This window comes from Antechinus flavipes, chromosome 3 (genome assembly GCF_016432865.1).
Source record: "Antechinus flavipes isolate AdamAnt ecotype Samford, QLD, Australia chromosome 3, AdamAnt_v2, whole genome shotgun sequence".
NCBI lineage: Eukaryota > Metazoa > Chordata > Mammalia > Dasyuromorphia > Dasyuridae > Antechinus > Antechinus flavipes.
In genome coordinates this window covers 520,055,151-520,167,957 of record NC_067400.1, presented here as the reverse complement: position 1 = coordinate 520,167,957, position 112,807 = coordinate 520,055,151, and the positions used below count along the sequence as shown (strand labels likewise).

The window sequence follows — 112,807 nt, the reverse complement described above, 5'->3', positions numbered from 1 at the left end:
ATGGAGAATTAAGAGAAATGTGTAAAGATTTGTTTGAGCTTATATTCAACTATTAGTAAGCAAAGGAGCAAATTTACCAAATGACCACAATAAATAAATAAAACAATATTGAAAGACTTCAGAGCTCTGATGAACACAACAGCCAGAGGGCTAATAGTGAAAGATGATTTTGCCTTCTTGGATGATAAAGAGTAGACTAAAGGTGGAGAATGAGGCATCCATTTTCATACAAGTTCAATGTGTTTTGGGTTTTTTAAAATGTGTTTCTTTGTTATAGAGGAGGATTCTCTTAAGGATTAGGGGATATTTATTGGGAAGTGATAGTGCTATTTTTAATAGCAGGAAAAAAATAAAGAGCATTGAATGTAATGTAAGGAGACCTGGAATCCTCAACTCTGGACTGAGTACCTACTATGTGCCTGCTTATCCTGCATTAAACACTGTAGGGATGCAAAGAAAAATAACAATCCTTCACAGCTAGATAATGTTCTATAATGCACAAAACACTTTTTTCTTCACATCCTTACGTAACTCCTATTCCAAAGCCCATTGGTATGAGATTCTTTCCTCATTGATAGACATGAATACCCTACCCTATGTGAGAAGCAGGGCAGCACTGATGAGAACTTCAATCTTCATTAGTCCTCTCTGGGCTTCATGTTTTCTTCAGGACTCCTCAAGCTTTGAGTCACTTTGGGCACTTCTAGATTCTGTTTTCAAGAGGGAAAATGGAAGAAATCAATCCCATAAAGTTGCTGAAGGAAAAGACTCCAAGAAGATAATGGAGGAATGAGCAGACTTCTTCAAGCCCCCATCCCTGGCTGGCTTGCTACAGGAGAGATGGGAGAGTTCCTTTATTCCATATTGTCTGGTATATATTCTCCTATATATACCTTCTCTGATTTCTGTTTTGCTAGGATTTGGATAAATGTGTTCTCTTGACCAAGTGCTATGTATGTTCATTGTGGAACTGGTATTTGGTAGGAAAGGCAAGCTTTGGTTATAAATCTTGGGTCCTGCTTCCTCCCAATAATGACAGAGTAATCAGAAGTCAGATGGAACCTGATTGTATTTCCTAGACTAACAATATTTAAGAGAGCATATAGATATGCTAGCTTGGTGCCCCTTCTCTCTGAGAAGAGCAAAGTGGCCTGTAGAGTCAACTTCTTGCTTCTATTTCTACCAGGCTCCCTTGCAAGAGGGATGTCAATTCTGCCTCCCTTTGAGCCACACACTCCGGTGCTTTATGTCAAATATGGGGCCTCATTACACATGGGGCTTTGCTGTTTTTATAACCTAACTCTATGAGGGAGGCAGGGATCACATGCTCCTTGTCTTCAAAGACTTCCATATAACCTATTTTTCCAAATACCTAAATTGGAATGGGTTATTTAAACACTTCTAGGGACAAAGGAACCCACTCCCTCTTAGAGTAGGTTCCTTTGTCCCTAGAAGTGTTTAAATACAATCTAAATGTCCACTTGAAGAGGGAATTCCTGAACTAGGTGGACCAGACCAGATGTGACAACCACAAATAGAAACAGATGCCTGCTATGTCCTGTTGACTTAGAAAACCACAAATTAACATTATCTAAATTATCTAAATAAAATTGCATTTTATTTATTTTGTTAAACATTTCCCAATTACATTTTAATCTGCTTTAGGCCACACTCTGGAATGTTGGGGAAGCCGCCCATTAGCTGGGAGTTTGACACCTTTAGACTAGATGAACTCCAATCTAGACTAGATTCAAGGATTCTTATATTTGATAACACACTCAGTGTCTGTGATTAAAAGCTTTTTGGACACTTTGTAGGTGATCTTTTAAACCTCCCATCTTATATAGTGCTTCTCACCAGAGCCCTCACCTGGTGATTTACTTGCACCATGGGATAATGTACAGTCTTCTGGAAGATATAGTCTAGAACATATAAGATTTACGCTGGCTAGTTACATTGAGTTGAATTTCCACCACACAATTTTTACCAAATACTATACAGGCTGCACATTTCCTCATTTGAGTTGTGGAAGATCTTAAAGCTAGATATCTGACAGAGAATTACAACCTTTGGAGACCAGGGAGCTGGGTTTGAGTCTTGACTCTGCCATTTTTTACTTTATGTGACTGGACAAATCACAAACTTGCAAGACTTTAATTTTCTCATCTAGAACCAGGATAAAGTGATAAAGATGTCACTAGCACTATCCCACTCACACTCTTGGCTTTCCTTTTGGCTAGTATCCTGGGCTTTAGAATCATAAAATAGTAGAGCTGGAAGGGGACTGTCACAGAAGTCAGAGAAGTCAGGGAGTTCAGAGAACAGAATGTTAGACCACAGATTATAAAATTTAGATTTGGAAGAGCCTTCGAGATCACTTAATTCATCACTCTCATTTAGGAGGAATCTGATGCTCAGAGAAAGGGAGAAGACTCAGCAACGTCTATATAGCTAGTTAGCAGCAGTCCAAAACAGAATCTAAGTATTCCAGTTTTCAGAATCTTTCTCTATCCTTTCTATTTGAAAAGTTGCCCCTTTTAGGTAGCAATTTGTTCACACCTGGAGGCCGGCTTACCTGGTAGGAAAGGTCTGGGGATGTCTGAAAGCATTTGACTGGCAGCTGAGGGGATGGGGTGAGGAAGAGGGAAAAAGAGACTAGATGGAAGTGCTTGGGAGGTGGAAAAGAAAACCACTGACGGAATGAGAGAGATTTGGTTCAACAGAGACATCTGCTGGTTCTGGAAGATACAGCTCATTTCAGTTTCTTCAGGACAGTTATCTATCACCCCTCTATCCCCCACTAAGGTCATATGAATATTTTAAGGTTAATTTTTTTTAAAAAAATATCCCAGAAGAAGCAGTTGAAAACATACTTCTGGAATGAATTCTCCCTTCCCTTTGGTCCCACTACTTGTACCTCTCCAAAAGTTATCATGCCTTTAAATCCTAATTTCAGTCCCATCTTTTCCATGTAGCTTCCATGACCCCCCCAATGCGTTTCTCTTTTCTGTAACACCTGAATCACTTATTCTCTGCCTATAATCAATATGAAAATACTGGGTACCTGCTTCATATAGTTTGGCTGCACTATAAGTAAAGAAAGTCTTGAAGGAATTCTCTGTAATGGAAAGAGAACTAGATTTGGAGTCACAATTTGGGGTCACACTCTAGCTCTGCTCCTTCCTAGTTGTGTATCTGTGAGCAAGTCAACTTACCTGCCTGGGCCTTCTATTTCCTCTTCGATAGAACGAGGGGGCTGAGCTAGGTCTCCTCTGGGATTCTCCTCTGTCTCTGCAGTATTAAATTGAATATCCGTTTCCGGTCCATGGTAGGGCAGTTAAAATGCAGCCTGGTGTAGTTGCGCCTGTGCTGCCCTTGCAGGGGTAGGGCCGTGGCCGGAGGCGGCAGCTGAGGACGATGATCCCCTCACCCAGGGCTGTGAAGTTTCTTTATTTAAAGGCCCACAAAGCAAAGTTTTTGTTATTACTATAGTCAGGCCCTCCAACAGTCTGAGGGAATGGCCCCTATTTAAAAAGCGTGAGGACCCCCGCAAGCCATAAAGATCCCGGTCCAAATCTCACCCCCAGATATTTGCTGCTATGGGACCCTAAGAAGCCACCTAATCTCTCTGTACCTCTAGCAACTCACAGACAAGGTTTCTTGACCTGAGATTTGTAACATTTTAAAAAAGGATAATTGTATTTTAGTAGAATTGGTTTCCCTTGTAATCCTACGTGTTGTATTGTACGCATTTAAAAATGAGATTCTGAGAAAGGGTCCCCGGGCTTCCTCAGACTGCCTTCCAGGAGGGTCCGCGGCCCCCAGAAGTGTAGGAACTCTGGATCCAGTTTAGCGACTAAATTATACCTGGTTGCCATAGTTGTATTTTGAAGGGGGTTCCCAGATCAGGAGATGCTGTCAAAGTTGTGTCTCCTCCTTATTTGAATAAAATGGAAACTTCCTCTTCTCCCAGACAGGGGAAGCAGACCCAATGGCCATTTAAACAGATGGAATTTTAAAAGTACGCAGAGAATCTGGTAGAAGAAGCCGAGTCTACACTGCTGTTCTCTGAGGGTCTGCAGGGAGCAGGAGAGCCTTGGCAGTTTCTGCCCGCCCCCTGCTGGCAGGACATGCACATCACAGTCCCAGGAGAAGACCCGCGATGATGCTGGAAAGTTGGGGGCTTCGAATGGACCTTGTTGGGCCAGGAGCTTCGGGAAGGTGACGTCTTGGCTTGCAAGTGAGTTGGATTTAAGTAAGGCAGAGCTGTGCATTCTGGGAAGGCCACAAACCCTTCCTCAAAATAGTATATCGTATTATAGAAAGACGAGATTTTTGTCAACTGAATAATCAGCCCTGCTGGGTAGGATAAGTTGCGCAGGAGCAGTGAGCTCAGTAGTGCACGCTACACACATAGCCAGGTAGGGGACACCTAAGGGGCCCAGCGGATTCAGTGCCAGGCCTGAAGTCAGGAAGAGCTGAGTTCAAATCCAGCCTCAGAGACTTACTAACTGAGCAGGCCATTTAACTTCTGTTTGTTTCAGCTCCTTCACCTGTAAAATAGGATAATAGCAGCCTAACCAGTATTATGGGAATCCAATGAGAAAATAACAATGCTCAGCACAGTGCGTGGCCCATAATAGGTGCCATATAAATCCATTATTACTATTATAGTTACTGTAACACCTTTACCTGCTCACAGACGGACCTTTGTGAGGGACTTAGCAAATGAAACGGCTTCCCCAATGTCGTTTCTGTAGTTATTTCATCTTCTGATACTTCTCAGCAGCCGTTGTTATTGCTGGTCACCTTGGATCTCCTCTCTCCTCTCTAGGGTTTTATGGCACTTCTCTCTCCTTATTCCTCCCTTACATATCTGGCCACTCCTTTTCAGTGTCTTATTCTGGATCTTTGTTTGGGCCATATCCACTAAGCATGAGAGTCTTTTCTCTTTCTCTATTACTATCTCACCTAGTGATTTTGTTAACTCCCAGCAATTCAATTATCATCAATACTGATGATTCTCAAGTCTATTCACACCATTCTAGCCTCTCCCCTAACTTCCAATATCACTAACTGCCTTTGGACATCTGGAATTCAGCATGTCAGAAACAAAGCTCATTCATTATCTTTCTTACCAGACCTTCCCTTCTTTTGAAATTTTCTATTACTCTCAAGGGAACTGACTTCTGGGTCATAACCAGATGGCAGACTAGACATTTTCTCTGATTCCCATGAAATCTCAAAACTCTCTAAAACATAAACCATGCACCAAAGATAAAGAAATCTCAGCTGTTTTCGTGCTAGAATACAATTCATACTTAGAATCCAAAAAAAGATTTTGAAAACATTCAAAAACTCAGGATCTGATGGTCTCTGAACCTGAGCTCACTTAGCACCCCTCTCCTACCTCCCACATTGCTGAGATTGAGATCAAATTAGCAGACCCAAGGATGTGACACAAATTAATATCAAAACCTATTCTTTCACCCTATTTCCCACTCTCTTTCCAGTGCATTAGAAACACGGGCCTAGTATGGAAGTTTGCTCAGAGTCTCAACACACTTGTTGGCCACAACATGATAGAATCAAAAGTTTGCTGTGAGTTGCAACTCAGAGGCACCAGTATAGATAATTTTGAACTGACAATGACAGACCAGAGATCTGAGTTAGATAGATAGAAAGAAAGAAAGAAAGAAAGAAAGAAAGAAAGAAAGAAAGAAAGAAAGAAAGAAAGAAAGAAAGAAAGAAGGAAAGAAAGAAAGAAAGGAAGAAAAAGAAAGGAAGGAAGGAAGGAAGAAAGAAAGAAGAAAGAAAGAAAGAGAAAGGAAGGAAGGAAGGAAGGAAAGAAGGAAGGAAGAAAGAAAGAAAGAAAAAAGATAGGAAGGAAGGAAGAAAAGAAGGAAGGAAGAAGGAAGGAAGAAAGAAAGAAAGAAAAAAGATAGGAAGGAAGGAAGAAAAGAAGAAAAAGAAAGAAAGAGAAAGAAAGAAAGAAAGAAAGAAAGAAAGAAAAAAAAAGAAAGAAAGAAAGAAAGAAAGAAAGAAAGAAAGAAAGAAAGAAAGAAAGAAAGAAAGAAAGAAAGAAAGAACAGGGATAGTGAGAGACAGGACATCTTACATGTGGATAGCTGTACAGCACTTCAAAAAGTCTGGGGGAAAGAGCCCACCCCAGGGCCCGTTCTGACTCCAAAAGTCAATTTGAGTAGAGACACAGGCTGGCAAGCCAAGAATTGCCCAGTAAGGGAGAAAGCTGAGATGCTTTGAGGTTCAGTCCCCAAGGAAACCACACCCAGAGGGGAGAGAGTCACAAAGTGAATAAGGAAAATAAGGAAGGAAAATACTGAAAGTACCAAAGATTTCAAGAAGAAGAAATCTCAATATAAACAGAAAAATCAACAGGAAAAACTAAAACAATACCAGTAAACAAGATCAGGAATCTATAAATGAATACTACAAAATAGAAGGAAAAGATCCAATACTTGGTGAACCTTGTGGAATTTGAGAACTACAACACACAATTTCTGAGTGGTTTGAAAAAGAAATGAAACTTATGAGAGCAGAATTTATGTCCTGCATAGCAAAAATAATGAGCAAAATAGAAAAATTTGAAAATGCAACAGCAAATCTCACCAAATTAAAAAAAAAAAAGAACACTAGATTGGGAATGCAAATACACAAAAATGGGGGAAAAAAAGAAACAACCTAGAAGAGAAGCAAAAGACAAGAATATTAAAAGAAAATATGGTTGCCATGCAAGTAAAACACATGGATCTTGAAGACACAATGTATACATCCTCAGAATCATAGATCTACCAAAAAAAAAAAAAAAAACACAACAGGATAAAAAAATCTTAACACCATAATAAAGGAAATCATATAAGACTTCTCAAAGTAGAAAATGAAATTCCAATTATAAGAATTCACAGATCATCTCCAGAAGGAAAAAAAACCAAGGCAAACTTCAAGACACATTGTTGTTAAATTTAACAGTTCAATTCATAAACAAGTCCTAGAAGTCATCAAGAGAAAAACCTTCAAATACATTAGAAAGGAATTTGAATAATAGAAAACTATTCCATACTCACCAAAAATGAAGGAAGGAATGAAATAGTTATTCCTCCCACATAACTGTGATCTGAAAAATCTATGTAAAAAAATTTGGCCCTACCTTTGTACCAGAGAAAAAGTCTGAATTTTTTTTGGGGGGGAGGTATTTACAACACCTTACTGTAAAATTTGGGTTAAGTATTTATTCATAGGATCTGTGTCATCTTCTGGTTTTCACATGTTTGTTGTTTGTGGCTTCTACAAAACTCTCCCTAAATTCCCATTTCTTATGTTGACCCCATGTCAAAACTCATGATGGGGAAAGTTGTGATGTGAACTGGATAATTGTAATCTGTCCTTAAGAGCAATGAAGCTCAGGATGAAGTCCACAAATCTGTGGTTAATCATATAAGACAAAAAATGAATAAGAGAAGTTTGAAACATTTTTAGAAAGGAAACCAGAACTGAAGAGATTATTTGTTCAACAACAGAAATGCAGGAATGAATAAATATAGATAGCAACAGCAACAGAGTGACAACAGAAAGACTAGTAAGAGACTTCTTCCTAAATGTACACAAGAAACATCAAGGAAAGCAGAAACCTGGGAGAGGTAATAGTGAAGAGGCAGACAAGGATAGATTATGGATAGAACCTGAAGATACCCTATCTACAAGTAAATGCTTCTTTTGAGACTACACTATAACATGGAGGGGTACATGAAAGGGGTGGAAGGGAATAAAGGAACAAAGAGAAGTGAGTGATGCACTGGAGTCAAATTAAGAGTTTGTGATTGCAGAAAAAGTGGGGAAGGAGGAAGGAGAAAAAGTTGAAAAGTGGAGAAAAGGAGAAAGGCCTTAACTTTGGGAGTAGGAGGGGGTTCCTATGGTGGAAGGTGGGAGGTTATTATGGAGGGAGGTGAATTCTCCTATGAGTAAAGGGAGATGAGAACCTTACACTGGATGAGGATTTGGAGATTTGGTGCTTGAAAAGTCTACTTGTCTTTGGAGGGGTGGAGTTGGAATCCTAAGGAGCAAAGGCATGTGGAGGAGTAGGGAAGCATGAACACAGAAAGATTTCCAGGCAAAATACAGAAGAAAAAGTGAACAAGAAGAGAAAATTGACTTTCCACGGGACAGTGTCCTTTTAGACACCTGCAATTGTTGGCATAATTCTGAGAGTGAGATATAATAGAAAAATGGAGACAATGGTATACACCTTTAAAGGCACTGAAGAAAGCTCCTAGAGGGCAGAGCCTGGGATGGTTACCTTAGAAGTTTTGATTATATGAAGAATATATGAAGAATAAGAATAGGTTATAGGGGTCATGAATCAGAGAATAAAGATCTAGAGTAAACAATACGAGAAGATAGATAATGAAGAGAGTGAGAGAAATCCTTTTTAGAAATGGGTGGAAATGTAAAAATTTTTTAAAAGCCACAACTAATGAAGTAGCTCAAGGGGAGGAGAGGAAGGAACAATTTACTTGAATGAGGAAAAAAAGAAGGGAAAGAAATATATAGCCAGATAAAAGCAGGAGAGAGAAACTAATAAACAAAATCTTAAAGAGAAAGAGGTAACAAATGAAAAGAGTGGATTGGGGATGAGGGAAAAGAGACAGAACGATATGAACCTAACTCATAACTTTAAATGTGAATGATAAAACAATCCAATAAAATTTTTAAAAGAGTGACAGATTAGATTAAAAAAAAAAAACCCGAGACCTGTTGCCTACAAAGAAACAAATGATAAAGATAGAAGCTTGAAAATAGGAATTGCCATCAAACTCTCAAAGGAACATCATCCTCCTAGTCACTGAGGTTCACAATTTTGTTATTATCATTGACTCCTGACTTCTACTAACTCCCCATATCCAATCCATTTGTCAATTTTGTCATTTCTACCTCCATAATATGTGTCCTTTTCTCTCCATTTAACAACAGCCACTACCCTGGTACATGCCTTCATTCCCTTAGACTATTCCAATAGCTCTCTAATTGGTCTCCATGTGCCTAATTTTTCCTCATTATAATCCATCTTCCTCTCAGCTACCAAGATTAGTTTCCTAAAGCATAAGCCTAATAATGTTGCTAGCCACTCAATAAACTTAGTGACTTCCTATTATCTCCAAGATCAAATATTTAAAAAAAAACAACAATGTTTAGCATTTAAAACTACTCACAATCTGGATTTCTCCAGCCTTTCCTGTTTTATGGCACTTTATTTCTTTCCTTTACTAGATGTCCCCCTTGCCTGCAATATTCTTCACCTCTCACTTTTTTAAAGTTTTCTTGATGTCTAGGGGCAAAATTCCACCTTCTATGAGAAATCTTTCCTAATCCTCCTTTTTTTTTTCTTCTAAATATATTTCCACATTTATCATACTGCACAATAAAAAATCAGATCAAAGAGGGGTGGGGAATGAGAAAAAAAGCAAGCAAACAACAACAATAAAAGGTAAAAATACTATATTGGGATCCATATTCAGTCCCTACAGTCCTCTCTCTGGATGTGGATGGCTCTCTCCATCACAAGACTATTGAAATTGTCCTAAATCATATTGCTATTGAAAAAGAGCCATGTTCATCACAGCTGATCATCACATGTAATCTTGTTGCTGTTTACAATGTTCTCTTGGTTCTACTCACTTCACTCAGCATCAGTTCATGTAAGTTTCTCTAGGCCTCTCTGAAATCATCCTGCTGGTCTTTTCTTACAGAACAATAATATTCCATAATATTAATATACCACAATTTATTCAGCCATTCTCCTATTGATGGGCATCCACTCAGTTTCCAGTTTCTGGCCACTACAAAGAGGGCTGCCACAAACATTTTGGCACATACAGGTCCCTCTCCCTCCTTTAAGATCTTTTTGGGATACAGACCCATAGAGACACGGCTGTGTCAGAGGGTATGCACAGTTTGCTAGCCCTTTGGGCATAGCTCCATATTGCTCTCCAAAGTGATTAGATTACTTCACAATTCCACCAACAATGCATTAGTGTCCCAGTTTTCCCACATCCCTTCAAACATTCATCAATATCTCATTCATCAATATCTTTTTCTGTCATCTTAGTCCATCTAAGAGGTATATAGTGGTGCCTCAGAGTTGACTTAATTTGCATTTCTCTAATCAATAGTGATTTAGAGTATTTTTTCATATGACTAGAAAAGGCTTTAATTTATTTGTCTGAAAAATGTCTGTTCATATCTTTTGACCACTTACCAAGTGGGGAATAGCTTGTATTCTTTTTTTTTTAGTTTAATATGCATTATTATTTTCCTGAGGTGAGATTTGTTTTTGTTTGTTTGTTAGTTTTATAATTTTTAATAATAACCTTTTATTTTCAAAATACATGAAATGATAGTTTTCAGCATTCACCCTTGCAAAACCCTGTGTTCCAAATTTTTCTCCTTCCCTTTCCCTAGACAGCAAGCAACTCCTCCAAACATATTTCCACATTCACCATGCTGCACAAGAAAAACCAGATTGAAAAGGAAAAAAAATGAGAAAAATAAAAAAGCAAACAATAACAAGAAAAGAGAAAACACCATGTTGTGATCCACACTTAGTCCCCATAGTCCTCCCCCTGGATGCAGATGGCTCTCTCCATCACAAGTCCACTGAAATTGGCCTGAATCACCCCATTGTTAAAAAGAGCCAAGTCCATCAGAGTTGATAATCACAAAATTTTGTTGTTGCTATAGACAATATTCTCTTGGTTCTACTCACTTCACTTAGTGAAGTATTCATGTAAGTCTCTCAAGGTCTTTCAAAATCATACTGCTGATCGTTTCTTATAGAACAGTAATATTCCATTATATTCATATATCATAACTTATTCAGCCATTCCTCAATGGATGGATACCCATTCAGTTTCCAACTCCTTGGAATGACTTGCATTCTTATAATTTGAATCTATTCTCTATGTATTTTAGAAATGAGGCCTTTATCAGAAACCTTAGATGTAAACATTTTCTCCAAGTTTTCTGTTTCCCTTCTAAAATTTGCTGCATTGGTTTTGTTTGTACAAATCCTCTTTAATTTAATATAATCAAAGTTATCCATTTTGCATTTCATTATGTTCTCTAGCTCTTTTTTTTTTTGCCAATTCTTAATTCCAGTGCCTTCCCTCTGTTTATTCCCAATTTATCCTGGATATTGCTTGTTCGTATATAATAATTTGTGTGTTGTCTACCTTATTAGATTTTGAGCTCTTTGAAGACAAGATCTGTATTTTACCTTTCTTTCTATCCTCAGCATTTAGGCTGACATTTAGGTGCTTAATACATGTTTATTGACTTACTGGCTCTACTTGTTCTATTGTCACATTCTCTTCTATCAGTCATTCTGACTTTCTTGTCCCCCCTTAAACTTGAGACACAACCTCTTCATTCTGTGATTTTGTAGTGTTATTCCCCTTGCCTGGACCACTTTCTTTCCTCACCTCCTGGGTACTTCCTTCAGGATTAAGTTCAAATTCCATCTTCATTACCTCCATTGACATTGTATTTATCTTGTAACTATGGGTTTTTCATTTTGTCTTCCTCATTAGAATGTGAGCTTCTGGAAGGGATGGCCCCTGTTTTAGCCTTCCTTTATATCCCTAATACTCAGCACAGTGATTGGCAGAGAGAGCTTTTGATATGTGTGTGTGTGTGTGTGTGTGTGTGTGTGTGTGTGTGTGTGTTCACTGACTATACCTGTGATTTCATTAGTATAGGAGACTCCCAGATGAGGAAACTCCCTTTAATATTGTAGGTTGGCACCTTCTTTGCAATTGATTGGCTTATAGAGTTGTCCAGAGCCTGAGAGATTGAGTGCTTTGCCCATAATCAAAGGGAATATGTGTCATTTGGAATCCTAACCCAGGTCTTCCTGGCTTCAGTAGTTTTCTCTATCCATTATTCTATACTTCCTTTCTCTAAAAACAGAAGAGATATTTTTTTTTATTTGTCCTAATAATGACAGTTTTAAAATGTTGTATCCTTTAAAAGGGAAAATCTATTTTGGATCTTATTCTCACCTAGAAGAAGAAACTGGTGTTTGGATTAAAAATGATGGAAATCTTGGGAAGAAGTAACAGCTCCATATCATATTTTTTGATTCAGAAGAAGAAAGCTAGGCAAATCTGATAAGCATTCCAGCTTTGGAGAGATCTTATGCCAAGGGATTTAGAGGCCTGACAGAAAGAATTTATAGCCTAAATTCCAACAGACTCCTGATGGAGAAAGCCATCCTCATCCAGTCAAAAGACTATGGAGACTGAATGTGGATCACAACATAGTCTTTTTATCTTTGTGGTTGTTGTTTTTCATTTTTCTCCTTTTGATCTGATTATTCTTGCGTAGCATGAGAAATATGAAAATAGGTTTGGAATAATTGCACATGTTTAACCTATATTAGATTACTTGCTGTCTAGGGGAAGAGGGAGGTGGGAAGGAGGGAAGAAAATTTGGAACAAAAGGTTTTGCAAGAATGAATATTGAAAACTATCTTTGCATATATTTTGAAAAAGAAAACGCTATTATATAAAAAAGAATCTATATCCTAAAATTCTGAAGAAGTCAGCCAGTGAGAAATGGCAAGTATTCAAGCAAACAAGCAAGCCACAAATGTTTATTAAAGCACCTCTATGTATCAAGCACCATCTGAAGCAGTTGGAACACAGCTACATCCCAATTAGTGTGAATAATGAATCCTCAGAAGTGGTCCAAGTTTTCAAATTTGCACTATTCAAAGTTATATTTGTGTAAAATATAGTAATTGATTTCAGCCCAGTGGAAAAATGCATTTGAATTCAATTAATGTATCACCACTTCAGAGGAATTTGTTTTTTCCCACACACTAACTGGTACTTAGTTGTACAGAGAATGGTTAAAAAAAAAATTCCTCTCCTCAAGGAGATTACATTCTAATGGGACAAACAATTAATTAATAAATGAATTAATTTAATAGAAAATTAATAGGAAATAGATGAAATAGAAAATGGATGAAATATAATCTTAGGGAGGAAAGCTCTAGTGTTTTGGGGAGAATGAGAAAGTAGGCCAAATAACCTAAAAGACAGAAGTTAAAGAAGGAATTTATTCCAGTCATGGGAGATAACCAGTGTAAAGTCAGAATGGAGTGTAATGTGAAAAATAGCAAGAAAACCCACATCAATGTGCAGGAATACATGTAGGTAAGTAAAGTGGAAAAAAGATTGGAAAGTGTGAAGGAATCAGACTGCAAATACCTTTAAATATGCCCCAAAGGACTTTGTATTTAATCATCTTGGTAATAAGGAACTACTGCAGTTTATTGGAGATAAGAAAGGGAATTGAAATGGTCAGATCTGTGCTCTATGTTACTCAGCAGCTATGAAGATGATCTAGTACAATGGTGGAAAAACAGGGAGACCGGTTACAAGGTTATTGCAATAGTTCATGCAAGAGAGTCTCGACCAGAATGGTGATATTAAAGGTGAGGAAGACATGATCATGTTTGAAGAAAGTAGAGAAAAAGTCAATTTGGAAGAGATTAAAGAGTAGAGAGTAGATATAAACAGAGGGGATAACGTTGGGAAAAAAGGGAATCAGAACAAGAGCATATGTAGAAGGACTGGTCTTGGCAAAGAAATCAGAGACTGGAATGAAGTTGGACATAGTAGATGATGATAAATAGAGGATGTGACATGAGGAAAGAAGAAGAGGGAGTTCTTGGTAAATGGTCTCCAGATTTTTTTTCTCTTGTGGTATGTGAGAAAGATCCTCAGCTGAGAGAGTAGAGAAGGTATCAAGGGTACAAGTGAAATTCTGAAGGAAAACTAAAAATTCCAATGAGGAGGAAATGAGTGTTAAAGAGACCAATGTGGATATACAGGGATTTGGGGTTCAGGAAAATCTTAGATAGCCACTGGAGCCCTTTACAACTCTTCAGATTCTGAGATTCTATACAGATTGAACTCATCCGGGCAGTTTTCTTTTTTAAATTTTTTAATAAAGCTTTTTATTTTCAAAACACATGCATGGATAGTTTTAACATCCACCTTTGCAAAACCTCGTATTACAAATTTTTTTTCTCCCTTCCTTCCCTCTCACTCCCTCCACTGGATGGCAAGTAATATGTTAACCATATACAATTCTTCTATACGTATTTCCACAGTTATCATGTTGCACAAGAAAAATCAGCTTAAAAAGAAAAAAGTGAGAAAAAAACAAAATGCAAACATACAACAAAAAGTGAAAATACAATGTTGTGATCCACACTCACTACACACTGTTTTCTCTCTGGGTGCAGATGGATTCCTTCATCACAAGACCATTGGAACTGGTCTGAATCACCTCATAGTTGAAGAGAACCACGTCCATCAGAATAGATCATTGTATAGTTTTGTTGTTGCTGTATACAATGTTCTCTTGGTCCTACTCACTTCATTTTGCATCAGTTCATGTAAATCTCTCCAAGCCTCTCTGAAATCACCCTTTCTGGTCATTTCTTATAGAATAATAATATTCCATAACATTCATGTACCACAATTTATTTAGCCATTCTCCAACTGATGGGCATCCACTCAAGTTCCAGCGTCTCGCCACTACAAACAGGGCTGCCACAAACATTTTTGCACATATGGGTCTCTTTCTCTCCTTTGGGATACAGATCCAGTAGAGACACTGCTAGATCAAAGAGTAAGCACAGTTTGATAATTATTTGGGCATAGTTCCAAATTGTTCTCCAGAATGGTTAGATTACTTCACAACTCCACAAACAATGTATTAGTGTCCCAGTTTTCCCACATCCCCTTCAACATTCATCAGTACTTTTTCCTATCATTTTAACCAATTTGAGATGTATATAGCGGTATCTCAGAGTTGTCTTAATTTGCACTTCTCTGATCAATAGTGATTCAGAGCACTTTTTCATATGACTAGAAATGGTTTAATTTCTTTTACCACTTGTCATTTGGAGAATGGCTTGTATTCTTATAAGTTTGAGTCAATTCTCTATATATTTTAGAAATGAGGTCAGGTAGTATTCTTACTCCTGTTGTTAGAGGTGATGGTTTTTTTCTCTTTCAAAAAGAGTAGTTAGCACTTTTCTCTCCACTAAGCATTATTATTCCTATTCCACACATAAGAAAAGACTAAGTATGTCAATTTTCCATTATGCCTCTGTCATTCAAAGAGATGGAAAGGTAAGGATTTCAATGAGAATTGAGGAAACCAGTTCCACTCTTGCAGTTTCCTTTTTAAAGAAATCATTCCAGATATGAGGCCTGAATCTCCCTCCCTGAAATATCTATTTCTGTTCTAGGTTCTGTCAAGGTTAAGGAAAACAAGTCTAATACCTTTTAGATTAGATAGTTGAAGACAGTCACCATCTTCATTATCATCAAAACTGACATTTAAGGAATGTTTTAAGGCTTTCAAAGAGTTTCATATAAATGATCTTATTTGATCCTCCCAGCAACTCTATAAAGCATTCTATAAAATACTCAGATATTTTTTCCATTTTCCAAATGAGGAAACTTAGTCTCGGTGATATCCTCACAGTCACACAGCTAGTAAGTGTCAGGAGCCATTTTGAATCTGGGCCTCTCCAATATACTTTCTACTCTACTTCCTTGCCTTCCTCATGCCATGGGGCTTATAGTTGATGAAAGACTGAAGGAATTATTTCAATTATCTGGACTTCAGATAGAGCTCTCTTTTTATTCAAAGCAGTGCAGCTCATAATTTTTCAGTTTGCTTTAATAGTAACTTCATCCTTCAAAAATGAAATAGTTTTAATGACTAGCATTATACACATATATACACATATTGTGATCCTCACAACTAAATACCCAAGTCTCTTTTTGAGATGCAATTTTCTTGCCAAATCGCCTAGGAATTTATGAATATTTGTTGATTTGAATTGAAAACAGATCAATAACTAGGCAGTGAAGACAAAAATACCTCAAGGTTGACTAGATAGATCTTTCCTGGCAATTTCCCAGAGGAAACATCCTCAAAGGAGACCTGAGGTAATTATCTAGATAATTCAAGTCCCTAAAGCTCACATGTGGCTCATTTGTCTACTTATTTCAGAGGACAATAGCATTGTTTTAGTCTAAAGCTTCCTGAAAATTGTCTCAATTAGTAATAAAGGCAGATGCCTCTAATACACCTTCCTTAAAATTGCCATGGAAGGGGTTATTTCCATTTTTCACTTGAAAAAAACTGAAGGGAAAGAGGTACTCCTAAAGTTCCCCAACCAGCCAATAGTGGACTGACACTCGAATTCCTGCCAGGGAGCTTCCAATCTGAAGAAGCTTGAGGTAACTACACTAACACCATGTTTCCTCTCCTCACTAGCTGCGCTTTGCCTACGTTGGTCCAGACTTGGCTAGGAATTGCTTATGCGCCAGGGCTATGTAGGACTGACGAGTGCGTCAAGGGCGGAGCCAAGATCACTTCTTGCCCCACAGTCCCCATAAGGTTCCCAAGAGTGGTATCTACTCATGAATATGCAGAAATAGCTATCGAATCTTTTCCCTTCAGAAGGCGTGGCCACAGTACACTCGGGTCCTGCCTTTTTATGAATATGCAGTTAAGCACCACGCAAATCGGCGTTGCCTCGCTCCCGTATTTTTTCTTCTTTCCCTCCTACAGCATGGGCAAGGAGTATCCTGAATATGTAGATATAGCACCACCTCCTTATCTTAGGCCACGCCCACTTTGCTTCCACTTCCTGTCTCGGTGGGTCCAAAAGTGGGTCTCAAAGAGTGTGAGTCATGCCCTCTTATAAATATTCAGATTTCATACACCTCTCGTGATGTGGCCCCGCCTACTTATCGCCTCTCTTCTCGCTGATAAAAAACAGTCACTGAGCTTGGGCCGCTAATGAATATGTAAATAGTTCTGCCACGCCCCCTCCTCGCACCCGCCTCCCGCCCCCAACGGTCTCTCCCTTCAAACGCGAAACAAGATGGCGACGGCGGCTTCTCTGAGGCGGCGGGGCCGGAGGGGCGGCGGGGAGGAGCTAGCAGCGGGAACGGCCGCGGCTGGGGCGACCTGCCCCGGGTGCCTGGCTGAGGTAGTGGTACTGCCGCGCGGTCACTCGCTGGGCCGGGCCTGCGCCCCCCTTGCCGCCGAGGCGGGGCCAGGACCCGGGCCCGGGCCGCCCTCCGGGCCCTCCTGCTGCCCGCGCTGCGGCTGCCGTAGCAGCCGTCCCTCAGGCCGGACCCGCCGCCGCCCCCGCCCCCGCCCCAGCGGCCTGGCCGAAGCTGAACTGTGGGAGCGGCTCCACCGTGGCCGCCGCCGTCACCGCCGCCTGGACGGGGACCCCGCCGGGGCCTGCCTCGGAGCCGGGGCTACGGAAGCCGAAGAGCAGCGGGCCGCGGCCGTCGGGGAAGGTGCAGGCTCTTCCTCCTCCTACCACTTCTCTCTTTTTCCTCCTCCTCCTCCCTGTTTCCTCCTTACCCTTTCCCATTACTCCATTTCTCTTCTCCTTTCCTCCTCTTCTCCTTCCTTCCCATTTCTTATTTCTCCCTTCCTCTTCCTCCTCTTTTCCTTCCTTCCCCCTCCCTTTCCTCTTCTTTCCTTCCTTCTCTTTTCCTCCTCTTGTCTACTTTCTTTTCTCCTCTTTTTCTTCTTCTTTATCCCGTTATTTTTCTTCATCCCCCCTCCCTTTTCTTCCTTTCCTTTTCTTAACTTTTCTTTTTTCTTCCCCTTTTCTCTTCTTCCTCTCTTCCTTTTTCCTTCTTCCTTTTCCCCCTCCTTTTGCTTCTCTTTCTACCCTCTCCTGTTCTGCTTCCTCTTCTCTGTTTGTTCTTCCTCCTTGTCTTCCTCCTTTTCTTCCTCTCTATGTGCTCTTTCCTCCTTTTTCCTTCTTTCTTTCTCTTCTTCCTCTTCCCCCCTTCCATCTCCTTTCTTAACCCCTAGAACAGATTGACATTCTGGGGGAGAGGCCTTGTGCATTGGGGAGCAGGTCAGATTTGGGGAGAGGAGAAGCTCCTGGACCTGAAATGGGTCAGATTTGATTTGCAGAGATATTGGATAATCATGGGTCAGGGAATAGATTGAACTTGCTGGCATTGTGAATAAGGGTGGAAGAGTGACCCTGGGCAAGGGTTTTGAACTGGGAATGAATTTAATGGGTAGGTTGAATGTGAGTGGAGAACCATGAAGTTTTAGGGAGTTGATTAGAAGTAAGTGTGCATGTATATGTGTGTACTGTGGATTTGAGATGATGGGTTAAGGATTGAGATGGGGCATTTGGGCTCAGGGGCAAGTTGGGGGGGAAGTGGGAAGAGTGTGATGCTCCAGGTGGACAAGCTTGGATGTGGATGCAAGATGAGTTAGAGGCAGATTGAACTTGAGAGAGAAAGAAGAAATATGAACCCGGGATGACTGGAGGACTATGTTTCATGTGGAAGGAGAGGATAAAGTGAATTTGGAATGAGGGGACTCATTTGTCATGGGTCTAGGAAAATTGGAAATTCAAGGAAGTTCATAAGCTTGAGGGACAAATTGGGTTTGGGAGAAGGTGGGTTCATTGAGGATAGAAGGTAGATTGTATTTGGTAGTGGTGAAATCCCTTCTAGGCAGTGGTGGATTGAGAGAATTATTAGGGATGAGAGAATTGTTAAGGACATCAAGCAAGCTCTTTAGAGCCGTAGATGGGACTCTGAACTTTATTATTGAAAGCTGTTGAATCCCTCCAATCTTTTAAAGGTAGAGAGGGCCTTGAAAATTTTGTTTGTTATACAGCTTTGGTACAGTTTGGTGATACCTTCCCCTCATTTCTCTCCTTTAAAGTCACTTCATTAAAATCAACCTTTTCCCCCATTGTCTGTCATCTGCAATAAGAAATATAGACTTGAATCAAAGTGTTAAGAACAAACAAAAACCAAAAGATTGTGTTGTAAATTGCCCTGGGGCTATGTTGATTCATACACAGTTTGCTCAAGCAAAATTAACTTGGCTTATCTGTAGATAAAAAGCTGTCTCCCTCTTTCGGCTTATGGAATGGCCTACTAGGGTGTCAAATACTGCTGTTGCTATTGGCATGCTGGGAGCCTTGGCAGGTATAATTTTCATAAAGGGGAAGAGAATACTGTTATGAAAAAAAATCCAAATCTTATAAACTACAGGTCCCAGAATCCAGTGTTTTGTTTTCATCTAAATAGTGTGAATCCCCTGTCACCTTTTGGGGCTTTAGTTGCTTTTCTTAATGAGGTCATTGTTGGCTGCAGTCTACCTTCTTTTTTTCTTTCAAGTGCTTTGGGAGATTTTACCTTAAAAGCCTAACTTGACTTAACATTGTTACGTTACCACTGCATATGCCATTTAATATACTTCCCTTAATTAGAATCACATCTCTAGAAAGTGGTTAATGGGACTGTATTCCCTTTGAAGTTAGTTCTAATGGCTATTTAAAGGTCATATGGGATAAAGAGAGTGAAGGTTTTTATTCCTGCATCTTTTAAGCTTGCATTTCCTTCAGAATTCTCAAGTATGAAATTGTAACCATTAGAGATAATATATAGATAACTGATAATTGGAAAGGGTGAGTAGACCTTGATGAACAGGCATTTACCTTACTTTTCAAACCTATACTCTTCTCAGTTTTGATACTTCTACCAGGAATATCACTATTCTTCAAGTTTCCCAGGTTTTCAACCTCCTCTCTATCTTTGACTTCTCTTTCAATTGACATTGCTCCTTTCAAAGTTACCGATAATCTCTTTTAAGAAATTATTACTGTCTTTTGTTTTGTACATCAGCTTTCTCCCTATGTACCTTCCCCCATCTTCCCAGTACACCATTCCTTTTAGCAGATGAAAAAGGAGAGAAAGGTGCAGAAAGACTAAACAAGTATATTATAAAAATCTAACATTATGTGCATTGTTCCATATCTGTAGTCATCCTTCATGTGCAAAAGAAGTAAAAGGAGATATTTTCTTTTAGATCTTTAAGGCCAAGCAATGATGATGATAGCTTTTTTTCTCAGTCTCTCTTTCTTGATCTTACTGTGACATTTGACAGTTGACCTGATACTGCTTTTTTCTGTGATTTTCCTCCTATGTGTTTGTTTCTTTTGTTTGTTAGACATTTTCCTGAGTGTGAGCATTCCCTAAAGTGTATAGTAGGCATTCTTTTCTTTTTCTATTTCTTCTCTATTAGTGACTTCATCACCTCTCATGGGTTTAATTATCATCTCTGTGCAAATGACTCACAGGTCATATACAATCCACATCTCTCTAGATGGAGACTGAATTGTAGTCTTTGTCTATTGGACATTTCAAGCTTTATGTTTAATAAGCATCTCAAATGCAACATGTCTTAAACAGAACTCATTATTCCAAACCCACCACTCATGCAAACTTCTTTATTTCTGTTGAGAGCATTAGTATACTTCTGGTCATCCAGGTTTGCAGTGTTGGTATATTATATTTGACTTTCCCATATGGCATATTTCCATGAATTAACCAAGTATTATTTTTTAGCAATCTACTTTATCTCCTCTACTCACATCACCACCTTCACCTCTCATCATTTCTATTGCAGTAACCTGCTAATTAGTCTCCCTTCCTCAAATCTCTTTCCTCTCAAATCTTTTTCTACTTGAAATTCCTTTTTGCCTGAGAATTTTTTTATGCAATTCTGGGTATATAGATATATAAATAGGTATGCAAATCAAACATTTACTCAGTCACATGACCTTATATGGGATCATGACCCACAGTTTAAGAAGCTTTGATTTAAAGGATGAATAGATATTCAGTAAATACACAAGGGATTGGAAGATATTCCAGCTTTAGAAAATATTGGGGTAGGCAGAGAGAAGTCTAGTTTAACTGGAGTTTAGGAGTGTATATATAGGGCAAAAGTAGGACATAAGAATGGAACGGAGGTACTTGCTCCTTGGTTTGCCGGTAATAGTGTGAGACGGTTACTATCCCATCATAGGCTAGAAATGGCAATTTCCTTTCTGAAACCCAAGGTAAAATTGTTAGAAATATTGAAAGTAGTTTTTGTATTTCATATAAATGTGCCCCAATTGAATAGCCAGAATGAAAAGACTTTTGAATAGCTAAGATGACTCTTGATATTATTGACATCATTAGAATATATTTGGCTGAAGAGCTGATATCTGAGGTCACAAGGAGATGGTTGAAGCTTTTTATCTACAGATAAGCCAAGTTAATTTTGCTTGAGCAAACTGTGTACATGAATCAATATAGCCCCAGGACAAATTACAACACAATCTTTTGGTTTTTGTTTGTTCTTGACACTTTGATTTCAGTCTACATTTCTCATTCCAAGAGATAGACAGTGGGCAAAAAAATTAGATCTCAGTAAAGAGACTTAACGGGGGAAAATGAAGGGAAGATATGGTAGGAAACTAAGGAGGGGAAGGGGATTTTTTAACATAAGAATGACATCGAATTGATGCATAAAGCTTATTTGATAATTGCATGAAAAATAGATCGTTACCCTTTCTGAGCTTCTGTTTCCTTGCCTTTAAAATAGGATGATTATATTTAAATTATATACCATGAAAGATTATTGTGAAGGTGCTTATGTAAATCTTGAAGTGTTTTAGAAACATGAGCTGTTATTATTACAGTAGCACCTTGTTTATCTGCCATCTAAAGGGAAACAATGGAGATACTTAACATATGTATTTTTTGGTAGATTACTAAAGCTTATCTATCTTATTGTGTATACTAGTTTTTTTTTTTTTCCTTAAGTTGTACTATACCTCCTTCATCTTATTTCTCATGCTTGTGATAAAGTCATAAATTAGTCCTTGAAAGATATAGTAACATTTCAAATTTCAGGTAAGCAAGGAATGACACAGAGATACATGTTCAACAAAGATTTTTGATGGACATCTTACTAAAATGCATGGAATGCTTCAATGTGTTCTAAAAAAGAGACATTGAATGCTATTTAGTCTTTTTATAACAGGTTTGTCATTAAAAAGTATTATTGTAGTGTACTGTGATGCAATGGCATCCTGATTAATTGTTTTTACACTAATTTATTATAACTGAAGGTTGTTGGATTTTTTTTGTTTTTTGTTTTTTTTAGTTCTTTCTATTTTTAAACAGAATTTTTCTGTCAGTTATAGACTTATCATTGTAAGGGACCTCATGGTAATCTAGTCCAAGCTGTTACTGAAAGCAGAAATTTCTAGTGTCCTAAACTAATTTAGCTTCTGCTTGGTAGATGAACCCTCCCAAAATAGACTGGTAATATACAGTGAAAGATATCAAATGACAAGAGAGCCTATATATGGATCCTCAAACGTCTTAGACAAATATACCCACACCCACACGCAAAGGAAAGAAAGAGAGAGGGAGAGACACACATAGAGACAGACACAAACCGAGAGAAGGGCCTTCAGAGTATGAAGCAAATCCTTTTTGGACACTTTACATGAAGACCTAGTAAAGAGTCATAAAATGAGAAGGTATGGTATCTTGTAAGATTCAGAGATACTGGCCAGAGCTACAACTAGAATTTGAGCCAGGCTTTTAACTCAAATATAGCTTCAAATCTGGATTTAGTTACTATGTGATTTTGGGCAAGCCCCTTCCTTCTTCTATAAAATAAATAGAGTAGTTTACATCCCAGCTTCTTAGACTGTGGCTTGCAATATGGGGTCTCAACTGAATTGGAGGGTTGTGAAATTATCCTCAATGAGGTTATATCCTAATGGGGGATATAACACATAGGTGAGAAGTGAGCAGGGAGAGAGATGTTTTGATTCAGATATTTATTTACAGTGATGCTAAGTGGAGCCCTAAGGGAGAATTTGATATTCTTTCCAGTAGCAATGAAAGTATCGATTTGATTATGGTTATGGAACTGGTAGGAGATTGTGGCAGGGTAGAGGGGAAAGCTGGGGAGTAAAGTGGAGCATGGCTAGGATTGACCTGATATGTAATGTGTGTGTCTCCTTCTCTGTATGGGTTCTAGATGGTTCAGTGCATAGAATGCTGGGCATGGAGTCAGGAAAACCAGCCTCATTTATTATGTGATGCTAGACAAGGTACATAATTTTTGTTTGACTCAGTTTCTTCATCTGAAAAATGGGTATAACAATAGCCCCAACACTCCTGGTGTTGTAATATGAGAACCATCTGTCAGTGGCTGCTTAAGGTCTAACTCAGACCTGTAGAATGGATCTCTTCATATGAGTGGATGATGATGATACAAGGAGACTGAGAGGCAGTTGCTTTTCTCTGACCTCTCCACTGAGAGGCATTTGCATTGTCTGACCTCCTTCCTCTTCCCTCTGCTTCCAATTTATTAAATTTCCAGTCCACAAGCAACATCTGTGTCAGTAAAGGGGGCTTTGCAACTTCTTCAGATGTTATGATTGATAGCTGTGGAGGCTCTCGGAGAATTGACCTGCCCCTTCACTTAGGCATAGTCCTTAATATACTAAGGTTGTTGTAATAATATTTGTAGGCAGAGATTCCAAACATGCTAGCCATGTGAGGACCCTCTGTCCACTGGACCCTCTGTCCAGTGCCCTCCTTATCTCTACCTTCACCTATTTCCTTATTTCCAAACCCAATAATAAACCTCTTTTATCAAAAAAAAATAATATTTGTAAAGGGCTTTGCAAACTTTAAAGTGTTATATAAATATTAGCTTATTATTAGTGTGTGTATATATGCATTGATATATTCAATTCTATTATTTCAATAGATTTGGATATTTTTGTTTCTACATAATTCATCTCTGAGTTATGTCCTCCTCATCTCTGAGAACCATCCTTTATAACTAAGAATGTTTTTAAAAAATATTTTGTTTTTCCAAATACATGTGTAGATAATTTTCAACATTCATTTTTGTAAAATTTTGTGTTCCAAATTTTTTCCCTCCCATCCTTACTTCCCTTCTCCCCAAGATAGTAAACAATAGGTTAAATATGTGCAGTTCTTTTAAATATATTTTCATATTTGTCATTATTGTACCAAAAAAAAAATCAGATCAAAAGGAGGAAAAAACCAAGAGAAAGAGAAAAACAAAAAGGTGAAAATACTATGCTTTGCTCCATAGTTCTCTCTGGATGAGGATGCATTTTCTATACCAGGTCTCCTTGGAATTGTCTGGAATCATTTAAGTACATTACAGTTGATCTTCATATCACCTTATTATTGTGTACACGTTTGGGAATGCTTTTAAAAAGAAAAAAAGGAAGAGAAAAAAATTAAGCATAACTGATCAGTAAAAAATTGACATTATATGTAATGTTCCACAGTGTTGGACCCCAATCTCTGTAAAAGAATGTCTTTTCATATCTCTTTTTTAAGACTAAATTTATTCTTTATATTTTTGTAACACTTAGTTTCTATTGTTTTAGGATTGTCCTTTCCATTTGCATTGTTATAATCATTATATTTATTTCCCTGACTCTGCTTGCTTATCTGTGTTCGTCATGCTTGTTTCTTGTAGCATAGTAATATTCCATCACATTTATTTATCACAGTTTGTTTAACCATTCCCCATGACTGACATTTACATTGTTTCCAGTTCTTTGCTACCACAAAAAAATGCTGCTATAAATATTTTTGGTATATATGAAGCTTTTTTTTTTTTTTTTTTTTTTTTGGGTCACTGACCTCCTTGGTACATATGCTTAGCAATGGAATCTCTAGGTCACATGGTGTGGGCTATTTAGACATTTTATTTATATAATTCTGAATTGCTTCCCAGAATGGATGCACCAAATTCATAGTTTTACCAAGTTTACCAAGTATTCAGTATGACTGGCCAAATTAACACAGCTTCATAATCTGAAAGTAAACTTTATATTTATAAAAGATGAGTGAGCAAAAAAAAAAAAAAAAAAAAAAAAAGACCAACCTTCTGGGGTTTTGTTTTTATTTTTTGGAATTTAACTTCTCATAGTAGATATGACCCTCTCCTCCTGTATGGAATCCCCACCTGGTCTTTTTGGAATCTTGGAGGTTCCTATTCCTTGTGCTTGGAGAGGGAGTGGTGGGGAGAGCTCTTCTCTTGGTCAGTTCCTATTTATTTAGGGCTCCATTTATGACTTCAAAAATGAGGAGCCTGGAGATGCTTAGGGTGTCGTTCTGTCCTATGTAGGCATTGGTATCCTGGCTTAGCCAGATGTATCAAAGCTGAAGAAGAAGAATTAGCCTGGTGCGTGGGGAAAAGTGAAGGGCTTGGAGTCAGAACAGCTGGACTCTATACAGGGCCTCTGCTTCCTCCCTCGTGGTCTTGAGTTAATCATTTAAACTTTTTGGATATCAGTTTCCTCATTTGTAAAAATGGTTGGCTTAGACAAGTTGACCTTTTAGTTCCTTTTACTTCCCAATATTCAAAGAAGAACCTCTCTCCAACACCATGACTCAACCCATCTCTTTGGCTTTGAGATGTTCAGATGAGCATCTTGGTTAGATTCTTTCTTCATTATCATTGCCTCCCATGTTGCCAATCCAGACACATTAGCTTAGCATTTAAGCCTTCCCTTATGTGAATTAAAAAGAAGCAAATAAAGGACTATTACTTTTCAGCTTCACTGACCAGGCAGAATTTTTTTTGAAACTTGACTCCCAAACATGTTGCTTGGCTCTAGGAAAGATGACTCAGATGGCATAACAGATAACTTCTGATAGTAAATAGTAGCATACCTCCTAATTATTTAAGGGGATCATTCTATATTTAAAACTAAAATAAACAGCACTCATAATTGTAAGATAGGGCCTTATCTTATTAATTCTAAATGTATATCTAATAAATAAATATATATTATCACTAAAAATATTTATAGCCACTTTCTCCTCAGATGATAGTGAATACTCAATACCAAACCATATGAAATCCACCAATGAGTTGTTGTCATACTAGTTTGTTAAATTGTTTACTACACCAGTCCAAAAGAAAATTAATTCATGAGCAATTATCTATAAAATTATTATTGATATGTATATTATTTAGAACCATGGTTTCCAGACTTGTCATCATCATGACCCCAAGGGATATGTGGTCAAATCAATTTGGAGAGTGGGAAGACAAGATATCTCACTTTTTTTTAATAGCTAATTGTAAGTCTTATCTCCACTCTTGATTCATCATCACCTAGCATTCCTCCACTGCTGTCCCTCCATCCCCCAATTGCCCCCGTAGTTCTAGTTCTCAGTCTTCTCCTTTGTGCCTGTCTTGGACAGTTACAACTCACCACAATTTAGATCCCCCATAGCACCAGCTGTGCCACTGGAGAAAAGTGCCCCTTCTCTTTCCTTCATGCACTTCTTTTTACCCTCTTTTCTAATGAACACCTTGTGGCTCCACTATGCCCTCATCAGACAGTAAGTTTTATGCCCAAGGACAGTGATTTGTGAAGAGCAAGTCCTGTTCACCCTCTCATCCCCTTTTCATTTTAAGTGAAACAAAATGAGTTATACAGGACGAGCAAGAATGAGTGAGTTGCATTTTGTACTACAGATATCATTATTTCTCCCCACATAACTTACCCCTCTTCCAAATTTCCCTATTTCTTTTGAGGTAATTAACATCTTTGTATTCACCCAGTTTCACAAATATGATGGCACTTTTCACTCAACCAAAATGTCATTTCTGTTTTCACATATCTTCAATACATCCTTTTCTCTCTCCTAACAAAGCCACTACCCTAATTTAGGGTTCTCATTACTTCTTGCTTGGACTGTTGTAATGAGTTCTTAATGGCGCTTTCTCTTTTAAGTCTCTTCCCAGTTTAGTCTGCTCCATACACTTGCTAAGGTGATTTTTGCATAGTGCAAGCTGACCATGCCATCTTTCCATTCAGGAAACTCTAGGTATTTTTTGTTGCTATTAGTTTTTCCTATGTTCTAGAGCTGTGAGGTCAAATTCAAATAGAAAGTGAGAAGACAATAAACTATACAAGGATCCCTACCCAAAACCACAAATTAACACTATGTGTATACACATACATATGGCCTATTGCATTTTTATTTATTTTGTTAAAATATTTACCGATTACATTTTAATCTGGTTCTGGCTGCACTCAGGAGTGCTGCTTCATTGAAATCTCTGCTTTAAGACATACATAGGCATTTTTTTTCTCAAATAATAAAACATTTAATTATATTCTCTCAATAAATTAGCATCACTAAAATACTATTATTGGTGAGAGCAAAGGGATTCTTTTACCATTAAATAAAATAAAAATGTTGTATATTTCATTTTAAACATCCTTTTTAGTGTCTTTTTTTTTTTTAATTTAATAATAACTTTGTATTGACAGAATCCATGCCAGGATAATTTTTACACAGCATTATCCCTTGCAATCACTTATGTTTCGTTTTTTCCCCTCCCTCCCTCCTCCCCCCCCCCAAGATGGTAAGCAGTCCTATATATGTTAAATATGTAGCAGTATATCCTAGATACAATACATATTTGCAGAACCGAACAGTTCTCCCACTGCACAGGGAGAGTTGAATTCAGAAGGTAAAAATAACTCGGGAAGAAAATCAAAAATCAAATAGTTCACATTAATTTCCCAGTATTCCTTCTTTGGGTGTAGCTGTTTCTGTCCATCATTTATCCAATGAAACTCAGTTAAGTCTCTTTGTCAGAGAAATCCACTTCCATCAGAATACATCCTCATACAATATTGTTATCGAAGTGTATAATGATCTCCTGGTTCTGCTCATCTCACTTAGCATCAGTCCATGTAGGTCTCTCCAAGCCTCTCTGTATTCATCCTGCTGGTCATTCCTTACAGAGCAATAATATTCCATAACACTCATATACCACAATTTACCCAGCCATTCTCCAATTGATGGGCATCCATTCATTTTCCAGTTTCTAGCCACTTTTTAGTGTCTTTTGCAAATGTTTTTAAATGTACATAACATTAGTACAGTAATACATGTATAGAATTTACAGATAAATATATATATTTGATTTGGTACATGATCAGATTTTTTACATATGGAATCAGAAGAAGTTTGCTTTTGAGAACCAATAAAATAAAAATTCCTTCAAAGCAGGGAGAACTTTAAAAAAATTATCTTTATATTTCTAGCATGTAGTGAGCACTTAATAAATGCTCATTGAATGCTCTTAAACCTAATGATTAGAGATTGTCAGTCAGCTTAACCTAATTTTTTTAAGGCAATTTGGGTTAATTGACTTGCCCAGGGTCACACAGCTAGGAACTGTTAAATGGCTGAGGCCAAATTTGAACTCAGATCCTCCTGACTTCAGGGCTGGTGCTCTAACTACTATACCATCTAGCTACCTCCCAACCTATCTCTTTTAAAAATTTATTGATGCATTTTATATGATAGCACATTAAGCCTGTGGTTGCTATAATACTGTGCTCTCCCAAGAGCAGAGTTTGGGAATCTATAGAAATTACAACTGTTTTTACATTTCCTCTACTCCTTTCAAGAATCATCATTTTAGAAGTAACAAGTAATACTTATGAAGCATCTACTGTATTAACTATAAGAGAGTATATATGAAGGAAACAAGCCTGATGTTGTATGGAGAACATGTCTGTGCTACTAGCTACCAGGGAGATTGGGGCTATTTATTGGATCTTTAGAGCTTGGGATTTCTGAGTTTCAGTAGGCTGTCTCACTTGAGTTTAAGTTTGGCATCAGTGTAGTGAGCCTGAAAAGCTAAGTGGCACACTGGATAGCAGACTGAGCCCAGAATCAGAGGGACATGACTTCAAATTCAGCCTCAGATCAACTAGTTATTTGACCCTGGGCAAGGCAGAGGATAACTCTTAGTTTCCTCAACTGTTAAATGGATAATAGTAGCACCTATCTCCCCTGGTTGTCAAAATAAAATGAGATAATACAGGAGGTATTTAATAAATAAATCTTTTCTTTTCTTTCTCAAATCTTAAGGAGTAGGGAGCTACTCAATTTATGTAGTCTTTGGTTGAACACCAACCTGTGACATTATATAGACTTTCTGAGCCTCAGTTTCTTCATATGTAAAATGGGGACATTACTTGAACTTTCTGGTATTTTTTTAAAAATAGATTTGAAAGTTTACAATCTGTTTTGCCCACAAAGGCTATATGTAGAAGAAAGTGCTGTAAATATTATAATCATTATTTTACAGATGGAGAAATTGAGATTGTGAGAAATAATGTGACTTATCCAGATCATACCTTGTAAATATAATAGCTGGGACTAGATGCCCAGGTTTTCCTACATCTGTGCTAGTATAAATTTTATTTCACTTTCTTCTTGCAGGAAGAGACCTTGGCTTGTTCGGAGATGATATTTGTAAGCACTTAGTCCGGTGCCTAACACATAGTAGGTGCTTGTTCTTTTAGTCTCTTTCTTCTAGTACTCCCTACAATATACATAATAGTTGCCTAATATGTTTTTTTGAAAATTGAAATAAATATGAAACTTTATTAGTTCATTAATTTTTTTCGTTCTAGTGAAAGCTTCTTCTGATGTCTCAAAGTACAGAGCTTATCCTAATTTTGTGGAGCCAGTATAAGAAGGGCATAAACTCTGCAAATTCTAAAAAATTAGAGAGGTGTTGAGTATATGTCTAGTTTTTTGGTTGTCTGAAGACTAAACATGCTTATGTATAAAGAGTTCTTGGCTACTGGAGGATCAATGTTTTTTGCCCAAGCCATCCATAAAGTCTTCACCCATAAAATATTAGGAAGGGGTTTGGAATTATTTTAGTGGAGATAGCATCCACATTGATAAAATCATAAATCAAAGTATCAAAACTTTCTTCTTTTGGTCTTCTGTTGGCTTCCCAGAAGGCAAAAACAATCACTAGTATTGCCAGGTATAAATTGTTGCTTATTTTAGTAATGTGGATGAATGATTAATTGCAGTTAACCTTTTTTAATTGCTTATTAGCACTGTTTATTAAAATCATTACGATTTAGTAATAATAGCTCACAATTGCAGCACTTTCAGATTTATAAAATACTTTGCTTGCAATACCCTGTGAGGTAGTACATGCAAATATTACCTATATTTTACAGGAGAGAAAACCAGTATTTACATTGGTTAAGTGACATGACCAAAGGCACATAGGTAGGAACTATCAGATCTTGGAGTTGAGAATGTTTTCTTACTTGAATCCTGTGCTCTTTTCACTTTTTCAAGGTGTGTCATAACAGCATGCTATTTTTTACATATATTTAATTAATTCTCATCTGAAGTAATAATTCAATTCAAATATTGATCAATTAAGATAAATAATCAAATAAGATACAATTCAATTCTGTTAGAATTTCACAAAATCTAAAAGCTGGAATAAATCTCAAAGGTCAACCATCTATACAAAAATCCCTTCTTAAACATCCCCAAAAATGGTCATCTAATGTATACTTTTATGAGGTTTTGAGTAGTGGGATTCCATTGTTATCCTGGGCAGCCAGTCCCGCTCTAATTAACTTTAATAATTATGAACTTTTTTCTTAACATTTCTTATATTTTTCTTTCTTTAAAAAAAAAAAAAAGAGAAAAGAAACCCAAAACAGATTTAGGCATTGTCTAAAGATGCCTTTTTGACTACCTTTGCTTTTAATTCTCTCTGTGGCCAAACAGAATACTTATACTTCTTTGACATGCTAGCTCTTAGATATTTGAAGAAAGCTGTAAACACTTCTTTATGCTAAACATCCTCTGTTCCTTTAACTGATTCACAATATGTCATTTTCTACAATCTTTATGATCTTGATTTTCCTTTTCTGCCACAGTCCAGCTTGTTGGGTACCTAGAATGTGGTATCCAAAACTAAATACAATATTCCAGATGTGGCTTGCTAAGTGAAAGTATTATCTCTGTGTAAGAATAATTGGGATGATATTTAAAAATCAGTTGCCTTTTTAATTACTAGAATTTTCTTAGGCCATCTTAATAAAAATGACCTTTTCTATAGATAAAGAGATGAAGAGTCCAGGATTGTTGTAAAGTATAATCTCTTCACTCTCTTGTCCCTTTTCCCTCCAACCCCCTTTCCCTCCCCAACCACTCTCACCAAATCTTATCTAATCTCCTTCTACAACGTGTATCACATTTATCTCCTTTATATTCACACAGTCACATCCTCAATTTGGGTTGTCATTGCTGTTTGCCTGGGCTATTGGAATAGCATTTTTGCTCACCCTCCTTTTATCTCTCCCTTCTTTGATCCATCCTCCACACAGGTACTGCTTCTACTTATTTCTAAAGCAAGGGAATTTGACTGCCATTCTTTGGTTCAAGAAGCTCTACTAGACTTCTGTGGCTTCTGTGGTCAAATACAAATTACTATGTTTAAAACCTTCCATAAATATGATCCCAACTCATCTTTCAAGGATATTCCACTAATTTTACAGTTCAGTCAAACCAGCTTACTGGCTGTTACCAATGTACAATATTAATCTACTACCTTTCTGCTTTTGTACCATGCCTGAAAGATACTCTCCTCTTACCTCTGCTGCTCAGCATCCCTAGCTTCTTTAGCACAGCTCAAGTACTACCTTCTACCAGAAGATTTCCTGATCAAATAGTGCCTCACTGCCAAATTCCTTTATATTTCCTTTGACTATATTTTGTATATCTTTACATGTGTTATTTCCCCATATTAGAATGTATTTCTAATTATCTAATACATCTAATGTAATTATCTAATACATCTAATCTAATAATCTAATGTAATATCTAATTACATTCTAATATGTAAACTGTTTCATTTTGGTCTTTTTAATCTCCAGAGCCTGACAGTATGTGGTACATAGTAGGTCAGAAAGAGATAGCTAACATAACTGAAACTCTTCTGCTTGCCCCAGTGCATATCTCAGCTTTCACACTTATATGCATTTGGTCACTTGTCTTTTTTTAATCCAATATTTGAAGATAATATCTAACTTCTTGGCTGCCTTCTAGTGAATCAGTGTTATGAGATTATAGATTTAGAGGGGAAAGAGGAAAATGGGAGGCTATTTTATCTTTCCCTTTCATTTATGGATTAGGCAACTGAGGCTTAGTGTAAAAGGCTGAAACTCTGAGTAGATGCAAAGGAATCAGACAACTGAGCATTTAAGGCTAATTACTTACTGGACAATGCTCTATTAGCATATGCTTGGAAAATGGCCCTTCCCACTATTCTGTGCTGGCTCAATCTTTTGGTGTATACAGAGAATAGTAGGGGGTGGAGTAAGACAAGCCAGGTCACTTTTTTGCCGTAGACGAGGAGAGAAGGGAGATTGTGGAGATCTTGTGTCCATTCCCTTCACTTCTACCCCTAAAGACCTAGAATAAAGACCAAGGACTTTTGCTTGTCCTGACTCTGACTGCTTCTAAGGCATCCAGAGTGCTAACTCGGTCTTCACAGCTTAAAGAGGTCAAATGTCTTACTGAAGATCATGTAGGTAGTATGGGGCAAAACCAGATATCAGGACCAAGCCCTTGGATTCCAAATGTCCAATTTTCCCTCCTTCTTAATTGTCCTTTTTCTCAATGCATCTGTTACTACCATCATCCTTATTGCCTCACATATAGTTTCCTGAAGTAGTAGTATCTTAACTAGTCTACCTGCCTCCATTTTGTATAACCTCTATAGCTCATTCCATTTTTCCATTACTCACTGGATTTTTTTTTTCCTTAAAGAAATTTTATTGGTGCCTTTTGTTTGTATCCCAGTCATTTTGAAACCTGGTCCCTCCTTCCCCCCTGCCTTGAAGTTGAGCTTTACCTTGTAACAAAATTACACAAAAATACCACATAATGTTGACTCTGACTAGCATTGTATATAGCATACTGCTCTTAATGATCTTTTAATTTAGATTATTGTTATGATTATGTTCTTTTGCTTCTGCTTTTTTCATTTTATGTCAGATCACACATATATCCCTATGTTACTTTGAATTCTTCATACTTATCATTTCTTATTCTTACTACATTTAATTCCTGCACCATGGTTTATTTAATCATTCTTCTAACTGATGGCCATTTGATTTGTTTCCAATTTTTTGCTTATGCTAGATCAATTTTAAAACAGAGCCTTCATATATAACATTCCTTATTTTATTCTTTCTTCCCCTTCCCCCCAATCCTGATATTTCACCAGCTAATAAATAGCTATGATTCTGCTACTCTACTGTTCATAAATCTCTCCACTGCTATGAAATCTAGATTCCTTAGCTTGTCATTCAGAGCTTTTTACAATTTGACATCCCACTTTTTCAACCTCTTCTGTGGCTCATGTTTTCCATACTCCATTCAAACTAGATTATTTGCTTTCCCCTAAATATGCCTTCATTGATCCTGTTTCCTTTTTCTAGAATGCCTCTTCCTTCCTGCATTATTATTGTCAATAAGTCAAAAACCATTTATTAAATACTTAATACCACTTTTTAAAAAAGCATAATTTTTTTATTCATTCTTTTAGTTTTAAATTCTCTCTTTTCCCTCGTTTCCTCCCAATAAAAAAGCAAAAGTAAGGAATAGGAAAAAAATACAAACTGTATTTTTGAGTCCATCAGTTCTCTATTTGGAGGTGGATAACATATTTTATCATGAGTCCTTTGGAATTTTTGTGGATTGTATTATTTTTTACCATGCTAGACTGCTGTTACTGTATAGATTGGTTTTTTCCCCTGGTTCTTCTCATTTCACTTTGCATTAATTCATACAGGTCTTCCCAGATTTTTCTGAAACTATTCTCATTTGTTATAGCACAATAGAATTTTTTCACATTTAGCCATTCCCCAGTTGGTGGGTATCTCCTCAGTTTCCAGTTCTTTGTCACCACAAAAAAAGAGCTGCTATAAATATTTTAGTACATATATCTTTTTCCTTTTTCTTTGATCTCCTTGTAGTTATAATGATGAATAATATTGTGCTGGGCATTGTGCTACAATTTTTGTCTTCAAGGAGTTCACCTTCTAATAGAAAATACATGTAAATTAACAAGTATATCTAGGTACATGTAAGATTTGTACAGAGTAACAGGGAGAAAACTCAGAGGGAAAGGCATTAATATCTAGGAAGCCTGTAGAAGGAAAGATATGAACAGAAATTTGAAGAAATTCAGAAACTAGAAGAGGTATCTGCCCTCATTTTATAAGTGACAAAACCTAGATATAACCAAATATGAATAAATGACTTCAAATTTTATAAAATCATTGAACCATTGAAAAGGAATCTAGGAATCATCAGATTCAACTTTATTTTATAGATACAAAGAAAGGGAAGCCCAGATAAAGACATGGAAGTGACTTGTCAGAGTTACAGTTGCTAACTAGTCATCGAAACTAGTTTCCAGATTACTGGTTCAGTATTGTTGAATATTTCAAGTTCTGATTGGGCAGCAGTCTGTATAAAGAGGAGAGGTTTTTTGGTGCATCAGTGGTAGGTGTGGATATCCTGACAATGATGGTTTCTTCCTGAAGAGTTTTGGTGTAAACAGCATAATACCTATCTTGTGGTTGGTTGGTTTGCTTTTCTTAATAACCTGTTACCACACCCCAGACAGAAACATTTTTTAGAGGGAAGGATCTGTCTAATGTTATTGAGTTGTAGCAATTCATTGAGTGTCGTGATCTTTTTCTTCTCAAAACACAGCCAGTTGATCAAAGTTCAGATCTTTTATTATCCCAATATAGCCCGGTTAGCTTAGAGGCCTATCTCTCTACTTGGTTCCAAGAGCTCTCTCCAAATGTCTTTAAATCCAAAGGTCTGGTCCTTCAGCCTCTGCCTCTGCTGTCTTCAGCCTCCAGCCAGCTCCAGTCTTCATGTCATTCCGGTGAAATCTCGACTTGTAGCGTCTTCCTCTCTCAAGCCTCTCCGACTGGCCCATTGGCCTATTTATGCTCCTTCCAGAGAGAGGGATTATGTGTAGTTCTACTTAGTACCTTGTTTCAGGTTCTGCCCAAAACATCTTCTTGTAAGATTAGATCAACTCTAATTACTTAGCAGTTAGTAAGGATTCCAACATCTCCCCCTTTCTTTTGTTTTAAAACATAGGGGGTTTCTGAGGGGGTACACATAAATCCATCAATATGGGCCAGAACTTTGTAACAGATATACATGGTATACATAAATCCATCAATATGGGAGGCATTATACATAATTTACAAAAGCACACAGCAATATAACACAGGCTAGTGGTAATGTAACAAATAACATGAATCAACATGAAAATTTAACTACTGCAAAAGTCTCATCAACAATCTTTCATCTCAAGAAATCCAATGATTCTTGCAATTGCTTAAAATACATAAGCACATAGTAATATAACACAGGCTAGTAGTAATGTAACAACATAAATTGACCTGAAAATTTACAAATGTCCATAAGTCCTAGAAATAGTCCATAAGGAATCCATTGTCCATTAGTTCATGTGCCAGGAATCTAATAATTCCTGTAAGCTCTGAAGTACTGCAAAAGTCTCATCAACAATTTTTCATCTCAGGGAACCCAATGATTTCTGAAGATTTTAAGAATCCTTTTGACAGTCTCATTGTCAGCCATCTGATTCTTTCTTCATCTGTGGAAATATAAGCAGATCCTCTTCCCCAAGCACTTAACCTATCTAATTCTCTTCTATTTACCACTTTTGGGATTTCTCCTCATCATCTGGTAATTACATTGGAGCTGTTTGCATTGGATATTGTCTTGTTGTCTTAAAAGGCCTGTATTCTTCCCAACTGTAATCCTGATTGCTTTTCTGTTGGTTGATGACATCAGAGTTCTGAATTTCTAAAGTCTCTCTGGGTGTAACCTCAGCTGCTATCATGCCCCACCTGTCCTTTGATTGATACTTTGGAGCTGGGCCCTGCCTCTCATTCCTCTGGGTCAATATACATTTAGAGGCCCAATGAAAGCCTCGGTTACATTTTGGACATGGGATTTTGGGTTTTCTCTCACCCTGTCTTCTCTCTCTATCTCCATATCTACAATGAGCTCTCAAATGTCCAATTTTTCTGCAGTGAAAACATCGACGAGTTTCTCTAGAATTTCTCTGCCAAAAAGGACCTTGTCTTTCCATGTTCATCATAGTCTGGGCATAATAAGCATTTGTGCCTACTGTGGCACAGCGTCTTATGATTTCTTCTAAAGGAGCATCTTTGTCTAGCCCCCATATAATTCTTTTGCAAACCTCATTGGCATTTTCCTTAGCCAAATGTTTAGTCATTATTTCTGTTGCTGCATTGTCTCCAATGGTTCTTATTACAGCTGTTTGTAAACGTCCCACAAAATCTGCAAAAGGTTCATTGGGACCTTGCTCTATTTTTGTGAAAGCATTATTTCCATCTTTCTGTCCAGGGAGAGAATTCCAAGCTTTTATTGCAGCCTTAGAAATTTGCTCATACACTGTTATGGGATAATAAATCTGTTCTGAACTCTCTGCATACTGACCTTCTCCAGTTAGTTGGTCAAAAGCAACTTGTACAATAGCTCCTGTTTGCCTATTGCATTGGGCTTGAATCCTACATAATTCATGAAACTCCGAAAGCCACAATAAATTTTGTCCCGGTTCTAGACAAGTTTTTGTTATGGATTTCCAGTCATTCGGGGTTAGGATTTCATAAGACAAATTATCCAGTAACATCTTCACATAAGATGATGTAGCCCCATAAAGAGTGCAACCCTTTTTCAAATCTTTAATTTTTCCCAAATTAAAAGCAGTGTATTTTCTCTCTTTTTGACCTGAGGAGTTGAGCTCTTCAATCACAGGATATGCATTTATAAAATCAGATATATCTTCTCCTTCATTTTTTGCTTTAATTAATGCTTTTTCTAATCTTGTCAAATTCTGCTTTACAGGAGAAGCTGACTGTGTTTCTGTCTCTCTCCCTCCCCCTTGTTCCACCCATGAAGGGTTAATTGCGGGGGGAGGGTCATGAGATGTGGAATCACCTAATTCCTCCTGCTGTGAAGTATCATACTCAGAATTGTAATTAACTCCATTCTCATCTGATTTGTCCTCCTTTTCACCTAGTAAAGTTGGCACTTCCTCCTGTACTTTCCTTTTCATCATTCTATCACTTAAATAACTTCTTATAGCCAATTGTATTACATTATATGTATTAATTATTGAGTTAGGTCCATTTTTATCATAGAATTGACAAAGATCCTCTCCAACCAATTTCCATTCATTTAGATCTAATTCCTTATCAAGAGAGAAACAAGGACATATGTCCTTTACAGTTTGTAAAAGTTCAGTGATTTGCTGTAAACTTATAATTAAACCTTGGCTTTCCATAATTTTGACAATGCTCTCTAAACATTTTCCTTGAACAGAAACAGACTGTTTTCTAAATATCTGTCCCATCTTAGCTGAAATTCTACTTTAACTCTTCTAACAAAATTTCTTTGTTGCACTCACCCTAATTTCTGGGTTGAAGTTTTTTCCACTGGATCAGGATCAGAGGCTTTTCCACTTGAATCAGGATCGGAGCTTTTCCACTGAAATCCACTGAGGGGTCTGTTTGTCCCTGTTCGGGCGCCAAAATGTCGTGATCTTTTTCTTCTCAAAACACAGCCAGTTGATCAAAGTTCAGATCTTTTATTATCCCAATATAGCCCGGTTAGCTTAGAGGCCTATCTCTCTACTTGGTTCCAAGAGCTCTCTCCAAATGTCTTTAAATCCAAAGGTCTGGTCCTTCAGCCTCTGCCTCTGCTGTCTTCAGCCTCCAGCCAGCTCCAGTCTTCATGTCATTCCGGTGAAATCTCGACTTGTAGCGTCTTCCTCTCTCAAGCCCTCTCCGACTGGCCCATTGGCCTATTTATGCTCCTTCCAGAGAGAGGGATTATGTGTAGTTCTACTTAGTACCTTGTTTCAGGTTCTGCCCAAAACATCTTCTTGTAAGATTAGATCAACTCTAATTACTTAGCAGTTAGTAAGGATTCCAACAATTGAGCACTGACTAAACTTATTACAATTCCTGACTTAGATTGATGGGTCAGGTTATGGAATGTGGTTATTTGACATCTTTTAAGACATCATATCCTTAGAGGTTTCATGATTTAAATACACTCTTGATCAGAGGGTTAGAGAAAAAAAGTAACCAATGGAGTGGTCCTAAGATTTTGATGCTAAAATATATATGATAACTTGGTCACCTAAGGCTATTTCCAGCATCTGTTTTCCACACATAAAGGTAAGAGGTTGTCATTTTTAGGCCATTGAAAAACTCAAGAATTTCAGAAGAATCTGTTTGTTTGTTTTTTTTTTTGCTGTGTTTGTTTCCTGATTAGGATATTCAACTTCGGCATTTCTCTTCTCTCTTGGCATGTTGTTTCCTGCTCTTAATGATAAGACAAGGGTATTTTACTAGAATTTCCCCTTTGGAATAGAGGAAGTCACAAAGTGCTGTATTGTAGCAGAACATCTCTAAAATGTGGGAGAGAAGATTGTAGAGGTCGTGAAGAACCAGAAAAATCCCCAGAAAAGCAATCAGAGCCTATACACCAAAGATTTGCCTAAGGGTTGAATTTATGGATGATTACTTGGAAAATCTTTTGATGTCATTAGAGATCTAATGTGATATGGCAGAAACAGCACTGAGTTTAGAATTAATGGAGAATAAACAGAGAGATCTAGGTTTTGTGTTGGCTACTATTGAGGTGAGGCCCAAGGAAGAATAGACTGAAATTTTATATGCCAGGTACTCAGGGTACAGGGAGGGAAATACCTGGATCCAGGTCCTGTGCTGGAAAGTTCTCTGTTGTATATTACTTCATTAAAATTGCATCTAGAAGTCTGTTTTCCAGTTTAATTTCCATCTTAATATCTTTTTAAAGTTTAATTCCTCTTTTGAAACTCTTCTGGAGTTTCATCTGTATAATTCTTTTTCTTTTTAATGGAGGGGGGAATGAGATTGTTTCTTTCCTCCCTCCCTCCCTCCCTTCTTCCTTCCTTCCTTCCTCTTCTTTTCTTTCTCCCTTTCTCGTTCCCTCTCTCCCTTTTTCTTTCCCTCCCTTCTTTTCCTGTTAGAGACTGTTAGACACAGACTTTGTGAAGTTGCTTTCTACTGCACATAATCGATGTCTTAGGTGGCAGACCAGGGTGGAGGGGGAAGCAGGAATTGTAAATAGTTAAGTTTAATGAGACTACTATATATGGTCTTTTTGTCATTTGATCCTGTAGATTCTGTTCTAACAGATTTGGCATATTTTCTTTTGAAATTTTTAATAAGGGGAAGGGGAAACAATTAGCCTGCCATATTGATCATCTCATGCCTTCATCCATTCACCCAAGTAGATTTGGGCTCATATCTCAGTGAATTTGTGAATCCTCTTTGTATTTCTAAAAAGACTTAGTAAATCAGAGTTTTATTTTGCTTTTCTTTTTTTTTTGTTTTCTACCAGACCTTTCCCCTTTCCCCCTCCCCTTTTCTCCCCTAAGCCTATTTTGGGAGTATAATACAATGGTTTATAGAATAATAGACATTTAAGTTGTGTGGGATTCTAATTTATCATAGATCTTACCAAAAACTTTTATAGCATCTTCAGTAAGTGATTGTCTATCTTCCCCTTAAAAATTTTCAGTGATAGAATATTTCCCAAAGAAGCCCAATATTAGCATTAGAAGAGGCCTTCGTGATTATCTGGTCTAACTTTTATATTACAGAAAAGGAAATTAAGGTTAGAGAAATCTCCAAATCTCAGATTCTGTCTGTCCAAAACTAAACTTATTGTTTTTCCCTCAAGTCTGGATCCTTTTTAAAAAATTGACTGATTGTCAATGACATTGCCCCCAATGTCTAAACCTTAACCTTATTTTTGACTTTTTCCTTCTCGTCATTCTCAAATGTTAATTGGTTACTGAATCCTCTAGAGTCTGCTTCTACCATTTTTTTTTGCATCTGACCGCCTCTTTTTTTCCCACTAAATATGACTAACTTAGTGGCAGAGATTATATTTTAAATTAGATTCTTTAACTCTGGTACAGGCCCTCATTACCACATACTTTTATTATTGTGGTAGTTTCGTAACATGTCTTTCTATTTCTGCTTTTTTCCTTTGAGGTCTTGTCATCTTGTCAAACCATCCAAAAGCCTCTCACAAATGCTCACCTTATTTGTGAATTTTTCTCTGATTTCTCTTGCAATCTGAACTCGAGCCTCACATAGCCTTTTCTTCTCGACTGTTATTTGTATTTTTATTTCTGTTTCAATTCATCCTTTATTTTTCCTCTTTCAGGGAGGAGCTGTTATCCAAACTTTTTCATATGCTTTGTACCCATGTGCTTAATATATATTTGTTTGAATTGAAAGGACTTTTGACTTCCAGTCCATTGTCCTTTCAGTTATAACAAAATGTAGATAATCTGTATATTACTCTTCTCACAGTAAATGTGATTATGAACTTTAAGTACTTTAATACTTTAGTTCTTAACAAAAAAATACTACTGCATAAGAAGTTTATCCAAGTAAAATTTTAAAATAGAATTATTGTAGATTTTGAAGGCTGTTATTTAACACTTTTGGACTCCTGTGATGATTCTTTTTTAGAAGCATGACTTAGAGTACCCCTATTTGCATCAAAATATCAAAACTTGCATGTGAAAATATAGTTGGAGAAACATTTTTCAATATCTTCTCTCCTTTGGAGATCTCTTTGGTAGAGCACAATGACTTTTAGAGTAATAGAAAATTAAGCTTATGGGACCTAGTTGTCATTAGTTCAGCCCTTACTAAAACTCTTCTGCATCCTTTATAAGTTGTTAACATTCTTCCCTTTAAAGGTTTCTAGTAAAAAGAAATTAATTTATATCTTCCAAGGTAGCCCATTCCATTCAATTTTGAGGCAACCCTATTTTGAAATTTTTTTTCTTCTGTTAATCCCAAATCTGCTTCCTCTTAACTTTCATCCATTAATCCTATTTCTGTCATTTAGAGTTGAACAAAACAAATCTTATCCCTCTTCCCCATTATAACCCTTCAGATATCTAAAGACAGCATTCATACTTTCTCCTTTCTTAAAGTTAAGTTCTCTTCTCCAAGATAAATATCTCTTTATTCTTCAGCCATTCCTTCCATGATGTAGTTTCAAGTTCCATCTCTATTCTGATCGCTATCTTCTGGACATGTTCTAAGTTATTATTGTCCTTCCAGAAATTTGGAACTTAGACTTGTTCCATACTCCAAATGTGTGCTGACTACGAGAGTGTGGAATGAAACTTCATGCAGGACACTAGGATTCTTTACTTTAAATAGGATCAGACTAGTTAGAATTGGAAGAAAATAAATTTAAATTTTCAGCCTCAGGTGATGGAACACTGTGTTCCCAGGAACATGATTTGATTTGGACATCAAAGAATTTCAGAAGTTCTGTGAGATCATTAGCTTGACCAAGTAATATTCACAAAGAGTGAACTGGCTTAGAAGCCTGCTTATACCTTTATGGCAATATATTGCTGCTTCCTCTCCCTCCCCCCCCCCCCAAGAGAATTTGCCTGCTTTTATTGTCATTATGAGTGAAGGACCTATACTTCTTGAAAACTCCAGAAAGCCTGGTGATGGACAAGCTTTTATTTAATCCTCAAATTAAAAATTTGTGATTGTATATTTTTAGCCTCAAGGCACATATATTTAATCACAAAATTTTCATTTGTTTATTGAGATAGCATTTTCCTGGGCATCCATGTGGGTTTCTAGGAATATATAAGTCATCACCTTCCCTTTTTTGAATGTCACATTTTAGGAGAGGTGTTTATAAACCAAGGTATGTCCAGAGAAGGGCAATCAGAATGAGAAAAAGAAAGGAGATAATCATATATATAATGATAAGCCAGGACGAAAAGGAGGAGCTTGGAGAAGAGAATAATTATGGGATTGGTATTACAAGTGCGAGATCTGATGGCTCTCTTGAATTATTTGGTTCCAGGAATGATTAATAGAAATAGTATCAATAAAAAGAAATTTAAAAGAGTACTATAAGAAAGTACTTTTTGCCTTTAGATTTGTATTTTTTGTACGATTTCCTAAAATGGAATTGGATGCCTTTATGTTGTGAATTCTTTGTCTTAAACCAAAGTTTTAAGTGGAGGTTGAATGACTACTTGGTGATATTTTAGAAGAGATTCATGTTTCAAATGAGGGTTGGATGATTTCTGAAGTTCTTTCCAATTTCTTCAGCCTCTCTCAAGTCTCTATATAGCTCAAACAAAAAGAAATATGCTATGGGTGCTAAATGCACTATAAAAAGTAAATTCCTATTCCATTTTCCTGGACCTAGCTACTCCTACTCTGTCCTTCTGCTTTGGGTTAGTAACTTATATGTAGAAATAATATATTTTACATAGGACATTAAATTGGAACAAATTGGATAACAGAACCTATCTCTAAAAGGAGCTCAACATTGTGCAGTGATGAATGAATTATGTTGTTGGTCAATTGTTTCAGTCATGACTGACTCTTCCTGACACTATTGAGGATTTTCTTGCGAAAGATAGTGGATGGGCAAGCTTTTATTTAATCCTCAAATTAAGATTTTGTGAATATGTATATTTTAGTCACTAGATTTTTATTTCAAATGACTTCTCGCTGCTGTTTGGCATCTTTTTCTTCCTTTTTAGTTGATTCTCAATTGCACTCCCACATTAGTTATTCCATACTTTATTTTTTCTTTTCCAACTTTTTAATACCATTCTTCCTATTTCTTGTCAATAGAAGACCCTATTTTATTCTTTATTGTTCTATTTTTGCCTCTTTGACTTGAAACTTCCCCTTTCATGGTAACTAGCTATCTTTTAGATCAAGATCTGACGATCCTTTCTCAGTTCTGATTCTTTTTTACTTTTCTGCATTGTTTAGAACTGATGACTACCATTTCTTCCTGGATACTCTGGGTTCTTCCGTCTTATCACTTAACTCTTTTTTTTTTTAAATAATTTTTTATTGACAGAGCCCCTGCCTGGGTAATTTTTTTACAACATTATCCCTTGCACTCACTTCTGTTCCAACTTTTCCCCTCCCTCCTTTCACCCCCCTCCTCCAGAGGCAAGCAGTCCTATACAAGTTAAATATGTCACAGTGTATCCTAGATGCAATATATGTGTGCAGAACCGAACAGTTTTCTTGTTGCACAGGGAGAATTGGATTCAGAAGGCAAAAATAACTTGGGAAGAAAAACAAAAATGCAAGCAGTTTACATTCATTTCCCAGTGTTCTTTCTTTGGGTGTAGCTGCTTCTGTCCATCCTTGATCAATTGAAACTGAGTTAGATCTCTTTGTCGAAGAAATCCACTTCTATCAGAATACATCCTCATACAGTATCGTTGTTGAGGTATATAATGATCTCCTGGTTCAACTCATTTCACTTAGCATCAGTTCATGTAAGTCTTGCCAATCCTCTCTGTATTCATCCTGTTGGTCATTCCTTACAGAACAATAATATTCCATAACATTCATATAACCACAATTTGTTCAACCATTTTCCAATTGATGGGCATCCCTTCGTTTTTCCAGTTTCTATCCACTAAAAGCAGGGCTGCCACAAACATTTTGGCACATACAGGTCCCTTTCCCTTCTTTAGTATCTCTTTGGGGTATAAGCCCAATAGAAACACTGCTGAGTCAAAGGGTATGCACCATCACTTAACTCTTACGAGTATTTCCTAAGACTCTGTCCTAGATATATTTTTTAACTGCCTTATACTTTCATAGTCTTCATGATCTTATTAACTTGCATGAATTCAATTATTTCTATGCCAGTGATTTCTAAATATGTATAGACATAAATATATACACACATATAACTATATGTACATAAATATATACATACAAATATGCATATGTGTTTCTATGTATGTACATGTATGTGTGTGTATATACGTGAAGCCCTACTTCTGAGGTCCAGTCTTATATGAACAGTAGCTGCCTGTTGGACATCTCCAGTTGGGGATCCCTAACTCATCTTGTCCAAACTGGAACTCATCACTCTTAAATCCAATCTTCAAATTTTCCTTTCTTTTGTGGGTACTACTTTCAGTCCAAGTTTGACATCTTGTCCTGATATTGAAGACCCTAAATGAGGATAAATGAGGTAGTTGAACAATATGCAGTAATAAAATCCCATGACTTTGGATTTATTTGGCAGAAGATGGTGGAGGATAGGTGGATTGTCAGGTTTCAGAGATAGTGCTTTTCTTTCTTCCTTCAAGAGAAAGAACAAATTTGTTTAGAAGCTGAAGGTAACTTGGGAAATTGTTAGAAAGTTTAGTAACAAATATTTTATTTAGACCTTTGACATGACTTCAATTAAGCAATGACAGTTATATAGGAAAATTGACTTTTCTTTTTGGAGGATTTTAAGAAATATTAGGACTTTTCACACACACACACACACACACACACACACACACACACACTCTCACTCTTTTTAAATTGGCAACAAATTAGAAATCTACAAATAGTTCTAATTGTAGAAACTCTGTCTAGAGCCACATCCTTTTTTTTTGGTGTTGTTGGATCCATTAGCAATCTGGTAAAGCCTGTGGATGTTTTCTTAGAATGGGATGTGAGAGAGAGAGAGTGTGTGTGTGTGTGTGTGTGTGTGTGTGTGTGTGTGTGTGTTTTAAGAAAATGTTAAATATCAGAAGTTAATGAAAATAAAGGTATGATTTTTTTTCCCATCTAAATTCATGGATCCCCAGAAATGTATATACCCCAGGTTAAGGTCCTTCAGTCTTTAAAATATTTTTTTTTCTTTTTGTCTGAGTATGATATTATCAGGTTGTTTGTGATAATTCAATAAAGCAAGGAAACAAGGTAGCTCCTAATGTGAATGAGCTTTAGTTTTATGGACTAAAATTAAGATGTTGCTTTAAAAAGAGAAACAATCTATAACCTTTTTGAAAACCATTTGGTAAAGTTCTTGGGAATAGTGTGGTGTAGTAAAACAAACAAAACCCCTTGTATTTGAACCCTGGCTTCAAATTCTGGTACTGCTATTGATTATCTTTATGACCTTGGCCTTGTTACTTAACTTTTCTTGATCTGAGCTTCCACATCTTTAAAATATTTGTATTAGCTGACCTTGAAAGTCCTATCCAACTCTAAATCCTTTGAAATATGACATGTGCTTGAAATAAGCACAAGAGATGAAATTCTTAGAATAATTATTTGTTTTCCAGTCAAATGACTGAAGGTGATGTAACTTTTGCTGCTCATATCTGGTGATTAATTAGTCTCTAGCACATTGAACCCTGAGTTTCTGTTTACTACTTAGATTGAATGAATGTATGTAATGGCAGTGCCTTCCACATTCCTTAAGTGTTACTACACATGAAATAGATGTGTATCTTTCTACATGTAACTAACACAGTTTTAAAAAAAGGAAAAACATGGTTTGTTTAGAAGCTGAAGGTAATTTCAAAATAAATATTTATCCACCTGAAAAGATGCAAAATCGTTAGAAAGTTTAATAATAAATATTTTATTTAGACCTTTGAAATGACTTCATTTTAGCAAGGACAGATACACACACACATATATATATGAAATTTGACCTTTTTTTTGAAGGATTTTAAGATAGTTTTCCTGTGTGATTAGCTTTCACAATATCATTGTGGCAAAAGCAGGTAGTAAAATTTCATGAACAAAACCTAAATTATATATCTTTGAGGTAGCGGTTGATGACTATTGTCAGGGATATTATAGAGGGAATTCCTTCTCAGGCAGGAGAGGAAATCTTGGGATTTTTTTTAGTTCAGTCATTTCAGTCGTATCTGATCTCTTTGTTGACTCCATTTGGGCTTCACTTAGCAAAGATACTGGCATAGTTCCAGCTCATTTCACACATGAGGAAACAGCGAATGCCTATGGTCAAACAACTATTAAGTGTCTGAGGATGAATTTGAATTCGAATCCTCCTGACACCAGGCTTGTGCTCTTTCCACTGTGCTACCTAGTTGCCTAACTTTCAAGTTACAGATTAAGAAACTGAGGTCTACAAAAGTGAAGTTGACTTGCTCACAGACATACAAGTAGTAAATGGCAGAGCTAGGATATGAACTCTGGACCTTTGATGCCAAATCCAGGGGACTTGATCTATGCTTATGGACTCTGAGCCCTAATCAACTGTAAGGAATAATTTTAGTGACTAGATCCTGGTCACTCTTTTGAGGTCCTTTCCAACTTTTCAGTTTTCTTTGTAATACTTCAAATACACTTAACAGTCTAATGAAACTAGGACTGGTCTAAGACGCATTTTTTTCCTATAACTTAATACATGATACATAGCTTCATGACACGATTATTGGAATTCTGTGTGTGTTCTGATAGTATTATTTAGATGCAGAAGATAGGAATTACTTCATTGCCAATTGTATATCTTGTCTGAATGTCATTCATTAATACTCAAACTGCTTGTTCTATTTTGTATCATAATTGTCTTGTATCTTAATATTACCTGCTAGACTGTAAATTCCGTAAGGGTAGTAAACTATTTTTTCATCTTCATAACTCCCCCAGAGCTCATCACAGCATATACACATACACCTCATATTTTACACAAATCCATAATAAATGTTTGAGTTGATTTGAATACCAATTTCCTCTTTGAAAAGTACATTAAAGTATTTTCCTTTTATCCTTCCCTGCAGACTTTATATTCAGAGCACCAATCAAATTAAGTAAACCAGGGGAACTTCGAGAGGAATATGAAAGCCTAAGAAAGGTATAGTATTTAGTTTACCTTGATATACATTTTTCTTGGAAGTGATTTGAAATAGTAATGGTAATGAATACTTAGTAAGAATCCGGATTTATTCTTGGCAATAGACTTTGGCTCTGGGTGAAAATTTACATTCACAAATATTTTCTATTATTTCCTCTCTCTCACATCATCTCTGCTCTGAATTTCCTGGTCCCTGTCCTGATTTTTTTTTTTTTTTCCATTCTGTTATGCTTTGTGGAATTGCTATTCTATTGCTAACAACTTTTCTTTATCATAGCCTTTTTTTCTTCTGCTTCTCTCATTTTCTTGCATTTGCAGAAACTTAGCTGTCACCACAAGACACTTTATTCCTAGTTATTCTTTCTGTTGTATTGGATACATCTTTTCTCATGTTTAAAGGTACATTGGAAAAGAAGGAAGAAAAGTAGCCTTTTTTTTTTTCACTGACACTTTCAAAGCCTCCCTTTGATGTCATCATTCAAAAACCTGTCTTCCTCTGAGGTTCACTCCTTTTTCCATCTCTGTTGCCCCCATCCAGACTTGGTCATTTCCTTTCCTTTTTTGAAAAATTCACTACTTGACTCAGTAGAATCCTTTTTCTCCTCAACCCCTTCCTTCATTCTTAAGGGATATATGGATATATTTTAATGTCTCCTTTATTATGCTTTTCTTATAGTTCATTAACCTCCACTATCATGGTCTTTATTTCACCTTGGAAATATAAAACAATGTCCATGTCTTTGATTTTGCCATCATTGCTCCAATCCCCTGATTTTAAAAATGGGAAAATTGAGGTGCAGGGAGCTTAAGTGACTTGCCTAAAGTTATCCAGGTAGTATCAGAAGTGATATTTGAATCCAGTCCTGTTGGCTCCTGAGACAATGCTCTTTTTATTATTTAGCTCTCAGGTATTCCTGCATTGGATCAAAGCTTCCTATGCATGCCTTTTGCTTTCTGCTTCACTCCTCTTAAGCCAAATATTCACCCTCACTATGATTTTCAGAGATTTCATCTGTCTTTTCTCTCTCAGTCTATTGCCTCTATTTTGGTCTCACTTCAATTGCAGTCTTGACTTTGTGATTTAAAAGTTGTGCTCTGTCCTCTGCTCTTGAATCCCTTGACCCCTGGTCCTACTCTCATTCATGCCTTGCCAAACCACACTGGCTTCTCAGCACCTTCCATGTTATTCATTCCTGTTGGAGTGCTGTTGATGGAAAAAGCCACACAACCAGTGTCTTGAGACCACTGCAGATTTGTGGCCTAATTTCAGATGGGCTCACACAGTGACAAGGCCTTCCTTTTCTTCTGCCTCAATGAACTCTTATTTCCCACAATCTTCCTGCAACATCCTCTCCCTCTCTCCTTTTAGCAGATGGTTGTTTTGTTCAAACTTTGTTATCCCTTATTTTCCCCTCTTTTGTTCCAATATCTCATGAGGAAATGGGTACTTTTCTAAAGTCAGTTCCTCTAATTCAGTGACCTTCATCCTGTCATTTTCTTCTCTCCTTGATCTCTTCTTCAAAGTCCCTTGAATTTACTCATCCATTGCCTCTTATCTGGACTATCTGGACTGTTAAAATTACTTCCTAATTTTCTCCCAGATTTAAGGAATGATGTTAGAAATAGCTTATGATTTGTTAAAGAATCATTTACAGTGGTTTACAAAAACAAATAAATACAAAGAAACCTAATCTGAGTTTCAGAAAGGTTAAAGGATTTGTACATGATTGATAGCTAATAAATGACAGTAGAAGTCTCAGGAGTCCCCCTTATTCTCAGAGTCAAACTTTTCTTGTGATAAGCAGTTTCCTCTAGACAATCTTCCTCTTGTGTGCAACCACCCTAGCTGGCCAACCAAGAACTAAGAAGGGACAAGAACCTGATATCATCTGCATGTTGGGTCTGAAATGAGCCCTTTACATATCCACCCACATCCTTTCTACTCATCATAACTTCAAGTGCTTTTGGCACTTTGGGGTTTCCTCTGAAGAAACCATCTGGGTCAATGATATTAAAAGTCATAGTGATTATATAGATAGTACAATAGCCCTTGATTATGGGCACATTTCACCATGAATAAAGGAAGCTACTTAAATGGGAAGGGAAGTCCAAGAAAGGTGGGTAGGCAGAAAAAGGAAAGAAGAATAAGAAGGGACAAAATTGTATCACATATGTAGGCTGGGACCCAAGGATACAAACAGATCTTCAAAGGGGCTGTCTATCACTTAGTCTACAGTGGAATTTGGGACCTTAAGTGTAATAAATTATCTTGAAGCCATGATGAGTAGAAAGGGTGTGAGTGGATATGTCCATCTTTTTATATGTTTTTTTTTTCTGCTGTCTTTCTCCTAGAGAGAAATTGTTAGTTCCTTGAGGGCAAGGACTGTCTTTTACCTTTCTTTATATCCCATATTGGTTAGCTCTACTATGTGCTTAGCACATGGCTGGTCATTGTCCTTTGTTCTCAAAGAGAAACAAAATGACATCATTATATTAGAAACAAATTAGCATGTCTGGCTATGGCTGATTAGGTTGGTATAAGCTCAGAAAATTTTGCCACAGGTTGGACACATAGTCCCTATGAACATTTGGGATGGGCTCTCAAACTTTGTACATCTCACGTTTCTTCTGAGCTGATTCAGTTCTGCTTTGCTCATAGAATACAACACTTTCTCTGATGAGGGCACACCATGCTGGGTGGTCCTGTACCAGTGTTTCCCATGTCGTACAATCAATTCTAAAGTTCTCAAGACAGACCTTGAGAATGTCCTTGCATCATTTTTTTCTGACTACTTGATGAGCACTTGCTGTGTGTGAGTTCTCCATAAAATAGTCTTTTTGGCAAGGGTACATTTAGCATTGACACAATGTGGCCAGCCCAACTGAGTTGCACTCTTTGTAGTTCTTCCTAAAATAATTCAAATAGAATTGATTGAGTTTCCTGGTATGGTCCTAGTACTTTGTCTAAGTTTTGCAGACATACAACAATGAGCTTAGTACAGTAGCTCTGTAGACCTTCAGTCTTTTCCTCATTGATTAGTGATAAGAATATTATCCTAGAGAGATGGCAGAGTTAGGTAGTTGGAGTTTTAGCTCCAACTAAAGAAGAGATATTGAAGTCCATTAGGTTACTTTCATGTGGCAAAACACTTGTTGCTCATTTTATTCTAGCGGGGGTGGGGGTGGGGGGTGGGGAGTTGGTGTTCCATTTATCATACAAAAGCTTACAGAAAATTTCCAGATTTGCACATAGTAGGTGCTTAATTAAAACTTATTAATATGACAGAAGAGTTCCTAGAAGTCTAGTTAGGTGCACTAGTTAGGTGTAAGATCTGGGCATCTTTGTCAGACTATAAAACATCATCTACATCCAAAAAATGCTTTTGATCTTGTACCATACCACACATCACAAGAAATAAATGCATTCAACATGGGGAAAAATGCTCTGGTGGTCTGAGAATTTGCCTAATTTAACTCCATTGAAAACTCATGGGCTTAGAAAAGTGAACTTTTACTCAATTGTACACCTAATATCTAGTGTAATAAAAGTATGGTTTCAGAATGAAGAATGAAAGAATATGTATCAAAATTTTATGAACTTAATGCCAAATCTTGTGGAAAAAACAGGCATGTTAAATATTGTTAGACATAAAAAATTTGTTGATAAGTTTATTTTACTATGATCCAAATAGTTCACATATCCCTATACTCACCTCAGTAATTGTATCAGACTTACACCTTTCCTCAAATCCCTACTGCCACTTTAATTTTTTAATTTTTGAGCAGAGAATCTTGTCTCATTCTTTATAGAAATTTTGAGGCCTTCTCTCATGAACTCCCTTATCTCTGACTTGGATTAGAAAGACCTGAGACTGAATTTTAACTTAGATACTTACTAGTTTTGTGACTCTGAACAAATCATGTAATCTCTTTTTTTTTTTTTCCCCCTCAATTTGCTTATCTCTAAAATGGAGATTTTAATAAACACCTTCACAAGGCTCTTGTGAGGATTGAATGAGTTAATATATATCAAGTACTTTGCTTCCCAGGGACTAGTACAGAGAAAGTGTTGAAGAAATTTTTTTGGTTAAATGAATGACTTCCAGAGAGTGCTTCCACATTCTAAGGCACTACCTAAAGGGAGGGAATTGCCTATTCTGTGATAATATTATTACTCTGGAAATAATTGAACTCTTGAACTCTTTTCTCCTAGATAACAGAATTCTCATTTGACATTTTTGGCTTTTGAAGAATTAATTTAGTTCTGAAAGTCCTATTTAACAGTTAGACTGAGGTTACTGTCATCGTTTTTGTGAACAAGTAGGTAAATTAGCATACTTTTAATGATTTTTATCCAGGCCCTTATTTTATTATTTGACTTGAGAGAAATATGTGGCATAGCAAAAAGAATATCAAACACCAAAGACCTGGATTTGATTTTTTAGAATGTGAATCTTATTGGTTGTGCTATCTTGAGCAAATCCCTTCATCTTGCTGGGTCTCAATTTACTCATTTAAAAAATGGAGATCATAATAGCGTATCTTTATCACCAAGAATATTGTGAAGATGAAATCAGATCATGCTTGTGTAATAGCTAGATGGCACAGTAGATTAAAGAAGGCACTTGGAGGCAGGAAGATTTCAGTTCAAATCTTACCTCTGATGCTTATTATGTGATCCTGAGCAAGTCTTTAACCTCAGTTTCCTTAAATGTAAAAATGGAGATAATAATACCTCCCAGGTGGTGAAGATCTAATTAGATGATATATTTAAATTGTGAACAAACTTTAAAGTGCTAAATAAATACTAGAAGTGATTGTAATTAATTTGATTCAGTAAACACTTAAAATATTTTTGATTCAGTAAACATTAAGTGTTTGTGCAAAGTTTTATGCTGTATATAACAGTAAATTGGTATTTAAATCTGAATGATTATTCTGGTGAGACATAATCTGGCATAGTAGATAGAGACTAGGAAGACTTAGGATCAAAATCCACCATTGACATCCTGGTTATTTGTCCCTAAACAAAGCACTTTACTTTTCAGTGCTCTAGGCAACTCTCTCAGACTGTCTGTGGTAGAGAACATACCAGTTTGCATTGTAGAAGTTCCTTATGTCATTGAATTCATAGATCCAGGTCCTCCCCTCAGTTCCTTTTATTACAGCCTCATTTTATATCACTTCTAAGATACCTTAAAATTCTGAGACTCTGTGACTATGTTAAAGGATGAGGGGAAAGGGGAAAAGACCTTATTTCTAGACTATTTCTTTTTCTCTGCAGAAAACAAGACTATTAGAAAACTACTTTTGGTAACTCAGAATGTCTTGGTGATTTAAAAAGCTAGTCCTTGAATTTTTGCTAATAAATTTACAAGTCCAGCTATTTTCTTTCTTCTCTTCTCTCCTTGGTTAAGTTTGGTGTATTCTTTTGTTCTTCCTTGTTGATTGAATCACTGAAGTAGTGGGAAGGTATTCTAACCCCTCTCTAAATAAACACAGTAATTAGATGTGATAAATGAATTTTGTGACCCTTAGAGTGTAATGACCGCTCTAGCATCCAGGACACCCCAGAATCACCTGGAGTCAGGATAAGCAAAAGTCCTCAATCTTTATTCTTGGTCCCTAGATGCAGGATTCTCTGGATGGAAGCAGATTCTCTGCTACCGCTCACTTGTCTCTACCACTGAGAATGTGTCCCTGGCTAGCATTATTCTACCCCCTAGTCCCTCCTACAATCCTCTATACACCAATCATTGAGCTGGTAGGGATAGTGGAAAGGACCATTTTCCAAGCATATGCCCATAGAGTATTGTCCAGTCAGTAGTTAGCCTCAAGCCCTCGGCAGTCCTGACCTCAGTGCATTGAATTCAATAGTTTCAGCCTTCTACATCTCCCGCTTTCTTTTGTTTTAGAACACAGGTGGTCACGCCATCCTGACTTCTCAGGATGGTGAGAGCTCCCCAAAGGAAGTGATCACTCCCTCCCTGACTTCTCAGGGAAAGAGGTGAAAACACCAAAAAGGAGGTGATCACACCCCCCCTGACTTCTCAGGAAGGGAGGTGAAAAGCACCAAAGGGAAGTGGGGATTGCTAGTGGGTTTCTGGGCTGAAGACTCTTATTAGAAACAGGTATGCACAAACCCATCAACATGGGAGGTATTACACGAGCACATAGCAATAACGCACAGGCTATTAGTGATGACTCTCCTCATAGCTGATGCAGGCTCAATGTGGTGCAACATGACATGAATTGTATATGCAAGTAGTGATATAACAAACAATATAAATCAATATGGTATTTCCAGAAGTCCTAGAAAGAGGGTATGTAAACAACAGTCACACATGCCTTCTTCAGCAGCCAAAAAATAGTCCAAAACCAAGTTATTGTCCATTGCTTCACGAATCAGGGAATCCAATGATCCCTGCAAGTTTTTGAAGTCCTGCAACAGTCTTTTCATGTGTTAGGGAATCCCAATGATCCCCACAAGTTTTTGAAGTCCTGCAAGTCTTTTCATGTGTTAGGGATCCCTGCAGATTTTGAAGTCCTGCAACAGTCTCATCATTTCTCAGAAAATCCAATGATTCCTGAGGGTTTTGAAGTCCTACAACAGTCTTATCATTTCTCAGAGAATCCAATGATTCCTGAGGGTTTTGAAGTCCTACAACAATCTTGTCATTTCTCAGAAAATCCAATGATTCCTGAGGGTTTTCAAGTCCTACAATAGTCTTATCACGTCTTAGAGAATCCAATGATTCCTGAGGGTTTTGAAGTCCTACAACAATCTTGTCATTTCTTAGAAAATCCAATGATTCCTGAGGGTTTTCAAGTCCTACAACAGTCTTATCATTTTTCAGAGAATCCAATGATTCCTGAGGGTTTTGAAGTCCTACAACAATCTTATCATGTCTTAGAGAATCCAATGATTCCTGAGGGTTTTGAAGTCCTACAACAATCTTATCATGTCTCAGAGAATCCAATGATTCTCGAGGGTTTTGAAGTCCTACAACAATCTTATCATGTCTTAGAGAATCCAATGATTCCTGAGGGTTTTGAAATCCTACAGCAATCTTATCATGTCTCAGAGAATCCAGTGATTCTTGAGGGTTTTGAGGTTCTACAACAATCTTATCATGTCTCAGAGAATCCAATGATTCCTGAGGGTTTTGAAGCCTAACAATTTTTGATGTCCATAAGGCAAACACCATAACCTGCCATGCTCTTTCAGTGGTGGGCACAGTCAGCAATGGAACCATCTGATGTTTTTTTGGGTCTTCTCCTTCGTTTCAAGGTTCTGTTCCTTCTCTCTGTGATGGACAAGGCGAATACAGCTCATTGACACCCATCTGATTCCTTTTCCACCTGTGGAAATACAAGCAAACCCTCTCTCCCAAGCAATTAACGTATCTGGTATCTTCCATTAACGTATCTGGGTCTCTCCACATCACTTGGTGATTATCTAAAGATAGTGGAGCTGCTTACACTGGACACTGCCCTTCTGGTGGGTTATAAAACCTGTCTGCAGGAGCCAGTGCATCTTTGTCAAAAATCAAGAAATTAATAATATAAAGATCTAGATTTAGAAGTTCTCTAGGGTTGCCTGTGACTCCCCCTTTCTTTTGTTTTTGGAGGAGCGACTTAATGTCTCTGTTTCTCCTCTCTATTATTGTCTGTCCTTGAGGATTAAAAGGTATGCCAGTGGTGTGTAAAATCTTATACTATGCACAAAAGTGTGCAAAATGTTTAGAAGTATATGCAGGTCCACTATCTGTTTTTATGGCTTGTGGCACACCCATAATTGCAAGGGCTTGTATAAGGAATTCAGTGACCACTTCGGCTATCTCTTTTGCTGCTGGTATTGCAAAAGTGAATCCTGAAAAAGTGTCTACCACAATATGGATAAAAGACAGATGACCAAAAGATTTTTAATGGGTCACATCCATTTGCCAAATTTCATTGGGTCTCAAACCATGAGGATTTTTCTCTGGAGGCAGTGTAGGAGCATGGAAAGGAAGGCAAGCTATACAGACTTTTACTATGTTCCTTGCTTCCTCTCTTGTTATTCCAAATTGTAAACATAAAGCTTGAGCAGCTTGATGATATTTAAAATGAGATTCTTGGGCTTCTTGAAATAAAGGCGTATTGGCCAGCATAGTTAGAAGGCTATCTGCCTTTGAATTACCATTAAAAATAGGATTTGGAAGTCCACTATGAGAGTGGACATGCAAAATATAAATCTTACCTGGATGTTTTCTCACTTTCTTGAAGTTCCTTGAAGAACTGATATATATTAGAGGCTTTTAATTGGGCTGTGCCAGTTCTTTGTACCACACCTACTGAATAGGCCAAATCAAATATTATACTTATATCTCCTGGATAATAAGTAAGAGCTAGAATGATTGCATACAATTCATTTTGCTGAGTAGACTGAAAAGGCGTTTTGACTACTCTCTTTATAGTTAAGTCATGAGAGTATACAGCACAAATATTATGTTTGGATGCATCTGTAAAGATAGTTGGTCCTTTAAGAGGAACTTTAGAAACCTTCTCTTCAAGAATCCATTGCCAATTATATAAGTCTGGTTATTTTTAATGGAGACCCATATGCAAAATTTGGAGCCATGGCCAATAAAATTTGCCACTCTGGGATGGTTTCAAAGCATACATTAATTTGTGCATTAATATAAAAGGTATATATTTTATCAGGCCTTATCCCAGATAATTGCACTGCTTGTTTAATGCCCTTTAATAAAATTCTAGCCACAAACACTGGGTAAGGATTAAGTCTTTGTTCTGGTTGTGCTGGGAGGTTCACCCACTCTATCACACTGTCTCCTTGATGGACTACTGTGGGTGTCTCTTTTGTAGCAAAAATTGATATTTTCAAGGGTTTTTGAGTGACTCTTTCAACTTCTCTCAAAGCCTCTTGAGCTTCTTTTGTAAGCTGGTGTGGGGAATTTAAAGCACTGTCTCCCCTTAAAATATCATATAATGGTTGCAATTGATAGATAGTCAAGCCTAACAGTAGATGCATCCATTGGATATCTCCTAGCAATTTCTGAAAATCATTTAAGGTGTTTAGCTTCTCAGTTCTTAAGGACAGTTTTTGTACTGTAAGCACCTTAGGATATACTTCATATCCTAAATATTGAAAAGGAGCATGTCTTTGAATTTTTTCAGGATCTATGTGCAATTTGTAGTATCTTAGTGTTTCCCTGGTCTTTTGTAGACATGCTTCTAACGTTTGTTCCTCAGGTGTACATCCTAATATATCATCCATGTAATGTAGTAACATTACTTTTGGAAATGCTTTTCTTACTGGAGTAAGAGCAGCAGCAACATACATTTGACACATAGTAGGGCTGTTTTTCATTCCCTGTGGCAAAACTGTCCATTCATATCTTTTATAAGGCTCAGCTAAGTTAACACTGGGCACTGAAAAGGCAAATCTTTTCATACCCTCCTTATCTAGAGGGATAGAATAGAAACAGTCCTTAATATCTATAACCCAAAGAGGCCATTCTCTAGGCAGTTGAGTAGGAGATGGAAGCCCAGGCTGAAGAGTTCCCATAGTTTCCATCTGTTCATTTACCTTTCTTAAATCAGTCAACATCCTCCATTTTCCAGATTTCTTTCTTACAACAAATACTGGGGGATTCCAAGGACTTACAGAAGGTTGTAAGTGTCCTTGGTCAAGTTGCTTTGTACTATATCTAATAAGGCCTGAATTTTATCGCTACCTAAGGGCCACTGTTCTATCCACACTGGTGTATCAGTTTTCCTTTGGATACGAACAGGTGAAAATGTTGGCAGGCCTTCAATAGCAGCGCTGCTTAAAAAACCGAGGTACTCATTTTTAACCCTAATTGTTGTAAAATGTCTCTTCCCCACAGATTGATGGAGATTTTTTCAACTATAAAAGGAGTAAAAACTCCTGTTTCACCTTCAAATAGCCATCTCAAAGGGGTAGCTGCTATTGATCCCCCTACGCCAAACATGTAGGTGTCTGCCTCAATCTTTGGCCAGTAACTGGGCCAGTTGGCACCTCTAATGACTGTACGATCTGCACCTGTGTCTACCAATCCTTTTAATAGTAGGCCATTTATATAGATAGTGAGCATAGGTAGGTCCGTTGTTACAGCTGCTGTCCAGTATATTCCTGGATTTTGTAGTCTGGAGTCAGAATCTGAGTGACTATCACCAGGTTGCTTATTAGGATTCTGTATCAGTAAACCTGATGCTATTACTTCTCTAGGTTGATAAGTCACACATTGTCTGCCTGTATTAGTGACTGGGATATTATCTACACATTCCCCAGTTTCCCACATCAGTGTGTGGATGAACACTGTTTTGTACATATAAAAAGGAGGTGAAATGGTCAAGCCTACTGTGCCTGGAGGTAAGGGATCCATAGGCTGGAGAGGAACAGATTTCACCTCTCCAGGGGGTATCTCAGTAGTATCAGTTGCATACAACTCTGTTCTCCCCAAATGTAATTCCCTTTTGCCATCAGGTTGCTTCCTGGCTGATTGATTGTGTAATCCCTTTCTCCCATCATATGGCTTTCTGGCTGATTGGTCATGTCTGAGTACTGGACTTCTAGGCACTCTCTGGGTGTACCATCGGCTGCCATCATGCCCCAAGTGTTTTTTGCCTTGGGTCCCGGGCTGGGCCCCTCATCCTGTTTCCCTGAATCAGAATGTAGACTGATGGAGGTCTCTGTTGCATTTTGGACATGGGGTTTTGGGTCTTGTTCTCCCATCCTGTTTTCTCACTCTTGTCTCTATGCCAACATTGAGTTTTCAGATGCCCTACTTTTCCACATTGAAAGCATTGACAAGTCTCTCTGGAAGTCCCTTGCCAAAAGGGATCTTGTCTTTCCATGTTGGGATCTTGGGAAGTCTGCATCATAGCCTGGCTATAAAAGGCATTTGGGCCCACTGTGGCACAGCATCTTATGATCTCCTCTAAAGGAGCATCCTTGTGCAGTCCTAGTATAATTTTTCTACAAACCTCATTGGCATTTTCTTTAGCAAGTTGCCTTATCAAAATGTCTGTTACTACATTTTCACCATTAGTTTGTATAACAGCTGTCTGCAAACATCCCACAAAGTCAGCAAAGGTTTCATTTGGCCCTTGTGTTGTTTTTGTGAAGGCTTCACCCTTGTCATTTTGATTGGGGAGAGAAGCCCATGCTTTGATAGCAGCAGCAGCAATTTGCTCATATGCTGCTAAGGGGTAATTAATCTGTACTAAAATTTTTGCATAAAAATCTACACCTGTTAGTTGATCACAGGTGACTGGAGGATTAACTCCACTATGACTATTTTGTTGGGCTTGTATCCTACAGAGCTCCCTATATTCAGAAAGCCACAACAAGTTTTGTCCAGTTTCTAAGCATGTCCTTGCTATAGATTTCCAGTCCCTAGGAGTTAAGACTTCATAAGCCAAATTCTGTAATAACATCTTAACATAAGCTGATATAGCCCCATAAAGAGTGCAAGTCTTTTTCAGGTCTTTGGGGATTTCTATATCAAAAGGAGTGTATCTTCTACTTTCTTGACCTGAAGAGTCAAACTCTTGAATCACTGGATACTTTTCCATTTGCAAATCACTTAAATTCTGGCCTTCTTCCCTGGCTTTAACTACTGCCTTTTGCAATCTAGTCAGAGGAGGGGGTGATTGCTGGGGGGGAGGTGCTGGTGGTATCATTGCCTCTCTCGTTACTCCTTCCCTCCCTCTCTCCTGGAAAGTGAAGTTTATGGGGGCGTGTCAAGAACCAGTTCTGGTGTAGGCAGGGTTGAAGCTGCTTAGTGAGAGCCAGAATCACCATGCCCTTCATCCTTACTTAACTCCTCATGCCCTCTGGTGATATCGCTGTTAATCCCTCCTTTGTCCTCCTCATTTTCCTCACACTTCCACATCTGGCCATTTTTAGAATTTTACTTTTTTCTATAACTAGCAGGAATTTTTAAGGCCAATTGTATTATGTTGTATATATATATAGAATGTCTCCTTGGAAATTGAATGAGGACCTCTATCATTGTAGTATTCACATAATTACTCTCCTACCAGTTTCCAGTTATCTAGCCCTATCTCTTCTTCCTTTAAGAATCAAAGGGACGTGTGTTTTAATGTACCCAACAATCTAGCAATCTGCTCCCAAGTTACAATTAATCCTTATCCCTTGATCAGCTTAAGCATGCTTTCTATAGCACCTGCTTGGGGCGGAAGTGGGTGTGGGGCTGGGGGAGAATCTTTTCCCAATATCTGCCCCATTGCAGCTAGAAAAAGTTACTAGTTTAGCTCTTAACAAAATTAAGTTCCCTGGTTGTTTATTTAAATACTCACTCTATTTCCTGGTCATCAGAGACTTCTTCAGTGAAGTTAGGGTCCTCGGTTCCCATGCTTGGACGCCAAATGTAATGACTTCGTGCACACCCAGGACACCCCAGAATCAGCTGGAATCAGGATAAGCAAAAGTCCATCTTTATTCTTGGTCTTTAGGGGTAGAAGTGAAGGGGATGGAAGAGAATCTCTGCAAGTGCATTCTCCCTCGTCTACCACCGAGAGTGTGTCCCTAGCTAGCTTTACTCCACCCCCTAGTCCCTCTTACAATCCTCTATACACCAATCATTGAACCAGTACAGATAGTGGAAAGGACCATTTTCCAAGCAGATGCCCATAGAGTATCTTCCAATCAGTAGTTAGCCTTAAGCGTTTGGCAGTCCTGACCTCAGTGCGTTGAATTCAATAGTTTCAATTCTCTACATTAGGGTCCTTTCAAGATTCCTTTGATAAGCCCAAATTGAAGACAAAATTTTCTTTGAAAAAGCTCTTTTTGCTGAAGTGTTTTTGTTTCTATAATTTTTTTCTGTCTAAAAATTCAATTAACATTAAGGACCTTCTATGAGATTATTTTGGCTCTTCAGCATTTGTTGTTTCTACAACAGTAGAGTTGTTTCAACTCTTTGTGACCCCACTTGGGATTTTCTTGACAAAGATACTAGAGTGATTTGCCATTTCCTTTCCCTCATTTTATGGATGGGGGGATACTGAGGCAAATAGGAATAAGTGACTTGCCTAGGTCACACATATACAGTAAGTGTGTGAGGCTGGATTTGAACTCAAGAAAATGAATCTTCCTGATTCCAGGTCTGGTGTTTTATCCATTGCATGCCCACTTAAGTATACAAAGATGAAAATAATATAGTTCCTATGTTCAAATTGTTGCAATGGGGATAGTTTATATAGGATGGTAGACTTAAATCTGAAAGGGAACACTAAAAGTATCTAGTCCAATTCCTTCATTTTTTTGATAAGGAGACTGAGGCACAGAGAATATATGAGTACTGACATGGTATAGTAGAAAGAACATTCAACTTAGAGCCCAGAAGACCTGGATTTAAATTCTGCCTTTGACATTTAAGTAGTCTAGTGACTGTGGGTGGGTAAGTCCATTAGTATCAGCTCCATTTTCATCATCTATAACATAGAATAATAATACTTGTTTCTTTAAATCTTCTTGTTAGGGGGGAAAGGGCAGCTGACAAAATATCACCAATTCCTGTAATGCTTATTTGCATATTTACCATTTTTTAAAGTCTCTGGCACAGATGTTGAGGAGGATGTCCTCCATGAATGTGTCAAAGGGACAGAGTTGGCTTGTACAAGAAAAGCATTCTTTCTATAACAGACACAGTGTTCATGGCAAGTTGTAGATTACAAGATCCCACAGTGCTTTTTAATTTGTTAACAATAAAAAGTATTTGATTTGTTGCCTTAAACATATCTCTCCAGCGAGGTGCTTCCCTTATATGTAAGAATTATTAAAAAAAAAAAAAATTTGAGCTATGTAACAATAAGAAAGAGTTAACCTCATTTTAACCCTTTATGATTTTTCTTCCTATAGGGAGTGCCTTGTAAGAAACTTCCCCTACCAATCCAGATAGACACTTTTTCTGCAATTTAGAATCTAAGAGAGTTCCCTGGGCATTTAAGAGGTAAAGTGATTTGTCCAGGGTCACTCAGCCACTGTGCATCAGATATGATGGAACTGAAATCAGATCTTTTTGACTCTAAGACCAGCTCTTTATTTATTTAGAATGTGATTTTTAAAAAAGCATTTTTTTCTAACAATGATTCTAGTACTTTTCTCTGACTTTACAAGTAACAAAACAAAACATTAAGTAACTAGCCCAAAATCAGAGAATTATTAAATATCAGAGCCAAATGTGTACTCAAGTTCCCTGAATCCATCTCTGTTCCAGGCAGATAGGTGATGCACTGCATAGTTTTTTACCTGGAGTTAGGAAAACTAGAGTTCAAATCTAGCCTGATTCATTTACTAGCTGTCTAACCCTGGGCAAGGTACTTAACTTCAGTCTACTTCAGTTTCTTTGTAAAATGGGAATACAAATAGTATCTACCTTCAGGATTGTTGAGGTTTAAATGAGATATTTGTAAAATGTTTCTTTTTTTTTTTTTTTGCATTTTTTTAAAACATTGCTTTATTTTAAATTATATGGTTATTTTTGGCTTGGGGTTGTTGGTTTTGTTGTTGTTTTGTTTTTGTTTTTGATCAGCAAAAATCTGTCCTCTTTTCTACCCTTCCTGACAATGAGAAAAAAAAAAACAACCCTCCAACTTCCCATTACAGATACATGTAATCATGCAAAATAATTTCCACATCAACTGTTTAAAAACAGTATGCTTTATTCTTCACTCTGACTCCTATTTCTCTATCAAGTGATAGGTAGCATGTTTCAAGGCCCTAATTTTTTTATAACTGAATTAACATATTTTTGTTATATAAATTGTTTTCCTGATTCTGTTTACTTCCCTTTGCATCAATTCATATAAGTTTAATCCAGTTTCTCTGAAGCCATTCCTTTCATCATTTCTTATGGTACAGTGTATTCCATTACATTTATATACTATAACTTGTTTACCATTCCTCAGTAAATGAATAGTCCTTCATATTTCCATTCTTTGCAACCTTAGAGATATACATATAAACTCCTGAGTTTGATTTGTTTAAAACTGATCTTTTTTTCTAATTCCTCATTCTCATTTATTTTCCTATCATGTGAAATATATTCCTTAATTGTTTCTCTTTGTGTTTCTGTGTGTGTGTGTGTGTGTGTGTGTGTGTGTGTGTGTGTGTGTATGTCAGATATTTTTATTTCCTTTCACTAATATAGATAAAAATGAGGTCCAGATTTCAGCTTTTCCCCTTACTCTCTTTTCCTTGTTTCCATAAATGTTTACTTGTGCACACTACTTATGTGAGATAATTTTTCAGTTAATAAACATTTATTAAGTGCCTACAGTGTGCACTATGCTAATCATTTGGGATATAAAGAGAGTCAAAGTCAGTCCCTGCCCTCACGAAACTTATATTTTAATGGGAGAGATAAACAGAAATGTACAAAGAAGCTATATACAAGATAAATAAGTAATTAATGGAGTAAAAGCACTAGAAATAAAAGGGATTAGAGGAAAAGGCTTAAAATAAGTAAGAGGGATTGGGAAGAAAGGTTTGCTGGAGAAGATAAGATTTTACTTGGGACTTAAAGGAAGTCAGTAGATGTAGATGAGTGAGGACAGCATTCTAGGTATGGGAGACAGTCAGAGAAAGTGTCCTGGCCAGAGATTGAAATGACTTTTTTGTGGGACAGCAAGGAGGCCAGTTAGTGTCACTGGATTGAAGAAATATATGATAGGGAGTAGGTATCAGAAGACTAGAAGAGGAAGAGAGAACTAGGTTCTGAATGACTTTCTACTAACTTTTGTTGGTTAACTTATTATTTATTGGTTATATATCTTTTGTTCTTTTGCTCCTTTATAGTTATGACTGTCAGGTTATGTGTAATTTTCACTGTGACTCCTTAGTTCTTGAATTTTTTTTCTTTCTGGTTGCTTACAATATATTTGACCTGAGTTTTGACTATATAAAATGTCTGGGCTGGTCTTATTGCTTTTTTCTTGGATGATTCAGTGGAGTATTTTCCCAAGGTTTCAGAGATAGGCTGTGGGCCACAAAACATTCAGGTCTCCTAAATTGGTGTGGTCCAAGATAGTTTGATTGCCCTCCCCCCATTCTGAGCTCTGCAAATTTCCTGATTTGAGTTTAGATCTGAGCAGCATTATATTGCTCGATTCAACCTACTAAGCCCTTTGGGAACGTCTTCTGGTTCAGAGTAACAAAACTGCAGGTACTCCTTTGGGGCAGAGGTGGTAACTTGAGACTCTGTTGCTTCTGGGATCAGAATCATATAATTGCTACTCACTTCTGAACTTGCTCCTCTCTTTGGCTGCTTCTTGCCAAGGAATGTTACCTGTGTGTATAAGTATCCCCTATAGTCCTTCATGATTCTTTGAACTGGGTAGTGGGTAACAAAGCTGCCAGATGGCCTCCATGCTATTGTAGATCCTGATATGGGTTTGGGAGCTCTTCTTTTTCTGGGTGCTGGAATGCCCTGTTAACTTCATCTGGTTATTGTCCTTTCCCATTCTTTGTTCATTGACCCTTTAATTTGTTTCTCTGTGAAAACCTTGATTGAAAAATGATTCCTGATTTTTTTCTTGAATTTCCCTATCAGGTTTTGGAGTTTGTGTTTTCTGAATTTGTTTGGACAAATTTTGGTGGAGAGCTTACTATATCTGCAATGATGATTGGCTTTGCCTTGGAAAGCTTTAAAGCCCTATGCAAATTGTCCCATGAGTCTTAGTATAGGTTTAAATTGATGTTATTACTATTATTAATTATCATTTTCATCATTTCTGCTATATTACCTTGTCCCTTGTTAAATAGAATAGCCTAAGAAGTTCTAGGAGGAAATGGCCAATCTAACTGATGGGCTCAGGATCCACTTACTGAGGAGTGAGAGACTTGAGCTAAATCTGAAAGAAAGGTTATAAGTTAAATAGGTAGAAGGTAGAGAATGACCAGTTCAGATGCCTGGAGATAAGAAAGGATAGGAATGTTTTGGCTGGAATAGAGATTGTATGAAAGGGAAATGCAAATTATGCTATTAAAATAATTCAGGAGAGAGGTCATTGCCAGTCTGAATTTCAAATGTTTGTAATAACAATTAACATTTGTTATTACAATATGTAATAACACATTTCTCTATGTGCCTAGGACTGTGCTAAACACTTTATAATTATTATCTCATTTGATTTTAATAACAAACCCTGAGAAGTAGATACTATTATTATCCCCATATTGTAGATGAGAAAATTGAGGTAAGCAGGATAAGTGATTTGCTGAGGATTACTTAGCTAGTATCTAAGACCAGATTTGAGTTTAGGTCTTCCTGAAGTTTTCCAGGCTTCGCTTTCTATCTACTTTTATCATTTGGTTACTCCAGCTGCTTTCATTAGTAGTTGAACTGAGGAAATAGATATAAGTGAGCTATAGATGACACAGAAAAGTCAATGGCAAAACTGGAACAAGATGAATTTTATGACTTAAAGAAGCCCCTCTTCATGCTATATGTCATTGGGTGTGTTTTCATGCTTTTGTTCTTTTTTCCTCTGGTATATGTAATACATTAGGACATGTACTGACATGTACTGACATATTTCTTATAAGACTAGGAGTAGTCCAGAGCTTTACTTTATAGGAATAGTGTACAGGCACATCCTTAAGAACAAGTTAACTGCACGGTTTTGAGAAAGAAAACTTCAGATAAGTAAGTTTCCAGCTTTTTGTACTTTGATTTATACTTGTGAAGTTACTAGTATTTTTTTTCATAAGAATCTAAAAATATGTTCTCTATGCTTTTTTATACATGGATTTAAAAAAAAATTAAGATGCTTCTGGAAAAACAGAGAATCTGAGGCTTTAAGGACTAATTTAATCAAAGGGCATGGGTTATTTTTATGTTTTCTTCATAATTTTATCTGATTTTTCCTTTATCCCACTTCTACCCCTCTTTAGTTTGAGAATATTTCTGAGAGAAGCAAGATTCTTTGGTTAAGTTCTTGAGAACCCACCACAAAATAAGATTATAGCATATTTGAAAAAAAAGTGGAGAAAGTGATTCATATTCAGATATTGAAAGCTACTCATGATCCAAGTTGGAGAAAATAATTTTTTCATATAAGCCAACTTCATTTGTATCTGATTCAAATAGAATGACAAATACATTCTTTTGTGTCTTTTCTAAATGTAGAAATTAGTCTTTTATACAATAGTTTTAAGACTAATTAAAAGTATAATTCAACAAAACATTTATTAAGCAAGTCAATGTGTAATCTAATAGGAACATTCAACTACTTATCTGCCTATGTGATCTTAATTACTTGATACTTCATTTGTTTTTATAAAGAGTTAAACTAGATGATCTCTACATGTTCTCTTATAGCAATACTAATTGTGACTTGAGAAATTTTGATTCAGTTCTACAAATATTTATTAAGCATCTACTATATGCAGATCTCTATAAAAGTCAGCTTCTCAATCACATTTCTTATCCTTTAAGGGTTACATTTTCCTCTTTGCTATATTTCTACATTTTTGCTTTCTTCCCCTCTTATAATTAGACAGTGATATAGTCCAGTTTGTTAAGCCAGACCAGAAAACTGTATTTAGAAATCAAATTATTCAACAAGTGCCCATGTTCACAGTGACCTGTGAAGGGTTCCAGAGAAGTGCTATAATTATTTTGGAAAGACCATTGGGATTTGAAACATAAAAATAAAAATCTTAGATTCAGATTCAGCTCCTATTTTAATAGCCATTGGACCTTGGGCAAATTTCTGAGCCTCACATTTCTCTATAAAATGAATATTTTATACTTGGAATGTTATATTTATAATATAATTTTATAATATATAATATTTATATTATACTCATAAGATTAATACTTGTAATATTGACTTCCCAAGACTCTTATGTAAATAATAACCACAAGCAATATATGTTTTTCTGATTTGAAAAGCATTTACCCTACAGCAATCATATAATGCAGTTTATTCAAGTATTAGTTTTTCCATTTTCCAGATGAGGAGGCTGAGGCACAGAAAGATAAAAATGTCTTGACTAAGAACCCATAACTTGGAGACAGAATTTGAACCTAAGTATCTTGATGATTTTTCTCCTTTATCAAATTACCTCTTCTCTAATAAAATGAGATAGATAATAGAATTTATATAAAATGATTCATAAATTTCAAAGTGCTATGGAAATATAAACCTTTATTAAAAAGGCAGAATTCTTTTCTTAGCTAGATGCTTATTTGCCATGAGCAGAGCAGGAAAAAGTAATAGACCTATCATGTAGGTCAAAGAATCATAGGTTTAGCATTGAAGGTACCTTAATGGTCATTTGATCATTAGCCTGAAGAAGGTGAAGTCTGAGGCTCAGAGATAGCAAATAATATTCCTGAGGTGATGTGGGTATTAACTATCAGAATCTGGATTTGAACCCAGCTCTTCTAACACAAAAAACCCATGCTTCTTCCATAAACTGTGCCCTGGAAAATCTGTGTAGTAGAAGTTTTTAATGATTGCATTTAAGGAATAAACTAATTGTTGTCAATTTTTGGTTCTGAAAGTACATCATAGCAGTAGCCCTTAAAACTTTTGAAAAGGCTTTAAATGAACTTAGATTTTGGAGATGGATATTACTGCTATCCTCAATGCAAAGTTTCATGATTGTAATTACTGTTTGCTCTCCGTAGGAAGTATAACTGATAAAGGCTATTTGGCTATTGGAAATGAGGGTGATGGTAGAGAGAGTACATCACTCTTTGCAGAACCTAGCTTTGTTTTTTTAATTTGTGGTTTAGCATGGAAACAGAGTGTGTGCCAAAGGGCCATACATATATTGTGGAAAGCAGGAATTAGGTCCTGGTCTGCCATAGGAAGACTTGAGACTTTGGACATATATGTCTCTTTACTTTAATGTATATCAATTTTTAAAAATTCTATAAAATACAAGTTGAGATCATTAATCTTGATAATCTGTCTCTCAAAAGATCATTTTGAGGGTCAAAGTAGGAGAATTATATAAAAAGGGATACTTTTGATGTTTTAAAATCATTATTTAATGGAATTTTTGTCCTGTAAATTTTTTGCTTGCTATTAAATTATACATGCAAATAAATGCACATTTATACATAACTATATTAATAAGTAAAGAAGGCCTTTCTCCCTTGTTATTTTTTCCACAAACATTAAGTACCTTTTCTTTGCAGAATTCTTTGATAGAAAGGAGACAGAAAAATTTTAGATGAGACTTAAGGCTCAGCTATCTTGAAGTTTGTAAAATGTTATATATGCCAAGATAAGTGCAATACATGTTATAACATAAATACACTAGAGAGTTATAGAACAACATGCTATATGAGGTCCAAGAAAGTAGGTTATTACAAGAAAGAATCAAAGAAAGCTTTAAGGAAGAAGATAGCATCAGAGTGAGGCATTTAAAAATGAACAGGAATTAGACAAAGACAGCAAAAGAAGACATATTAAACATTGCCTCTGCTAACAATTTCTGATAATAAGGGTACATGGCATCATCTTTATTGGAGATATTATATATTAGATGGGAGAAACAGGTGTTTTTTTTTTTTAACTGTTTTGTGTATGATGATAAGTAAATTAACAGTTTTGGTGGAATATCAGCTTTTAAAAACCAAACCACTTCCTCAGACCCTAGATTATCAAGTTGAAAGAGAAGACAGAAAATTTGAAAGCTTGTATATCCATTAACTTGACTAATGAGGTAATTTGGTTCATTTTTACTTTAATATCCATTTGGCAGGTTTTTTTCCTTTTCATTTATTTTATGATTACTTGGTGATATAGCTGTCTTTATTAGAAAAACAAACCTAATGGAAGTGGAGAGAAATTTCCATAAAGAAGTTTCCATAGTGCTCAGATTAGGACCAATTGCTGCAACAGCTGGAATGAGAACTTTGAAGAATTTAAAAATGAGGATATTTGTTCAGTTTTTATGTATTTGGTGATAAATGCCTCTTCACTTCAACTGAGTGATTGTGGAAACTCAGGCATTAAGGAGGGGAAAAGGAAACCCAAGTACAAGACTTGTGTTATTTATTAAAGAATATTCCTCATTGCCAGGCGAAAATAGAAGTGGGATGCCACAGGCCTTCAAATCTATGTTCATATGAGGACAGTGATGGGCTTATTAAGAATGAGTATGACAGGCCAGAAGTTAGCTTTATAAATTTCCTTTTTGTATAGAAAAAAACCTATCTCTGGGATATTTTAGACATGTTGCCTCTTTTTTGTTGTTCCTTTTTGGTGAATGTTACCTGTTATATGTTTTGGGATAATTGAGTACAGTAACTGATTAAGAGGAATAAGTGTGTGATACAGGAATAATTTCAAATTTACTTAAGACATAGAAAGTCTTATTTGTAATGCCAGCTGTTATTGAGGCTCATCAGAAGCTTAGATAGAAGCTAGATAGCTCATTAGGAAAAGAAGGGAGAACTTCTTGACTTTTGAGTCAAAAGCAAAAGTAAGGGACAGTTAATTCTTACAAGATTCATGTTTGTTGTTTGACAGATGACAGGGAAATGGTTTTGTGTTGTTAAGTGGGAATTATAGAGGTACTTATGTTTTTTTTTCCCCCTTTTGAATTCTTGTAAAATGCTAAACTTCAAGGTCCTAACAAGGGAGAAAGGCCTTCTTTACTTACTAATATAGTTATTTATAAATGTGCATTTGCATGTATAGTTTAACAGCAAGCAAATTAATTCATTTATATTTCTCAAGTGAGGAAGGATGGAAACTTAACACAAGTTAAAAAATCCTAAGAAGCAAAAGTATCTTTTTATAAACATAATAAGAATAGCTATGGAGAACCAAATATTATGGAAAGGATTGCAGCAGCTAAAGTTTTGTTGGTTTTGTTACAGTACTTTCTTTATATCTAATTTTCAGGAACAAAATTGGAATATTTAAGAAAACAAACCAGAAGATCTCTCTCAAATATTATTGCTGTTATTACTTCAAAAGATTTTTGATTTCACCTTTCTTGGAACATATCACATCTCTTCTACATTTAGTATATACTTTGCATAAATATGTAATGGAGATCTGGTGGTCATTGTGGTGGTGAACTTCTCTCTACTTAATATGAACAACAAAAAAAAGAGGTACAGTTCATTATCAGGTCTATACTTAAAGCTTTTCCGATTTGTTAGGCGCTGTCAGAACCTTTGAAAGCCCATAGTTGCATCCTTTTTATATATGTATCTTGGATATAGTCTAATTTTAGAGTTGGAAGGACTTGTGGAGGTCCTCTAGCACAAAGCTTCTGAAATTACAGATCATGGCTCCATATGGGATCACATAACTAAACGTGGGGTTTACAAAAAAAAAAATTGGTAGTAGTTTAAACTATCAAATATTTCACCTTAATTTAATTCTTTATCAAAATAAATAAGTACATCCATCCCTTTAGTATATAAATTTGCTTTCATCTTTAATACATAGTAAAATTGTATGTATACTAAAGAATTGTTTTAAAATAAATTTCTTTATGGTTTATTATCAATAAAGTTTGATTTGTATACTTATTTCATATACTAATATACCTGGGGTCACATAAAAATTTCTTGGACAAAAAAGGGTTGCAAGTGAAAAAGTTTAGAAGCTCTGCTTTAGCCCAATTTTTTTTTTTAATTTTCTTGACTCTCCATTTTACACATGAGGAATATTAAGTCCCAGAAAAATTAAAAGACTTTTCATATAGCAGGTTAGTAGCAGAGCTATGAATAGACTCCAGATCTTGTGTAACAGGCTAGTATTCTTTCAACAAAGTACACTTTGCATAAATCTAGTAAAGGCATAGTCATATAGTTAAAAAAAAAAAAAAAAAAACTTAACTTGGAATCAGGAAATCTGACAACATAAGAATGTGTTCCAAGAAAAGGCTGTTCTCCCTCCTAACAGAGAAAGAAACACAGAAGTTATTTGTTCATAAAAGCATTCTGGAGATCACCTGGACAGAAAGGGAAAGAGATGAGTTCAGAAAATAAACTATTGGCCTATCACCAAGGCATGAATTATACTGATGGGAGGCTTTGATTATTAGAAAATTTTGTTTAATTATCAGCATAGCTTTCTCATCTCAAATTAGAGTATATTACAGCAAAGGAGAGAAATCTGGGATAGGGGAAATAACAGTAGGAAGGATGAATTTTCTGAAGAGAATGATGCAGAGAGACCTCATCAGTCAGCTTAAATGTTTAAAACATCGGGTATTCCAAAAGTTTTTGAACAGTTCTCCCTACTCCTGCTTTCCTGCCTCCCTTGGTATTTTTTCCTCCTCTAGATTGTAAGCTCTTTGAGGGCAGAAACTTTTTTTTTTTTTTAATTGCATCTCCAACTTTTAATACTGTACCTGGTGCATAGTAGGCCCTTATTAAATGTTTATTGGATTGCATTAAACTAGTAAAGTTTTATATATAGAAGAGAGAAACAGAAGAGTTTACACAATCCTACAAATCAAGTCTTCTTCCTGACTCCAGGGATAGTGCTGTATTTACTGTCATCTAACTGCCCCAAAATTATCAAGTAGTAAGTTTGAGAATAAGGAAATGCTGGCTAGAGAAGCTGAAGTCAATAAAAAGTTTTTTTTTTTTTTAAACAGTAGCTTTTTATTTTTCAAAATGCTTGAAAAGATAATAAAAAAGATTTTCTAAAAGCTATTTTGGAGACAAGAGGAAGATCATAAAATAATTAGATAAAATAATAGAACAAAGGCAAAAATGCTTAATTCTGATTTTGCTTTATTTTAAAAATAATTTTTGTTAACATCTTTCATTTTTGTGTCACCATTTCCAAAAGTATTCCTTCAATGTGACAGTTCAGCAAAACTAATTTATCATTGAGTCTGATAGTAAATGAAGTTTTCTATATCCATAGGCCCCCCTCATCCCTGCAAAGAATGGAGAAGTACATATTCTCATCCCTTCTTTGGAGTCAAGCTTGTTCATAGTTATACAACACTTAATTTAGTTTGTTATTCCATTTGCATTGGAAGCTTAGTTTTTATTGCCAAAGAGAATGACCTTTGCAATGGACATGAAGATGAAAGTTACTAATAGGAAATCGAAATGATCTTACTTATTTTGGATAACTCTTTGTCCTTCATGAATTCAAATCACATGGCTCATATAAACAATCTCCCTGGATGCAAAAAGATCTGGTAGATCTCACTGATGAGCTATTTTCAGTGATATTTGAGATTGTTGAAAAATGGGCCAGAGAAGTATGAATGTCCCAGTTTTCAAAACTGGAAAGGGAGCGAAATTTGCATAGTATAGGCCACTGAGTTTAGCCTTGATTCCTTGGAAGTTTTGTAGAATGAATCATTAAAAAAAATAGTGAATATTTGCAGTGCATAACGTAGTGCCTAGCATATAGTAAGCACTTAACAAATACTATTTAATTTAACTAGATAATAATACATTTAGACTAGATAATCATTAATAGTTAAGTGACAGCTTGATAGTTTTCCAGTGAAGTACCTCAGGGATCAGTGTTTGATCCTGCATTGTTTACCATTTTATTCAATAATGATTTTGAAGGTAGGCATAGTATGGTCATCAAATTTTCAAGTTCCACATTTGGGAAGAGATAGCTAGCATATTGGCTACTACATAGTTGGAATTCTCTGCTTCCTAATCTCCATCTTTTATCTCTCTATTTCCTTCAAGCATCAGCTAATGTTCTACTTTCTGCATGAAATTTTCCTAGGTCTATTTAATCTTAGTGTTTTTTTCTCAAATTATTTCCACTTTATTCTGTAGATAGTTTGTTCATAGTTTCTACATGTTGTCTGCCTTCATTGGACTGTGAGCTTCTTGAGAGCAAATGAAGGTTTGCCTTTCCTTGTATCTCTGTGCCTATCATTATACCTGGCACATAGTAAGTGCTTAAAAATGCTTTTTGATTTGACTTGGCTTAGGCAAAATTTTATGTGATCTCAACAAGAGCAAACTTTGAATTGAATCTAGCAAGATGAAATTTAATAAACATGAATGTAATTACATTTGGGTTAAAAAAAATTTCTGAGTGTTGAATAAAAATGGAAACATCATTTTCATGATCTGGATTTTGGTGAATAAATCTTAAATTCACTATGGGTTAGTGGATAGTGTAATTTCTAAAAATGGTAATATGGCCTTGGGCTATATTAAGAGAGGCACAGCTTTCAGGAATAAGATATGTTTCTTCTATTCCCCACCATATTGTGGAGTATCGAGTTCAATTCTGGGTTTAATAAAGTTATTTTTTTGTATTTGTTTAATACAAATTTTTTATTTGTATTAATTTTAATTAATTTCTAAATTTAGTTTAATAAAGAAATTGATACTAGAGAGTGATCAGAGGAGGATAATAGGAGAGTCATAATAAAGAATCTTGAATCCATGTCATTGAGGATTGGTTGAAGGAATTAGGAACATTTTGAACAGGAGGGAATATAGTTTATTAGAAAAGACTTGTCAACATCTTATCAACATACACCAAGATATAAGATCAAAATGAATTCATAAACACAAAGCGTGATAAAATAAGCAAATTAGAAGAGCAGTGAATAGTTTAGATCTATGGAGAAGAGAAGAATTTATATCCAAACAAGAGAGAGATAGCATAACTAGATGTAAAATGGACAATTTTGGTTAAATTAAATTATTTAAATTAAAAAGGTTTTGCACAAGTAAAACTAATGCATCCAAGATTAGAAGGAAAGCAGAAAGCTTGGAAACAAATTTTTAGAAAGTGTCTCTGATAAAAGCTTCATTTCTCAAATATGTAGAAGACTGATTCAAAATTATAAGAATACAACTCATTCCCCAACAAATGGTCAAAGGATATGAACAGGCAGTTTTCAGATGAAGAAATCAAAGCTATCTATAGTTATATGAAAAAATGTTCTAATTAAGTATTGACTAGAAAAATGCAAATTAAAACAATTCTGAAGCACCACTTCATACCTATTAGATTGACTAATGTGACAGAAAAGGTAATTAATTATAAAGGGGGTATGAGAAAATTGGAACACTAATGCACTCTTGGTGGAATTGTGAACTGATCCAACCATTCTGGAATGCCCAAAGGGTGATCAAACTTTTCATTCACTTTGATCCAACATACAGACTAATAAGTCTGTATCCCATAGACATTTAAAAAGAGGTGGGCGGGGGTAATACCTAATTGTATGAAAATATTTATAGCGCTCTTTTTGTAGTAGCAAAGAACTGGAAATTGAGGAAAATATCCATCAATTGGGGAATGGCAGAATAGGTTGTGGTATGTGATTGTGATTGTGATGAAATATTAACTGTGCTTTAAAATATTATGAGCAGGAAGATTTCAAAAAAGCTTGGAAAGACTTATGTGAACTGATGCAGGATCAGGGGAACATTGTATATAGAAACAGCAATACTGTATAATGACCAATTCTGAATGATTTAACTATTCTTAGCAATCCAATAATCCAAGACAATTCCAAAGAACTTGTGATGAAAAATATTATCCATCTCCATGAAAAGAATTGATGGGATCAGAATGCAGATTGAAGCAGATTATATATATTTTTAATGTTTTCTCCTCCCTTTGGGACTGTGTCTTTTTTTCACAATATGACTGATGGTGATATGTTTTGTATGATAGAACATGTATAATCTATATCAAACTGCTTACTGTTTTAGGAAGGGGAGAAGCGAGGAAAGGACAGAGAAAATTTGGAACTAGAATTGTTTTTGAAAAAAATAAATTAAAAATTTTCTTTACATGTAACTGGGGAAAAATAAAATATTATTAAAAAGAAAAAGGAAAGACAGACTGATGGGCTTGGAAGTACAGGATCTAATTTCAGATCCCCATTCTATCTTTAACTATCTGTGTGATAATCTCTCTAAGTCTGTTTCCTTCTTTGTAAAATGAGGGGATCGGGCTAGTTGACCACAAAGATCTCTTCTGCTCCAAATCCTTTGACCATATGATTTTTGTGAAGAAGGAAATAGTGTGCTCATCAAATTTTCAGGTGCCACATTTGGGAAGAGCCAGCTAACCTATGGAGGCAATTCAGTGGCTCAGTGCACAGAGCTCTGAGCTTGCCGTCAGAAAGACCTGAGTCTAAATCTGGCCCCAGACGCTCATTGGCTGTGTAACCCTAGGCAGTCATTTAACTTCTGTTAGCCTAATTTATTGGACAAGGAAAATCATACCATATCAGCATCTCAACCAAGAAAACCTCAAAAATGTGGATATGAAAAGCTGGACATTACTGAATAGCAAGCTAACATATTAGCAAGCTTTTTCATCACTTGTCTCTCATGATCAGAACTCTCTCCTTCCTAATCTCCGTCTTCTGACTCCCTGGCTTCTAGGATTAGAATTTGTTAGCTTGAAAAATTAGGATATTTCTATAGCTTAGATCTCCCAAATGGTAATGAGTAATTTTGGGGGATATGGGGGTTTGCAGTACCTTCTTACTAGGCTGGAATGACATTAGAGTACTTTGTTTTATCTTCTCTTACACTGTACTGTGAATTAATTTTGCTTTGTGTATTTTTAGCTAATTTATGATATGTGTTTTAAAAAAAAACATGTTCAGGCATGTTAGAGGGAAAGATTCCAAAAAAGTATGGATGGGCTCCATGTTCTTCTCATTCACTCTAAAATATAACAAAAACTTAAAGCTCTAGATCAGTCAAAAATAGGATTTTTAGCTCTAAATTCTAGTTTTTCTGTGGACAGGGTACTTTGCTATAGTGGAGTATATGGTATGATAGGCTTAGAGATAACTATCCTTTTGCTAGGAAAGTATGGAGACTATATTTTGGACCTTAAATGAACTTTAAACATCATTTTTAGTCTAGTGTCTACATTTACCTGATAAACTGTGATCTAGGTCAAATTAAGTGACTTGCCCTAAATCACAGAGGCAGTAAGTAGCAAAACCAGGGTTGCAACTAGCTCTTCTGATTCCACATGTAGCATTCATCTCACTTTAGTTAGTTACCTAAAGAGTATTAGATTTCAAGTCAGAAGAGCTAGGTTCAAATTCTGACTTTGTTTCGTATTGGTTGTTACTTCAGGCTAGTCACTTCATGTTCATGGGTACCTGTCATGTGGTCAGACTAGATGACCTCAGAGAATCTCATCCAGCTCCAAAACAGTGATTTGGAATTTCTTCCTAATTTTGATTAGCTGTAGCTCTAGAGTTTTAGAATGTTAGAGCTGAAAGGAGCCTTAAAAATTATTTAGTGCAGTGCCTTTATTTTGCAGAGTAGGAAACTGAAGCCCAGAGGAGAGAAACTAATTTTCTTGAAATACTTGGTAAGTTAGTGGCAGAGTAAGGACTCAAACTCAGGTTTCTCGAATCTATTGAAAAACTTGTATTGCTGCTATTTTATGTGTCCTCACTGTGGTATCTTGCCTTTTCAAGCTTCCATAGGAACCAGGCAAATATGTCTGGCCTTTAGGAAGGACTAGCTTTATTGACTATGTGAATAAGACTTATTTTTCTAGTTTTATTTATATTCTTTTAACTGTATGGTTTTTTTGGATTGCTCAGAAATGCAGAACAATTGAATTTTAAGCCACGGTGAGGTGCTGATTTGGCAAGAGCTTAGTATGACAAGCTTATTTAAAAATTAGAGATTTGATTAAGTATCAAAGTACTCACTTAGGATCATTCTACTGTAACCAAGTGCTTAGGGGAAAGATGATTCTAGGGTTGACTTTAAACTCTTCTATCTTTTGTATAATTTGTATTTTTAGTTGAGGGAAGAAAAATTAGAAGAGGATAAAAGCTCTGAGGATCTGATCCACAAACTCTTACTGGAGGACATTGAAGCAGGGAAAAAGAGAATGGAAGAACTGCAGAAAAAAGATGAGCCATTAGTTCTCGTAAGTAATCTCTTTTTAATAATAATAATGACAATAATAATTCACATTTATAAACTGTTTTCTTTTGTGGTGGATAAAAAAATGAAATGACTGAGAAAACAAAGGCTCAGTCTTCTGACCACATCCATTTATTAAGCAACATATGGCAGTTGCTTAACAAAGGGGGTCAAACTTGCTCAGCTTAGGCCTAGACTCTGAATACAGGGGGAGATAGATTTTTGTCCATTAAAAACAATTAGTCAAATAAGACCAACTGATCAAGAGAAAACAGCAAATCTGATTTCTAATTGGATGAAATATTAGGAACTTTCCAAGTTGGAAGTAGGAAAATAAAAAGGTGCAATTTCCTGAAATCAGAAAAGGAGGTGTCCCATTCCCCCATTTATACCTCCCACAATGAAACAATAACTGATAGGTTAGTATGGGACCAATTTTCAGGTAAGACATAAAAATTGCTTGAGATGAGCAACTGTGAGAAAAATGCTTGTATCAGTCTTTATGTGAGAAAATTCCTTGCATCAGGCTTTGGATTTGATTGAGTTTCTGGTCAGCATAGCCTATCTTTTTGGTTAGGAGTCTCTAAATAGCAGGTAGAGGTGGTCCATTTTCCCAGCAACACAGGGCTAGGTTCAAACAACGCAGTAAGGTTTTCTGTCAGGTCCTGCAGTTGAATAAAGTTTTCTCGCAGGATAGAAGTTACACTAGACCAATTTCTTGAATAGAAAGGAAACTTGGAACTAAGTTCCAGCCATAATTGAGTCACAAGATGGATTTGGTGTGATCCATTCAGTTGCCATATTTAACCACTTGCTGTCTTAATCCTCTCACCTTAAATTTCCTCACCTTAAAGCCCTTTTTGATAGAATTTTCCTTGACTGAACTTCTGTCACAGAGAGGGTCAGTGATGAAGCACCTCAGAATGCACTTGAGCTGGGTCCAGTGAAACTATGGAGTGTCCTACTTCATGAAAAATAGAGAACTTAGTAAGGACAGTCCATAAGAGCATTAAGATATGAGTGGAAAAAATCAGATTTGTGTAGACACAGATTAAAGATTCCTAAATAGGATGAGGTAGGGAAGTAGAAGGAAGGAAAGACAGCATCAAATACTCCCTCAAAATCAGATTTGTGTAGACACAGATTAAAGATTCCTAAATAGGATGAGGTAGGGAAGTAGAAGGAAAGAAAGACAGCATCAAACACTTCCTCAAAATCTCTTGTGTTCTTATATTACTTTGCTATACCTTACTTTAAGCAATCCCTGTGCTAAACTCTGGAAACACAAAGACAAAAATGTAATAGTCCTTTTACTTGAAGCTGAGACTCAATCATTCTTAAGGAGATTCATTAGGATTCCAGTAAGACAAGAAAAGCATTGGACTTGATGTTAGAAGATTTAGGTTCAAAGTTTGGCTTTAACATTTAAAGTCTTTGTGACCTTTGGCAAAGCCACTTAATCTCCCTTGGTCCTTATTTCATCATTTATAAAATGGGAATAAGGACACTGCTGTGTTCCTTATTTCAGAGTTGTGAGAAAAAGACCAAAAAACTGTGAACTTTTTACATGTATACAACTACTTGCAAATGGTCATTTATTCATTTAAAAATGTCTGAGGGTACTTTTATTTCTTATTTGTATTTGAAAAGAATAAAGTTGATTTCTAATGTGAGATATTTTACCCATTATTCTTCTCCCTTGCCCTTGCAATGCATTCCTTTTTTCTCACTCATTCTTCTTTTGAGATCATCATATCCTCTGTCCAGGTAGATTTCTTCTAACTGCCTTAATGATGATACAATTCTTAGGGATACATGTATCATCTCTACTTATAGAAATCTAAACAGTTTAACCTTGTTTATTAAGTCTTTTATGATTTCTCATTCATATTTGCATTTTTATACTTCTTTTGGTTCTTGTGTTTGAATGTTAAGTTTTCTATTCAGCTCAGGTTTTTTCATCAGGAATCCTTGAAAATAATTTTTTCATTAAATATCTTTGCTTTCTTCTGTAGGTTATTTTTGATTGTGATCCTAGTTTCTTTGCCTTTTGGAATCTCATGTTTCAAGCCCTCCACTCATCTGTAAGGGTAGTTGCTAAATTTTATGTGATCCTGACTGTGTTATATAATATGTGGATTTATTTTTCTTATTGCTTGCAGTATTTTCTTCTTGACCTTAGAGCACAGATTTTGTGTGTGTGTGTGTGTGTGTGTGTGTGTGTGTGTGTGTGTGTGTGAAATATTTTTGAGAATTTTCATTTTGGAATTTATTTCAAGAGATGACTAGTACAGGAAGATGATCTGGGAGAGAATTGAAGGGGTCAAGGGATTGAAAGTCACAATGAGAATGGAATAGGATTTTTTAAGAGAAAAAAGAAGAGATGAAAAGCAATAGATTATGGTCATATAAGGGAATTGCAGAATTCTTGAATAGAAGTGGTACATTTCTAAGTGATGTCAAGATCAAAAACATGATAATCTCTGTGTGATTGAGCTGGGGTAGAAGAGTAATAGGAGAAGAGTAGATTGTGAAGAGTAGAAGAGAAGAGTAGATATGTTTAGGTTTATATAAGGGAGAGTCAGTACATGTATTGAAGTCCCCTAATATGAGCACAGAAGTTGGGGAGGAAAGAACAATTGTGAGTTGGGCACCACATTCATTGAGGAAGAAAGGCGAGTCTAGACAACAGCTACCAGGATTTTGATTAGGTAGTAGACATGAATAGCATGAACCTTAAAGGAAGAGGTTACTGAGTGATGGAAGAAAGAGGAGAACCTGAAGGTGGGGAACCAGGAATATTTCAATTTCCATGTCTAGGCCAGTGAACTAAGAATGAGTGAAAGTGCATACATTAGTAAAAAGAGTGGCTAGGAAAGTTGTGTTATAGGGAAAGGCAAGATTCAGTTAGAGTTAGAAGATGAAAGGGGTGGGAAAGGAAAAGATGCAAATGAAAGAAAGTTTGTTTCCTATGGAACAAGCATTGAAGAAGGCACAGTGGAAACTTGAGTGGCATTTGATTGGAACTTTGGAGTGGGAGTGTTAAAAGGGCATGGGAATAAGAAATTGACTAGTGGGATATGGGGAATGGGGTTTGAATGATTATCTCCATATTAATACCATTCTTTACAATCAGGCTATAGTCTATCATTTTCAGATTTACTTCACATTACTGCCCTTTGCACATTATGATTTTCAGCCAATCTAGTCTGTTCTGTGATTCCAGAACTCTTCATTACATCTGTGCTTTTGCATTTTTGATCTTGCCTATAATGTATTTCCTCCTTATTTCTGCCTCCTAGAAATTGGATTCTTAAATTGAACTTTAATTTCAAGGCTGTACTACAGTGCAACCATACAGTCTTTCTTAATCCTTCAATTGTTACTATGCAATCAAAGCATTTGTAGTTTTTCTCTTCTGTTTTGAGTAGACTTTTTGAGAGCAAGCATTCTTTTGAATGTTTTTTGTCCTTGTGTCTGGAAAACTTACTGTGGTGTGTTGCATATAATAGACACTCAATAAATGCTAATTCAGTTGAAGTAGTTTGCCTAAGATTCTAATGAGGTAATGAGTAAATGCACAGAGATTTTATTATGGATTAGGATTCTATTCTTCAGGCTCTTGGAAAGCAAATGATTTGAATTTTGGGAAGATCTTCTATATGTTATTTTCCAGATATTTTGGGGGTTATTCTAGTTATATTATTAAATGTTGTTACTATTATCACATGTGTGATTTCACATGTGTATGATGCTTTATGGCTTATGGAATGCTTCCTTCTTACTAATTTTGTAAGGTTACATAGTGAACCCAGAATAAAAACTTGATGAACTAACAAATGCAGAGGACACTATTCCTAATCTCCAATAAATGCTTACTCAGCATCCCCTCCCTGGTGAGAACAGAATGCACCTTCACACCCTGACAGTTTCCCTTTCTCTCCAGTGCCACAGAGATCCAAATTCCAAGCAACAAAAATTTGCCTTGTCTGCAGTAGCCATTTGGCAACATTCTATACCTAACTTGAGCTGAGGAACAGAGGGAAAGAAGCAGGATATATGTCTGTGTTTGTAATAAAACTTGAGATTTCACCATAACCCTCATCTTGTAGCAGTATTGTGGAGATCCAAACATGACAAAATTTCCACAGTCTGATAGCTACATGGCACCTCTGTATCACTGAGCCAGAGAATTGAATAATGGAGGAAAGTGGGAAGGATATATGTATTGAGCACATGGGGCAATCCATTAAGCCTGAGGAAAAGAACATGGCATGCAGCTAGAGCCCTTCTCCCCTCCCTTTTCTTCCCAAGTCACTTGGGAGAGAGACCAAGGCTGGTGAACCATGAATTACCCAGGTTGTGATTTAACTCCCAGGGAAACCATCATCTGAGGATAAAGGAAGTCAGAAAGTGACTAGTAAGGATTGTACTTGGCTCTGAGAATTACAAAACAGTAGAAGCTCAGAATCTTGTAGTTTGTCCATTACTGTTGAGCTTTATCTACTTGGAAAGATGAAGCCCAACCTTCTCGTTTCTACACAGCACCTTTCCTGATGCCCTCAGTAACCACTGCCCTTCTCTTTATTTTATTTTATGTTTGTTTTGTAAATAGTTATAAGCATACTCTTTTGCCCAAGATGATATAATAAACTATTTGAGAGCAGGGATTGTTTCATTTGTTATCTTTGTTTTCCCAGTACCTAGAAGATAGTCAAGACTGGAAAAAAATGCTTATTGGTCGATTTACAAAATGTAACATACATGAGACAGTTGGAAAAAGGAATTTAAAAAACATAAGTAGTCAAATAGAAGATTTTGTTGTATGGATTGTATTTTGTCATAAGGAATTGGTAGAAAATTCAATCAGATAAATGTGAAAATATGTATAGAAGAATTGTACATATTTAACATATATTGGATTACTTGCTGTCTAAGAGAAGGGAGTGGGAGGAAGGGAGAAAAATTGGAATACAAGATCTTGCAAGGGTCAATGTTGAAAACTATCTCTGCATATATTTTGAAAATAAAAAAACTTAATTTTTTATTATAGCTTTTTATTTACAAGATACACGCTTGAGTAATTTTTCAACATTGACCCTTGCAAAACCTTTTGTTCCAACTTTTCCCCTCCTTCCCTCCATCCCCTCCCCTCAATGGCAGGTAGACCCCATACATGTTAAATATATTAAAGTATATGTTAAATACAATATATTTACATATCCATACAGTTATTTTGCTGCATAAGGTAAAAATAACCTGAGGAGGAAATAAAAAATGCAAGCGAACAAAAACAGAGGAAGTGGAAATGCTATGTTGTGATTCACATTCAGTTCCCATAGTTCTTTTACTGGGTATAGCTGGTTCTCTTCATTATTGAACAAGTGAAACTGATTTGGTTTATCTAATTGTTGAAGAGAGCCATGTCCATCAGAATTTATCATCATATAGTATTGTTGTTGAGGTATATAATGATCTCCTGGTCCTGTTCACTTCACTCAGCATCAGTTCATGTAGGTCTCTCCAAACCTTTCTGAAATCTTCCTGCTGGTCATTTATAGAACAATAATATTCCATAACATTCATATACCACAACTTATTCAGCCATTCTCCAATTGATGGGCATCTATTCAATTTCCAATTTCTAGCCACTACAAAAAGGGCTGCCATTTTTTCACATCCAAGTCCCATTCCCTTCTTTAAGATCTCTTTGGGATATGAGCCCAGTAGTAACACTGCTGAATCAAAAGGTATGCACAGATTGATAACTTTTGGGGCATAGTTCCAAATTGCTCTCCAGAATGGTTGGATTCATTCACAATTCCACCAACAATACATCAGTGTCCCAGTTTTCCTTTCCCACCTCCAACATTCAGCATTATCTTTTTCTGTCATCCTAGCCAATCTGACAGGGTGTGTAGTGATATCTTAGAGTTGTCTTAATTTGCATTTCCCTGACTAATAATGATTTGGATCATTTTTTCATAGGGCTAGAAATAGTTTCTATCTCTTCATCCGAAAATTGTTTGTTCATATCCTTTGACCATTTAGCAATTGGAGAATGGCTTGATTTCTTATAAATTAGAGTCAGTTCTCTATATATTTTGGAAATGGAGCCATTATCAGAACCTTTGATTGTAAAAATATTTTCCCAGTTTATTGCTTCCCTTCTAATCTTGTCTGCATTAGTTATGTTTGTACAAAAGCTTTTTAATTTGATATAATCAAAGTTTTCTATTTTGTGATCAGTAATGATCTCTAGTCCTTCTTTGGTCACAAATTCCTTCCTTCTCCACAAGTCTGACAAGTAAACTATCCTGTGTTCTTCTAATTTATTTATAATCTCGTTCTTTATGCCTAAGTCATGAACCCATTTTGACATTATCTTGGTGTATTAAGTGTGGGTCAATGCCTAATTTCTGCCGTACTAATTTCCAATTTTCCCAGCAGTTTTGTCAAACAAACCCCAAAAACTGGGGTCTTTGGGTTTGTCAAACACTAGATTGCTATAGTTATCGACTATTTTGTCCTGTGAACCTAACCTATTCCACTGATCAACTAGTCTATTTCTTAGTCAATACCAAATGATTTTGTTGACTACTGCTTTATAATATAGTTTTAGATCTGGTATAACTAGTTGCCTTCATTTGATTGTTTTTTCATTAGTTCCCTTGAAAGTCTAGACCTTTTGTTCTTCCAGATGAATTTTGTTATTTTTTCCAGGTCATTAAAATAGGTTTTTGGGAGTCTGATTGGTATGGCACTAAATAAATAGGTTAGTTTAGGTAGTATTGTCATTATATTCGCTCAACTTATAATTTAAGCACTTAATAATTTTCCATTTGGTTAGATCTGACTTTATTTTTGTGGAAAGTGTTTTGTAGTTTTGCTCATATAGTTCCTGACTTTGCCTTGGCAGATAGATTCCCAAAATATTTTATACTATTGGCAGCTACTTTAAATAGAATTTCTCTTTGTATCTCTAACTGTCGGATTTTGTTACTGATATATAAGAATGTTGATGATTTATGTGGGTTTATTTTGGATCCTGCAACTTTGCTAAAGGTGTGGATTATTTCTAATAGCTTTTTAGTAGAATCTCTGGGGTTCTCTATACCATCATATCAGCAAAGAATGATAATTTGATTTCCTCATTACCTACTCTAATTCCTTTAATCTCTTTCTCAACTCTTATTGCCAAAGCTAGTATTTCTAATACAATATTGAATAAATAGTGGTCAACCTTGTTTCGCTCCTGATCTTATTGGAAATGCTTCCAGTTTATCCCCATTCCATATGATGCTTGCTTACTGACAGTGTTAAATAGATGTTTCTATGTTAAGAAAGCCCATTTATTCTTATATTTTCAAGTGTTTTTAATAGGAATGGATGTTGGATTTTATCAAATGCTTTTTCTGCATCTATTGAGATCATATGGTTTTTGTTAATTTGGTTATTGATATAGTCAATTATGCTAATAATTTTCCTAATATTAAGCCAGCCCTGCATTCCACTACTTGGTCATGGTGTATTATCCTGGGAATGATTTTCTGTAATCTTTTTGCTATTATTTTATTTAAGATTTTGGCATCCAATATTCATTAGGGAGATTGGTCTATAATTTTCTTTCTTTGTTTTCAACTTACCTGGTTTATGTATCAGTATCATGTCAATATCATAAAAGAAATTTGGTAGGAGTCCTTCATTCCCTATTTTTTCAAATAGTTTATATAACATTGGAGTTAATTGTTCTTTAAATATTTGGTAGAATTCACATTTAAATCCACCTGGTCCTGGGGATTTTTTCTTAGAGAATTTATTAAAGCTATTAATTTTTTAAAAAAAACTTTTAAAAAGAAAATTCAAACAGATCAGTTTAAGAAATCACTGTATTTTTTGCCTTGTGATAGAAATAGAGTGATTATCTTGATTTTATAGAAGAGAAAGTTGAGTTGCACAGAGTCCTACAGTAATAGAGCAGAACCAGTTCTAAGCTTATTCTTAGTCTTTCCTTTTCTCAGCAGAGTACTTAGTTGTCATTTTTGGTTTGACCTGAGGAAGTTTAATATTGCCTTACCTCTTTTAAAACATAACATGATTAACACTGAAATTAAGTCTTCATTTTGAAGTTACTTCTAATCATAGTCACATTTGTCTTCTCCAAATTTCAGTTTTATTTTAAAAAATTTTAAGAGGAGGGAATTCTGATGACTGGTAATATTTGGAAGAGGATAGAAGTCACTTACCAATACAAACGTTTAAAGCGAGACTTTCTGCTTGACTAAGAGAGATGAAAAAGTTAATTTCACTCCAGACTGGGGTTTAAAATGTTACAAATTGTGTCTCTTTTACCTAAAATCTCCTTCAGTATAGCCTAATAACTATCCCTGATTACTTGATCTTCAGTAGTTCCCAATCATTGGAGGTTTTCCAGAAGAAGCTGGACAACCACTTGTCAAGGATTTGTAAAGGGGATTTTGATTTAATTAAATGTGATGATTGTCACTGCTTTTGGCTTCTTCCCCAGTGGCTTGTAGGGGTTTCCCCACTGGGAATGTTTGGTACTCAAAGTTAAAGAGAGCGCTCAAGGACAGCCCAAGCCTTCTGTTTCTCTCCTTTGTCACTTCAAGGAATTTCACTTCAAGAAATATGGCTCCTGAAAATAGATAAAAGCTTGCCTGCCTTTGTAGCCTAGATCCCATATTTTGTAATGCAGTATTTTCCATTCAAACTTTCCAGTAGACTTTGCTATAATTTCCTTTGTTCACAGTTTTTGGTATTAAGGCTCTTTACTCTTTCTGAGAAAGATGAAGAAAGAATCACTTCTGGCACCTTATCAGTTGCCCTGTTGAATGGTTTGTACAAGTTATTCTTTGGAAAAGACTAAAAACTAGAAAGGTGAAGGAGGAGTGAGGCAGGAAGAAGAAGCAGGAGGATAATTTGTCTTTCTGTAGGAGTGTCTACAAGGGTAAAACTTAATATTTTATAAGGCTTGCAGTTTCAGCTCAACGTTGTCATGTTTTCCCATGTTGCTGAGAACTGGGGTGGTCTGGAAATGGACAAAAGGAATAAACAATTTTTAGATTTTAAAGAAATAAGGATTTTAGATTCAGGCCAATTCCAATGATCTTGTGGTGAAGAGAGCTATCTGCAGTCAGGGAGAAGACTGTGGGCACTGTGTGGATCATAACATAGTATTTTTACTCTTTTTGTTATTTACTTGCATTTTGTTTTCTCATTTTTTCCCTTTCTGAGCTGGTTTTTCTTGTGCAACATAATTGTGGAAATATTTATAGAAGAATTACATATGTTTAATGTATATTGGATTACTTGCCGTCTTGGGGGGGTAGGGAGAAGGGAGGGGGGAAAAAACTTGGAACACAAAAGTTTTGCAAGGGTGAATGTTGAAAACTATCTAGGCATATGTTTTGAAAATAAAAAGCTTTAAAAAGAAAAAGAAATAAGGATATTAGAGAATAAAGTAACCTTGTGGTCCAATAACAGATTGTGATGTGGACCTAGCAATCGAAAAATGTAATGTCCGGGCTAGATTTCTGCAGGTCCTCCAGAAGGGCCTTGGTCTCCGCAGGATAGACACCACAAGAATGGATAAGAATAGAGTCCAAAGTCTTATCCAGTCTCAGTCTGACCCAGTCTCAGTCTGACCTTCAGTAGTTGCCAGTCTCAACCAGTCTCTCCCCCCACCCCAGTCTGACTTTGTCCCCAGTTTAAATACCCTTATTATATTTACATCATTACAGTATACTGAATATGTTTGAACTAGAGAACCATTACATTACATCACTAAGTACTAAACATATATGTGAACTAGAAAACCATTATCTCATCAATTCCACTGGGTTAATACCTTGTTTCAAATATACTTCTCCAGAGTTCTGGCTCTCTACAGAAAAACATTCTAGTATAGCATTTATTCAAACTCATTTGGCCATAGATTTTTGAGCTTGAAATGTATTAATAGAATCGATAAAAGCAGATCTGAAGATAGAGAGTATCACCGGAACAGAGTAAGCTTTGGAGAACTTATGACACAAAAGAGAGAAATTGTCTTATTTTCATACCAAAATTGTTTTATGCAATGTTTTTGATATGTACATATTTTTCACTTACTACATTATAACAAAAATGCTATTTGGAGTATTATCCTTTCTAATATCCATATATCATTTTACCCTTTTGAAGTAGGCCAGATTAGTAGACCTCGTTGTCCTTTCATCTTCAGAAAAGAATTCCACTGCTGCCATTGTCATTTTGATATGTTAGTATGTGTTCATTGTGTAATTATAGCTGAAAATCATATTTAGCTAATAGCTTTCTCTGCTGAGCATCCTCAATGATGATTCTCCCCCTTGCCACTGTACTTTATTTTCATCTTTTCTATAGTATAAAGTTCTTACTTTAATAGTTTACATTTACACTTTATATTTTCAGAGGCCTTATATATTACAATCATATAACCCTCATAATGGCACTGTTTATAATAATCTTTATCCTTATTTTTTCAGCTGGCAGAATTGAGATCCAGGCTCTTCTAATTCCAAGAGCATCGATCTTTCTATCAGCACACTGAAGTTTTTCACTTAGACAGGTCTATAACATTCCAGGAATCTTTAACCCTAAGGACCTGTCCTCTCATCTTTTATCTGTAGCAGTGAGGCAGTGAGGATCCTGAAAAAAGTCGTATCCCTAAGTTCAGAAGACAATCTGGACTCAATTCCTCGTTCTCTTGTGACAGTGTACAAATCATTTTCTTTTCTAAGCTTTAAACTCTGAGTCTAAGATACCAACAAATGTTGTTTGATTCCAAATCCTTTGTTCTTTTCACAATATGCCATGCTGCCTCTGTGTCTAAGGATAAGAAATTTACCATTATTGCCCTTTTTTAAAGCTAGTCACTCAATCAAGAAGCAGTTATTAATCAGCTATTATAAGCTGTGCACTGTATTTAGATAAAAATTCAGAAGTTAAATTATTCCTCCCAAAGGAGCTTATGTTAAACCAGGGCCACAACACTATTTAGTTGTCTATAAAATAGATTCAAAGTGATTGAAGGACCAGTAGCAACTGTTAATTCTTAGGATTGGTTTTTTCCTCCTCTCTTTGTATTTTCAGTGCTTAGCTCAATACCTAGTATATAGAATATAATAAATGCTAATTGACTCAAGGATCAGGAAGATATATAGAAGGTGGTGTTTGAGCTGAATCTAGGAGGAGTCTAATCACTCTCTGCTAGTGAAGTTTGTTATAGCTCCTATTTTTAGGGTAGCTAGTTGGTGCAGTAGATAGGAGTGCCTGCGCTCCTATCAAGAAGACCTGAGTTCAAATATGGCCTTAGACGATATTAGCTGTTTGACCCTGGCCAAGTCACTTAACTCTTTGTCTCAGTTTTTTTTCATCTGTAAAATGAGTTAGAAAAAGAAACTGCAAACCACTCCAGTATTTTTTTTTTTTTTGCAGAAAACCCCAAATGGGATCACAAAGAGTCAGACATGACTGAAATGACTGAACAATAAAAAGAGATTCTAAGGTGTGGAAATGAATAAGAAAATGCATTCTAGACATAAGGACAGCCAGTTCAACAGCACAGAGCCAGGAAATGAAGTAAGAAGGCAATATCTTGACTGGGCCATAGGTTGCAAGGGCCATAGGGGGCATGATGGAGAGGGATGTGTAATGTGATTGAAAAATCAGATTAGCACGTTTCCAGAGAACATGATGGATATCTTTTAAGTGTGTGAGAGGAATATTGTATTTGAGAGAGATTAGAATTACTCTATTTAGCACTCTTTAAGGCAGAGCTAGGAGCCAAGGGTGAAGTTGTAAAGAGGCAGATACAACCTTGATGTCAAGGAAAATTTGCTAACAAAAAAATGCTAACAATTTGCTAACAAAAATTGTCTGAATGTGGAATAGAAATGGGTTTTTGGTTTTTAGAAGCCTTTAAGCAAAGGCTAAATGATCACTTGTTGGCTATATTATATAAGTGGATTTCTTTTATATAAGTGGAGGCCTTTGGGCCTCTCAGGCCTCTTCTGACCCTCAAATTCTGTGATGCTTCCTTCCCAAATTTGGGAAAAACCATACCTTTATAACTCTGCCTTTGCTTTTTTTTTTTTTTTAACAATAATTATAATTTTTCTCAGTTGATAAAACCAAACCAAATTAAAATTTTGTTAAATTTTTATTATGTTTTATCAGATAAGTAATAAAATAATGGAATATATAGATATTTATTTGCTTATTTTATTTTTTTATTTTTATTTTTTCCAGTTACATGTAAAACAACATTTATTTATTTTTGGTTATGCATGTACATTATTTTTTTACATATTTCCATATGAATCATGATGAGAGAGAAAAATCAGAACAAAAGGAAAAAACCATTAGAGGGAAAAAAAACAAACAAAAAAAAACTTAGCAGGTATTGATTTATATTCAGTCTTCATAATTTTACTCTGGATGCAGATGGTGTTTTCCATCCAGTTTATTGGGATTGCCTTGGATGATTGAACTTTTAAGAAGAACCAAATCTATTATAGTTGATCATCACCGTGTACAATATTTTCCTGGTTCTGCTTGTTTCACTCAGCATCAGTTCATGTAAATTTTGCCAAGGGTTTCTAAAATCAGCCTATTCATCATTTTTTTTAATGGAACAGTAAGAACAATTACATTCTATTCATGTTCTATATACCATAAGTTAATTCATCCATTCTCCAATTTCTGGACATCTACTCATTTCCTAATTCTTTGCCTACACAGAAAGAGCTGCTACAAACATTTTTTTCACACGTGAGTCCTTTTCCCTGTTTTATTTCTTGGGGATACAGACCCAGTAGTCTGTCATTGCTTTTTTGACATTATCGTCTGAAAGGAAAAGAAAGAAATGGTACCTATAGGATACTTTGTATAAGAGGAAAATACTAAGGTGACAGCTTAAGGTAGATGATGACCAATTTCTCATTACCCTAAGATAATTGTTATATTAGGGAAGTGACTTCTGGTTTAGATTTCCACTTAAACGGGGGAGCAGTTAGATGTTTGTCCTATACTAAAGCAACGTATTGTTATTTTAGAGGAGCAGCTGCATTTAGAGTTAAGTTGTGAAATTTATCAGCTTTGTGACTATGGGAAAGTCATTTAACATTCTCATTTACAAAATGAGAATAGTAAAACACTTTTTTAGTTTTGGATATATAATCTCATTTGTGTGGGCACAGATATCCAGAAGTGGAAATAATAACTCATATATAGCTATGCCCTTTTTTTCTATGCAATTCTTATGTGTGTCCTTCTATAAATCCTTCATAGAGGATCTCTCTAACCAATGTGCTAGTATCATTATCCAATGGAAAATAATTCTTTAAAAATCTGAGCTTGGTTTGTGTCCTTTACACTTAAAAACCTATGTATACCTTCTCTGTAATCATAGGGAAATTTCCATGGGTACCGCAGATGGACAAGTGTTGTCTTCCTTGTTGTCTCCTCCCCAGTGTCCTGAACGCCTCTCAGATTCAGAAAATGAAGAACCTTCCCAGGGCAAGATGACACATCGTTCGGCATTTGTTTCCAAGAGCAGCGTTTACTCCTTAGCTTTCCTGGCAGGGTAAGAGACCATTCTAAATTCAGTCTGAATCTGTTTATTTGGGGAGCAGGGGAGGAGGTGGGCAGGCAAAAGGAACATGGGAAAACTGTTGCAAGCTTTAGAAATGTGGGAAAGGAGAGAGGAGACTGAGACCAAACTTGAATTTCAGAGGAAATAAAGTAAGAATGTACCAGATTTTTAAAAATGAAAAATTAAAAGTAAAATTCTTTGTGGAATTGTGCTTGATATTAGGACCACACAACAGTTTTGTTAGCCTGACACTATATGCTTCCATTCTTCTTTTGGTAAGAAAGAAAGAGCAAATTGTATGTATTCTCCTAATTCTTCCCATCACCCTTTTCACATCCCTGCTATGTAACAATAAAATGGGTTGTCTCTATTAGAAAGTTTTTGAGCAGGACAACTGCTTGGTTAGGAATGTTATGCACGGAATTAATGCATTGGTTGGGAAAATGGACTATTTGGTCACAAAGGTCTTTTCCACTGTTAAGATTCCCTCATTCTAAGAATGTCAGCTCTTGGTTATACATTGTATGGATTTTCTACTTAATAGATAATATGTCATCAATGCTTAATACAAGTAAGTTTTCCCTCATCTACCCCATTTCCCTTTTTCTGCCTCCTCCCAGTATGCTTCTAGGCCATCTCTCATGCCATTCAGTTTGTATGGTTTCAGAACATAGTGATTAATGTTATATAAGTCAGATGTTACTTACCAGTGTATGTTAGAGGTTGGATTTGATTCTGAAGTCAATTTTCCATCTATTATGCCATGCTGCCAATTATTAACATTATAATTATTAGCATGATAGTTCATAGATTAACTACAAAAGAATTTGATGATGATGATGATGATAAACTACCAAAGTTTCTTCCTAGTCAGTCAGCAACTATGTATTAAATACTTGCTGTGATCCAGATGCTAGTTTTGTGTACTTGTATGCTTCATAGTCCCTGGTAGTTTAGCTTGTTGTTGGTATTTTAGCAATAACTCTGTTCTATGAACTGAGGATTTATCAGAATAGAATAGAGGAATGGGAAAGTTGTTTTCTAATGTCTGAAGTACCATCATGATGGCACAATGGTAGCAGACTTGTGTCCAGGTTACTGGGTAGCAGTATTTTGGCTCAGTAAAAGGAAGGAACTCTATTACTATAAATACTGAAGTAGATTCCTGATGTTCTCTTGTCAAGGAGATTGTATTCCTATACAAGATGAAGGGTTAGACTAAATGATCTCTATGGCCCTTTCCCATCCTGAGATTCTGTGATTTTATAAGCTATGAAAAATGAGAAAATGGGGCAGTGGTATTAAGTCAGGAAAAGTGTCAAATTCAATTATAAACATATTTTAATTTTCAGTGACCATGAGACTTTGAAGAGGCAGTTCTTTGTAGCCTATTCCAGTGAAATACTTACCAAGCTCATGTCACAGAACCACGTCCTGTATTCTCTGGAGGAAACAGAGATAAGACTCAAAGCCTATTCTCATGATTTAGTAAAATGAATAAGACACATAAATAACTGTAATAAAAATTAGGAATGTGATCATAGCAAGAGAGAGGTATAAGTGAAGTGATATGAAAGTTCAGAGAAGGCATTAGCTTACTAAGGAATACACACATGCAGATACATATAAACATGCCTATTAGGCTTATATGTAGAAAAACAATAAACTCAAAAGAAAAATAGTAGAGAACAGACATAGAAAAGAAGAATAGGGAAGAGGTGAGTTATGAGCAAAACAATCCAGCTTTGGAGGATAGCTTGTGAAGAGTTGTAGTGAGTTAAAAGGAAAAAAAGAAAGGTATTAAAACTGTTAACAGTGGCTGGGCAAAGGGGAGAGAAGGACTTTAGAATGTTAAAGCAAATTTTCTCATTACCCTTATGTTAATTATATATCAAAATAACTTAAGATCTAAATACTTAAAGGAAACAGTTGATTTATATGAAGAAGTAAGAAAGTAAAACTTTAATAGTTGCAGATCTCAGCATACATCTTTTAGACTTAAAGTTAACAGACTTAAAGATAATTGATACATCTCTGGCAGTTTCATTGAGGGAATAAAAGGAGCTGCTCATGTCATCTTTCCAAAAGTTAACTCTGTTTAGGGCATAAAAACTTCACATAAAATATAGAATAACAGAACAATTAAGCGTATCCTCAACTCTTCACTATCACCCTTCATTAACCATTCTGTTGATTAGGCCTGTTGATTTCACATCTATAGTGTTTCTTTAATACTTTTCCTTCTCTTCTGTGACACTGTCATCACTATGGTGCAAGTTGTCATCACCTCACACTGGGACTATTGCAATTACCTGCTTGTGAAGCCTCAAATATATTCCTGGCTCCGATCTATTCTCCATTCAGTTGTCAAAATTATTTTCTTAAAGTTTGGGTCTGACCAGGTCACAGTGTCACCTTCAGGCTCAAATACAAAATCCTCTCTTTGGCATTCAAACACTTTTATAACTTAGCCACCTCTTACCTTTTTAATCTTCTTATAAGTTATGCCCCACTAGCTACTCTTCAATCTAGTGATACCTCTTTGCTGTTTCACAAATAAGACATTCATTCCCTTGGCTTAGAGTTTTCCCTGATTGTCTACCATGACTTTGGAATCCTGTCCCTTTTCATCTTCACCTAATGCTTTTCCTGACTTCCTGTAAGTTCTAACTAGAATCCCTTTTGCCAGAAGCCTTTCTCAAACCTTCTTTATTCTAGTGCCTTATCTATATTAGTTATTTCCTACTCATCCTGCATATAACTCATTTGTACATAGTTGTTTGCTTGTCTTCCACTAGAATGTGAGATCTGGGACTATCCTTTGCTTCATTTTGTATCGACTATTCTTTGCTTCATTTTGTATCCTCAGTGCTTAGCACAGAATCTGATGATTAAGCATTATTGCTTATTGACTGACATCATTTAGTGTCCACAATAGAATAAAAATTGTATTTATTAAAAAACCTTTAAAGAAATTAATCATAATGGATATATAGTTAAAAGGAAAAAAGCATTAAATTAATAAATAAAACTAGAAACTTTTTTAAAAACATAATTTAATAAGATAAACTGCCAGGCAGCTATAATCTGATTTTTAAAAAGAGAAAAAAGAAATTGCTAGTATCAAAAAATAACAAATGAAGATGAAAAATAAAAGAAATTATGCATAATTTTATGCTAACAAAATGGATAATTTAGATGAAATGTATAAATACTTAAATATCTCAATTAATAGAACAGTTGGAAATTAAACTAATTTTAGGAAAAGGCATTGAAGAAATAAATAGTAAATTAACTCTTGAAGAAAAAAAGTTCAGGAATCAATGAATTCACAAATGAACTTTATCAAATATTCAAAGAAAAATTATTTCCATTTTTACATAAATTATAAAAATATTAAAAGTAGACTCTTAACAAATTCCTTCTCCTTCCTCCCCCAAATGGTTTTCCTACCTAAGCCAGGGAAGGAGAGACAATTCAGAAAAAGAAAACTGGGTCAAGGAAATTTTTCATGTAAAAGTAGTCATGATAAAAGTCAAAAATGTTAGGTATTTAACAGAAATTGAAGAGCTAATTTAAAGGTACACAAAAGAATTAAAAAAATTTTTTTTAACACCAATGAAAACCATGATAATGTGATTATTGATGTAGACCTAGACATCCTGGAGAATGAAGTCAAGCAGGCCTTAGGAAGGCGTTGCTAACAATGGAAATGATGAAATTCCAGCTGAGTTATTTAAAATCCTAAAAGATGATGCTAAAGGCAGATTGGTTAGTTGTCTTTTGCTTTCAAAGAGGATCAATGACATCATTATGTTAGAGTCCAGTTACAGCATGTCCAACTGTGGCTGGTCAGACCGATATGAGCTCTGAATGCTCATTCAGCACAAAACAATTCCTATGAACATTTGGGCTGGTTTCTCTGACTTTGAACATATGGCATTTCTTCTGAGCTAATTCATTTTTGCTTTGCTCATAGAGCACAGTACCTTTTCTGATGAGGTCACGCCATGCTGGGTGGTCCTGTGCCAGTGTCTCCCATGTCATATAAATCAATTCTAAAGTTCTTGAGAGATCTTGAGGGTGTCCTTGTATCACTTTTTCTGACCATCTTACCCTGTGTGAGTTTTTCATAAGATAATCTTTTTAACAAGTATATATTTGGCATCTTAACATTGTGGCCAGCACAACAGAGTTGTGCTCTCTGCAGTAGAGTTGGAATGCTTGATAATTTATTTCATAAAAGGACCTCAGTGTCTGGTATTTTTTTCCTGCCAGGTGATCTTCAGAATCTTCTTAAGACAATTCAAATAGAAGCGATTCAGTTTCCTAGCATAGCACTGGTACACTGTCCAGGTTTCATAGACATACAATAATGAGATCAACACATTGGCTCTGTAGACTCTCAGTTTAATAGTCTTAATTCCTCTCTTCTACATTTTCCTTTGGAGCCTCTCAAACACTGAGCTACCTCTGGCAATGTGTGTGTCAATCTCATTATCAATGTGGATATTCCTGGAAAGTATATCAACACAGCATTCAGAACTCTCCATCTGTTCTAATTGATGGATCCACATATGGATGATGAGGTGCTAACTGATAGAGGACCTTTGTTTTCTTGGTATTAATTGTTAGATCAAAATTAGCACAGTGGAGGATAGAAGGGTCTGACACGCTATAGTACATTGCATTATGAGGATCTGGATAGGACTGAATACCAACAATGGGTCAGTATTCCTAATGATTATTATGGAGGCATTCTATTAAAAATAACTATTTGATATATATATTTAGGAATCTAATCTAGACATCATGGGGAACTATACAAATCACAACTATAAAACTCTGAAATTTCAAATCTAAATAAATGATGAAATATTTATTCATTGCTCATGGGAAGCCCAGGTCAATATAATTATTATCTAAATTATCTAAATTAATTTCTTTAGTGTATTACTAGTCAAACTAACAAAGGATCATTTCAGGCAAAAAATACTGAGATTCATCTGGAGAAGCAAAATGTCAAGAATCTCAAAACAAATAATAAAAAAAGGTGAGAAGGGCCCTACTAGTCGTAGGGGTTAAACTCTACTATGAAGCAGTTGTCAGAACAAATTAACACTGGTTAAAAATTAGAAAAGTTGGTCAGTGAACAAATTGGTAAAATAGATTAGTGGATTTAGAAACAAGCAAACATAGTAGCACAGTGTTCCATACACCCAAACATCCAAGTACTGGAATAAGAGCTATTTAATTGACAAAAATGCTGGGAAAACTGGAAAGCAATCCAACAAAAACTAGGTTTAGATCGGTATCTCACAACATTTTCCAAAACAAGCTCTAAATGAATATGACTTAAAGATAAAAGATCACATTTAAAAATCAGTTAAAGAAACAGAGATGGAAATGCCTTTTGTATCTATAAGTGGATAAAAAATTCGTGACCAAATGGTAAAGGGAATCATATAAAATAAAATGAGCAGGATTTATTTTTTGGAGAGGGGTAATCTTTGCTGCACGGTTTTCAAGAAATATAAGTAACTGATTCAACTATTTACAAAGAAAAACCATTAACCAACTAGTAAACAATCAAAGGATATGAATAAAGAAAGAAATTTAAACTATCAACAGCTTGGGGGGGGGGCGGATGGAAATGCTCTAAATGTAATAAATAGAAAAATGTAAAATAAAGGAACTTAATGAAGTTAAGTTAATGGGTATCCACCTGATACCCATCAAATTGGCCATGATGATAAAAAGTGAAAATGGCAGCTGTTACAAGGATTGTAGAAAGAGAGGCACATTAATTCATTATTAATGGGAGTTGTGAATTAGTCAGCCTTTTGGGAAAGCAGTTTGAATTCTAATCCCAAAATACAGATTTTTTGACCCAGCAATACCATTATAGACTTTGTACCTGAAAGAGGAAAAAGACCCATCTGAAAAAAATTTGTTCTCAATAGCTTTATTTTTTTTTAGAGAGCTAAAAATGAAGAGGATGCCCATCAGTTGTGCAATGGCTGAACAAATTTTGGTATATAAATATAATGGAACATTGTTACACTGTAAAAGTGATTTCAAAGAAACTTGGTAATGAAGTAATGTAAACAAAGTGAGCAGAATTAGAATAATTTATATAGTAACAACATTGTGAAGACAATTTCTAAAGTTTTAAAAACTTGGTTAGTAATATATTCATATATAACTTAAGAACACCAAAAATGAAATATGTTATCTACTCCCTGACAGAAAGGTGATAAAATGTACAATCTATGTTGGGAGTTTTTTCTTAACTATGCATTTTTGTTTTTTATTCCTCTACATTCCCCAACTTATTAAGGGAAGGAGTTGGAAGGGAGAGAATAGGGTTAGCAATATTAAGGTTAAAAAAAAAAGATATTGAAGTATTTCTAAAAATGCTTGAGAAATAAAGAGAAAAGCTCAGAAATGATCTGGATAGTTTTGAAAATAACATTAATTTGTTATATATAGGAGATTTGCAATTTCAAAAATCTCCTTTTTCTCCATTCCCCCACTCTAGGCAATTTTTACTGACTGTGTTCCCCATGTCTGGAATCCTTTATGTCCTCATTTCTTCTCTCTGATTTCTCTGAAGACCCAGCTAAGCCCCAGCTTATGCAAGAATCCTTTCTCAGTTCCCCTTAATTTTAGTGCCTCCCCTCTGCTGATCATCTCCTCATAGCTTGTTGGTTTTGAGTTGTTTGCCTGTTTTCTCCCCCCATTAGACTGTGAATTTTTTGATATCGGGGACTACTTTTTACTTCTTTGCATCATCTCCAGTGTTTGCTTAGCACAAATCCTGGTACATTAGATGATTAACTAATGTTTATTGATTGACTTTCTGCTCTGCTTTATAAGTGGAAATGCTGGTTTTATTTGGTGTTTGTGAAGTTCAAAATTTTTAAAAAATTTCTTTGTGAGGCAGTTGGGGTTAAGTGACTTGCTCAGGGTCACATAGCTAGGATGTTAAGTATCTAAGGTCAGGTATCTGCAGGTCTTCCTGATTTCAGGGGCAGTGCTCCATCTAGCTGCCCCAAAGTTCAGAATTTTAAAAAACATGTAAAAAGAAAAAAAATTTTTTGAGAGCTAGATTGCAGAAACCTGTGAATGCTGAACTAAGGTAAAGGAAAAAGAGAATTAAAAAGAAGACGAGAATCCAAGAGAAAAGATGCTGCCAGCAGTCCTGTGTCCAGATATTTGATTTGAGCTGGATGTCAGAGGTAGAATGAGTTTGGTATTATGTTCTTTTTGATTCTATAGAGTGAAATTCGGAGCAATAGGGAGAAGTCAGAGGAGACAGGCTAAAGGTAATGAAATAGTTTGCCAAATAATGCTTGGGAAAAGCCCTGATTTTAGATGCAGAGGACCTAGATTGGAATCCTAGCTTTGCTCTTTTTTACCTGTGTAACCTTGGGAAGGTCACTTACTCATACTCTTGGGACTTTTTCTTCTCTAAACTAAGATTCAAATGAACTTGGTCCTTTCTGATTCCAAATCTTATGACTTCAGGTAAAAATTGTTAGAGCAGTTTCACAAAAATAGTGATTATATCTTCAACTGGAAATACTTAAGTAGAGAACAAAGAGTTACTTGTCACTAATATTATAGTAGAGATTCATAGCCAATAGGATTCATATCCTAGCCAAAGGATTGGAATAGATTTTTCTTTAAGTCTTTATTTTAAAAATTCCTTCCAACTCTGAGATTCTTTGAAATGCACATTGGCTTATATAGATCTTTCATATCTCCTTTCTGATGATTTTTGTTTTAAAGATAGAAGTCCAGTGTGTTATATTCCTATCCATATATATAAATGTTCACAGTGAAAACCCTTTGCTATGTGCTTTGAACATTAAGTACCACAGCCCCAGCTTTATGTTTTTGGCATCTACCCTCTCTTCTCATTGTTTGTGACTCAGACACATTATTGTGGTTGTAGGTATTTTTAGTTCAACCAGACATCCCTGAAACCATTTAGTCTCCTGACTGGAAATTTCAGCCAATCACTTTTCAGAGAATGCTGGGAGGGGGGGGAGGGGGGGTGTTGTTTTGTTTTTTTTTTTTCATATTTACTGCTCTATTACATGTTTAACATGGAAACCAGGCAGCTGGCAAGGCCTGCCCCAAAGCTTTAAAGATCAGCAGTTGAGGGAAGAAAAGCATTCCTTTTTGGTTCTCAGGAATTTTGCTGAAGACACGACTACAGCCTCCCTATACTAGTCCTCCTAAAGTGAGCCATGGTAACGCCAATATTTTCTAAAGAATCCTATAATTTAGAAGTAAAATGTCGGTGAAATAAGGTATTCATGAATTCATATCTCTTGTCTCCATAGAAATATTATCAATACCTTTCCTTTAAGTGATACATAGTAGCTTCTTCTATTCCTATCCTCCTTCCTCAATCCTATTAAAAGTTAAATATTTACCACTCTGTTAGCTGAGTTGGAATCAATCATAGAATGTTAGAGCTTCTTAGAAAGGACCTTATAAAGTAGATGTCAATTTAGTGAGTGCCCTAGTAGCTGTTTTGGATTCTGGGGTTACAAATATAGATTGATGCAGGCCCTTATCTTGAAGGGAATCATCAATTTTGGGTATTTTGGAGCATCATCTCTTAAAGTTGTAAGGGATCTAAAGGTGTCAAAAGAGACAACTGATATTGTGGGAAATTAGACTAAATGTTAACCCTCCTCTATCTCTGAGTTCATGAGTCAACTATTTAGATTATCTAATCCAACTCTTATTTTACAGATGAGCACTCCTAAATGCCTCTAAAAGGTTAAGCAACCTGACCAAATTCTCAAGGCTTGTTAGTGGTTTCCAGATGCTGACTTGTAGTGTAACAGCTCATTGCCTTTACTTAAACTCCCTAGGCTTTGTTCTAATTTGTAGGTAGTGAATTGGCTTCTAAGATTTTCCCAGATGCATTCACTTGGGAGAACCTAAAGCTTAATTGTTAGTATGGCTTCCATAGTTGAGGGCACTTAGAACATAGAGAACTAGACTTTGGTTAGGGGATATAGGTCAAACCTCAACCTTAAAATTAAATAGTTTTGTGACCATGGCTATGTTATTTAACTTTTCTGAATCTTAATTTCCTCATCTGTAAAGTGGAGGCATGTTACATGATTTCAGTTACAGGTAAGAATAGCATTTTGTAATCCTAAAGTATTATACAAATAGGAGCTGACAGCAGTAGTAGTAGTAGTCTAAACTAGTAGTTCTCAAACTTTTGTTCTCAATATCTTTATCCTATTAAAAATGATTATCTGTCCAAAGAGTTTTTGTTTATGTGGTTTATAGTTATAGATATTGGTCACATTAAAAATAAAAACTAATTATGAATTTATAGACTCTCTGAAAGGATTTCAGAGATTCCCAGAATGCTCTGGATCAGACTTTGAGAACCACTGGTCTAAACAATACCAGCAGCAACAGCAGTATCCTTGAAAGTAACATCCTGTTATAACTAGTGATGTGTTTTGAATATATAGGGTTTTTTTCCCCTCTGTTAATCCTCAGTCATCCAAACGTAGGATTATATATTGCACCAAGTCTCTTGGCTGCCTTTTCTTTTGTCACTCTGTGCATTTCTAGGCCACTGAAATTCTTAAGAAATGAAAAAAAAAATGTCATTATTAGTCTAATTAAAGTCTGGGATCAACCATAGGCAGAATAAACAAAAGATGACAAGGGGTGATGGTAGTGCCCATCTCTTGCCAGAATAAGTTCCTTTGCTCTTTGTCACATGCTACCTTTGAATTCAACAAATATTCAGTAGCAAGCAAATTATTGCATTTAAGGCAAAAGAGGAGAGCTGTTTCAAGAAACCAGTGTGGCTCCACAGGAAATACTGAGACTTTTATAGAAGATGGGAGAGCAGAGACAGACCATAGACAATATGTTCCAAAAAGGAGCACATGAGCCTGTAAGAACAATGTCAGAAGCCTCAGAACCCACAATGAGCTGAGTTTGGTAAGGAATGCTCAAGATGATACAAGAGCATTGGTGGGGGAGGAAAGAAGCAGCAGAAGCAGAGAGTATGGTATATGGAATGAAGGAAAAAAATAAGGCACATGAGAAGACAGAAAGAGAAAAAGCTCATCTTTCAACCTCAGGCCAAGACAAAACTGTGTCCCAGGGCACTGAAAGAACTGATAGATGTGAAACTATTATCTGTCATCATTGAAAGAGGAGCATAGGAGAGGTGTTGTATGGCCAGAGAAAGGCAAATGTCTCAAGTTTCAAAATTCTAAAATTATCTTTTCAAACTCACCCCTTCTCCAAACTTTCCTAATACTATTGATATTATTTTAGTCACTTCATATACTCACCTTTTCTTTCCTGCTCTCTGTATTAAATCTGTTGCTAAATCTTGTTTTTCTGCCTTCCTAACATCTCTTGTATATGTCTCCTATCTTCACTTACATAGATTCCACCTTGGTGATGACTCATTATTTCATTCCTTTGTTATTCCTTGCCTTTCTATTTGATCTCTTGCCTCATAGTGGTTCTTCATTTCTACTCATCTGTGAAAGTGATTTTTCTAAAGTTCAGTTCTGACCATATTACTTGCCCCACTCAACATAGTTTTATTATCTCTAAGCTTAAAAAAATGCTATTTGACATTTAAACCTGTTTACAATTAAATCCTTCCAATTTTTCCAGTCCTCTTATGCTTTACTTCTTTCTATATACTTTAAGATCCAGTAACATCTACATTCATGCTGGTTTTTTTTTTTTTTTGTGATTTTTTGCACATAATACTCCATCTCCTGTCTCTGTGCCTTTTCCCTTGCTATCCCTCTGAGTGGAACATTTTTCCTCCTCACCTCTATCTTTTGACATTCTTCAAAGCCTAGTTCATATTCTGTTATCTACAGTAGGCCTTTCTCATCACTAGTGCTTTCCACCTGAGGTTACCTTTAATTTACACAGATTTTGCTTGTATTTTGCATGTATTTAGTTGTTTTCTAATTGTCTCCCTTTAGAACATGAATGCTCTTTGAGAACAAGAGCAGCATATTGGAATATACTGCTGTTGGAACACATGGAAGCCACCTGGTAGTGGCTCCTGGAGATCCAATCTAGACCTGAAGAATGAATCTGTTTTTATGAGAGGATGATACAAGGAGGCTGAGAGGCAGTTGCTGTACTCTGACCTCTCTGACTGAGAGGCCATTGCTTTGTCTGACTTCTCTCCTCTTCCCTCTGCCTCCAGTTTATCTCATTCCCAGTCTACAACACTTGTGTCAGCAAAGGCTACCCTGCACCTCCTTCAGATGCTATGATCTACAGCTATGGAGGCTCCTGGAGAATTGACTTGTCCAAAGGGCCTCTCACTTTCCTTGTATCATCCTCTTACAAAAGGAGATCCATTCTTCAGGTCTGGGTTGGATCTCCAGGAAATACTGTCAGGTGGCTCCCATGTATTTCAATAGTTTCCATGTATTCCAACAGCAGCATTTTTTTTTTCTTTCTGCCTTCCTCGAAAATTTAGTACATGATGCTAAGTGAAATGAGCAGAACCAGGAGATCATTAAACACTTCGACAACGATGTTGTATGAGGATGTATTCTGATGGAAGTGGATTTCTTTGACAAAGAGACCTAACTCAGTTTCAATTGATAAATGATGGACAGAAGCAGCTACACCCAAAGAAAGAACACTGGGAAACAAATGTAAACTATCTGCATTTTTGTTTTTCTTCCCAGGTTACGTTTACCTTCTGAATCCAATTCTCCCTGTGCAACAAGAGAACTGTTCAGTTCTGCAAACATATATTGTATCTAGGATATACTGTAACATATCTAACATATATAGGACTGCTTGCCATCTAGGGAAGGGGGGTGGAGGGAGGGAGGGGAAAAATCGGAACAGAAATGAGTGCAAGGGATAATGTTGTAAAAAAAATTACCCTGGCATGGATTCTGTCAATATAAAGTTATTATTAAATAAAATAAAATAAACTATTAAAAAAAAAAAGAAAATTTAGTACAATATTTAGTACAGTCTCTGGCACATAGGAGACCATTTGTAAATGTTTGTTGAATGACAGAATGACAGACATTTTCAAGTAGACTCTATGGATCACCTTAGTAATGATATCAAGAGAACCCTTCATTAGGAATTGATTGGATCCCAAAGAGATCTTAAAGCAGGGAAAGGGAGCTGTGTGTGCAAAAATGTTTTATGTCAGCTCTTTTTGTAGTGGCTAGAAACTGGAAATTGACTGGATGCCCATCAATTGGAGAATGGTAGAATAAATTATGGTATATGAAAGTTATGGAATATTATTGTTCTGTAAGAAATCACCAGCAGGATGATTTCAGAAAGGCCTGGAGAGATCTACATGAACTGATACTGAGTGAAATGAGCAGGACCAGGAGATCATTATATACTAAAGCAACAATACTAGATGATGATCAATTCTGATGGACATGGCTCTCTTCAACAATGAGATGAACCAAATCAGTTCCATTTGTTCAATAATGAAGCGAACCAGCTACACCCATCAAAAATACTAAGGGAAATGAGGGTGGACCACAGCATAGCATTTCCACTCCTTCTGTTGTTTGCTTGCATTTTTGTTTTCCTTCTCAGGTTTTTACCCTATTTCTAAATTCATTTTTTCTTGTGCAACAAGATAACTATATAAATATGTATACATATATTGCATTTAACATGTATTGGTCTACCTGCCATCTAGGAGAGGGGGTGGGGGAAGGAGAGGAAAAGTTGGAACAGAAAGTTTTGCAAAGGTCAGTGCTGAAGAAAATTACCCACGCATATGTCTTGTAAATAAAAAGATATAATTTTTTTTTTTTAAGGAAAAAAGGAATTGATTGGGCTATTTGTTCTCTGAGAGTCCTTAGAACAATGAAACCCTTATTCTGTGGATTGACTGGATGCAGAATTTTGGACTTGGTTCCAAGGAAGGTAGAAAGAAAGTATGCTCTAGTCTGCATTCAAATTAGTTAGTTCTCTCTATGGAGAGAGATCCCTTTGGAATTCTTTTGGATCATCATCTTGATTTGACTAGCTAAATCTTTCGCAGTTGATCATCATTACAATATTGTTTTTATTGTGAACAGTGGTGTCATGGTTCTTCACTTTGCATTAATTCATTATAAGTCCTCCCAGGTTTTTCTGAAATCATCCTCATCACAGTCATATTCTATCACAGTCACATATCACAACTTATTCAATCATTCCTCTCGATTTCCAATTCTTTGCCACCACAAAAAAACAAAGGCTACTTATAAATATTTTGATCATAAAAAGTGCAGATCACTTCTTATCCTCACTGTTCACTTAAATTCCAATGAATCCTCCTTACCTCCAGAGTCAAATATGTCCTCTGTTTGATATTCAAATACCTTTATAACCTGGCCTTTCTCTACCTTTCCATTCTTAACACTTTTTCTCAACATGCTAGTCATCCAGTGACACTGACTTCCAAACTGATCCTATCAGTAGATAATTCTGTCTTATGATTGTAGGCATTTTCACTGACTGGCCCCCTTGCCCAAAACACACTCCCACCTCATCACCACTTTCTGGTTTCACTGGCTACTCTCAATTGGATGGGTTGAAGGGAGGGAGAAGGAGAATGGGAGAGATGTCAGAAAATCTTATTTATGTATTTGCTTGCATTTTGTCTCCCCCATTAGTTTCTTAGGAGAAAGGACTGGATTTGTTGTTTCTGGGTTTTTTGTGTTTTTTTTGAGGGGGGGAGGTTATTTGTTTTTTGTCTTCCTTTGAATCCCCAGGACTAAGCACAGTCTCTGGCATTTTAAGTATGCTATGCTTCAGAGTATGTGATCTAGTCAGAGATTTTGTGGTTCTAATGTGAAGGTTGAAAGAGATCTCATGATTGCTGGTTCATTTGGAAGAGAGTTTGAATTTGGGTGTTTCTTGAGAGTCCTTTGGCATTACTTGATCTTATAATGCTAATTTAAAAGGAAATAACTGCACCAATTTTCCATGATACCCAGTGTATGTTGCCAATAATTTCATTCTAACTGAAGCGTTCAGTCTTCATTTGGTGGTTTAAAAGAGCTAGAGTGGGCTTAGAAAAATCATCCAGTATTATCACCTGAAGCTTCAAGGGATGTCCATTTTATAGACAAGGAAACTGACTTTTCCAAAAGTGACTTTTCCAAGATCCGGAACTGGGATTAGAACTTTGTTTTTTCCAGTCTGTTATCCTTCCTGTCTCTTTTAATCTCCTTCCAAAACAGATTCTAACTCTTCTAATTTACCCAGTCTATTAACAGCTATACATACTATTTTTAGTTATGTTACTTTTATTTTCACTTTTTTTCCCTTTAGAAACCTGAACTCCAGAGTGGAGAGGAGCCAGAGTTGTAATGACACAGCCCAGGACAGAGGAAAAAGCAGAATTCGATCAGTTCCCACCAGTAAAGCAAAGGTACTACTTTGAGAGATGTCAGACAATATACTTCCTGTCCCACCACATTTTTTTAAAAAACAGAGGTCCCTTCTGGATATGACTGTTAATTTGCGTTCTCTTTTGAAAGAATATAGCAACTAAAATCTATTTGAGTATGACTTTTTCTAGGTAGAGTAAAAAAGAGAGAACATATTTTGGTCCTACTAGCTTTGGTGGGATCCCAACAGAGAACTGAGGAAAAAACAGTGAATCTGATGGACTGAAATGTAGGTGGAATTAGTACCAGTTGATGAATATTTGTTAAAATTTTAACTCATGGGTATTTTCATCATTTAAACAATTTGAAAAAGAGGACACAAGAGTCTCTGACCAGGTCTGTTATCCTCTAGAAAAAAGGCAACATTGTTTATAAGTGCTACTTGACTTCCATAGTAGGTATAAATTTATTCTCTCACCTTCCAGTTCCACTAAATAAGCATTTCAGTTTTCTTCACTGTTTCCAGATATGTTACATTTTTGTTATATCTTAAGTCTTATTAACATAGTATGTCTAATTTGCCTTCTTTAACCTCCTTGTGGTACTTTCATCTCAGAACCCTTTGAAGAATTGCCATAACTCTGGGGTCTCCATCACTTTCCATCTAACTTTCTTTCATGCAGATTTCAGAGTTCTGTGGTTCTGTTCTCCTCCTTAATAACACTAATGATCTTAAAGCATGAGAAGAACTAGAGGAAAGTGGATCATTATCTCTCCATTTCAGAATCTTTTATCATCAATATTTTTCTTATAGTTTCTTACACTGACAATTTAGCTTCCACAGTCCTCTTAAAATATATTCAGAATTCCTCAGAAATTCTAACTTCAGATTGGGAAATTCCCTTCTGATCCAGATTTGCAAATGAGAAGGGCATACAAAGCTATTTGGTGCTACTTCTGCTTAACCTGCTAAATCCAGAAGTAGACTATGTGAGTAAAAGTTGGGGGATGGCTAACAGATATTCAGTGCTGGAATGGTGTAGTTCAGTAGAAATAACATTGATTCTGGAATCAGAGGACCTGGTCCAAATCCTACTCTGATAATGGTATGATTAAACCACTTCAGCTTCATGGACCTCAGTCTCTTCAGTTGTAAAAATATAAGGGGTTGGACTACATGATTCATGAGGTTCCTACATATATGATCCCATGAGCCCACACATACATATATACAAACACACCTACATGTATATATGTGTGTGTGTGTGTATACACACACATATATACATACATATACATAAACATAAATTGTGTATTTGTGCATGCATATGTATACATGTGTATGTGTGCATACACATACATATGCGTGCATACATACAAATGACTTAATAGTTATAGAGCCAGAACCCTTTCAACATGGAAATTAAGACAGTCTATCAAATTCATACTGGTAGTAAGTGTCACAGATAGGAAAGACCTTGTACATTAACAAATGAATTCACTAGAGACAGACCAGAGTTAGTGGGATGAAAGGAGTCTAAGCTGAGGCCAAAAAGAGCAGGATGGGAGGAGGCCATGGTAGGGATGTAGAAGCAGAATGAAAAGAGATCATTAATGATGGGAGATCATTAGCTGCATAGAGAGAATTTAGGAGGGCTGGGCAGTAGGGAGAGCAGTGTGAGAGACAAGTGAACAGGTCAAGTCTAGTGTGAGGATAGGGTGACCAAAAACCATGAAAGGGGGAAATATAGGAAAGAACATAAATGGAAGAAGCAGGATGTAAGAAGAAAAGATCACATAGAAGAAACAAAAGAAGGGGGAGCAGAAGGTAGGTGATCACCTAACAACTGATGTCCAGCATCTAGTACCAGGCCCCAGTTTAAAATGAGCTCCTTGGGACCACAGCAGTTAATCAGAGGTCATCTATTCCTCCTGCCCTCTAGGAGAATTCTCTAGGTCCCATAGAGAGGAGAATATCTGTTACTATCCATTGATCAAGAGACTGGAATTACTAGTCTTCAGAGTTTCTCAAGATATATTTTGATACAGATCAGGGATTCTTAACCTGAGGATTGTAAACTTGAAACAAACATACATAACATTTTTATTTTGACATATTTGTATTTTATTTGTATATAATGATGTGTATTTCAGTGTGATTCATTTCTTTTGTAATTCTATGTATTTTTATTTAACTCATTTGAAGACAAATATTCCTGTGGAGAAAGGGTCCATAGGCTTTATCAGATTGCCTAAAGAGGTTAAAAACCTCTTTAGATTTTTTTAACTACATATGCTTTTCTAGTCACAAACATGAACTTAAAAAATCTTCTCATCTTATTTCTAGGTCACAGCAGTGACTCCAGCCTCCAACCCCATTGTTGGTGTTCTCTTATCAACCCAAAACAACCGATGCCTCTCAGCCCCTGACCTGACTGTGGAAAAACGTCTACCATTCAGCTCCCTTTCATCTTTGTCCTCCTTGCATAAGCCAGAGCGATCTATTAGTCCTGAGAGCAATGACAGCATCTCGGAAGAACTGAATCATTTCAAGCCCATTGTCTGCTCACCATGTACCCCTCCTAAGAGACTCCCTGATGGCAGAGTCCTCAGCCCACTGATCATCAAATCAACACCCAGAAATTTGACCAGAACCTTGCAGAAGCAGACCTCTTATGAGGCTAGCCCACGGATCCTCAAGAAGTGGGAGCAGATCTTCCAGGAGCGGCAAATCAAGAAGACTCTTTCGAAAGCAACTCTCACTTCCATGCCTTCTGAAACAGGGGAAGACTTTCTCCTTCCGGAAGTTGTCCATTCCAGCAAGGAGCAGCCAGGGCTGGCTTTACATGTGAGACTCTTCAGTGAGCAAGTAAGTGCAGATCCTCCAACGCTTGTCATCCCAGAACCTGAATATTTTCCCTCAATTAGTCAAGCAAAAGTAGAGAGGGGAATTGGTAAGAAGAACAGTGCCAAGATCCTGTTGGAAAACGACTATTCCTTGGAATCTAAAGAGAGACCAAATGGAGCCATTTTGGACAGTCAGGGATTTGAAGGATCTGAAACAAGCACAGACTCTGACCTAGACAAATCATGGATGAGCACTGATATGAAAGTCAACACAAGGAAAATTATGGCTATAAATACAGCACTGCCTGAGAACAACACACTCGGTGTAGTTCTCAAAACCACAAAAAAGCAGCTGAAGAAACTGAACCATTTTGAGCTGCCTAATGGCACCTGTGATATGGTAGAAGCTATCAGTGACGCACCACTCCCTTCCTTGCGCCGTGGCCGGAAAAGGCACTGTAAGACCAAGCACTTAGAGCAGAATGGCTCCTTTAAGAAACTAAGACAAAGTGTGGGGGAGTTGGGCCTGACCTCTGGGGACCCAGTGTTTCAGGAGATGGAGCAGAAGTTACAGCAGGAAGAAGAAGATCGGCAACTGGCCCTTCAGCTCCAGCATATGTTTGACAATGAGAGTAGGACAGTGAGCAGGCGGAAAGGAGGTGTGGATCAGTATCTCTTACGGTCCAACAGCACTACGGGTGCCAAGTAGTACTTATGAACAATGTTGCCTTTTTCTTAGAGGCCAATAGGTTCAATCAGAGATTCTTGACTCCACGTTTTTGGTTAGGTTGAGTATTGAAAACATCTTTGAATATGGATTTGAGTTAGGGCCTTATAGTCATAGTCAGAGGGATTTCCTGTCCCTGCCCCTCTTCCATGATCAAGTCCTTTCAAGTAGGAAGCCTTCTATACTGTAAATAGTTTAGAGGGTCTTTGGGGCCAAAGCTGGCAGGGCCAGGTTGGTCAGAACCTTGGGCTGGCCATTATCAGGAGCCTGTGGCTAGTTTGCAATTCCACATGCCCCCTAATTTTTCCCTCTCTCCCTTCCCCCTTCCTCTACTCCATCCCTTCTTCCTTTATCTCTCCCTTCCTTTCCCCTTCCCCATCCTCCTCCTCTCTTAAAAATGAAGAAAATGAGTTAGGTTTGTGGAAACTCTATGGACTAGACCACCTAACCTTTTTCATCCTGGCTTTGTTTAAACCAACCTTGCAGATAGAATGAATAGTGTTCTGAACAATTAATTGATAATATTTCTATTTGACCTTGAAATTCATAATTTAAAATTCTCTTCACTCCTGAGTCTTTTCCTTCCCTCTCCCCATCCCCCAAATATTTCCTTCTAATTGTGTTGTCTCTGGCTAATTCTGAAATATCAGTAGCACACTTTTTTTAAGCACTACTATATACAGAACACTGTCTTTTGGCTAAGGAAGATACACAATTTAGATAGATGGTCCTTATCCCTCAATGACCTTATAATCATGTAAGGGCAGGATAAAATTAAATTGTATTTCCCTTTACATATAAATTGGTAATTTCATAATATCTAAGGAGCAGCAAAGATTAACTAATAATCATTCACAATTTTAAGCATTGAGAGTGACTATGAAAAATATACTGGCCTCACAGCCTTTCTAACCTCTAGTATTACCCGTTTATAAGTTGAGAGCCATTCTCAGTGACTTCATGGCACTTGGTTCTCTGCAAGGTTGATTTAACTTTTAAATAAGAATACTGGGTCAAAGTCAGACAATGATATTTATTGAGCACTTATTGTGAACTGTTGAAACAAAGAAGTTGATTAGTCTATAACCAAGAATTCTGATGTTTGTGACCCCTTAGGGGTCTGTTTTCCTCTGGAGCATTGTACTGCATCTCCTCCCTCATAGGAGCTGGTACTTTTGCCTTTCCAGGCTCACCCAAGCTTAGGGATTAATGTGTTCTTTCAGATCATCTCAGAGGACTTTGTTTATCCTATATACATACAAGGTGTGACTTCTAAGTAATTCTATTGATGTTTTTAAAATGAATGTGTCCAGACAAGTCTTTATCCTCTTAAAAAATAATTCCTTTGGAATGCTGACATTGTTCAATATTTTCTGGATCTCTTTTTTTTTTTTTTTTGGAAATTGCCTTCAGGATCTTCAAGATCCCATCCCATCCCATTCCTTCCAATGGTTGCCATATCTTCATTCTTTGAGAGTGAATTTTATCTTTGGAAATAGTTAAAAGCCATATACAAATCTGGTAAATAAATTGTGTGGTCCAGTCGGATAATCACATGTTTAGACTACATATAAACTATTACTGGAAAGTAATGAGATATGTTTTTGAGAGGCTTGAAAATTAGCTCTTAAGGTCTCGAATTGTGGCAATTTCATTGGAATTAGTGTATAGCTTTCCAAAGGAATTAGGTTGAAGGACATAATTCATTTGGATGGCTAAGTTCTAATAGAGTAGTAGTTGGATTTCTTTTTAATCAGTTTTATTACTTTATAGTCACACTTTGTATGATCTTAAGTCCAACTAGTTACTAGTGACATGATGCCTTTTTAAAGACTACCTGAGCAAGTGTCTATATTGAAATAGTTAGAAGTGGTCTAAAAAGGACAGAAAAGTTGGCCCTTCTATCTTCCCTCACAATCCCCACTCCCAGTACACACATATACTTAAAAAAAGCCATCAGTTACTGCCATTAGTATACTTCCAGTCTGCCATTTGTAAGTATTAATGGAAGGTTAACTCTGTTGGTAGCAGCAAAGACACACTTATTTTTCCGTTTTATCACTTCTTTCTATATGTCCAAAAATCTGAAAACACTTTTCAGTTGGGACTCACTTTTGTTTAAAAAAAAAAAAAAAAGAAGAAAAAACTAAAAAGATAAACAGAAAATATTTTTAATAGATAAAGCTATATATTTTCAATATTTCCCTAAATCGACACTCATTTTTAGAAATCTCATAGCAATGACAACAGATGATAGTTTTGACTATAATTAGCAAAGCTATTTCCTGTTAATGCCTCAGGCCCTGGTGTGGTCTCCCAGTCTGGTACTTAGAATGGCATCAGCCATCAACGGTTTGGGAAAATAAAACTGCTGAGGAAAGTTTCCCACATGTAAGTAGAGTGGTATCACTTGAGGGACCGATTATATTCCCTATATTTGCTTGGCTTTTGGGGGGGGAGGGGGGAGTGGGAATATGGGAAGAACAAAATAATCAGAGACCCTATCTCAGTATTGTCTGTATTTTACATTATTCTCCACCTTAAAATCTCCTTGGAAGCTGAAGCTTGAACTATTTCCTTTCTCAAACTTGCCCCTCATTCACTTGACTGGTTTATTGTGAATTTGCATCGTAATTGAGTTGCTGGCCTGAACTCTCCTTTAAGAAAATGAAAAACCAGACAGAAGATGGGGAACTTTGTGAACCAGAAATGAAAAAAATACACTTCAACAGGAATCTGTTTTCACAAGTCAGCAAGGCTCAACTTATCATGCAAGTTTTCCTCAGCCGTTAACTCTGCTCCTGATTGGGAGTAGGGAATGATTTTGATTAGAAGTCCAGAAAACCTGAGACTTGCAGAAGGTGCCTCACTGGCCCAAACTGGGAAGATACTTGGGGAGAGTGCCCATGACCTGTTGATTGTATATGTTGGAAGAAGTCATTTAGCCCTGTTGGGCTGTCTTTGAATCAGGCATTTATGTGTTCTGTCACTGGTCCGTTCTTTGGTCTCTCCACTTTTTCTTTCCCTAAGCCAGGCAGGCAGACCTTTTAAGAAGCAGCTTGATTTTCTTCATACCCTGAGAGGAAACATTCCTGATATATGCCATCTCCAGATGTATGTTAATTGGACCCAAAGGAAAAATGCCCTTCTTTGATTATAGCTGCTTAATTGTTGTCTAATTAAATCCCAATGACTAAGACAGAAAGCCTGGGTGACCAAGTGATGACTGAAGGTTATACTCTTCAGCTTTTGAATGTATTTGTGACCAGAGAGTTTTTGGATCATCTTACAGGAAAGCCCATTCTTTCATAGGAGTGATCCTGAATGGGTCAGTAATAAGGACATTATATGGCGCTTTGCACATAGTGGGTGCACAATAAATATTTGCTTTGATTTTATTTGGAAACTCTTCTTGGTATAAGTGTTTTTCTCGATAAAAAAAAAAAATGGAATTTTTCTTCAGATGACTAAAGGTATTATCCAGTTGCTGAGAATTACTCCATTTACAGGTTGATTGGCTTCCAGAAATGGAGCAATAAGATGGCAGCTGCCAGCAAATTCAGTTACATTGAATTACATAAGCACACTGACCCATGTGGGAGCTATCATGATTCAGCTATTGAGAGTCTACAGAGTAACATGGCTAGCTACCTGTGGTTACATCTGAGATGTAATTGAAAGACAACCCCAGAGTTAATCATTTTCAGAGTTTTACATGTTCAGGTTGCCATATGGACTGAGATTGTAAAGGAGGGAGAACAGAGCATGTTGTAATGTCATTGTTTTGTACTCTGTTACCACATACTGGATCAAAGGCAAGGCCTTAAAGTAGCTTCCATAGCAACAATGACATCCCGTTCTTTTCATTGTCGTTTGAATTTTTGTAACTTTCATTTCTTCCTGTGACATCCAACTGCAAGAAATTAGACTTAACTTAAATTAGACTTCTGATATCCCCAGAAAGTGAAAATATCCAAAGGAGACATCATTGGTTTTTATGGGTCATTATAGATCAGGTTCTAAGCAGACTAGGTGTCCAGGATCCAGAATATCTTCTGACATGTAACTTTTTAAAGAAGCAGTAGCTTTGGGATAACCTTATTCCAGAAAGCAGATCTCATCTTGACACTAGACAGGACCTCAAAACATAATAGCACCAGACATTTATATAGAGAGAGAACACTTTTTTAAATTTAAGTTTCTGGATGTTAGTTTGAGCATCGTGATTATCATATGAGTGTAGGTATTATAGATATAATCCTATTTTCTAGGTAAGGAAACTGAGGCTCAGAGACATTCAATGACTTAGCTATGGTCACATAATAAGAGGCAGGATTTGACCCCTGAAGTCTAGGTCTTCAAGTCCAATACTCTCCACTTTGACTTGCTGTTTCTCATGGAATGTTAGAGCTGGAAGGAGACCTTAGAGACACTTTGTTTTTACAGATGAGGAAACTGAAGCCTCTAGAGAGTGGAAATGATTTACTCAGCCACATAGTAAGAATTTAGGATACCAATCAAATCTTCATTCTCAAATGTAGGGTTTTTTTTTTTTTTTGGTGTTTTTTTTCTATTCTTACCTCATTGGTAGGTTCAGATCTTCCCTTTAATACTCTGTGCATAATAGTCATTCAAAAAAAATTTAAGCACCTACCATGTAACATTTAGACAAGAACGAAACAAATTGGCTAATCAAATAAACATTAATTACATAAGTGCTGGCTTCTAAATAATGGGGATACAAAGGAAAATGAAAGGAATAAAGTCTAATTTTAGACTGTTTACATGCTGAAACAACTATGTACAAATAAGATATATGCAGGAGGAATTGAGGGGAATTTAGAAGGCCACTAGCATTAGAGAGATTGGGAAAGATTTGCAGAAAGAATTTTAACTGCAGCTTGAAATAAGATGGAGAATCCTAGGATTGGGGATAGCCAGTGAAAATGCCTGGAAGAACTGATGGAGTGCCTTAGGAAAGGAACAAACAGCAAGGATGGCAGTGTTCATGAATCACAGTATGCGGGAGTAAGGTATAAGAAGATGGAAATTGTGGGGTGGGGGAGGAGATTCAAAGGGCTTCAAAGGTCAAACATTTTCTTTGGCTCTTGGAGGTGATAGGGAGTCACTGGAGCTGAGTAGGAGAGTGTTGGGGTCAGACTTGTACATTAGGAAGATCTCTTAAAGCTGAGTGGAGAATGAACTGGGTTGTGGAACCACTCGGCAAACTTAACAGTAGTCCAGGCACAAGGTTATGCACACCTGCACCAGCCACTGTGTGTCAAAAGAAGGGAGCATGTGAAAGATGTTATGAAGGTAAAATCAACAAGGAGTCCTAGCACTAGCCAAAGGAAATGAGGATTTGAAGGCAGCTGGATTTCAAACTGGTGCCTGGGAGAGAGCGGTACCCTCCACAGCAATGGGGAAGTTTGGGAGAAGGAAGGATTTGGAGGAGGGGGTGGAACGAGTTGAGGTACCCAGCTCAAGCAGTCCAAAAGGCAGTTGGAGATGTGAGATGAAAAGTTAGGGCACAGAAATGGTTGAATCCGTGAGAGCTGTAAAAAAGAGGGCCCAAGACAGAATCTTGGGGGATGCCCACT

The 112,807-nt window shown here is 36.4% G+C and overlaps 1 protein-coding gene across 1 annotated transcript; it reads left to right on the top strand.

Moving 5' to 3' along the window:
• The first annotated feature begins 16,981 nt into the window (after positions 1-16,981).
• On the top strand, positions 16,982-110,613 carry RNF169 (ring finger protein 169). The gene is made up of 6 exons (XM_051987113.1): positions 16,982-17,423; positions 46,603-46,676; positions 75,459-75,587; positions 89,098-89,210; positions 103,575-103,674; positions 105,981-110,613. Exons 1-6 carry the CDS (start codon positions 16,997-16,999, stop codon positions 107,187-107,189), a joined length of 2,052 nt encoding a protein of 683 aa, XP_051843073.1. The 5' UTR covers positions 16,982-16,996; the 3' UTR covers positions 107,190-110,613.
• The last annotated feature ends 2,194 nt before the right edge of the window (positions 110,614-112,807 follow it).

What these genes read in the sequence shown, in the direction of transcription:
- RNF169 (XM_051987113.1), top strand. Translation starts at nt 16,997, where the DNA reads ATGGCGACGGCGGCTTCTCTGAGGCGGCGGGGCCGGAGGGGCGGCGGG. An exon ending in AAGATGAGCCATTAGTTCTC is followed by an intron (nt 75,588 to 89,097) that starts GTAAGTAATCTC and finishes TCTCCTCCCCAG; the next exon opens with TGTCCTGAACGCCTCTCAGA. An exon ending in TTCCCACCAGTAAAGCAAAG is followed by an intron (nt 103,675 to 105,980) that starts GTACTACTTTGA and finishes TCTTATTTCTAG; the next exon opens with GTCACAGCAGTGACTCCAGC.